General features: G+C 43.5%; 3 protein-coding genes and 1 long non-coding RNA gene across 11 annotated transcripts; 3 read left to right on the top strand and 1 right to left on the bottom strand.

Moving 5' to 3' along the window:
* Positions 1-24,147: 24,147 nt before the first annotated feature.
* On the top strand, positions 24,148-37,223 carry prdm1b (PR domain containing 1b, with ZNF domain). 4 transcript variants are annotated; one of them, XM_021571829.2, is made up of 7 exons: positions 24,149-24,334; positions 25,009-25,306; positions 28,346-28,465; positions 30,197-30,440; positions 32,246-33,159; positions 33,257-33,385; positions 35,293-37,223. In XM_021571829.2, exons 2-7 carry the CDS (start codon positions 25,139-25,141, stop codon positions 35,860-35,862), a joined length of 2,145 nt encoding a protein of 714 aa, XP_021427504.2. In that variant the 5' UTR covers positions 24,149-24,334; positions 25,009-25,138; the 3' UTR covers positions 35,863-37,223. The 4 variants fall into 4 exon arrangements, with proteins under 4 accessions (XP_036808548.1, XP_021427504.2, XP_036808547.1 ...); XM_036952653.1 differs by lacking the exon at positions 25,009-25,306 and having other exon boundaries at positions 24,148-24,334; positions 28,346-28,511; XM_036952652.1 differs by lacking the exon at positions 25,009-25,306.
* Positions 37,224-57,500: 20,277 nt separating this feature from the next.
* Positions 57,501-124,009, top strand: LOC110496124. The gene is made up of 22 exons (XM_021571826.2): positions 57,501-58,063; positions 65,427-65,538; positions 76,711-80,186; positions 98,363-100,397; positions 107,908-107,955; positions 110,709-110,827; positions 112,648-112,864; positions 113,783-113,922; positions 114,104-114,230; positions 114,425-114,460; positions 114,586-114,725; positions 114,941-115,067; positions 116,749-116,906; positions 117,871-117,997; positions 118,212-118,247; positions 118,375-118,487; positions 119,332-119,461; positions 119,828-119,967; positions 120,074-120,197; positions 120,456-120,614; positions 121,097-121,256; positions 122,914-124,009. The coding sequence occupies exons 1-22, from the start codon at positions 57,870-57,872 to the stop codon at positions 123,000-123,002; spliced, it is 8,007 nt and encodes a 2,668-aa protein (XP_021427501.2). The 5' UTR covers positions 57,501-57,869; the 3' UTR covers positions 123,003-124,009.
* On the bottom strand, positions 95,578-98,490 carry LOC110496127. Its single transcript, XR_002469520.2, has 2 exons — positions 98,356-98,490; positions 95,578-95,680 (listed from the first exon to the last, which is right to left on the bottom strand). It is a non-coding gene; the product is annotated as an uncharacterized LOC110496127 (long non-coding RNA).
* Positions 124,010-124,572: 563 nt separating the features above from the next.
* On the top strand, positions 124,573-139,254 carry zgc:101785 (Annexin domain-containing protein). Of its 5 annotated transcripts, none has more exons than XM_036952648.1 (13): positions 124,573-124,703; positions 127,423-127,462; positions 127,993-128,089; positions 128,237-128,325; positions 128,447-128,560; positions 131,731-131,821; positions 132,008-132,087; positions 135,300-135,338; positions 135,432-135,522; positions 135,611-135,706; positions 135,979-136,034; positions 136,125-136,232; positions 138,364-138,664. In XM_036952648.1, exons 2-13 carry the CDS (start codon positions 127,436-127,438, stop codon positions 138,469-138,471), a joined length of 996 nt encoding a protein of 331 aa, XP_036808543.1. In that variant the 5' UTR covers positions 124,573-124,703; positions 127,423-127,435; the 3' UTR covers positions 138,472-138,664. The 5 variants fall into 5 exon arrangements, with proteins under 5 accessions (XP_036808543.1, XP_021427502.2, XP_036808542.1 ...); XM_021571827.2 differs by lacking the exons at positions 124,573-124,703; positions 138,364-138,664 and adding exons at positions 126,724-126,819; positions 138,694-139,254; XM_036952647.1 differs by lacking the exon at positions 124,573-124,703 and adding an exon at positions 126,724-126,819 and having other exon boundaries at positions 138,364-138,663.
* Positions 139,255-144,179: the final 4,925 nt, after the last annotated feature.

Below are 144,179 nucleotides of genomic sequence, written 5' to 3'. Positions count from 1 at the left end.
ATGCTTTTGTTCCAGGATCCTGTTGTGCAACACAGTAGAGGTGGACAGATCTGCGTTAGCAACACTACCTTTCCTGTGGTGTTGTTTCATCCTGTGTCCTGACAGCACTCACCTATCTGTGTCCTCAGGGGTTGGCTATCCGTCCTCACCTCAGGCCCAAACACACTGGCCCATCCTGCTCGGAAGTCTCTCCACCCTGTCTGTCTCCTTCCATTCCGAAACTACAACACCCCCACATTAGCCATACCTTAGAGGGCAGGATGACAGACATGCGTCAACATGGTAGACGTGACAGGAGCATCACACAGATTATAGACGTATAGATTTGTATAGAAGTACATACATGCCTGGACACACACTTGTATAATAAATACCTACACACTCTCTTGAATGCACAGACACAATCGTATATGTATATACTTACTGTGCACTATGCAGACACACTTCACAATAATGGGAGAGGATAATACAGTACATCTTTTCATAGACCATAGTGTTGTTATTGATGCAGTATGTGTCATGATTAACATGATAAAAGAGAACAGATTCTGATTTTTTTTTTTTAAGTCACCTGACTATTCAGCAAGTCATACCCAAAAGGAAATTATGTCGCCAATCAACCTTTTTCCGATTCACAACTCCCCACTCTGCTAGACAATTTTCCTTATAACTCAACACAATCTGGTTTAAAAAAAAGTTGATGTCAACAATCCACCGTCACAGTTTCACTGCCAAATGATAGAAATACATTAGGTGATAAGCACATGATTTCTTTACATTGTTACGTTTCTGGCGCAGATCACTCTTCTGAGGTGACTCATGTTTGCCATCTACTGTGCTTTGTATTGAAATAGTCTGATGATGCCTAATTCCGTTTATGAGGTTAATGATTACTGTGTATGGTCTTGAGAGAGAGTGGATCACTCTTGTTGTTTAACTTGGAGATTGGAGGGATTTCTGACAGTGCCTCATCAACCCCCCCCCCCCCCCCCCCCCCCCCGCACATAGAGCGTTTTTAGAGAAATTAGCCTGTCAAGCAGACTGATTGCTTCACTGTTTTTGTGGTCATAAACAACTGCTGCTACTACTACTTTTCCATAGTAGACTATTAGTGATATGCTTGTTTTTCATGTGTCTAAGGCTTGAGGTCTGTGTTGCATGCTTCCATATGATTTTGTGAAACAGAAACATTGTTTGTGAAGCACAAAAAAAGCATACAAGATACAGTCAAAAACAAGATGCTGTAAACAGTCGAACAAGATGCTGTAAACTTTCAAAAACAAGATGTTGTAAACAGCCAGAGACAAGATTCTGTAAACATTCAAAAACAAGATGCTGTAAACAGTCGAACAAGATGCTGTAAACTTTCAAAAACAAGATGCTGTAAACAGTTCAACTTTTGGAGTAACATCATTTGAGTCATAAGAGTGCATACTTTACACAAACTCTTTTTCAGCTTAGTATGAATGTGAGGCTGTGAGCCTCCACGATGTACTGTTATTTCTCTATTGCGGTTTCACATATTAATTGACTGAGGAATAAAAGGGTTTTGTGTAAACAGACATTTGTTGTGATATGGCGCAGCCGTAGCGCATCATGGATTAGCCCTAAAGTTGGAGAGAACAAAAACAGGTTTTGAGTTTCAGACGTTTTAATCTGTCTAATCCATAAAGCTGTGAAAATGACTTGGAGAAGGAGGGAGGGAGGGAGGGGTGAGGGAAGATAATCATTCAGTCATACAGAAGGCTAATTCTGGTCTAATTAGTGTTGCAGTGAAAAGCAAGATTGTGTCCCAAAATGGCACCCTATTTCCTATATAGTGCATTACTTTTGAGGGAATACACTCTTAGAAAAAAAGGTGCTATCTAGGACCTAAAAGAGTTATTCAGCTGTCCCGATAGGAGGAACCTTTGAAGAACCCGTTTTGGTTCTTAGTAGAACCCTTCTGGGTTCCATGTAAAACACTTTACACAGAGGGTTCTACATGGAATCCAAAATAGGCTCTACAACAAGGGTTATACCTGGAACAAAAAATGATTCTCCTATGGGGGCAGCCGAAGAACCCTTTTGGAACCCTTTTTTCACAGAGGGTACCATTTGGGACACAGCCCCAGACAAGGGAAGCTTGAGATAGTGGAACATGAACCTTTTTGCATCAGTAATGCCCATTTATAAATGTAGATGGCAGGGATTGACAGAAAAGACAGAACATTTCAAGTCCACTTATCTTTGCCATGTAAGAAAACATAAAGAACCCCAAAAAAAGAGGACGATGAGCATGATGATGATGATAAGTATGAACTGTTAAATGCAATGATATGATACATCAGTGGAGATAAATATGAGAGCAATGAATCTGACGAATGGTGATGATGATGACAACGCCAACAAGACTTGGGACTTAAGCACTTAGGACAGCAGCATCTCCTATCCATTACCTTACCACCATACTGTAACTCTGTGAGCTGATTGATCGATCAGTCAGCACGCATGCAGCCCTACCTGGCCTGCTCTAACTAAAGTGTGGTGTGGCTGCGTTTAGTGGGGAGGAAAGCAGACCAGGCCACAGACAGATGGGTGGTAATGAAAGCAGCCAGAGCCAGACAGGCCGATGAGACAGTGGTCCTCCCTCCCTCCGTGCATATGGGCTAATGGACTAACACATACAGTCAGGTAGCCTACCAATTTGCACTGGGATTAGCCCGTCAGATTATAGAGAAGCCACGAGACTGCCCCAGTGTACAGTGCACAGTGTGCAGACAGCCTGCGAGGGAGAGGACTTGGTGGTGGCTGGAACTGTACTTGCTCTCTGTTCACTGCCAAATTAAGGGATGATGTGGAGACCTTGTTATGGCACTGAAAAAGACACACATAGATAAAGAGAGAGGGACAGAAAGAGCTCAGAGCATATATGATGCGTTCACTCATTACATTGTCAGGTAATTGCAGAACTCAAACACACACACACTGTGAGGGGAGCATTGTGATCAACCCCCTCCTCAACAGATGGTGTAAGAGGATGAGGGACTGACAAGCGATAATCTGTGATTACATATTAAATAGAATATTTTGATTATCATTGTGGTTGTAAATTCAAAATCGGATGTACCTCACAAACCTTTCCATTGGTGATCATCTGCTTAGTAGTCAAAGCTAATATGTTTGGCTCAGAAATGCTAGATTTTAAGCCATATTACAATTGAGCGTGGTGCTTTTATGAACTCCTCATATAGAAATTGACATTGTGCAGATTTGTAGCCTTTAGAGATCATATAAAGTCAGGCTTGGGAGTATTTATGAATGTGTTTACATCTGGTTAGGCTTATTGTTACATTTCATGGACATTGGCAGACATGCCATACATTAGATGTCCATTACTACAACAGAAGGTACATTTATTATTCCTTACCTTACTGCAATGATAATTCTGTTTTTCACTTCAGTACAACGTTCTGCCTTTTTTAGTACCAAGAGCTTGATTTGAATGATATGTCTCACCTCCTTTTCACATCATCTCACTCACGACTGCCACGGAATACACACCTGAAATAATTCATGACATTTTACCACTCTATCAAAAATGTTCCCATATTCTCATACATTTCTATTCCTGTCAAATCACAAAATCAATCGAAACACCACTAAAATGTTATTATACACTAAGTATTAACCATCTCCTCCCTCTTCTTGCATTACATGAAATAGGCCGGTCCAATTCCCATGTATCATGAATCAGTTGTAATAGATGGGATGAGGAGGGAGTGGTGGTGGTGGCAATATACCAGATATACAGTCGTGTTATCATATTTGTTTTCCATCCCCACGGCAGAGCACACGTAGGGCCTAGAGGGACAGTTAAAGACTAGCAGGATTAAAGACAATTAGGGGGTTGATTGTTGTCAGAAAGGGGAGCAAAAGCAGATTAAATATGGGGAATTAGGTCAAAGTGATGATGATGGATAGAAGAAGGCGGGAGTAGAAGGAGGTGTGGGGGGGGGGGGGGGGGGGTGTTGAGGTCAGAGAAACCGATTGCGGTAACACTGAGCTGAAGAGTGCCAAGAAATAAGTGGAGAGAGAGAGAGAGAGAGAGAGAGAGACTCTAATGGGACTAAGAGATATGTTATTGCCTAGTGATGTGTGAGTCAGGTAACCTCATCCACTGTACTTCTCCTGCTTTGCTCTCTGGGCGTGTCTGTCTGTGGTTTTTCCACTGTCTAGACACCACTGAATCAGCATAGGATGTTCTATTTGTTTTTACTCCACTCTTCCTCCTCCTCCTCTCATTCTTTTTCCCCTCTCGCTACCAGCGTAATTAGCAGACACTTTTATTGATCCGTGGGATTTGGGCCCAAATCCTCCATGTCTGGTAGACGGATCTGTGGCAAAGTCGCTCTGGGGGGTTTTGGTGGGCGCCCCTGTAGACGAGCCCACCTGTTAACCCCTAGCCCACGCAGACAGTGTAACAACCCTCATCCACTATTGAGGGGGTATTTTGGAGGTTGTACGTATGTGGCATGTGGATAAAGCCTGTGTTTGTTGATTGTGTAATTGAGGAAGTTTTCTAATTAGTGTGGGGATAAGCTACAACTGTCATGATGACAAATCTTCCCAAAAATCGATTATAATGTGGATCTATAGTCAAATAAAAAAACTAGCTTGTCCCAATTTAAAAAATAAAATTGCTATCACACAATACAACACACGCTATCTAATTCCTTCTTCACTTTTTGCTTAAAGAGAAACATAAGAAATAGCACAAGAAACATTCCAATAAACTTTTTAAGGAATAGCAACTTTGCTTAACTTTCTTCTTAAATCTAGACCTGGCAGTTATGAAGACATTTCTTCTTAATTAAGAAGGTTTTGTGAATCTGGGCCCAGGTCTATTATAAAAATGTAAGTGAATGAACTTGTGCCATGCTGTTTCCAACTACTGTAACTAAGCTCAGACAAAGAGATTTTAGCTATGCTACCACATGAATAGCATTTAGCTGTAGATGTGCAACATGAGCGATACTTACATCCCAATCACAGCTTTGCTATCGCAGACCATTGTTGTATTACTTGTAATTGTTTGCAGTGATAATGTCATTAGGTTATACTAGCACAGGTGCACGGTCTTACAAATGTAGACAAGACAAGGATTCTGCAGATAACAGTGCTGTATAGTTATTTGTGAAGCTACATACCTCCTAACAATTTCACAACAATTACCTTATACACACAAGTGTGAAGGAATAAATAAGAATATGTACATAAAAATATATTAATGAGTGACGGCCGAACGGCATAGGCAAGATGCAGTAGATGGTATAGAGTACAGAATATACATATGAGATGAGTAATGTAGGATATGTAAACATTATATAAAGTGGCATTGTTTAAAGTGGCTAGTGATACATTGATATGTAGGCTACGTGTGCCTTTTTTTAAATGTATGTAGTTCTGTCCTTGAGCTGTTCTTGTCTAATGATGTTCTGTATTACGTCATTCTGTATTATGTTTCATGTTTTGTGTGGACCCCAGGAAGAGTAGCTGCTGCTTTTGCAACAGCTAATGGGGATCCTAATAAAATACCAAATTCAAAACATGGGCCGTTCTTACAGTACTCTCCCTGTACACCAAGTCAGAATCGTAGGATAAATAAAGAGAGCATATAAGCAGACAATGAAAGCTCTTACAATATTCTCTAAAACAGGCCACAGGCTACATGTGCACCACCAAGTCAGAATAGTAGGCTAAATTATGATGGGAAAAGGGAGCAAAATATTAGGGTGAGGCACATGGGCTACTAACAATTTACTACACAACATACACTTAGTATTACTTTCTTAGCTAGAGTACTCCCTGGTATATTACATCATTTATGCAGCAGCATAACTATATATTTTTGGACTCACCTTTTTGTGCTATGCTCATTTGAACACGAAGGTGGTGCGGCGGTACTTTGTGTCAAATTTTGTCATCAAACATTGTCACAAAGTCTGGCATTCTTGCCTCCCGAGTGGTGCAGTGGTCTAAGGCACCACAGTGCTTGAGGCATCACCACAGATCCAGGTTCAATCCCAGGCTGTGTCGCAGTCGCGACAGGGAGTCCCATGAGGTGACACACAATTGGCCCAGCGTCGTCTGGGTTGGGGAGGGTTTGGACGGCCGGGATGTCCTTGTCCCATCATGCTCTAGTGACTCCTATGGCGGGCTGGGCGCATCCACTCTGACACGGTCGCCAGTTGTACAGTATTTCTTCCGAAACATTGGTGCGGCTGGCTTCCAGGTTAATTGAGCAGTGTGTCAAAAAGCAGTGCAGCTTGGCAGGGTCATGTTTCGGAGGACGCATGGCTCTCGATCTTCACCTCTCCCGAGTCCGTACTGGAGTTGCAACGATGGGACAAGACTGTAACTACAAATTGGATATCACAAAATTGTGAAGAAAAAAAACTATATATATATACACTGTTCAAAAAATAAAGGGAACACTAAAATAACACATCCTAGATCTGAATGAATGAAATATTCTTATTAAATACTTTTTTCTTTACATAGTTGAATGTGCTGACAACAAAATCACACAAAAATTATCAATGGAAATCAAATTTATCAACCCATGGAGGTCTGGATTTGGAGTCACACTCAAAATGAAAGTGGAAAACCACACTACAGGCTGATCCAACTTTGATGTAATGTCCTTATTAAAACAAGTCAAAATGAGGCTCAGTAGTGTGTGTGGCCTCCACGTGCCTGTATGACCTCCCTACAACGCCTGGGCATGCTCCTGATGAGGTGGCAGATGAGGGATCTCCTCCTAGACCTGGACTAAAGAATCCGCCAACTCCTGGACAGTCTGTGGTGCAACGTGGCGTCGGTGGATGGAGCGAGACATGATGTCCCAGATGTGCTCAATTGGATTCAGGTCTGGGGAACGGGCGGGCCAGTCCATAGCATCAATGCCTTCCTCTTGCAGGAACTGCTGACACACTCCAGCCACATGAGGTCTAGCATAGTCTTGCATTAGGAGGAACCCAGGGCCAACCGCACCAGCATATGGTCTCACAAGGGGTCTGAGGATCTCATCTCGGTACCTAATGGCAGTCAGGCTACCTCTGGCGAGCACATGGAGGGCTGTGCGGCCCCCCAAAGAAATGCCACCCCACACCATGACTGACCCACTAGCTAAACCGGTCATGCTGGAGGATGTTGCAGGCAACAGAAGGTTCTCCACGGCGTCTCCAGACTCTGTCACGTCTGTCACATGTGCTCAGTGTGAACCTGCTTTCATCTGTGAAGAGCACAGGACGCCAGTGGCGAATTTGCCAATCTTGGTGTTCTCTGGCAAATGCCATAGGTCCTGCACGGTGTTGGGCTGTAAGCACAACCCACACCTGTGGACGTCGGGCCCTCATACCACCCTCATGTAGTCTGTTTCTGACCGTTTGAGCAGACACATGCATATTTGTGGCCTGCTGGAGGTCATTCTGCAGGGCTCTGGCAGTGCTCCTCCTGCTCCTCCTTGCACAAAGGCAGAGGTAGCAGTCCTGCTGCTGGGTTGTTGCCCTCCTACGGCCTCCTCCACGTTTCCTGATGTACTGGCCTGTCTCCTGGTAGCGCCTCCATGCTCTGGACACTACGCTGACAGACACAGCAAACCTTCTTGCCACAGCTCACATTGATGTGCCATCCTGGATGAGCTGCACTACCTGAGCCAGTTGTGTGGGTTGTAGACTCCGTCTCATGCTACCACTAGAGTGCTACCAGCATTCAAAAGTGACCAAAACATCAGCCAGGAAGCATAGGAACTGAGAAGTGGTCTGTATTCCCCACCTGCAGAACCACTCCTTTATTGGGTGTGTCTTGCTAAATGCCTATAATTTCAACCTGTTGTCTATTCCATTTGCACAACAGCATGTGAAATGTATTGTCAATCAGTGTTGCTTCCTAAGTGGACAGTTTGATTTCACAGAAGTGTGATTGACTTGGAGTTACATTGTGTTGTTTAAGTGTTCCCTTTATTTTTTTGAGCAGTGCATATACTCTACCTGTCACGTTCTGACCATAGTTCTGTTAATTTATTATTTGTTTTAGTATGGTCAAGGCGTGAGTTGGGGTGGGAAGTCGGTTTTTGTGTTCGGCCTAGTATGGTTCTCAATCAGAGGCAGGTGTCGTTAGTTGTCTCTGATTGAGAATCATACTTAGGTAGCCTGGGTTTCACTTTTGGTTTGTGGGTGTTTGTTTCCGTGTGAGTGTTTTGGCCACACGGCACGGTACGGTTTCGGTTTTGTAAATTCACGTTGTTATTTTCTGTTTAATGTTCTGAGTTTGAATTAAAAATCATCATGAACACTTACCATGCTGCGTTTTGGTCCGATCCTTACCCCTCCTCAGACGAAGAGGAGGAAATCCGTAACAGAAATACCCACCGCAAGAGGACCAAGCAGCGTGGTAATGGGCAGCAGCAGCAGCGGCCGAAAATACAAGACTCCTGGACTTGGGAGGAGATTTTGGACGGCAAGGGACCGTGGGCACAAGCAGGGGAATATCGCCGCCCTAAAGCAGAGCTGGAGACAGCGAAAGCGGAGAGGCGCCGGTATGAGGAGGCAGCACGGCAGTGCGGCTGGAAGCCCGAGAGGCAGCCCCAAAAATGTATTGGCGGGGTACACGGGGAGTGGGGCTAAGTCAGGTAGGAAACCTGAGCTAACTCCCCGTGCTTACCGGAGAGCGAGAGGGACCGTGTTATGCGGTGGAGCGCACGGTGTCCCCCGGTGCGTGTGCATAGACCGGTGCGGTACATTCCAGCTCCTCCTATCGGCTTGGCTAGAGTGGGCATCGAGCCAGGTGCCATGAAGCCGGCTCTACGCATCTGGCTCCAGTGCGTCTCCTCAGGCCGGCGTACATGGCTCGGTGCTCAAGAGCTCCAGTGCGCCTGCACGTTCCAGTCTATCCGGTGCCACCTCCCCGCACCAGCCCTCCGGTGGCAGCCCCCCGCACCAGGCTGTCTCTCCGTCTTCTCCCTACAGGTGCTCCCGCCTGTCCAGCGCTGCCAGAGCCTTCCTCATGCCCAGCACTGTCAGAGTCTCCCGTCTGTCCTGAGCCGCCAGAGTCTCCCGCCTGTCCTGAGCCACCAGAGTCTCCCGTCTATCCTGAGCTGCCAGAGTCTCCCGTCTGTCCTGAGCCGCCAGAGTCTCCCGTCTGTCCTGAGCCGCCAGAGTCTCCCGTCTGTCCTGAGCAGCCAGAGCCGCCAGTCTGTCCTGAGCCGCCAGAGCCGCCAGTCTGTCCTGAGCCGCCAGAGCCGCCAGTCTGTCCTGAGCCGCCAGAGCCGCCAGTCTGTCATGAGCCGCCAGAGCCGGCAGTCTGTCCTGAGCCGCAAGAGCCGCCAGTCTGTCCTGGGTCGCCAGAGCCGCCAGTCTGTCCTGAGCCGCCAGAGCCGCCAGTCAGCCAGGAGCCGTCAGAGCCGCCAGTCAGCCAGGAGCCGCCAGTCAGCCAGGAGCCGCCAGAGCCGCCAGTCTGTCCTGAGCTGCCAGAGCCGCCAGTCAGCCAGGAGCCGCCAGAGCCGCCAGTCAGCCAGGAGCCGCCAGTCAGCCAGGAGCCGCCAGAGCCGCCAGTCAGCCATGAGCCGCCAGAGCCGTCAGCCAGCCAGGAGCCGCCAGAGCCGTCAGCCAGCCAGGAGCCGCCGGAGCCATCAGTCAGCCAGGAGCCGCCGGAGTCGTCAGTCAGCCAGGAGCTGCCGGAGTCTCCCGCCTGTCCGGCGCTGCCGGAGTCTCCCGCCTGTCCGGCACTACCGGAATCTCCCGCCTGTCCGGCGCTGCCGGAATCTCTCGTCCATTCGGGACCCATGGCCAGGGTCCCAGTCGGAGGTCGGTGGCGAGGGTCGCCGCTCGTAAGAGGCCACGGCGGTGGTTGAGGAGGCAGACAAAAACTGTGGTGAAGTGGGGTCCACGTCCCGCGCCAGAGCCGCCACCGCGGACAGATGCCACCCAGACCCCTCCCCTATAGGTTCAGGTTTTGCAGCCGGAGTCCGCACCTTTGGGGGGGGGGGGGTACTCTCACGTTCTGACCATAGTTATGTTATTTTATTATTTGTTTTAGTATGGTAAGGGCGTGAGTTGGGGTGGGCAGTCTGTTTGTTTTTCTATGTTGGTGTTTGTGTTCCGCCTAGTAGGGTTCTCAATCAGAGGCAGGTGTCGTTAGGTGTCTCTGATTGAGAATAATACTTAGGTAGCCTGGGTTTCACTTTTGGTTTGTGGGTGTTTGTTTCCGTGTGAGTGTTTTGCCCACACGGTACTGTTTCGGTTTTGTAAATTCACGTTGTTATTTTCTGTTTAGTGTTCTGAGTTTGAATTAAAAATCATCATGAACACTTACCACACTGCGTTTTGGTCCGATCCTTACTCCTCCTCAGACGAAGAGGAGGAAATCCGTTACACTACCGTTCAAAAGTTTGGGGTCACTTAGAAATGTTTTATTTATTTTTTACATTGTTTGCAAACTGACAATTGACACATATTAATGCCAAAATAACATGCAAAACAGGCAAAAACAGGTGGAGCTAAACAAGCTCTGCCCCATCTGCCCTGAATTAGTCTCAAGTAGCATGGTTCAAGTCGTGACTTCTAAGAGCAAGTCAAGTCAAGTCACAAGTTTTCAAGTCAAGTAAAAAAAAAATCTATTCATGCAACAACTTGTTCGACTACAAATCGTTGTCTATTTTTTTAAGCTACCAGACAGCCCTTTTCATTATTTTGTCAACAACATATTTTTTTTAGCCTATGTAATTGTAAAATAGTGAGTGAGTGACTCACTGTGCAGTAACAGAACAGGGCTGCGGGCAGCAGAGCAAAAATGGAGAAAAACAAAACTTCCAGAGGACCTATCATCCTTCCCCTCCCTCCTCTTCTCTTCCTCTGTATCTGCTACTAATGCTGCTTTCTATCACTCAACATTTCAAGCTTCTGCCTCAACCCTGTAAAACTCTTCTACACTTTCTCTTCCATCCTTAATCCTCCACCTCCTCCCCCTCCCTCCTCCCTCTTTGCGGATGACTTTGTCAACCACTTTGAAAAAAAGGTTGACAGCATCCACTCCTCTTTCACTCAGCCTATGGTGTCCCCTGGTCCAATTCACACAGAACTACCCTACGCCTTGACCTCTTTCTCCCCTCTCTCCCATTGAAATCCTGTGACTAGTGATGTCCGTCCACCTGACAACCTGCCCACTTGACCCCATCCCCTCCTCCCTTCTCTAGACCTTCTCTGGAGACCTCCCATTCCTCACTTCCCTCATCAACACATCCCTGACCACTGGCTACATCCCCTCTGACTTCAAGATTGCTAGAGTCACTCCCCTCTTCTATAAACCAACACTCAACCCCTCTGTCGTCAAAAAATGACTTATTTAATTTCTTTACAAAACACTTGAGAGTGCTGTCTTAGACCAACCTTCTCCTTATCTCTCTCAGTATGATCGTTTTGACCCTAACAAGTCAGGCTTCAAGATGGCTAACTCAACTGAGACTGCCCACCTCTGTGTCACAGAGGATCCCTGCTGACTTTCTCAACTCGCTTTTCATCCTCTTAGATGTATCCGCTGCCTCTGACACCGTGAACCATCAGAACCTCCTCTCCGCCCTCTCAGGGTTGGGCGTCTCAGGCTCTGAAAACTCCTGGATTGCATCCTGGCAGTTCGCTCCTACCAGGTGGTGTGGAGAGGATATGTGTCTGCACAACGTGCTCTCACTGCTGGTGTCCCGCTGGGCTCGGTTCTAGGCCCTCTCCTCTTTTCTATTTACACCAAGTCACTCTGTGCTGTCATATCCTCACATGGTCTCTCCTATCATTGCTATGCGGATCACACTCAACTACACTTCTTCTTCCCCCCTTCTGACACCCAGGTGGTGACACGAATCTCTGCGTGCCTGGCAGACGTCTCAGTGTGGATGTGGGACCACAACAAGATCAACCTCAACAAAACTGAGCGGGGCCAACTTGTTGGGATGGAGGCGCCCGAGCAATCAAAGGAAGGGACATCCGTCTAAGACCAAATTAACGTCCCACAACTTTCCAAAATGCCGTCATTATTTTACTTTTATTATTATTATTATTTTTATATTATATTGCTGAGAGAATAAGTAAAATAATAATTAAGTGTATTTACTATTAAGCCGTTAATGAGATGACAGCATTTTTACAGTTGTCTGTGGAGTGACATTTGCAAAAGCTCAGGTTGCCCAGCCCGGCGGTGATACAATCTTCGGCAAAATCATTCGCAAGGAGATTCCTGCAAAAATATTATTTGAAGATGATCGGTGGATGCGTCTCAATCCACTGCATCCATCGACGTAACCCTTCCGCACCTCGGTGAAAGGTGGCAGAGCTACAACAATGATTGTAAGACCATGAGACATCCTGAAAATCAGTCTTCTCACAAAAAAGTATGTGGTGCCTGAACTGTTTGGCCTACAAAACACCTCTATGGAACCATAGACTGGTGGGCTTTGTAAAGTAGTGCTCTATATATAGGGAATAGTGCCGTTTCAGATGTAGCCACAGCTCTGAGAGCCTGGAGTTTTACGCTAGTAGGGCACTCACAAAATGAAAATAAAACCTAACATAACTCAAACGGAAAGCATTTGCATTTTTGCGCAGTCCAGGCAGTGCTGAGAGGGATAGTTTGGCCTGCTATTTGTTCTGGTTCTGGTTGGATGTCTTGGGGAACTGCCCTCTCCAAGATTTCTCCATCATGGATGACAACTACACGGAGTCCCCCTCCCAGAGTGCAAAGAACCTTGGCATGACCCTGGACAACACCATGTCGCTCTCTGCAAACATCAAAGCAATGACTCGCTCCTGCAAGTTCATGCTCTACAACATCCATAACGTATGACCTTTCTTCACTCAAGAAGCGGCGCAGGTGCTAATCCAGGCACTTGTCATTTCTTGTCTAGACTACTGCAACTCTCTGTTGGCTGGGCTCAAACCCCTGCAACTTTTTCAGAATAGTGCAGCCCACTGGTGTTCAACCTTCCTAAGTTCTCCCATGTCACCCCGCTGCTCTGAACACTCCACTGGCTTCCAGTCAATCATCGCATCATCTTCAAGGCCCTGGTGCTTGCCTACTGAGCAACAAGGGGTACTGCACCTAACCTTCAGGCTATGCTCAACCCCTATGCTCAAACCCAACCCGAGCACTCCGTTCCGCCACCTCTGGTCTCTTAGCCCTCCCACCCCTACAGGAGGGCAAGTCCCGCTCAGTCCAGTCAAAGCTATTTTCTGTCCCTGAACCCCATGGGGGAAGAAGCTTCCCCTAAAGTCAGGACAGCGGAGTCCCTGCCCATCTTTTGTAAACATCTTAAACCCTACCTCTTTGTAGAGTATCTTAAATAACTGCCACGGTACCATGACGCCCTGGTGGAGCTCCACACTGAAACACTGATTTCCCATATTCAGTCTCAGTCTCATAGTGAATCACAAGAGGAGTTGTTTGACTCCGACTCAGCAAAGTTCAGTTTCCGGGTCTCGTTCTGTATTCAGTTCTGAATCATGAGTTTTTGTCCCAAACAGAGGAAGGTCGCATTCCGGCTCTATCTGTCACGGTTTCAGCCGGGGCATTCGGTGCCTTTTCACTTGTGGCTGCGGTTATTGGGTCTGTTCGCCTCTTTGATAGATGTGCTGCCTCTGGGACTTTGGTCGATGCGTCTGTTTCAACACTGGGTCTGAACGCATCTCGCCACTGCAATCAGTGGCTCAAGGTATACTCGGCATGTGATAGGGCCTTCTGATGTTGGAGGGCCTGCATATGTCAGTAATGTCCGATAACAGGAGTGCCGTGGCGTACATCAACAGGCAGGGGGTGACTCCTGAACCTGGCCGGTTATCTGCTCTTATGGAGCAGTGCGCATTGCCTGTCGCTCTGGTCAACGTATTTTCCTGGATCACTCAATGTGGGTGCGGGATCTACTTTCCAGGGGGGTCCTATCTCTACAAAGAGGAGACTGCACCCCTCTGTGGTTGCCCAGATGTGGGACTGCTTCAGCAGGGCCTACGTAGATCTTTACATATTGCGAGAAAACATGCATCCTTGTCTGTTATTCTCAATCAAGGATCTGTGCATTCTGTTGGGAACAAATGTTTTGGGATATCAGTGGCCTCGAACCCTGCTCTATGCGTTTCCTCTGGTGAACCTGATTCAGGCAACTGTGGAGGGGGGGGGTCCATCAGGAGGGTCTGTTGTTGGATCGCCGATATGGATTGGTGGGTTTGGACCCTGAAAGGTTGAATTTGACGGCTAGGGGTTTGCCCTCAAACGTGATTACGTCTATACAGTTGGCGCGTGTGTATACATAGAAGTGGCGTTTGAGGTCTGGTGTCAGGTTCACACCCCATAGAGCTGAATTCGAATTAGCATAATACAAAATCCCCATCAAAACCTGCCTGTTTAAGCTAGAGATATCGAGCTTAAGGGTGACATCGGTGGATGCGTCTCAATCCACAGTGAAAGGTGGCAGAGCTACAGCAATGATTGTAAGACCATGAGACATCCTGAAAATCGGTATTCTCACAAAAAAGTATGTGGTGCCTGAACTGTTTGGCCTACAAAACACCTCTATGGAAAGATGTAACTCTCACGAACACGATGGTGTTCTCCGTTTTGCTCTATGGCCCCCACGGATCTGCCCATTTCTGTCTGAATTGTCCAAACAGTTTGGACTACACACTAATATGACTCCTCTATGGAAAGATGAAGCCCTCACGAACACTTACATGTTGGTTGTTTTCCTGGGACGAACACAAGTCTCACAAGACTCGTCTGAAGCTACAAGTAAAAAAAAAATAGAAGTAAATATGGAAGTAGTTAAAGTAGTTAAGTGGCTAAAATAAGGGGTTAAATAGGTGTCCAAATGTTCATTTATTTCTTATATCTCTCAGATATAGGACAGACACTTCACAACAAACTTCCTTTTGATAGTAAATAAAATATCTGTTGTTCCATGTAGTGAATCTGTTATTCAATTAGTTTCTATGGGCTAATAGCAGTCAGGCCAAATTCAACGCTTCATCGAATTATATATATTTTTTGATACCTTAAGGGGGCTTAAAATAAAAAATTGAATAGCTAAATGATGACCATCTTAACACAACCCCCCCCCCTCCGACTTAGAAAGGGCTTAGACTCTAGAGGGATTTATTTAAGGGGTTCCTTCTTTTCAGAGCTCTTTGGTGATCATTTTGATGTTCTTGCAAGATTTTTTTTGAGCAGGGCCTTGTGTGTCATGTAGGGATCTCTGCGTTTCATGTAGGGATTGACGGCTATACCCTGGGGTCTCATCCTCTTATGGTACGGTTCCACATTTAGTGAGCCTTCGTTTAAACCATTGGAGTCTGTGGACCTGACACAAACGGGTGCGCCTGGAATCTACTACCTTGCCCTGTCCAAAGGACCTTAAATCATTTGTCTTTCCCGTTCACCTTCTGAATGGCATACATTCACAATCCATGTCTCAGTTGTCTTAAGGTTCCCCTTCATCTACACTAGTTGCATTGAAGTGGATTTAGCAGGTGACATCAATAATGCATCGTAGTTTTCACCTGGATTCACCTGGTCAGTCAATGTTATGGAAAGAGCAGGTGTTCTTAAGATTTTGTATATTATGTGTATTTCCACCACTTTCATTCACTCTATTTCTCTTCATTCCTCCTCCATCTCCCTCATTGACTCTCCCTCCCTTCCCTTCCCTTCCCTTCCCTTCTCTTATCTTGTTTTCTCCCTTTTGCTGTGCGTTTCACCGTAGTAAACAGTAAATAGCTAAGCTGGGCTCCACATACTGGTTTTACTGGGAAAGAGGATTAATTTATCTGTTTATGCATTGTTCCTCAGAGATAACCCGGCAACAGCCCCGCCTACTGTGTTACGGGCCTTCAGACCATCCTGTCAGAGTATTGGAATGGGGTTGAGCTGTAGGAGGTCACAATGGAGATTGCTGTCGTGACAACATTTTTGGGGGTACTACTTTGTTTACCGTCTCTGGCCGGTTTAGTGCGCCCTCAGATCCCTTTTACCGAGGAGATTATCCCCCCCATCTAACCTTAAATATATATGATTGCATTATTCCCTTTTTCATCACTAAAGTGCAATGGGATTGTTTTCCCTGGGATATCTTTTATGACGTTCTTTGTTTGTGAGGCCTGCTGTTTTTCTGGTTGATGGTGTTTCCCCCCTCTCATCTTGCACCCTCCATGGAAGGTTTGTATTAGTATGGCATTCTTGATGATACAGAATAGGCCTATTTGGGTCCATCGCCTAAGCAGGGGCCTACATAAGGTGTATCACTCAAATGAGGGCCAGTGTAGCTTGAAGTATAATTCAATTATTCTCTATCCTTTTTTTTTTCTTCCTTTGGGTGATTTCTTAATGAATGAATTATATCAAGCTTATTGCTTCTTAACAACTTCAGTTCCTCATATAGTCAAGCAGATAAACATTACACACCTTATCTCAGAAAACAAACAAAATAAACACTTTTAATGTAGCATGCTAGTTATCCACAACTTGTCAACTTGGCATGCTCATTTGAAATGGAAAACAGCAATGAACAGTACACCCTCTCTGAGAAAATAGAACTGTCGCTGATGTTTACCTCTTATTATGTCAACCATGAAGGTCATTGGGTCATCTCACACATAATCTATACTAGATATAACTTCAGAAGCAAACTAAAACAATCTTAGACTTTACATTTAATCCCTGTCAACCCTTAAAACAGGCAAACAACCAGCGCAAGACGTGTTGTCCAGTTGCATAAGGGGCTAGCAAACAAAACAACAGTCATTAGTTATCCATCTGGCATAAGATTGGAATCATGTGCTAAGAATTGTTTTCTTCTACGCAAATCCCCCTCCATTTTCTTAAGTCTCAGTAACCCTCTCTGAAGGATGTGGTATTGGCGTAAGCCAATGGGAGACTCTGTTGTTGGAGGATTGGAGTCTTGTGATTGGTGCAATGCTTGAAAGAACATCTGGAGCAGGAAGAAAAGGGGGAGTTGATCCTCAATTCCATATATTTTTTTACAACCTTAGACACCTCATTGGATATAGTGGATTGATGTTGTGTTAATGCGCATAATCTACCATTTTGTTTTCCATCACTCTTAACAGAAGTGAAAGACAAGAGAAGACACATTATGTTCTCTCCTTTTGCCCAACATCCAAACATGTTTATTGCCTTTTCTTTATATGCCTTGCTGTTAGAATGTGTTGATAATGCATCATTTCCTACACAGGTATACACTGAGTACACCAAACATTAGGAACGCCTTCCTAATATTGAGTTCCATCCGCTTTGGCCTTCAGAAGAGCCTCAATTCGTCAGGGCATGGACTCTACAAGGTGTCAAAACCGTTCCACAGGGATGCTGGCTCATGTTGACTCCAATGCTTCCCACAGTTGTGTCAAGTTGCCTGAATGTCCTTTGTGTGGAGGACCATTCTTGATACACATGGGAAACTGTTGAGCGTGAAAAACTCTGCCGCGCTGCAGATCTTGACACAAACCAGTACCCCATTCACCCTCTGAATGGCACACATACACAATCCATGTCTAAATTGTCTCAATTTCAATACAAATTCTTCTTCAACCTGTCTCCTCACCTTCATCTACACTGACTGAAGTGGATGTGACAAGTGACATCAATAAGGGATCATAGCTTTCGCCTGCATTCAACTGGTCAGTATGTGTGATGGAGAGAGCAGGTGTCCTTAATGTTCTGTTCCCTTAGTATAGGCGTGTACAGTATGGGAAATGACATAGTCCATTTTCCTGGGGGAAAAAAATTAATAAATAGAGGAGTTGGGTTTTAGGGATGGAAGTAGGGGGACAGGAGGAGGCATTGAAGAGGGCTATATTTTAGACAGGATTCTCATTTGCCCATTTACCCGTTTACCAATGTACTCATGACTGGTTGGTGCAGTGAGCAAGCTTGCATAGAGACTTATGATGATAGCCCATTTGGTTTGTTTTGGTAATAGAAAGACAATACAGACTCATGAAGCCCATGGCCTTCCCAAAAGCTGGCGACAGTCACAGCCACTCATGTCATCACTAGTTCACTTCACTTTCATTTTTACAGCAAAAGAAAACCACCTACTCGTTGTTAGGAACTACCCAATTGTTTGTTGTAGCGACGCGACAATCCCATGAGTCTTTGCCATAGCACAAGTATCGCCCATCTAAGGTCATCTGATGAATCAAGTCAAGTGTTATACACAGTGTACCAACAAGCAAATTCAACTGAAACTTTTGTGAAAGTGTTTGTTGATTGTTCACCTGATTTAAAAATGACATACAGTAACCAGTCAAACGTTTGGACACAACTACTCATTCAAATGTTTTTCTTTAATTTTACTATTTTCTAAATTGTAGAATAATAGTGAAGACATCACAACTATGAAATAACACATATGGAATCATGTAATAACCAAAAAAGTGTTCAATCAAAACATATTTTATATTTTCGAATCTTCAAAGTAGCCACCCTTTGCCTTGATGACAACTTTGCACACTCTTGGCATTCTCTCAACCAGCTTCACCTGGGATGCTTTTCCAACAGTCTTGAAGGAGATCCCACATATGCTGAGAACTTGTTGGCTGCTTTTCTGATTGTGGAGGCCAGGTCATCTGATGCAGCATTCATCACTCTCCTTCTTGGTCAAATAGCCCTTACACAGCCTGGAGGTGTGTTGGGTCATTGTCCTGTTGAAAAACAAATGATAGTCCCACTAAGCGCAAACCAGATGGGATGCCATATCGGGCAGAATGCTGTGGTAGCCATGCTAGTTAAAATGTGCCTCGAAGTCAAAATAAATCACTGACAGTGTCATCAGCAAAGCACCCCCACACGATCACACCTCCTCCTCCATGCTTGACAGTGGGAACCACACATGCAGAGATCATCCGTTAACCTACTCTGCATCTCACAAAGACACAGTGCTTGGAACCAAAAATCTAAAATTTGCCCTCATCAGGCCAAAAGACAGATTACCACTGGTCTAATGTCCATTGCTCTTGTTTCTTGGCCCAAGCAAGTCTCTTCTTCTTAATGGTGTCCTTTAGTAGTGGCTTCTTTGCAGAAATTTGACCATGAAGGCCTGATTCACACAGTCTCCTCTGAACAGTTGATGTTGAGATGTGTCTGTTAATTGAACTCTGTGAAGCATTTATTTGGGTAGCAATTTCTGAGACTGGTAACTCTAATAAACTTATCCTCTGCAGCAGAGGTAACTCTGGGTCTTCCTTTCCTGTGGCGGTCCTCATGAGAGCCAGTTTCATCATAGCGCTTGATGGTTTTTGCGACTGCACTTGACATTTCCCGTATTGACTGATCTTTAATGATGGACTGTCATTTCTCTTTGCTTATTTGAGCTGTTCTTGCCATACTATGGACTTGGTCTATCTTCTGTATACCACCCCTACCTTGTCAAAACACAACTGATTGGCTCCAAAGCATTAAGATGGAAAGACATTTCACAAATGAACTTGTATTAATTGAAATGCATTCCAGGTGACTAACTCATGAAGCTGGTTGAGAGAATGCCAAGAGTGTGCAAATCTGTCATCAAGGCAAAGGGTGGCTACTTTGAAGAATCTAAACTATAAAATATATTTTGATTGATTTAACACTTTTGTTTTGATGTTTTCACTATTATTCTACAATGTCGAAAATGGTAAAAATAAAGGAAAACCCTTGAATGAGAAGGTGTGTCCAAACTTTTGACTGGTACTGTAATTCCCCTTTGCATAGTAAAAGTCCCGTAGGTTTTTTTATTCCATTACTACTGCCAGCAGCATACCACCCTGCATCCCACTGCTAGCTTGCTTCTGAAGCTAAGCAGGGTTGGTCCTTGTCGGTCCTGGATGGGAGATGCTGCTGGAAGTGGTGTTGGAGGGCCAGTAGGAGGCACCCTTTCCTCTGGTCTAAAGAAATATCCCAATGCCCTGAGTGGGTTGATTCACTGATGTGGTCATCCTGTCTGGGTTGGCCCCCCCCCCCCCCCCCCCCCCCCCCCCCCCCCCCGTCTGGGTTGTGCCGTGGCGGAGATCTTTGTGGGCTATACTCAGCCTTGTCTCAGGATGGTAAGTTGGTGGTTGAAGATATCCCTCTAGTGGTGTGGGGGCTGTGCTTTGGCAAAGTGGGTGGGGTTATATCCTTCCTGTTTGGCCCTGTCCGGGCCCTGTCCGGGGGTGTCCTCGGATGGGGCCACAGTGTCTCCTGACCCCTCCTGTCTCAGCCTCCAGTATTTATGCTGCAGTAGTTTATGTGTCGGGGGGCTAGGGTCAGTTTGTTATATCTGGAGTACTTCTCCTGTCCTATTCGGTGTCCTGTGTGAATTTAATTTAAGTGTGCTCTCTCTAATTCTCTCTTTCTCTCTCTCGGAGGACCTGAGCCTTAGGACCATGCCTCATGACATGACATGACATGACATGATGACTCCTTGCTGTCCCCAGTCCACCTGGCCGTGCTGCTGCTCCAGTTTCAACTGTTCTGCCTTATTATTATTCGACCATGCTGGTCATTTATGAACATTTGAACATCCTGGCCATGTCCTGTTATAATCTCCACCCGGCACAGCCAGAAGAGGACTGGCCACCCCACATAGCCTGGTTCCTCTCTAGGCTTCTTCCTAGGTTTTGGCCTTTCTAGGGAGTTTTTCCTAGCCACCGTGCTTCTACACCTGCATTGCTTGCTGTTTGGGGTTTTAGGCTGGGTTTCTGTAGAGCACTTTGAGATATCAGCTGATGTACGAAGGGCTATATAAATACATTTGATTTGATTTGATTTGATGCCCCACAGCAACGATTGGGGACATTGCCCTGTGTAGGGTGCTGTCTTTTGAATAGGACGTTAAATGGATGCCCTGACTCTCTGTGGTCACTAAAGATCCCATGGCACTTATTGTAAGAGTAGGGGTGTTAACCCTGGTGTCCTGGCTAAATTCCCAGTCTGTCCCTCATACCATTATGGTCACCTAATCATCCCCCCCCCCTCCTCTCCCCTGTAACTATTTCCCAGGTCGTAGCTGTAAATGAGAATGTGTTCCCAATTCAACTTACCTGGTAAAATAAGGATGAAATAAAATATTGACTCGTGAAGCATATTGGAAAGATATAGTGTATTTTAAGACTATGTTGTCATACTGGTGGTTTGGCAGGAGGTGCGTTCATCCCATTGTTCCCCACACTGATTCAGTGATCTGATAAAACCAACAGATGGAGAGAATGAGCGAAAAGTGAACAACCTAAATCACAAAGGGAGAGATGAGAGGAGACAATGGAATATTTTTCACATTTTCCAAGTCATCCTACATTCATGTTAGCTGTTCTGACATGTTGCCTCCAGTTCAGCTGAAGCAATATCTGTGGGTTTATTTTTGGCAAGAACCGCTGTTCACTGTTCTGCATCTGTGAGAGTCTTTGTGTGCTTTACGCAACAGTGTGTGCTTCGTTGAGTGTGTATACATGCTTGTACTTTTGGAAGTGGGCGTCGGGGTGAGGCACTTTAGTGACCCGTGGCTGAACTCCCCCCCCCCCCCCTGCTGTGGACCTTCTGGACGACCTATACGGTTAGAGTCGAGATGGTGATGGGGGGAGAACGGGGGGCATGGGTTAGGTTGGTGGGGGATAGTTTTGGAGAGGGTTAGGGGTTAGATGGATAACAAAAGGTGATTCATTTCCGATATACACGTTAATTGCCTTCAGTTGTAACGTCTGGGCTGGGGGCAGCGGCACCCCAAGCCTACCCTATAGTCCCCTAAACTTTACTGTACAAAAGGTTCAGTTGTGATGAATTCCATTGAAATGTTTTACCAAAGCAGATAAAGAGGGTACTCTCCAGTGTGCAACTGTCTCTGTTCAACAACCTTGTTAAGTCCAGCACGTTATTTTCATTATCGCCAACTGTTAGTCAGGTGCTAATTATTAATAAGTGAAACATCCCTCCAGTTTTAAGTGGTACCGTATGGTTCTCAAACTGTTGCCTTTCGCCTGTTTCAAACTGTTGCCTTTCACCTGTTTCAAACTGTTGCCTTTCACCTGTTTCAAACTGTTGCCTTTCACCTGTTTCAAACTGTTGCCTTTCACCTGTTTCAGACTGTTGTGTGGGCCGTGGCCGTTCTACATTTCAGGCCACATTACCGTAACTTATTTTCCAGCATGTCTCAGACAGTGACCTTCTAAATCCGACCTCAGATCTTCTCTACTTATCCTTTTAGTGTTGCCTGCCACAGCTTCCTCCCTTCCTCCCCCAGCCCAGTTCCCTAGGAGGTAGGCAACTCTCCTACTCTTGGAAAAGTGCAACACTGGAGCATCACCCCAGACAGGAGAGGGAGGGAAGGAAGGAGGGCGAAAGAGAGCGAGATCAGCCAAGCAGCCCGCTGAGCCTCCCAGTTCTGAGCCTCATCCCAGACATTCTGCTTATTAGAGAAATTAGCTGCAGAGTGAAAGAAGCACAGAGAGCTTTAGGCCCCCCCTCGCCACACACACACACACACACACATTCACACACACACACATACACACACACACACACACACACACACACACACACACACACACACACACACACACACACACACACACACACACACACACACCAGTGAAGCGCCCAGCACTCCTGGAATAGAAGTTGTGCCAGATGGCAGTCAATTTAGCTACCGTTTCACTGGGCAAGTTAAGGACAGGACAGGACAGGGGGGTGGGGGTGCTAGACAGACAGACAGACAGTGACATGCAGGACAAAGAAACACAAATCTGTTTATATATTTATAGTGAAGTCAAATGTTCTGCAAGCAGATAAATGCTTTTGAAATATATGCACACACGCCCAATACCCAAACACAACACATTTACGCAAAAGATTCATGAAATACGGAATGTAATTAGTATATAAATAAACATGAATAAACTATTTATTAACTATAAATAAATATTTCAGCACAAGATGTACTAACTACTTAGTTCCCCACTCCCCCAAAAAAGTGTGTAAAAAAGTTTACTTTTGTAGCTTATTTTATCTTTGTTTACTTTCCAGGTTTTCCCTATAAAAATCCAGATTAATCAAACTAGAGGCATTTCATTTGACATGAACTCTCCCCTTCCAATTATCCAGTAATATCGTACAATGATATACAGTCATTTCACCATGCGATGGATGTTGGTTAACAGCAATGTGATGTCACAGGCACGCTAACTTTTTTTTACCACATTTGTGTCGATTCAATTGACCGACTTGGAAAATTCCGATTCCCCTTTCTTTTCAGCTTCCTTATGTTATTTTCCTGTCCTGGCTAGTGTGGAACTTAAGTGACCTAACTCTCTAAACAGGGGAAATTTGTGCAAAGTAGTTGAAAGTAGACTGAGACGAAAGGGAAGCTCATCCAACAGGTGTCTAAGGCACTGGCCAAGTCTCTCTCTCTCTCTCTGTCTCTTCCTCTTTGTCGTTCTCTCTCTCTCTCTCTCTCATGCCATGGGCAGGTTTTGTGTTTGTGCACGCATGGCTGAACTTGGATGGTTCTTCTGACACTCACCCTCCGAAAGTATATAAGACTATTGAGCATGCTTTGCACCTCTGTGTTTTATTGTGAATCCAAATAAAACATCTCAAGTGTGTGTGTATCTGTGTCTGTGTGTACATGTGTGTTTGACCATGACTGTTTAGGGACCTTTGCACCTAAATGTTTAATTATGAATACAACAAAAATGGTATGTGTGTGTGATGTGGGAGATTAAGGAGAGCAAGATGTTGCAGGCCAAGATGTAGGTCAAGGAGAGGGGCTGAGGAGGTTGTACCACCAGACCAGATTGCTCGTTAAGGGCCAAACCAAGCAAAAGTCTATCTGTGTGTTTTTCAGTGGCCACAAGCCAGCCATCTGCTCTTCTTGTATTCATTCATTCATTCAGATGTCTTCCATGGGCTGAGGGTGTTCATTTGGGTGTGCGCATGTGTACGCGTGTGTGCATGGTCACTTGCGGTCAAAAGTGTACATTCATGCCATTGTCCAAAGCCAGTTGGCGCACGTCCAAACTAATCTTCTCAGTCACATGGCCAACGGCAGCTTCTCATTGGATGAGAGGATGGGGTAAAAAATCCTGGCCCAACGGTGTCTCGGGAGTTTTGGTGGCAGAGGCAAAGTGGGCACAGCACGGATACCCAAAGGATGTTACAGGGAGGAATTCCCTGTAAAAAAAAACAAAAAAAACAAAGAGAGAGTGACACGGGAAATAGTGGAAGAGAAGTAAAAGAGAGGAAGTGATGACCCAAGCAAAGAGATGATGATCCCACAACTAAATTACTAACAGTAAGTCAACTGCTTCCTATTTTCAACACGTATGACATCCACTGTTTTAGAAGGAAGTTGTTGATGCAATGTATCAAGTAAAGTAAATTGTGAAATGTTCTATTTGAATCAATGCTGAGTGAATGAACAGCACTGAATAGACTTGACCCCTTGGGTCTAATTGAGTTTGGATTGGGATAATAGCTCATGGTCAACAACAGTGGTTGAGAAATGGAGAGGACTCATTTACACTTACTTGATGGACTGGGATTTGGATTTGGATTTGATGATCCGTGGCGACATTCAGAATAACATTTTGGCTTGGAATATGTTAAATATTTTTGCTGGGTTGAATGGAAAATCTGGATAGATTTTTTGGTGAAATGACACATTGACTTGATTCACAGTTCCGGTATTGAACGAGAACTTGGGGTTGTTTTGGATGAATTATATTGCTTATAATTTTGTCATCCATTTCTGCTCCATTGATTATATTGACAACTGCAAACATTGTCCACACCTCATCATGCAGTGGTATTAAGACAGTTTCAGTCAATTCAAAACACAAGTGCTTATCAAGAGACAACTACTAGTGACAACAACACGCAAGGCAAATGGATGCCACCAGTGAATTCATGCAAGGGTAAAGCAGCATAACACCCCTCTCTCCCTCTCTCCCTCTCTCCCTCTTTCAGAACTCTAGTTTTAACCAACATACCTAAAGAAAGGGTCCGGCCCTTAAAGTGAACCAAATTATCACCAAGGTAACACCTTACCAAACCAAGTCCAGTGAGGGAGAGCGAATCAACAACAAAGAGTATCAAGATGAAGCTGGAGACAGCCCCAGTTATGAGTGAGTGGCAAGAGGACGACTTTGCCCTCAACTGCACCTACATTGTCCCTGACCAGATGTCAGACCCCAGCATTGGCCTGCCTAAAGCCATGATGTCCATACCCCGCAACCTCACTTTTGAGTACAACACAGAGAATGAGGTAGGAACTTGACGTAATACAAACCCCAGTCAGTAGCATTTCTATGTGCCAGATTTAGAAAGTCTGATGGGAATACAGTACGAGTGACATGTCTGTGCATTGACATATTCTGTGATACACAATCATTTCTGGTTGGTCTGTCTATATGCTTGTGTAGTTTGTAGAGAATAATGAATGTCTTGCATACTCTATCAGTCTGAGTGAATTCATTAAGTCTAAATTCATCTGGGACAGCCAGAAGGCAAGGATTGTGTTAGGTGCAAGAAAAAGTTGCTCCATTCCATTCCTATGTCTGGTCCGTTTAGCTTGTCACAATGGCCAACTCGTGGGAGCTCGGGTAAAAGGCCTAAACCTCTTTTGCTGTTATCATGTCTCTAGGTCAGTGTGACAGTCATGTCTCTGGGTACACACACACACACACACACACACACACACACACACACACACACACACACACACACACACACACACACACACACACACACACACACACACACACACACACACACACACACACACACACACACACACACACACACACACACACACACACACACACACACACACACACACACACACACACACACACACACACACACACACACACACACACACACACACACACACACACACACACACACACACACACACACACACACACACACACACACACACACACAAAATCCCAAGGCTATGTGTGTCAGGAAATCCGCTTACTGGCTTGCTTTATAACCCTATGACTCACCTGAGAAGGTATCTGCCAGAGCATGAAGTTTGAAACTGAGGGTATCCTAAAGTGGACACCATACTAGACGTTTTCGGCAATATTTGCTGTAATGAAAAGTGACCTTGAAATTGTGGTCGAAAAGCCACCTCTTTCTTCTTGAAAAACAAAGGCCACCGTTCTCTCTAGCACACTTCTCACTTGGTCATTCTTCACTTTTCCTGTGGTTGAGTAGGCATACTCTTCGTTCCTCTTTGTCTCAGTCTTTTCATCCTCTCTGCTGCTTTTTCTGCTTGGGCCTGCGAGGTGTGAAAACTGTGGTTATAAACTCATGTTGAGGCTTTATATGACTTTGTTAGTCGCCTTCCACCCTCACAAACACAGACATCAGCCAAGCCAGATGCAGCATGTTGCACAGTGCAAGACTTCCCTTTCACACCAAGGGGTTGTGAGAAGTCTGTTCCTGTTTCACCAGAGGCAAAGTGACCCTCAACTCTACTGCGTCATTGCAAGAAAGACAGATGCAGTACTTGCACTTCCAAGCACAACTTTTTTATGTGAGTGTCTTTCAATGTCACAGCTTGTCTTTTGGTAAGGTTGTCTTTTTTCTCAGAGTAGCTCCCCTTTCTATAACTGCATCATGGTGATTTCTCCCCTGATTAGTTGGAAATTGCTTTGGCAATCCATATGACCTGCAGCGTTTTCATGCTTATGTGTGTGTGTGTGTGTGTGTGTGTGTGTGTGTGTGTGTGTGTGTGTGTGTGTGTGTGTGTGTGTGTGTGTTTCCCAGCAAATGTCACAATGCCAGAGGTTGTGTGAGTCAGCAGGAAACGGACACATAACAATTGAAATAAAAATAAAAACCTATGCACTACCTATAGGGACATGTACTTAATAGTCCTTGCCAGACATTGTTTGTTACCAGTTATTGTTTAGTCATGGTGATTGACTGGGACACTCTGAGGTTGTTCACAAAGTTATTATTGAGCAAGAGAAATTCAAGTTAATTTTCATGATACTGTTTTTTTTGGGGGGGGGGTTCCTTTTTTTAGTTATGATGTAGTTATTTCAGGAGAATATAAAGTAAGCTGATTTGGATTGGTTGTACCATTCCTTCGTAACCCTGAAGCGTGCTGGGGGTGCGAGGGTACACGTGGCAGATGGGGCGTGGGGTGTGCCAAGAGTTGAGCAGTGTGTGTGTGTGTGGGGGGGGGGGGGGGGGTGTAAGTAGGTTAAGCTCCAACGATTAACTTTCGTTTGGAGTGCAGGGCAGGCATCGTCACGGGCCGCATTTCCTGGCTGTGAGAGGACCTATTCTGAGCAGGGACAGCTAAGGGGAAAGTGGGAGGGAGAGTGGTGGCGTGGTCCAGTCAAGAAGCGAGCGTCACCCCCCCCCCCCCCCCCCCCCCTTCTTCCTGGTCTTCTTATTAACCTGGCTGAGCGGTCATTAACCAGCAGCCATGTTGCAACTCATTCATTAGTCCCGCTACACCGGGGCCGCCGCACAACATCCCTGTCACACCCGCTCTCGTCTCACCCTCCGTCACCCCCTGGCCAGGACGCAACAGATCTTCTCCTTCCCCTCCCTCCCTTCATCCCCCCTCCTTCCTTCACTCTCTTCTCCTTGTCTGCCCCTTTTGTACCCACTTATCACATATCCATTCATTGTAACTGGAAGTTTTGTAACTGAAAGATGATCTGAGAAGTATTATTGCTTCTCTCATTGTGTTTACATGTAATGGCCAAGTAGGTAGACTTTGGAGCACAAGGAAGTAACTTATGGCAACAAAAAAAAGTACATTTCCTCATTTTAAATTCAATTTCGAGGGACGGGTTGCCCTGTAGCTCCTTCTTGGAAAAGGGGGATTCAAGACAAAACCCCGTAAGACCCCCACGCTATGTGTGCGTCCCACAGATGCTCCCATGCCAAGCTTGGGTGTCCTCATACTTGATTTGGAGACGACTTGTGCCTTATTCAAACTTCCAGTACATCCTAAATAATTCCTATTGAAGTGTGAGTCAGGCTGCTATTCCTGGCCGTCAGGGCTCAGGGCAGAGAGTTCTACGATAGCTATTTCCCTGTTTCCTTGTCCCAGCTCTCAAGATAACTGTGGATGCATATTTTTTTCGTTACTTCATGGGTGTAACTTTCGTCTGGTAAACTCTGACTCAGAGTGTAGACATTGAACATGTACCGAAAAAGTCCAGGCACTACAGAGAGACTGGTGAAGGTCATTCTCACTGTTGTACTCTACCTCGCCAGCATAATTAGTAGCATGGATTAGTGATTGATGATGTATTGTCTTGTGTTCTAGGTGACAGGCGTTTTCAGCAAAGAGTACATTCCCCAAGGAACTCGCTTCGGGCCCCTGCAAGGTGACATCTACAACAAAGACAACGTCCCCAAACAGGCCAACAGGAAATACTTCTGGAGGGTGAGCAGGCAGAATAACCGTTCAAGTTCACACACACACACACACGGTTTGTATATTAATCATGGTTCAATTGGCCTCCTCATTAAAGTTCATAGTTCTTCCTATCTTATCCTAACAGGATTCTGGCAGCAACAAACAAGAGTTGGCATACTCAAAGGAAACAGGATTAACAAAAAGTAGTTGTAACTTGCTCTCAGTCAGCTGGAGTTGTATATCAAGACATGCTGTAAATACAGCCATGAAACCACGTGAATAAAATGACACTGTGGTTTCTAGGGGGGAAATCTCAATGCCTTATCGAACAACAATCGATGGGAACTGTTTCTCGAAAGAGACGGGCAAAGAGGTTTGACTAGAATTTGGTCCTAGTTTTCTTCTCCAATTATTCTTAGAAGAAGAAGCAAAAGTGGTTAAACAGTTTCACACCAAGTCAGTCAGTTCCCATCTAAAAGGAAACCAAAATGCATTGCACAGAAGCCCAGAAGGTATTCAGGGCTTTTGAACAGATTTTTGAGGAAGTTGTGGATCTTTTCACATACGCAAGTCTAGCGTCCTTCACAGTAACACTAACTGCTTTCCCAGAGCTCAAGTCCCTTTCAACAAGTTTGACATACAGGAAGTGATTGTTAGTATCCCGTTCTATCTCTCTCACACACACTTTCTTCTCATTCCCACACGCCCTCGTCCCCTCTGTCTCACGGCAGTGACTTATGTCATTCAGGAGTTTTCTCTGTGTCGTTTCCCCATTAAGGCTTTCTTGTCCTACGTTTTCACCTTTCTTCTGGCATTTCCTCCGGTAAGCCAGACCCGTCCCGTCCTACTACTGCAATACTGAAAGTCGGACTTGCCTTGAGAGTATGTCAACACTCTCTCGCCGGGCAGGTGTAGACGTGCGTGACGTGTGTCTGTGTGCCTGTGAGCACATGCCACTATCTACAGTACAGTATGTGTGTGTTTGAGTGTCTGCCAAGACAGCCACTGTACATTTCCTCAGGAGGTACCAGTAAAAACAATTACAGTGCTCCCAATATTTAATACATTACTGAGAAGTTGAAATGTAATGGAAATATGGAGGGTTGAAAGTATTCTGACGTGGAGGGTTGACAGTATTGTGATGTATCTCCTGGTGGGAAGCAGCCATTCAGGTCTGAGCATATTGAGAGAAACCCCCAACCAGAGTGAGAGAGAAAAAAAGCCCTTTGCCCCACCCCCCCTCTCTGTCAGTATAATGTAGCAGCTGATAAAAGCAGTGACAGCGCTGATTTCACACCAGACAGTGACAGTAGCTCAGGAAGACACACTCAGGACACAACACAAGTGGAACAATAACCAGCTCATTGGAAGAGGATATAGGAGTCTATTCTGCCCATGGCAGAGGTGAACTATTCTTTCTCTCTCATATATATATATATATATATATATATATATATATATATATATATATACTTTGATAACTGGTGTCAATAGCTGTCAGCTTAGCGACTCCGCAACTACAATGACTGTTTCAGTCATGAGTGAATGCAACAAAGTAGAAATCAGTCAGTTACAAAGTTGTGTACTAACTTATCTAATGTGGTGTTGTCTGATGTTACACTGCGTTTAAATACAATTGTGCTTGTGAGTGTGTGTGTGTGTGTGTGTGTGTGTGTGAGTGTGTGTGTTCTATTCTATTACTTGATTGTATTATTATTATATTGTATTATCATCCCTCTCCTCTCTTTTCCCTCTCAGATCTATAACAGGGGGCGGCTACACCACTTCATCGACGGCTATGACGTGCGGAGCAGCAACTGGATGCGCTACGTCAACCCGGCGCGCTCGCTGTCCGAACAGAACCTGGTGGCGTGTCAGAACGGACGAGACGTCTACTTCTACACCATCCGGCCCGTGGAGGCCAATCAGGAGCTGCTGGTGTGGTACAGCCAAGAGTTTGCCGGGAGACTGTGCAGCCAACCGGGAGACGAGCTCAAACAAAGTGAGTGCCGTCTTTGATTATTTTGCCTTCCTCTCACCTGTTCACTCTCCTCGAGTCCTCCCCTTCTTTATTCCCCACCCTCTACTCTTTTCTCCACTCATCTTTCTCTCTGTGCTCTCATTGAATTGCTCCTTCCATCTACTCTCTAATTCTCTCTTTTTTTCTGTGACTACAATGCAGCACTCTCCTTTGTTGTGGCACTTGAACTCAATGACAATCTGTCAGCGGGAGAGAGGACAATGTAGTAAAAGACAGTCAGGTGTGACGTACACTGAGACTGTTTTCTTTTCATACCTAGAGCAGATACAAATGGGATTAAAATCTGTCTGCTTGATAAAATGACACAAAAGTGAGCACATTTTTTGGGGGGGTCTGATCAGACTTTCATGATTGTCGTCTTCAAAGCAAACATGAAGTATCTTTCTCATATTGAAAAGATCTCAAGAGTTTATCAGATGGTAGACAATGGGACTGAGTGTGACGCAAACTGTTTCCTGTATAATTTACTTTCTGGAGCGGGTGGCATTGTTATTGTCATGGTTGGGTCATTTACTGTCAAAACACAATAGACGACCTCACCTGACTTAATGTAGAAGACACCTCACCCACCCACACACACTCACTCTTTTTGACGCAACACAGGGGAAATCTCAAAGGAAGTAGGAAAGTCTTCTCAACAATGCCTGGTAAAGTCCATGAGTCATAGTCAGCTGTATTTTCAGGTATGGCAAGGTGTCCATGCATTACATGATAAATAGTTTTGTTGCCAGAAACTCTGCAAGGAGGCATACCCTATTACACTACAATTACATTGCACAGTCATTCAACCTGTTGACTAATGTTGACTAGGCTACAATGACAACCGCATTTATACAGTCCTTTTTACTATGTACTCCACACACTTGGCAACCCCTGATAAAGACTAGAGCAAATAGGCTAGGCTTCTAAGATTAAACATAGAAATATAGGATAAAAGTAGCCTCAATTGTCTATCCAATGGCCAATTTCTAGGCCTAATAAATGGCTGATTCTTTTTTCACTGAACAGGTTGGCACTGAACAGGTGAAAATGGAAACTTCATGCCTAAGCTCTGTATTGTCACTCGAATGCATGGTTTAATTCACTACTGTAGCCTACAGTGGTTTGACTTTAACTTTAATCCAGGTTGTAAGGCAATTCCTGTTAAACAATACGTCATGTGTCAGTTAAGGTACACAGCTACTCACATAAATCAGCAACCGTTTTTCTATGACCACAAGCCAGTAAACAACATTTTTTCTTTGCCCTGTGCCTACGGTGTGTACCTCGCGTTCCATGCGCACAGGCAATTCCTGTTTTTTACCGCAAGGTTTCCAATTAAATGTCAGTAGTCTGAAGCTGCATTTCCAAATGTCTTTCTTCCTGCTGTTCGGAGAAAAACACACTTGTAGGGTAATTCACACCTTGCGACAGAAACGTCCCAAAAATGAAAGCTCTTGGTTTTACTATCAAGCCTACATGACACATACCCACATACACCCACACATTAAACACACACACGTTTCTCAAAATGAAAAAATACTATCTTTGAAGTGTCATCTAAAAACTGAAAACATCATCTTCATTTACCATAAGAGGGAGTGCCAGGGAGGATGTGAGTGTGCGAGTGCGGTGTGTCATTAGTCACTTCTTACCTCATTAAGACTGTGAACTTTTGAGTTTGTCAATCAGTACTCGCCTATTGAAGGAAGGATTGAAGTTGTTTTATTGTGTGGGTTGAATAGATTGACACTACGTCTGACCTAGTGTCTTCTTTTCATCCATAGAACACATATGCGGAGATGTCAGAGAATCTGAGTTCACCAAACAACACCTACCTCAGCCGACCCGGCTCCTGAAAAAGAAGGACGATATGAAGGACGAGAGAGAAGATGAAGGAGAGGAGAGAATCGACGTAGAGGTGCTGGAGAGAGACACTCCACCCGACACGCCAGACGACCAAATCATGGATTTCAGCCAGAAGATGGAGAAGGAGGAGGTAACCCAGGACCACCAGGGAGCCATACCCTCTCCTCAACCCGACCAGAGAGAGCCCAACCTGGCATCTCACAACTACGGTTTCCCTGAGCACCACCCTATTGCCCCCTCCCCACACCGTGACCTCCCCCTCCACCTCCACGGGCTCTACAGCCACAGAGAGGGCCTAGTGTCCTCCTACCCCCTCTACTACCCCTCCAGACCCCTTCAATCCACCCATCAGCTTCTCCCCACATACAGCAGGCCCCACTACCCCCACCTCCTCCCCCAGTACTCCCCACCTTTCCCTGGGATGCTCCCCTCCAGAGGCCCCCTGCAGCACAGTAGCTACCTGGGTAGCGATGGACTTCCATACCCCTCCATGACTTACCAGCCTGGTCTGCTCCCAGTGCCTCTGCCCTACCCCGGAGCTATTCAGGGAGGGCTGAAAGAGAGGACCCCAAATATGTCACCTCCTCATGGAGCCCCAGCCACCCCAGAGCTCTCCCCCCTGCCCAAGCAAGAGCGCCAGATGCCCCTGCAGTCACCCTCTGGCTGTGAGGAGGCCATGAACCTCAGCCTGGCCATGCCAAAGAGCAGCCCCTCGCCACCCGCTGCCCCTCGGTACAAATCCCAACCCTACCCCCTGAAGAAACAGGACGGCAAGATCAAGTACGAGTGCAACGTCTGCCTCAAGACTTTCGGACAACTGTCCAACCTCAAGGTGAGGATTTCAGAAGACATAGGTGGTTTTTGGGTGGCCAAATCTATTATTGTCTATCCTTGTGGGTTCCTATCTAATCTAGGCATTTTTCTTTTAGGTGCATCTGAGAGTTCACAGTGGAGAGAGGCCCTTCCAGTGTCACCTCTGTCAGAAGAGCTTCACCCAGCTAGCCCACCTGCAGAAGCACCACCTGGTCCACACAGGAGAGAAACCACACGAGTGCACGGTATGTCTGTGTTTTGATCCGCTTTCTCCAGTCTACTTGAGCTCTAGGACACACACAAATGACACAATCACACACAAAAGACACAATCACACACACACACACAAGACAAAACACACGCACGCACGCACACACACACACACACACACACACACACACACACACACACACACACACACACACACACACACAAACCCCTGCCTTGCCCCTGTGATATAAGGAATCCCTAGGCTTTTGTTGAACACTATATTGTAACTAAACTCAGCAAAAAAAGAAACGTCATCTCACTGTCAACTGCGTTTATTTTAAGCAAATTTAACATGTGTAAATATTTGTATGAACATAACAAGATTCAACAACTGAGACATAAACTGAACAAGTTCCACAGACATGTGACTAACAGATATGGAATAATGTGTCCCTGAACAAAGGGGTGGTCAAAATCAAAAGTAACAGTCAGTATCTGGTGTGGCCACCAGCTGCACTAAATAATGCAGTGCATCTCCTCCTCATGGACTGCACCAGATTTGCCAGTTCTTGCTGTGAGATGTTACCCCACTCTTCCACCAAGGCACCTGCAAGTTCCCAGACATTTCTGGGGGGAATGGCCTTAGCCCTCACCCTCCGATCCAACAGGTCCCAGACGTGCTCAATGGGATTGAGATCCGGGCTCTTCGCTGCCCATGGCAGAACACTGACATTCATGTCTTGCAGGAAATCACGTACAGAACGAGCAGTATGGCTGGTGGCATTGTCATGCTGGAGGGTCATGTCAGAATGAGCCTGCAGGAAGGGTACCACATGAGGGAGGAGGATGTAACGCACAGCACTGATATTGCCAGCAATGACAACAAGCTCAGTCCCATGATGCAGTGACACACCGCCCCAGACCATGACGGACCCTCCAACTTCAAATCAATCCAGAGTACAGGCCTCGGTGTAACACTGATTCCTTCGACAATAAATGCGAATCCGACCATCACCCCTGCTGAGACAAAACCGCGACTCGTCAGTGAAGAGCACTTTTTGCCAGTCCTGTCTGGTCCAGCGACGGTGGGTTTGTGCCCATAGGCGACGTTGTTGCTGGTGATGCCTGCCTTACAACAGGCCTACAAGCCCTCAGTCCAGCCTCTCTCAGCCTATTGCGGACAGTCTGAGCACTGATGGAGGGATTGTGCGTTCCTGGTGTAACTCTGGCAGTTGTTGTTGCCATCCTGTACCTGTCCCGCAGGAGTGATGTTCGGATGTACCGATCCTGTGCAGGTGTTGTTACACGTGGTCTGCTAATGCGAGGACAATCAGCTGTCAGTCCCGTCTCCTTGTAGCACTGTCTTAGGCATCTCACAGTACGGACATTGCAATTTATTGCCCTGGCCACATCTGTAGTCCTCATGCCTCTTTGCAGCATGCCTAAGGCATGTTCACGCAGATGAGCAGGGATCCTGGGCATCTTTCTTTTGGTGTTTTTCAGAGTCAATAGAAAGGCCTCTGTAAGCTGTTAGTGTCTTAACGACCGTTCCACAGATGGATGCTCATTAATTGTTTATGGTTCATTGAACAAGCATGGGAAGCAGTGTTTAAACCCTTTAAATTGAAGATCTGCAAAGTTATTTAGATTTTTACGCATTATCTTTGAAAGACAGGGGTCCTGAAAAAGGGACGTTTCTTTTTTTGCTGAGTTTATGTGGGTGTGATCAAGGTGTCAGTCCTATGTTTATTTTCCTAGTAGGGTTCTCCCACTAAAAAAATAACCAGTCTAGGGTCATACCCTGCTGGCACACAACCATGGAAGGCCCTGTCTGATAATATAGAAACCAGGAGCCTGGTCTCACCCAGTTGTTCTAATGATATTACTATCACAGCATCATCCTATCCTGAACTCTCCTATCTATCTGTTCCTATTCATATAGGTGTGTGACAAGCGCTTCAGCAGCACCAGCAACCTCAAGACCCACCTGCGGCTCCACTCAGGTGAGAAGCCCTACGAGTGCAAGCTGTGTAGCACAAAGTTCACCCAGTACATTCACCTGAAGCTGCACCGACGCCTGCATAGCGCCCGCGACCGCCCCTACCACTGCCCGCTCTGCGCCCACGCCTTCTTCCACCGCTTCTCGCTGCGCATCCACCAGCGCAGCTGCTGTCCTGCTTCCCAGGCCCACGCTAAACCCCATGCCCACGCCCACATCTGTGATCTGGTTGAGCGCTTTGACACCAGTCCCGAGGCCGACACGCTGCCTGAAGGGGCAGGGCCGGCCCAGGTGGAAGCTGCAGTGGAGCGCTGGGTGGCCCGGAGCTTGGAAGGGCGAGACGGCAAGGAGGACCAGAGTGAAGCCACCCTGCTGCTCAAGGCCCTCACGGCGGCCATTAACACCCCAGCTCCTCCCACCACCTCATCTCAAAGCCCTACTTCAGCCTATCAGGAGAGGGCTAGCGTGGTACGCTTCTACAACCGGCCAATGGTGAAGATGCAAGGGCAGTAGGGCAAAGTGGACGGACCCTTGTGGGGAGGGAATAAGAGAGACATTTTTAGGGTCTACCTCCTGAACGAAGGCAATTTAATGTTGCTAAGCCAGAGAACAATCGATAAAGTTGTCGCCAAAAAAAAAGTATTTCCCCAAGGGGAAGTGAGACTATTAAAAGCCAATGAGAGAGCAGCACCAAAACAAAGATCATTCCAAAGACATGGTGTCTTCTTATTAGCAGTGATGTGCTCGCAACTGTTTTCACTCAGGTTTACAGGTGTAATTTACATGGGATGTGTGAAAGAGTTTGCTGTACCCTCCTTTTTTTCTGAGTGCTGAGTGCTGTCAGCTATATTTGTTCAGTTGAGTGATTATTTTAATTGTTTGCGTAATGTTACATGTCTTGATACTTCCAAGGAGGCTTATTCCTTGGAAAACCACTGGACCATTGCCAGGAACTATTACTGGGATATTTCATGTTTTATTAGTGAACAAGTCTTTGTGTGTATTTATTTATTTTTGCTCAAAGGGCAGACCAGGGAGCTTGAAACTATGTGAATGTATTTGCCAAAAAACAACAAGAATCAAAGAAAATATGAGGATAAACGGGGCTTATGTAGCATAACAATTTTTGTTTACTTAAATAGTGTATTCTAATGTAATGTAGCAAAATGGAGGAAAAAAAGCAAACTAAATGTAGTCAGAATGTTATAACGTTCCGGTTCGATGCAAATAGCTTCTAAGGACTTCCTGTGAGTCATCTAGCGATGTATTGGAGGTGCATACTTCTGCAAAGAAACTTGCAAAAAAAAAAAGAAAAAACTTTTGTTTTATCCATTTTTTTCTTTGTATTTTTGTATGTTAAAACATTTATATTGCATTTATATTTGTAAGACATTTTTAACAGTGCTGTTTTTTTTTCATTGTGTTCCTGAATATATACTGATATAGCATTGTGTTTCTAGCTCTTTCTCAGTTGTTATCTACCGACTGTCGATAAAGCTTTATTTCATTCGTCCTCTATACTGGTGGTAGATGTGAGCCAGAACCAAATGTACTGTAGTCTGTATTGCACATACCCCTTAACTCAGTCTGCTCCTAGTATTACTGTATATATGCTCAGGTGAATGGCTCTAATCTCTTGTTATTTTACCAAAACTATCGACACAAGTAGCACTGGAAAAAGCCCGGAAGTAGATCCATGTGCACCAAGGTTTCTTATCCTAAAACAAAAATGGTGGAATAGTTTTAACATTGTTACTACTCTGAGTGAGTCGTGAATAGATTTTTTTTATATATACATATTTGTAGTTTTTGTACAGCATTTTGATGATACTTTCATAGTAAATGTCTCACATTAAACATATTGTTTCTCAAAATTGGATGTGTTTTGGATTCTCTTTTCTCTCTTCATAAATTCCATAATTGTATATCCATGCTTACATGAACGCACACACAGACACCCCCTCACAAATCCCCCACATACTCCCGCCCTCTCTTACTCATAACCCAACTCTAGAAAGTCCCACACAACCTCTCACTCAATACTCTTCTTTGAGTTCACTTTCTTCTACAATAGAGGAACTGAGAGTACACACTGATGTTTATCTCGAATCAGCAACACTTACCATCAGACGATACTAATGTACTAATAATGATTGTAACATTGAATGTGGATTATGTCTTCTGAGAAGATGTCCCCTTTTGGGATATTCAGCTCTTTTGAAAATCTGACAAGCTGTTGTTATCACCTTTTAACATACGCATACAATATCTAATCATATTTGAATTCAATAGGATTTCTATGAATACATCATACCAGAACGTAATTTGAAATGTTGATCAAATACCACGCTGCTGCAAATACATTTTTAGATTTACGTGTGTTGATGACTGACTGAATACTGGCACACCTGATGAAGGTGAAACACAATGTGATGATGAACCTCCCGACATTAAACCACACTTTCAGTCAACAAAACTACACCATAGTTACAGTAAGCTGAGCCACTACTATTACAGTAAAATCTCTTTATTTTTTCCCTCCCTCCCATTCTTTCTCTGGTGGTGCCCCCCCCACACACACATACATACAGTGGGGCAAAAAAGTATTTAGTCAGACATTAATTGTGCAAGTTCTCCCACTTAAAAAGATGAGAGGCCTGTAATTTTCATCATAGGTACACTTCAACTATGACAGACAAAATGAGAAAAAAAAATCCAGAAAATCACATTCTAGGATTTTTTATGAATTTATTTGCAAATTATGATGGAAAATAAGTAGTCAATAACAAAAGTTTATCTCAATACTTTGTTAAATACCCTTTGTTGGCAATGACAGAGGTCAAACGCTTTCTGTCTCCACAAGGTTTTCACACACTGTTGCTGGTATTTTGGCCCATTCCTCCATGCAGATCTCCTCTAGAGCAGTGATGTTTTGGGGCTGTTGCTGGGCAACACGGACTTTCAACTCCTTCCAAAGATTTTCTATGGGGTTGAGATCTGGAGACTGGCTAGGCCACTCCATGACCTTGAAATGCTTCTTACGAAGCCACTCCTTTGTTGCCCGGGCGGTGTGTTTGGGATCATTGTCATGCTGAAAGACGCAGCCACGTTTCATCTTCAATGCCCTTGCTGATGGAAGGAGGTTTTCACTCAAAATCTCACGATACATGGCCCCATTCATTCTTTCCTTTACACGGATCAGTCGTCCTGGTCCCTTTGCAGAAAAACAGCCCCAAAGCATGATGTTTCCACCCCCATGCTTCACAGTAGGTATGGTGTTCTTTGGATGCAACTCAGCATTCTTTGTCCTCCAAACACGACGAGTTGAGTTCCTGTTTACTCTTTAATTTCTTCAACACCCTGCACCTTAGTTCCTGTCGGTAGCTGGGGCCTATACCACCAGGACCTTCTTCACTGAACAGAACAACTATGACAGAGTAAAGGGAGTGAAAGAGAAAAGACTGGCATGAGGTGTGCGGCAAGAAACCTGTTATTCTGAGTTAATCATATTCATTGTTAGTCTAGCAAGAAACCAAACAGTTACTTTGACACCCCATGGATGTCTTTCTGTTGACTCCGTATTGGAGTGGGATTCAACAGGCCATTAAACCAGATTCATTCAAGAGTTCATTTGGTTTTATGACCAGATGGAATCTACTGGTGATGGTATATACTGGTGAATTGGAAATCGCTAGTTACAGTTTGTTTTTCAATCGCTTTGGTGCACTTTTCACAAGAATGTGGTACATTTTCACAACTCTTAGTACAAAAGAGATCATGAAAAAGGCAGTTGTTTCAACATTGTAAGCACATTTCAATTGACTAAGTACAAAATTAACCAGTTTCATCTAAAAAAATAAATGTTTCACATTGCAATACATATTCATATAAAGTAATTGCCTCTCACAAATAAATGCTCAAATTCTTCTTCTTCTAATCTGTTAAAAGATATTATTCTGACTGCTCTTAGTTAAATTTATAGATTTGACAGGATGTGCTACTGGTTTGTCTCCTACAGATTTTAAGAACTACAGAATGAAAATATATGTTTGTAAAGTAGAAACATATAAAGTATGATATACTGTAATGTGATTATGTGATTATGAAAACAATCTGATATGACATCAGAGATGTGTTGGTGTGTTAGATGTGTTGGATGTTGGATGTTAGATGTGTTGGTGCGTTAAATGTGTTGGTGCGTTAAATGTGTTGGATGTTAGATGTGTTGGATGTTAGATGTGTTGGTGTGTTAGATGTGTTGGATGTTATATGTGTTGGTGTGTTAGATGTGTTGGTGTGTTAGATGTGTTGGTGTGTTAGATGTGTTGGTGTGTTAGATGTGTTGGTCCGTTAGATGTGCTGGTGCGTTAGATGTGTTGGTGCGTTAGATGTGTTGGTGCGTTAGATGTGCTGGTGCGTTAGATGTGTTGGTGTGTTAGATGTGTTGGTGTGTTAGATGTGTTGGTGTGTTAGATGTGTTGGTGTGTTAGATGTGTTGGTGTGTTGGATGTGTTGGATGTTGGATGTGTTGGATGTTAGATGTGTTGGTGCGTTAAATGTGTTGGTGCGTTAAATGTGTTGGTGCGTTAGATGTGTTGGTGCGTTAGATGTGTTGGTGCGTTAGATGTGTTGGTGTGTTAGATGTGTTGGATGTTATATGTGTTGGTGTGTTAGATGTGTTGGTGTGTTAGATGTGTTGGTGTGTTAGATGTGTTAGATGTGTTGGATGTTAGATGTGTTGGTGCGTTAGATGTGTTGGTCCGTTAGATGTGTTGGATGTTAGATGTGTTGGATGTTATATGTATTGGTGTGTTAGATGTGTTGGATGTTAGATGTGTTGGATGTTATATGTATTGGTGTGTTAGATGTGTTGGATGTTAGATGTGTTGGTGCGGTAGATGTGTTGGTGTGTTAGATGTGTTAGATGTGTTAGATGTGTTGGATGTGTTAGATGTGTTAGATGTGTTGGATGTGTTGGATGTGTTGGATGTTAGATGTGTTGGTGTGTTAGATGTGTTAGTGCTTTAGATGTGTTGGTGTGTTAGATGTGTTGGTATGTTAGTTGTGTTGGTGTGTTAGATGTGTTGGTGTGTTAGATGTGTTGGTATGTTAGATGTTAGATGTGTTGGATGTTAGATGTCTTAGATGTTAAATGTGTTGGTGTGTTGGTGTGTTAGATGTGTTGGTGTGTTCGATGTTAGATGTGCTGGTGTGTTGGATGTGTTGGTGTGTTACAGTGGCTTGCAAAAGTATTCACCCCCCTTGGCTTTTTTCTTATTTTGTTGCATTACAAACTGTAATTTAATTTGATTTTTATTTGGATTTCATGTAATGGACATACACAAAATAGTCCAAATTGGTGAAGTGAAATTGAAAAAATAACTTGTTTCAAAAAATTCAACAAAAACAAATATGGAAAAGTGTCGTGTGCATATGAAGCCCCTAAATAAGATCTGGTGCAATCAATTACCTTCAGAAGTCACATAATTAGTTATATAAAGTCTACCTTTGTGGGATCCAAGTGTCACATGATATGTCACATGATCTCAGTATATATACACCTGTTCTGAAAGGCCCCAGAGTCTGCAACACCACTAAGCAAGGGCATCACCAAGCAAGCGGCACCATGAAGACCAAGAAGCTCTCCAAACAGGTCAGGGACAAAGTTCTAGAGAAGTACAAATCAGGGTTGGGTTATAAAAAAAAATCTGAAACTTTGAACATCCCACGGAGCGCCATTAAATCCAATATTAAAAAATTGAAAGAATATGGCACCACAACAAACCTGCCAAGAGAGGGCCTCCCACCAAAACTCATGGACCAGGCAAGGAGGGCATTAATCAGAGAGGCAAAGAGACCAAAGATAACCCTGAAGGAGCTGCAAAGCTCCACAGTGGAGATTGGAGTATCTGTCCATAGGACCCCTTTAAGCCGTACAATCCACAGAGCTGGGCTTTACTGAAGAGTGGGCAGAAAAATGCCATTGCTTAAAGAAAAAAATAAACTTACCCGTTTGGTGTTCGCCAAAAGGCATGTGGGAGACTCCCCAAACATATGGAAGAAGATACTCTGGTCAGATGAGACTGGAATTGAACTATTTGGCCATCAAAGAAAATGCTATGTCTGGTGAAAACCCAACACCTCTCATCACACAGAGAACATCATCGGCAGGGACTGGGAAACTGGTCAGAACTGAAGGAATGATGGTTGGTGCTTAATACAGGGAAATTCTTGAGGGAAACCTGTTTCAGTCTTACAGAGAATTGAGACTGGGACGGAGGTTCAACTTCCAGCAGGACAATGACCTTACGCATACTGCTAAAACAGCACTTGAGTGTTTTAAGGGGAAACATTTAAATGTCTTGGAATGGTCTAGTCAAAGCCCAGACCTCAATCCAATTAAGAATCTGTGGTATGACTTAAAAATTGCTGTACACCAGCGGAACCCATCCAACTTGAAGGAGCTGGAGCAGTTTTGCCTTGAAGAATGGGCAAAAATCCCAGTGGCTAGATGTGCCAAGCTTATGGAGACATACCCCAAGAGACTTGCAGCTGTGATTGCTGCAAAAGGTGGCTCTACAAAGCTTGGGGGGGGGGGGGGGGGGGGGTGAATAGTTATGCACGCTCAAGTTTTCTGTTTTTTGGTCTTATTTCTTGTTTGTTTCACAATAAAACATATTTTGCATCTTCAAAGTGGTAGGCATGTTGTGTAAATCAAATGATACAACCCCCCCAAAAAATCTATTTTAATTCCAGGTTGTAAGGCAACAAAACAGGAAAAATGTCAAAGGGGGGTGAATACTTTCACAAGCCACTGATGTGTTAGATGTTAGATGTGTTGGATGTTAGATGTCTTGGTTTGTTAGATATTAGATGTGTTGGATGTTAGATGTCTTGGTGTGTGAGATGTTAGATGTGTTGGATGTTAGATGTGTTTGTGTGTTAGACGTGTTACCCACATGACTTTCATTTGATTACAGTACACCTATGTTGTAGTTATATCTGAACAATATATTTCTTTATCAATGATTGTGAAAGATGTCTTCAATGGTCACACCATTGATCACACATGGGCTAGAAAGTTTTGATGGGTTAAGTTTGATTGCTAGTGCAAGTGTATTGCCTAATGTGATAAAAGTGTAATGTACTGTATAATATTACATTCATAGGGCATTTTTTAAACATGTTTATTGCATTTTTTGCTGTTGGATTAGATCAATGTTCTCAAGCTATTTCACAATAAATGTACAATTTGAATCAATGGGTCTGTGGTGAAAAATTACTTTCTGCGTTATAAGTGCTACCAGTTTGGAGTTTTGTACTAAGAGTTTTGAAAATTCACCACATTCTTGTGAAAATAGCACCAAAGCGGTTGAAAAAAAAAAATGTCAACAACATTACTCCGGCACCATAACCCGTCACTCATAACTCTGCGTGCTGAGAAAGTAAAAGTACAACTAGTTCTTTACTTTTCCTCAGAAGAAACTCTTCTGGATGTGTTCCGTAGAAGTGTGTGTGTGTGTTCATAAATGTGTGTGGGTGTGTGAACACTTACCCTTCTCTGACAACCCTGATCGAGATCGTCTCCTGTAAATGCCAGGGTGTGGCATCAACGACATCACTCCTCACCTCAAAAGACCATTTCATTAGAGATGTTAAAAGGAAAGGCACACTAATAAAATCAGCCATAGACCTCTATATCCTAGCCCGGGTCGTGTGTGTGTGTGTGTGTGTGCGTGTGTGAGCTCTATGCCAACAGACTTCCTTTTTTAGATAAAGGGAAATCCATGGCACCTTATATGTTTCCTACTTTGATTGATTCATAGAATAATAGTCATTAGGTTGACACCACAGTCCTGCCATATATTGGAATTGAGTTAACAACTGGCTTCTTATAAGGAGGGCTTTATTTTGTAGTTTGAGGCGCCACATGATGTCATCAAATTTCCCTGATGAGCCTGTCCTGTTTGCCTTGGCCTCTGAGAGCAAGCACAGGTAATACACTACACTGATAAGCAGTGGTGTAAAGTACTTAAGTAAAAATAATTGTAAATACCCCTTCAGTAGTTTTTTGGGGGTATCTGTACTTTACGATTTATATTTTTTACCAATTTTTACTTTTACTTCCCTACTGTACATTCCTAAAGAAAATAATATAATTTTTACTCCATACATTTTCCCTGACACCCAAAAGTACTCATTACATTTTGACAGGAAAATGGTCCAATTCAGTCAAGATAATTTCCCTGGTCATCCCTAACACCTCTGATCTGGCAGACTCACTAAACACAAATGCTTCATTTGTTAATTATGTCTGAGTGTTGGAGTTTGCCCCTGGCTATCTGTCAATAAAAAAAATCAAAAATGGTTCAGTCTGGTTTGCTTAATATACGGAATTTGAAATGGTTTATACTTTTACTTTTGATAGTTAAGTACATTTAAAACCAAATACTTTTAGACTTTTACTCAAGGAGTATTTTACTTGGTCATTGAGTTGAGTCATTTTCTATTAAGATATCTTTACTTTTACTCAAGTATGACAATTGAGTACTTTTTCCACCACTGCTGATGAGCCTGTCCTGTTTGCCTTGGCCTTTGAGAGCAAGCACGGGTAATCAGTGGCGATTTTAGCATGTAAATCTTGGCGGGGCAAACCCCACTAAAAATGTGTGACTCATGCCAGCAAAGCCACTACACAACACTAAACAAAACATGAATTGCACTATAATGGTGACAAACGGTGCCCACATAAAGCTGTCCTAATAGCAGAGTCCCAAAAGCAGTCCCAACGCCTTATCACTGCTACACCTGGCTATCAGCGGAGCCTTGTTTGGCAGCAAAAGAGTTCATTCAGCCTCATTTACTGCCTTTTAAAAAAACATATCTGATACGGCTGACTTGCTTAAACAACTGTCGTTTCAACTGACAATTGAGATGTACAAACTATGGCATAAGGGGACGGCGAGCGGATGAGAGGCAATCCGTAATTTAGATTAAGACATTGATGAGCGAGCTAATACGGACGTAGTCAATATAACTACTTGTTCAGCACTTTTAGAAATTACAGCGACAGAATTCAGAACATGGGCCATTCTTACAGAATTCTCCCTGTACATCAAGTCAGAACCATAGGATAAATAAAGAGGGCATATAAGCAGACATTGAAAGCTCTTACAATATTCAATGATTACATTTCTCTTAAACAGTTTAAAACCTAACTACCTAGTTAGATAATAAAAGTTTACAATAGTTTTCCTATTCATATCTGGATCCTGGGACGCAGTTAGCGTTAACGCTGGGGCCACTGATATATGTCCCGGGATCCGTGCTCAAACAAGGTGGTACTACGTTGGCAAAGAAGCTAGCCTATCAAGCTAGGCAACCTGGTCTACTATTGCCAGAAACGCTAAGCAGTTAGCCCTTGTAGCTAGGGCAGCACTTCTATTTGTCTCAGTTTTAGGACTACCGATTTCCATAGTTTCTCATTTCACGGAGTGAATAGCAGGCTCATCCTACTATTAGTACTGTCATGCCTCCGAAAAAAGACAAGAATGAAGGCAGAATGAAATCACCACCGTCAGGGAGGGCCTCCAGAACATGTCTGGGAAGGCAGAATGAAATCACCACCGTCAGGGAGGGCCTCCAGAACATGTCTGGGAAGGCAGAATGAAATCACCACCGTCAGGGAGGGCCTCCAGAACATGTCTGGGAAGGCAGAATGAAATCACCACCGTCAGGGAGGGCCTCCAGAACATGTCTGGGAAAGCTGATTACCCGGATGGACAATCGAGGAGAAATAATCTTGTAATAGATGGTATCCAGGAGAGCCAAAGTGAGACATGGGCTGAATCAGAGGACAAAGTTCGAAAGCTGTTTTCTGAGGAGCTACAATTGGATCAACAGGTTGAGCTGGAACGTGTTCACCGGTCTGGGAAACCAGGGGTCACAGGTGCTGCCAATGGTGATGCCAATGGAACCAGAACCAGGCCAATGGTAGTGAAATTCCTCCGGTTCAAGGATAAGCTTGCAGTCCTTGAAAAAGGCAAATGCCTTAAAGGGTCCTTCATCTTCATCAATGAGGATTTCTCAGATGCAGTCCGTCAAAGAAGGAAGGAACTAATACCAGCTATGAAGGCTGCAAGGGAACAAGGTGACATGTAGCATATTTGAGGTATGACAAACTGATTGTTCACCCTCCCTCTCAAGGAGTTCGGAGGAGCGACAGAAACAAGTCATTCCAGTCCCCTCCCCCCCCATTTACCAGACCAAAGAAAGGTTTGTTAATTGCTCACTTGAATATATGCAGTTTAAGGAACAACATTAATGAAATATGCTGTCTAGTGCAGTCAAACAATATTCATGTATTGGCAATATCAGAGACTCACTTGGACTCTCCTTTTGAGGATGCTGAGGTCTCTGGATACAATTTGTTCAGGAGGGACAGAAATAGATATGGGGGTGGAGTTGCAGTTTACATCCAGAGTCATATTCCAGCAATACAACGTATGGACTTAATGTTGAATGGATTAGAGACACTATGGGTACAGGTGCATTGACCACATTTGAAACCTATACTAGTTGGTTGCTGCTATAGGCCACTAAATGCTGATGTGAAATATTTTGATATAATTTGCAAAATGTTGGATAAGGTGTCTGATGAAAATTGGGAAATTTATTTTTGGGGAGATATGAATATAGATTTTTTTTTTTACACCAACTGTCCAATGAGAAAGAAACATATTTATGTTGCCAATGTATGTAACCTGACCCAAGTTGTGACATTACCAACCAGAACGTTCACTAATAGGTCCGGTATCACATCATCAACTTGTATCGATCCAATTTTTACTAACATGGCTGAACATTGTTCTAAAGCTGTATCAGTGGCACTAGGTTCACTATTGTGATCATAACTTGGTTGCACTCATTAGGAAACGTAAAATACCAAAGGCTAAGGTAATCTATCGAAGGTCCTACAGAGGGTTCAATCAGGACTCATTTGTGGATGAGATTAAGAATGTGCAATGGTTAGAAGTGTGTAGTAAGGATGATCCTGAAATGTCACTAAGTTTGTTTATGAGTATAGCTGATAAGCAGGCCCCTTTAAGAAAATGCACTTTGAGGTGAGATGATGAGCTGAGAATTTGAATGATTCAACATTACAATGGCAAAAAAGTAGCAGATAAATCTGGCACACTTTGATAAGCAAAGTTATTGTAAATGAAGAAATCTTGTGACCAAGCTGAAGGAAAGAAGGAGGGATTCTATCAGCACAACATTGATGAAGTAAAGGTTGATGGGAAAAAACTGTGGAGAACGTTGAACACTATTATGGGTAGGAATTCGAACATGTCCACCTCTTTTGTTGAATCCAGAGGGTATATTTATTTCAAAACCATATGACATCGCAAACTACTTTAATTAATATTTTACAGACAAAGTGGACAAATTTGAGGAATGCTATGATTCCAAGTGATGGCTCCATGTCATATACCCTTATAGAATATTGTATCATGAAGGAGGGGCAATGCATGTTAGAATTTCATCAAGTAGAAAGAGAAATAGGTATTTTAATTGTCTGTATTATCTACTAGTTGAATGTTTGTGAAGTCTTGATTTGTGGTTGTTTGTAATTTCTTGTTAATTGGTGTTGGACCCCAGGAAGATTAGCTAGCGTTACGGAGTTAGCTAATGGGGATCCTAATATAAACAAATGACAAAATGGCTACATGTGCAGTCAGAACAGTAGGCAGAATTAAGAGGGGAAAATATGCCAAATTATTAGGGTGAGGCACATGGGCCTCATACAAAACATACACTTAGTATTACTTTCTAAGCTACAGTATACACATCCCCCTGGCATATTACATCATTTATGCACCAGCATGAAAGACATCTTTGGACTCACCTTGTTGTGCTGTGTTCACTTGAAAAGGAAGGTGGCGCGGCGGTCCTTCGTGGGCAAATTTTGTCATCCAACTTTGTCATCAAAGTCTTTGTCATCAAATCTCTGGATCGATGGTTCTTTCAAGACAACTGGGAACTCGGGAAAAAAACAAGGTCAAATCAAGATGACGTCAGTGGTCTTCAGGTTGTAGCGCTAGAAAGAGGCCCGAGTTCCCGACTTACAATTCCGAGTTGGACGACCTTTAAAAACGTATTTTCCTGGATGTTCCAAGAGGTCACAAGACTGGTCCCACAAACTCTCAGTCTAATAGGGATTACTATTTGAGTTTATTACTTTTACGTAACAGCTGATTCAAGATCTGTTTCCCCTACTTCTACCTAAGCCTAACTGACAATAAATATCAGAACAGGTCCTGGACCGATTCAAATGATTTATTACAGGTACAATGTACCTTCACAAACACCAATTGATGGTACATATGGATTTTGGCTACCTGCACAGAAACATAACCTTACATTATTTCACAATCTGTCCTTCAATTGAAAAGATGTATTAAGACTGAAAAAGCTATGAAAAGCCAAATTAGATGAACTCCTAAGGTGCTGACCTGCTGCACCCTCTACTACCACTGTGATTATTATTATTTGACCCTGCTGGTCATCTATGAACGTTTGAACATCTTGGCCATGTACTGTTATAATCTCCACCTGGCACAGCCAGAAGAGGAAAGGCCACCCCTCAGAGCCTGGTTCCTCTCTAGGTTTCTTCCTAGGTTCTGGCCTTCCGAGGGAGTTTTTCCTAGCCACCGTGCTTCTACATCTGTATTGCTTGCTGTTTGGGGTTTTAGGCTGGGTTTCTGTACAGCACTTTGTGACATCGGCTGATGTAAAAAAAAGGGCTTTATAAATACATTTGATTGATTGATTGATGGTCTAGGGTAGTGTAGCAGTCTAAACTCAACCACATATATTGCTGCAGCATGGGTTCCCATCTTTCCCACTGTCTCTTCTCTAGCCAATAAGGCATGAAAAAAGACCACAAATATAACTTTTTTTAAAAGATGGGGGGGGGGGGACACTATGGACTTGGATCAAAAATTAAACACAGAGAAATTTTATCTTGGTGTTCAACCCTGGTCCATTCGTCACTGTCCTTGGCTGTTTGTCTTTCCATTACACACCATCTCTGACGATATAGGTAGGGCAGAGTGCAGACGGTGATAAACGGACAGTGATAAACTGAATGAGAGATACAGGCGCTCAGCTACAGTAACCTGGGTCTAAAGGTACAGATAAAGCCTGCTTATTCATTTATATAGCGCTTGTGAAGTGCTCATTCTTAGGATGTCATAGCGCTGCATCCATATTCAACTGATCTGGGAGAGTCATACCAGACTGTATGCGGGGCGTTTACCTCATGCTCTGTTCACTATTATTCTAGGTTATTTAGCAACAACAACAAAAATATTTTCTACCTGCAACTGAACTAGACAATTGTTTCTGGTGACTTTCAAAAGGCAAGATAGAGTGATATGATACCCTTCTGTAATAAATAGAAAACCCCTATAGAAAATGAACGAAAATGAATTATTTAGGCTTTACTATTATTAGTTCAAGGCTATAGTCTGCCATTTAAGAAATACACGTTGAAACATACAGACTGGCAGAAGCGCTCAGCATTTCACCAACACATAAACAACAGCACTTCAACAGCATGCCTATAAATTTAGCAATTAAGCTAAATTTGAATTCACTTTCAGAAACACGAGTTTGGCCAGTCTTTGGTCTGAGGATCACGCTGTGCGCTATACATGCTTAGTTTGTTCATTTAGCCTAGCAGATGATCTGTTATTCCCATGCCGTAATCACAGTCCACACAAATCTATTTTGCAACAACAATATCATGTAATAAAATATAATCAATTAGAAAATAATAGTTTCCCAAATGACAAAAGTTACAAGTGCCTATAGGGTTTATACTGATGATATGCAGATGCTGTGTTAAACAACACCTTTTTAACAGTTGAACTTTCGCACGGTTCCAAACTTAGACTATCCTCTTCCTTTAACAATAGCCCGTATAGAAATCGAAATTTATCGGTTCTACTGCATGCTCTCATATTTTTTTTCAACGAGGGACATCCTTTTTCATCTTAGAAAAGGTACGATTTTCTCCTGGTATCCCTCATTAAAATTATAAATAGTGTTCAGTCCATAAAGGGAATCCTAATAAAATACACACACAATATATGTATATATAATTAACCTACATCACTGCAGTTTACAGCCCTAATCCAATAATTGCGTCACTAATAACAATAATCAACAATACATTCCTCATTGCACTGTGTTGTTGTAGTTTAGGCATAATAAATGTTATTCTCTAAAAACGTAGACCCGAATCAATAGTGGAGCTTTGCGTGCCCGACTTTGCGTGCCCGAATGCACTTTGACAGGCAAATATTTATAGCCCTACTATTTAGCTAATGAGTGGCCTAATTTTGAGCTAATATTTATCTTCTTTGGCTACACAACTCTAACCTCTTTTTCAGCTATTCCCGTGCGCAATATGCTATAGCAGGGTGTCGAACTCATTCCGTGGAGGGCCTAGTGTCTGCAGCTTTCTGCTGTTTCTTTCAATTGAGCCCTAGATAACCAGGTATTAAATGGTTGCAGAGGACAGACAGTGATGAGCACAGTGATAAAGAAAATCCAAACGAATTGACATCCATTAGAAAAATGGAAATTGAAAGCAAACCACTTCCAATCAAATCAAAGCCATTGGGGGTAGCCATTTGATTACCTGTTCAGGACTCTTATGGCTTGGGGGTAAAAACTGTTGAGAAGTCTTTTTGTCCTAGCAACTAGGCAAGCGATTACATGATGTAAAAGATGCACATGCTCAACAGCTTTTGTTGTTGAATTTTTACATTTAATTGAAATAGGCCTACGAGTGTCTATATTATTTTTCATTAGGCTACATGTAGTCTACATTGAAGTGTTATTTGCAGTTGTCACTATGACAACGAACACACCCTGGAGCACTGAATGGTCTGTGTTACTACATTATCAATAGGCCTACAGCAGGATGCATTGATCAGTTGATTGACAGGTGTAGGCTACTGTAGAACGGTAAACGTTTCTCTGGTGTGGATGCTCACCAACGTTTTATAGTTATGTATAATGTATCGGTATAGTTATCGTCCTTGGTGTGGACAGCCCTTAAAGCTTAAATTGGTAAATGCCTCCCTCTAGTGGACAACATGAATATGGTATGAATACAGCAGTGGTTCTCACCACGGATTGATTTGATAGAAATCACGACTGCAACATTGATAGCCTAATAAAAAGTGATGTAATATTTCCTGCTATTTTGTTTTAATGATCATGTTGGAGGGGGAGGGTTACATGTTTTTGTTTCAAACACACGGGGAGGGCCAGTTAAAAATACATTTTCCACCCATTTCCATTTCAAATAAATCCAATTAAATCCAGTAGCCCTCAATATAAATAAGATTCACTCCCTAAATCTCCTCTTATGTAATCATGGAAAGTGTTTCATAATTGCTATAATATTCTGCACAGAATCTTGAACAGCATTGATCAATTTGCACGATGTAATTTTTATGTAATCTTAACTGCAATCCAGATTACTAGGCGGTGCTATTAAATGAAGCACTGCGATAACACATTAAGTTGTTGCATACTAGTGGTTGAGTGTTGGGCCAGTAACCGAAAGGGTTGATGTCCCTTACCCTTTCCCTTACATACAATATCAGATATTTTGTATTCCCATTTGAACTTTGTTGTGCTTTTAAATGTTTGCAAGCGCAGGGATAACACATCTAGATGACAACGAAACCAAAAACGAAACATTGTTTTTCCATTGTAATTTGGCTGTGCTTTTAGATGGTTCTTTGTTCTGTTAATTATTTTTGGCCACCCATCCCATGAGAGTTAATGTCATTCCAGTTCACCTGAAATGTCATTCCAGTGCACTGCTTGCTATTAATTATATCTGATATGGTATTTGTATGTTTAGGTAAACATACAAATAATGTCCCGGTTGGAACGCTGACAAGTAGAACGCATAAAAAATACAAATCTGATTGGGTGGGCTCCCCAGTGTCTACACGGCTGCAATAGACTTCCTCACGGCTCATTATGCATTATGGGCAGGGCCCGTTCTAGCCTTTGGGGGGCCTTAAGCTCGCAGTATAGTGATGTAAGTCTATAGATGTTGTACATGTGAAATTGTGTAATTCCGTCTTTATCCGCAAAGCTATATTCCATTTTGTGTGACTTGAGTGGTTTCCCCTACCAGCTGTGCTGCACAGGCTGGACGGAGAACTACTAACTTCCTATATTTCAACACATTTTGCAATGGTGCAGAGACGACAAACAAACTCTCCCTCAATGTAAGCAAGACAAAGGAGATGATCGTGGACTACAGGAAAAGGTGGGCCAAACAGGCCCCCATTAGCATTGACGGGCTGTAATGGAGCGGGTCTAGAGTTTCAAGTTCCTTGGTCTCCACATCACCAACAAACTATCATGGTCCAAACACACCAAAACAGTCGTGAAGAGGGCACAACAACATATTTATCCCCTCAGGAGACAGAAAAGATTTGGCATGGGTCCCCAGATCCTCAAAAACTTCTACAGTTGCACCATCGAGAGCATCCTAACTGGTTGCATCACAGCCTGGTATGGTAACTGCTCGGCATCTGACAGTAAGGCGCTACAGAGTGTAGTGCGTACGGCCCAGTACATCACTGGGGCCAAGCTTCCTGCCATCCAAGACCTACAGTTGATGTCTGAAGTTTACATACACCTTAGCCAGTACATTTAAACTCTGTTTCACAATTCCTGACATTTAATCCCAGTAAAAATTCCCTGTTTTAGGTCAGTAAGGATCATCAATTTATTTTAAGAATTTGAAATGTCAGAATAATAGAACAGAGAATGATTTATTTCAGCTTTTATTTCTTTCACCACATTCCCAGTGGGTCAGAAGGTTACATACACTCAATTAGTATTTGGTAGCATTGCTTTTCAATTGTTTAACTTGGGTCAAACGTTTTGGGTAGCCTTCCACAAGCTTCCCACAATAAGTTGGGTGAATTTTGGCCCATTCCTCTTGACAGAGCTGGTGTATCTGAGTCAGGTTTGTAGGCCTCTTTGCTCACACACGCTTTTTCAGTTCTGCCCACAAATTATCTATAGGATTCAGGTCAGGGCTTTGTGATGGCCACTCCAATACCTTGACTTTGTTGTCCTTAAGCCATTTTGCCACAACTTTGGAAGTATGCTTGGGGTCATTGTCCATTTGGAAGATTAATTTGCGACCAAGCTTTAACTGATGTCTTGAGATGCTACTTCAATATATCTACATAATTTGATGCCATCTATTTTGTGAAGTGCACCAGACCCTCCTGCAGCAAAGCACCCCCACAACATGATACTGCCACTTCCGTGCTTCACGGTTGGGATGGTTTTCTTCAGCTTGCAAGCCTCCCCTTTTTACCTCCAAACATAACGACGGTCATTATGGCCAAACAGTTCTATTTTTGTTTCATCAGACCAGAGGACATTTTTCCAAAAGGTACAATCTTTGTCCCCATGTGCAGTTGCAAACCATAGTCTGGCTTTTTATGGCGGTTTTGGAGCAGTGGCTTCTTCCTTGCTGAGTGGACTTTCAAGTTATGTTGATATAGGACTCGTTTTACTGTGGCTATAGATACTTTTGTACATGTTTCCTCCAACATCGGTCCTTTGCTGTTTTTCTGGGATTGATTTGCACTTTTCGCACCAAAGTATGATCCTCTCCACCCTTGTCTCCAATTGTCTCCAACCCCCACCAGATGTTTCCCATTACCTTGTGTATTTATACCTGCATTTTCTGTTTGTCTGTTGCCAGTTCGTCTTGTCCCGTCTAATCCTACCAGCATGTTCCCGTGTTTCCTGTGCTCTAGTTTTTGCATTTTCTAGTCTTCCCAGGTCTGACCTTTCTGCCTGTCCTGACCCTGTCGTCCTGTACCTGCATGATTCTGATTTGGATTACGACTCTTTGCCTGCCTTGACCTATAGATTACCTGCCCCTTGTATTGTAACAAACTCTGAGACTCTTACTATCTGCCACCTGTGTCTGCACCTGGATCTTAGCCTCCCATCTTAGCCTCAAGGAGCCACCTTTGGAAGACATGAGGAGTTACTGCAAAGCCTTATGGATGGACTCCATACCCTGGCAGAATGCCATGACCATGTGTTCACTACATTACTGGAGCAATTCCGCGGATTCCCAACTAGGCAGCAAGCCACAACAGTAATCCCCCCCAGACTCTCAGCAACCCGCCACCAACCCCGGTGTCCCCAGAACCTCGCTTACCTCCTCCGGAGCGCTACGCTGGAGATTCTGGAACCTGCCGGGCGTTTCTCTCCCAGTGCTCCCTCATCTTCGAGCTGCAGCCTTCTTCGTTCCTCTTGGACCGCTTGAAGATAGCGTACTTGATAACGCTGATGTCCTGGGGGCCCCTCGTCTGGGCTATGCCGATGTGGGTGCAACAGTCCACTGTTTGCCTCAATCTGGAGAAGATTGTGGCGTAGGTATAAAATGTGTTAGATTCTCCGTTGTCCGGGAGAGAGGCTGCTCGTAAGCTGCTCCAACTATGTCAAGCCTCCAGTGGATTTTCACATGTTGGCGACTGAGAGTGTCTGGAATCCGGAAGCCCTGTTTGACACGTTCCTTCACGGATTATCGGAGCTCGCAGCCTGGGAGCTGCCCATGGACCTCACTCACAGCCTTCACCATCCAGATAGATGGGCGGCTACGAGAACGTAAGAAGGAGAGGGGGTCTGATCCCTGTCGCCCTCGCTCGTACTCAAATTCCACCTCGCCTCCGAGGAATCCTGGAAATCCCCAAAGTCTTCATTTCTGAGAGAATTCGGTGTCATCCTCGGAAATCACTGAGGACTGTCGACTCGCCTCCTACGGAGCCCATGCAACTTGGCAGAGCTATATTGTCTCCTGCTGATTGCTTACGCAGACTGAATAGCAGTCTGTATTGTGGAGCTCCAGGACATTTCCTATCTACCTGCCCATTAAAAGACCAAGCTCATCAGTAGATATGAGTACACTGTTGAGTTGTATGGGGAGTTTCCAATCTCTCATTACTCGTAACCCCCTCTATGCTACCCTGTTGTGGGGAGACCAGTCCAAATCCATCCTGGTGCTCATTGACTCTGGGGCCGACGAGAGCTTTATGGACACTACCCTGGTTTGGGAGCTGGGTATCTCCACTCAACCCCTTTCCATCCCAATGGACGTCAGAGCACTGGATGGGCAAACTATTGGCAGAGTCACCCACAATACGGTTCCTATCAACCTGAGAGTGTCAGGCAACCACAGTAAGGCTATGCAGTTTCTGCTCCTCGAGTTTCCTATGTACCCATGGTTTTGGGGTTTTCATGGCTCTAGAGGCACAACCCCCTAACCAACTGGGTTACGGGTTCCATCATGGGTTGGAGTCCATTTTGCCATGCACATAGTCTGAAGTCGGCACAACCTGTCCCGGGACGTCTCCTGGCGGGCTTGGGTAAAGCCTCGGATCTCTCCGCTGTTCCCGCTGAGTACTAGGACTTACAGGAGGTTTTCAACTCTGCCCGCATCACATATTTTCCTCTGCATTGGCCCTACAACTGTGCAATCAACTTTCTCACCGGCACAACACCGCCTCGGGGGGTGACATTATTCCCTATCGGGTCCGGAGACCAAAGCGATGGAGGGGTACATTGAGGACTCCCTCGCTGCAGGGATTATACGTCCAACTGCCACCCCCACCGGTAAAGGGTTATTCTTTGTGGAGATGAAAGACAAGACCCTGTGTCCGTGTATCAACTACCGGGGCCTTAATGACATTACGGTTCAAAACCGTTACCCGCTACCACTCATCAGCTTGGCATTCGAGCTTCTCCAGCGGGCCGTTATCTTCTTGGACCTTCAGAATACATACCATCTGGTTCAGATACGGGAAGGAGGCGAGTGGTGGCTAGCGGGTACTACGAGTACTTGTTGATGCCGTTTGGACTGACCAAAGCTCCTGCAGTGTTCCAGGCCCTGGTCAATGATGTGCTCTGTGACATGTTGAACCAATTTGTGTTTGTCTACCTCGACTACATGCTCATTTATTCCCTGCCAGCTCAAGAGAACGTCATCCATGTCCGACAGGTCCTCCAGCATCTCCTGGAGAACCAGCTTTTCGTGAAAGCGGCAAAATTTGAGTTCCATCGCTCCACCATCTCCTTCCTAGGATACATCATCGCTGCAAGGAATATTCAGATGGACCCTGACAAGGTGTGAGCAGTGGTGGATTGACCTCAACTCACATCCAGAGTTTAGCTGCAACGTTTCCTGGGGTTTGCTCATTTCTACCGTTGTTTCATCCGGGGTTACAGCAACCTTGCTTTCCCCTTTCTGCACTCACCTCTCCCAAGGTTCCATTCATATGGTCTCCAGCAGCTGATTGGCGTTCTCAGACCTCAAGCAGCGATTGACTACAGCTCCCATCTTAATCTATCCGGACCCGTACCGTCAGTTCTTGGTGGAGGTCGACGCCTCAGACGTCAGAGTGGGGGCTGTCCTGTTCCAGCATTCTGCACCGGACCAGTAGCTGCATCCCTGTGCCTTCCTTTCACATCGTCTTAACCCCACTGAGAGGAAATGTGACGTGGGAAATCGAGAATTACTTGCAGTTAAGATGGCGTTGGTGGAGTGGAGGCACTGGTTAGAAGGGGCAGAACATCAATTCTTGGTGTGGGCTGACCATAAGAACCTGGAATATCTCCACAGCACCCAGCACCTCAACTCCAGGCAGGCGAGATGGGCCCTGTTATTCACTCGTTTCCATTTCACTATGTCCTACCGCCCGGGGTCCAAGAATGTGAAACCTGACACACTCTCACATCTGTACAGCCCTGTTCTTCCCAGAGCAAGAGGTACCATCTTCCCAGATGTTTTCAGTACCTGGAAGAGAGTCCGGGCCACTCTTCTCAAGACCACCTCCAGGTATCGACAACAAGCGGACCGCCAACGGACCCCTGCTTCCCACTACCATCAGTGACCTTCAGGTTGGAAAGTCGCCAAACCCTCCCCTAACCCGGATGACGCTAGGCCAATTGTGCACCGCCCTATGGGACTCCCAATCACAGCCTGGGATCGAACCTGGGTCTGTAGTCACGCCTCTAGCACTGAGATGTATTGCCTGAGACCGCTGCACCACTCGGAAGCTAGAAAGATGCTTGAGTTTCCGACTTGGATGACATTTCAAACCGATTTTCCCAGTCGGAGCTAGTTTATTTCCGAGTTCCCAGTTTTCTTGAGAGTGCTGAAGTCAGAGGTCGGAGATATCCGAGTTCCCAGTTGTCTTGAATGCATCGGGATCCCCAGATTTTTCCCAGTCTGAGTTTTAAAAATATTTTTTTAGCTGTCAGTTGTCTCCAACGCACGGATATGAGATTAGGCTATCTAGCCAAAAAGCATGTTATATTTGTCCGAAAATCTGGCTATCAGTCGTTTGGCTTTGCTTGTGTCTATTTTAGCGACATGTGCATCTGCATGTATGTGGATTTCCTTAAAATGCTTGGCTAACTCATCGCAAGTGTGAGCTTTGGGACACAAAATCGGGAGTCTGTGTATTGGTTTGAGTTATGGGCCTAATCATATAATTACACATAGAATCCCTGTTAATTCAATACTATGTGGGCCTAGTCATAAAAATGTGTAAACGCAACAATTTTACTGAGTTACAGACGTTTATTTCATAGTGAGCAGGGATGAAAGTAAGGAGGTAAGGTCCTGTTCAGCTTCCCAGCCAAATAAATAGTGGGGGTAAACCATACAGGTAAAACATGAACCTCACAATAATTAAATACAAAGGTAAAAACTGTAGGCTATTACACCACTTTTTATCCCTACCGTATGACAGCGGCAATGATAATGAAAATGAGTGAATGGATTTGAAAACGGGTGGCATAGCCTGAACTCCAAAATCTGATGTGGTTTGATAAAAACACTGAAACGTTGCCAAGGCAGAGATGGGTGGCCGACGCGCGCGGATATACAGGCCTACATTCTGGCCTAATAAATATTCACCAATGTCATTAGGCTTTTTGTGTTTTGTGTAACAGGATGTCTCTTCACATTCACCACTGTTTGGAGGCTGGAAATATGTTGCCAGTGGAAGAACGTGCGCGGGTAGCCTAGTAAAAGAGCCCTTTGAAGTTATTGTTTGACAATTACAGCACATATACCTTCGTTGACTGGAAACGTTTTGTTTTTTGGTGAAGCCGGCTATATTGTGGTAGGGTTATTTTCTGTGAATACCCACCATAACGATGCACAAATTAGAGAGTCCAATCAATGCACAGACTCCTGATGTGTCCCAAAGCTACTCTAGGGCGTGTCACTCACCTGTGTGCGACTGCGCATGCAGGAGAGAAAGTGAAGGGCGAGGATCAGCTGTCCGGTTGATGTCTGCAGGTTCTGAGGACTTTGCAGTGTTTTTCATGTCAAGATTCGTGACAAGTGAAACTTTGAATTTGGTGACTTGCCATTTATGTTTGGAATAGACGTAAAGATGGCGAAAAAGAGTAGTTCCAATAAGGCATTCAAAAGCTTGTTTTCTAAAAGCGAAGCCAAATTGACCGTGGAGAAGGAGAAAGATGACCGTGGAGGAAAAAAGTTCCAACTCTTCAAATTCAAGAAAAATACGAAACACGGCAAAGATGAAGAGAAGCAAGTGGACTTCAGGTAGGCAACTATATGCCAAATACTGGAAAAGTTCCAGGCTTCTTGTTGCAGTTTTTAAATAGTTTTCTATTTGAACTGATGGTCGTGATACCATTAGAATGTTCTACTGTAGTCCACAGACTTTGCATAGGGTACTTTATTTATGTTGTGCGTGACTTGAAATTAATTCACACACTTTTGTTCTATTTGTGCATGCATCTCTTAACAGTGGGAACAGTTAAGCTAGTCTAACAATTAGGCAACAAATAGGCTCTCTGATTCAGAAGATACCGTTGCAAAAACGACAAGATGATTTACACCACACTGGATGGAAGTAGCAACCTGTATTAAGCATGCATCGAGGATCTGATTGAAACCATACACACACTGCAGGGTGTTACACGCTAGACAGGATGCAAGAGCCACTGCTTCAAACTATGCACATTGTATGCTCGTCTGAGGGTAGCCCGAGCATTCAATATTTACACACATCTATGTTTCTGTCGATTCTACAACATTCCCAATGGCTTTATTTAGGTATACAATATGGTGATGAAATTCCTTGACATTCAAGGTATACTAGAGTATGCACGTATGAATGAGCAGCAGATACTTTGACCCTAATTTACTGGTTGAACATGAGCAAACCGGTGAATGAGTAGCATAGCACATGACATAACAATCATGTGGTTTGTCCTTTTGGAAAGCAGCTGTTGACATCTGATTTTATAGGCTCCAATACACCAGTTCGCCTTAATTGAAGCGTGCCAACTATACACCTCAATGGTTGGATCAACAGCAAGAGTAAACGTCTCCTCAAACCAGTAAAACACGAGTTAGAGGCTAATTCAATGTTTGTTTTTGTGTTCACTTATTCCAGGCTATCAAGGGTAGTTGGCATGTTTGTGACTACTTAGTATAGGGTAGGGTGTCCACCCACCCTGCCCAGCGTGGGTGAAAATGTGCTTTGGTGATATGTAACTTCCTGAAGTTATAAAATACAATTTACCAAGACAAATATGATTACTGTTTAAATCACTGAACACAACATGCACTTATTCATGGTTGTATCTGCCCAAGGCATCTAATTGAGCCAGGTGTCTTAATTCCTTAATGCACACAGCTTTAGCTCATTTGCATAGTTAATAATTTAATTCCAGCATTCACTTCCAGCATTTTAATACATTTCTTAATTTCCTTCACAGTGTTATCATTTACACACTGTCATGATTATTTTGTCTTAGTATGCCATAATACATTTTTTAACAAAAAATCCTTGACAGAATAATTATTCTCCTTTTAACAAATATATATATATATATTTAACGAGGCAAGTGCGTTAGGAACAAATCCTTATTTACAATGACGCCAAACCCAGATGATGCTGGGATTCAGCCTGGTTTTGAACCAGGGAGTGTAGTGAAGCATCTTGCACAGAGATGCAGTACCTTAGATCACCGTGCCACTTTGGAGACCTGTGCTTTTTCGGCGGTTCTTACTTTTGCCACTAGATGGCGATCGGACGATTTATTAGGGGTCTGTAATCCCGAAGTTGTTGGATGTTTTTGTGGTTGCTGGTTAGCTAGCAGTTCTCTGCTGTTAGCAGCCAATGGCTAGCAATTTTCTTACTGGAAATAAAAAAAATAATTGTTCCCATAATACTTTCGAGTCATTACTGAATAATTTAACTTAACAAATCAAGAATTAAACCTAGTAAACAATTCATTTAGACCCAGCGTTTTATTTGAAACAAGGGATTATTTGCTGATGTGATGCAATTTTCCCGATTTATTATTATTTTTTTGACCACATTTTTTTTTCTCTGGCCTTTTTTGATTTATTCACCCTAATTCTGGCCATTGGACCATTGGTTTTCTTAGAGGATTATCGTCACAATTAACATTATTTTATCCATTGGTCAAAATGGGTGTTTTTGATTGGACACCCTATAGGGCATTCTAGTTAAATCACCTTTATTTCTTCAATAGGGAGTGGTGAAGGAAAAGGTTTAAGTACACGTCTCCTTGAAAATGTAAACTCACTGTCTGAATCTCTTCAATGGTAGATAATCGTTGTAAAAAAATACATAAATAAAACTGACATTAATCCCATATGTCAGTGTGGTTTGGCATGAGAATCCGACTCATAGAACTACATGAAAGACCTTTACAATACCCAGTCAGCATTGCCAAAACCAAACAGGTTAAAATACTTCCACATATTTCATGGGAGTGTGAACTGAACTTATTGCGTGGTGCTCAGAGGCGTTGTGTGACGAGGCAACCTGGCCCCAGCATAACCATTTTTGCCAATTTTTAAAGATCAAATCGGCCTTGACACAACTCGAGACACGTCCCACTCCGTTCAGTCCTTGTGCATTAGCGTAGCTCATTCACAGCCATCCTTCTTCTAGCCAGAATTTGAGCTACAGTATCTGTATCCGAGGAGGACTTAGGACTTATTTGTGTCTTAGCTAAGCGAAGGGACACGAAGAGGAACCTGTCATTCCAGATGTCTTTCCTCTGCATTTCCTCTACATGTTATTGTTCCCGGGGGCATCTATGCTTGATGTCACTGTTGGCATCGTCTTAGTAAAAGTTATTGTAGCATTCAGTTGAAGTGAAGCAAATGATGTATCTGACAAATATGTAGCTAGTGTAGTTTATTTGAAACATTTACCGTTTTTAGAAAAAAAATTGTCTGCATATTAAGAATGTGCTGTCATATCGAGACATACAAAAACAATTTAATCTTATCTTCAATTATTATTCTAATATCTGCCAGATTACAAATTCAGTGCGATATGATTCTTCTCTCTTAGATGTGAGTTTGGGCCTGGATTGTTGAGCGTTATTACTCAGCACAGGTGTCCCCTCCATACATTAGGCAGTATATACTTTTTATTCTGTTGCTTTCATGATACATCAACTGAAACCCAATATGAGAACGGTCATCCTACTTTAGCGTACAGTTTTCTCCACGTGCAACTTCCTCTACGCTCCCCTCTTCATTTAGTAATGATTTAGCTTCATAGCTAAATCAATAGTGTAAACAACAACGCGTCACAATTTATTTTTTACCCAATAACAGCGTCCTACCTTCTCCCATCTCTGCATGTTGCGTTACCGTCTATTGTTTATGTTTAGCCTATTGTCAATAGTAGTTTACTCTATAAAATGTGCATGTTTTATAACACTATTTATTGAAAAACAACTCAAACGTGGTGCAATAAGGTCTACAGCACCTTTACCAAGGTGTGGCCCAGGTCTCTCACATACTGTACACAATAACTAGGAGCTACACAGGTATGCTTCACCCCTCAGGCTCTGGTTAAAACTCCCTAGACTCTAACAGCACTCCATAATATACATGCATGCTTGCACATGTGGGTCAATACCAATCTCCCCCCTAGTACTAGTTTCAGTTGTCAACCTTCATTAGGCAATATACGGTACATTCGGAAATTATTCAGACCCTTTGACTTTTCCCACATTTGATTTTACAATACAGCCTAATTCTAAAATGGCTTAAATTGTGACGAAGTGAAAAGTTTTTTTTTTTTTCATGAAAGAAGCGTCTTGGAGGTACCAAACTTTCTTTAACAATTATGGAGGCCACAGTGTTCTTGGGGACCTTCAATGCTGCAGTAATTTTTTTGTGTTACCCTTCCCCAGATCTGTGCCTCGACGTAATCCTGTCTCGGAGCTCTATGAACAATTCCTTCGAGCTCATGGCTTGTTTTTTTTCTCTCTCTAACATGCACTGGCCAATTGTGGACAGGTGTGATCCTTTCCAAGTCATGTCCAATAAATGCATGTCCAATCAAGTTGTAGAAACATCTCGAGGATGATCAATGGAAACGGGATGCACCTGAGCTCAATTTTGAGTCTCATAGCAAAGGGTCTGAATATTTATGTGAGTCGGGTATTTGTTTTAAATTTTTTATAAATCTAAAAAACTGTTTTCCTTTTGTCATTTTTGGGGTATTGTATGTAGATTGAGGGAAAAAAATGTATTTCATCAATTTTAGAATAAGGCTGTAACATAACACAATTTGGAAAAATCAAAGGGGTCTGAATACTTTCCGAATGCACTATATGCGTGTGCTTGTATTAACATTTCCACTTGGCATAACTCACCATTCGGCGCAGCACTTTGACAATCTCAAATTGAACTTGTGACGAAGAGTCTGAGTCCCTAAAGTGAGCCTTACAGTATATTAAATCATTTGAATAGGAAAAACCAGGTGGCTTGGCTAGCTGTGAATGACAGCCAACATCTCTATGCAAATCCGGCTCTGTTAAAGCACCCTGTCTAGTTGCACTGAGGCGCTCCTCACTTTCTCCCTCCCTCCCTCTATCTATTTCTGCTTGTGAATCTGAAGGAGGCACCTGTCACCTGCTCTTTAGGAATGCCCGGTTGAACTGCATCCAAATCATGTCTTAGATAAGAAGCTGCGTAAGTCTATGAGCCTTTTTCTATGAAGTCTTTGAAGCCTGACACAAGCAAGACGTTGTGCTTCTGTCCGTGTGTACACATGTCGCTAGTGAAGCATCACGGAAGAGGACGTGACCCATTCACAATGCATCAGCACTCCTCCCTCTGGGCTAGAGGGACACCATGTTTGTCTTCTGTGTGATGATGGATGGACAGAATGATTGACAGGCCAAGCACTTTAGATGACAGAGTAGGAACCTGGAAGTGAGTTGCTGGGGTTTGTTTGTGTGTGTAGAAGCCACTGGACCGGTCTGATTCTCTCTTTTTTTTTAATAGCACCTGACAGTCTCTCCTAAACAGCAAACTGGTACTGTATTTTAGGGAGTAATGCTGTTCCCCTGAGGTAAAAATATGGAATTTGACCATTCCATTGGATCATCCACCTCACGATCATTCAACCTCACTCCCTTCACATGCATTGCTTCGCCGTGACATTGTCGATGTCCGTCTATTGTAACAAAGAGAGACGTTTTTCTGTAGCTTCATTTGCTTGCCGCTTACCTCAACCCTTTTTCATTCAGCAAAGTAAAGACATTCTACCGGTGTTGAAATAGGCTTTTGTGGAGCTCCTTCTTTGGAGAGCTCTGCTGTGATGACAGCTGCTTATGGAGGAAGCCACTCTGTTTACAGCCACACACTGGACCCACTGGACCCACTGGCAGCGTTATTGAGGAAGGGGCCATTTGTCATTCACTGTAATAATTATGTCAGTAGAAAATGAAAAAAAATGAAACCCGATTCAGAGAGATTGTGTTGATTTTTCTTTTTGCATGCTAAAGGGAGATTTTGTCCGACTTCGGTGTATTTGATTTTGTATCGGTGTATTCAAACTTCTGAAACCTTTCCGTACAAACTCCAACTCCACTTTATAGCGATTGTCAGGGTTTAGATTTTGGTTGGATCCTACAATCGCACGATAACAAGGTTATCGCTTCAACCTTATGATCCAAATCATTCACCATGCACGGTTTCAAAGACAGTGCAGAACTGCAGGGACACCCTTGTTGATGAGATCCTCTGCCTGTGCAAAAGTTCTCTTTTACATTCAGCTTTTCCAAGGAGAACATGCAGTGCTGTTAAGCCTGCTGTGCATTGGAAATATTCTGCATTCCCTACTTGTCGGATGAATTGATTTATGTACAGCATTTAAAATGTTTAGGTTGTGCATTGACGTATACTTCAGTTGGAATGTGTAGACGCTATTTACTCAAAAGTATGTAACCATGTGCTCTAGTGGATATGAACGATGCTCTCCAACTGTACTTCCAGTTTATGAGCCAGAACTATGCTGCTGATTAAAAAACATGTCAGGTTTATTTACTCACTCCTCTTTCATACAGAGAAGTGCCTTTGGTATAGCCTGGTCCTAGATATGTTTCTGGCAAGACAGCGCAAACAGACCTAGAACCATGCTACCCTTGGTACTTTCGGCAACGCATACAAAACAAATAGTAAGTAGAGAAGTACATTTCCTGAAAGAATTGTGGTGCGCTTGCTAGCTTGATTTAAAGTATGTATGGTTTTGAAATAAGTAGTGGGAGTGACTGGTTATAGTTTGAAAAGTAGGTATATGGATGGATGGGATGGTTGGTTGATAGGATCGCCTGAACATGTGAAAGTTGGCTTGGTGTCTCTAGCTTGAACGAATCAAGACTGATAATTACTGTTAGTGGGCTCATTTATGCAAATTTGAATAGTTAATAATATTTTGAATCTGTTTAGTAGTTTTAATGTGTGTTGCTGAAATGGTTTAAAAGCAGTAGCATTTGAAATGGATGTGTTCATATGATTGGCATTGAATCCATGAAGTTGTATGTAAATGAAAAGTTTTAGAAATTTGAAGTCAGGATAGGTTTTTAAATTTTTACATTTAATTTATTATTATTATTTTTTTTATTTTTTTTTACATTGCTACCACTGTATTCCTTTGGTTCTCATTCAAACCTATGTTAATTTATGCTCATTTAAAATGGTTACAGTTCCAAAAGTATAAATAGTACCGAAATACCGAAGTACCGCTGTATGCAAGCAATATATGTTGAGTCAGTGTGCACATTTCGGCATCGGTTTAGAGTTGATCACCTAAACGCTTCAAGAGGAGTAGCACGGCCAAATGATCCCCCAATGCAAGTCTATGGCCCTTTTATTGTCATTGAAATGCATGGCAATGGTGGCTCGTTTTAAAAATATGGTTGTAGTACAAAAAGTATAGATGCTATCCAAAACATTTTCTCAAGCATTCTAAGTTGGGACGGTCTGCACAATTTAAACGTTTTGTTTTGTGTTTCTAGCTTATACGGTTACAGTGCTGTTGCGTTTGCTCCAATATGAAAATGTCTGCCCATTGTTAACTGATTAAAGGATGGAGGACTGAAAGAATATATGAAGTGTTTCCATCATCCTGCAGTTGGGTTTAGACTAGAGTTTCTAGCTGGAATGATTAGAAAGCAGTGTGAATATCTACCTCTCATGGTCGCCATTGACTGGTGTAAATATTGCATATTTTAATTTGTTATATAATATCAGTATTTGACAAGCATTCTAAACACCCCAACGTTGGATGGTGTTGATAGCATGCCTTAAATGGTGAAAGAGGATACATTTATTTACACTTTTTTTTTTTCCATTCAAGTCTATTGACTTGCATTTAGTTTTATGCAAATATGGTTGAAGTACAGAAAGTATAAATACTTCTCAAACATTTTCTCAAGCAACCTGAATACGGTCAGTCTGCACATTTTTTAAGTTGATTTAGTGTTAAATAGCTCAAGTGGTTTAAGTGCTAGAGCGAGTGGAATAATTGTAATAAGAAGTCTGTAAGAAATCTAGAATCGTGCTTTGCCTTCAGCAAGCACAACAAATCAGGATGTGTTTGTGTGTTCACCAGTGCTGCTGAGACCAATGGATCTGGTGGTGATGCCCAGGGGAGGGATGCTGAAGACTGGCCTGATGTTAATCACACCAAGAAGACCAGATCTCTGACTGCTCCCAGGTCAAAGGTCAGTTGGACTCCTTGACCCCCGTCAGTCCTTTTGGAGATAACTGGGAACGTGGCGTGCTCCAGACCTGGGTTCAAATACTCGTTCAATAGCTTTCACATGCATTTCATAGGAAGTGTTGGAATATACTTTATTTAGAAATACACTTTGAAAGTATTAGCATGCATTTGGAAATACAAATATTTAAAATATCAATGCATTTGAACCCAGGTCAATTTTTTTTCTTTTTTTCTACCTTTTATTTATACAGGTTTTTCTCATTGAGATAACATCTCTTTTCCAAAAGAGACCTGGTCCAATAGCTGCAGGGGGAACAAAGTTTCAGACCAAACAACTTACATACACTAACACAACATTAAACAAAACTATAAACACACATACAGTACAACAAAAACATCTGTTTGGTCTTAGTGGTATGTATTTGGAAACAGTTTCAAATAGTAGGCTACATAAAATATTTTACGAAAATAACTTTCCAGTGCTGAGCGATTTAACTGACATTTCGTTTTTTTTTATCAGTTATTAAACAACTAATTGACAGACGTCAGCTCAATTGCTTGAATTCCATTTAGTTCAGGGTTTTTTTGTGAGCCAATGCCCTGTGCCCTTTTTATCTAGAGGGAAATCAAATAATTCACAAGAGAAATCAAGTCAAGAACTATGTGGGATGCTGGGCCGATGGGAGTTGTAGTTTTCATTGAGCAAATATTCAAGCTAGTTCAGCGCAGAAACTTGGTAATTAACTACAATGTCCATAATCCTTTGTGGATTTTTCCAGCTCAGACAGAGACGGATCAGAGGATAAGGCGAAGCGAGAGGTTTCGCTCTCACCAAGATCATTCCAAAAACAAGTATGCCTTATCTACTTTGAGATTTAGTAAAATGATTTTGTCAGACAGCTCTGCAGCATACTTAGGCAGGCTAGCTAAATGGGATGACTCAAAACAGTACAGTATGGGCCTCTGGCAGTCTCTATGGGGGTGCCGCAGGGTTCAATTCTTGGGCCGACTCTCTTCTCTGTATACATCAATGATGTCGCTCTTTCTGCTGGTGAGTCTCTGATCCACCTTTATGCAGACGACACCATTCTGTATACTTCTGGCCCTTCTTTGGACACTGTTAACTAACCTCCAGAGGAGCTTCAATGCCATACAACTCTCCTTCCGTGGCCTCCAATTGCTCTTAAATATAAGTAAAACTAAATGCATGCTCTTCAACCGATCGCTGCCCGCACCTGCCCGCCCATCCAACATCACTACTCTGGACGGTTCTGACTTAGAATATGTGGACAACTACAAATACCTAGGTGTCTGGTTAGACTGTAAACTCTCCTTCCAGACTCACATCAAACATCTCCAATCCAAAGTTAAATCTAGAATTGGCTTCCTATTTCACAACAAAGTATCCTTCACTCATGCTGCCAAACATACCCTCGTAAAACTGACCATCCTATCGATCCTCGACATCGGCGACGTCATTTACAAAATAGCCTCCAATACCCTACTCAATAAATTGGATGCAGTCTATCACAGTGCCATCCATTTTGTCACCAAAGACCCATATACTACCCACCACTGCGACCTGTAGACTCTCGTTGGCTGGCCCACACTTCATACTCGTCGCCAAACCCACTGGCTCCAGGTCATCTACAAGACCCTGCTAGGTAAAGTCCCCCCTTATCTCAGCTCGTTGTTCACCATAGCAGCACCCACCTGTAGCACGCGCTCCAGCAGGTATATCTCTCTGGTCACAAAAAACAATTATTCCTTTGGCTGCCTCTCCTTCCAGTTCTCTGCTGTCAATGACTGGAACTAACTACAAAAATCTCTGAAACTGGAAAAACTTATCTCCCTCACTAGCTTTAAGCACCAGCTGTCAGAGCAGCTCACAGATTACTGCACCTGTACATAGCCCATCTATAATTTAGCCCAAACAACTACCTCTTCCCGTACTGTATTTATTTATTTATTTTGCTCCTTTGCACCCCGTTATTTATATCTCTACTTTGCACATTCTTCCACTGCAAATCTACCATTCCAGTGTTTTACTTTCTATATTGTATTTACTTTGCCACCATGGCCTTTTTGTTGCCTTTACACCCCCCCCCCCCCCCCCCCCTATCTCACATCATTTGCTCACATTGTATATAGACTTATTTTTCTACTGTATTATTGACTGTATGTTTGTTTTACTCCATGTGTAACTCTGTGTTGTTGTATGTGTCGAACTGCTTTGCTTTATCTTGGCCAGGTCGCAATTGTAAATGAGAACATGTTCTCAATTTGCCTACCTGGTGGGGGGTAAAAAAGGGTAAAAAATGGAGAGCACAAAATGTTAGGTGGGCTGGCTGGCTGCTACTGCCTGGACAGAGATGATTACTTTAAGGAATACAAAATAGTCATCAAATAAAAACAAAGTAATATACACAATTGAAATATTTTATTATTTCATAGTCACTTCCTACTTTTTTTTCTATTGACGTCTACCCAATGTGTACCTGACCGAGACAATGGTATGTGTTTTAGCAATGGAATGTTCAACATTTTTGGCTTTGGAATTTCAATTAAAAGCTCTAAAATCATTGTCATGTAATTATTTCATAATGTATTTCATGTTTAAAAAAATGTTCAAACTGAAAACCGTGATTGTTTTTAATTATCAAACCCGAACCTAACTTCTAAATCAAATTTGATTGGTTACACACATATTTAGATGTTATTGCGGGTGTAGTGAAATGCTTGTTTCTAGCTCCAACAGTGCAGTAATATCTAACAATTCACAACAATACGCACATCTAAAAGTAAAATAATGTAATTAAGAAAAATATACATATTAGGGCGAGCAATGTCGGAGTGGTATTGACTAAAATACAGTAGAATAGACTACAGTGTATATACATATGAGATGATTAAAGTATTATGTAAACATTATTAAGGTGACTAGTGTTCCATTATTAAAGTGGACATTTGGTCTCTAGTCATTGTCCACAGTGCTCAAAGAATCACACAGTAGTAGAATCACACAATTCATGTAGCACTTATTTAAAAAGGCTTAAGTAACTTGGGTAAACAATGACGTTATCAGGTTCTGCTATTCCACACTAGAGGGAGGTTATTTTCAAATAATTTCCTATAAATAGCCTACTTTTTGAAACTATTTTCATACTCGTTTCCAAATACAGTATTTCAAATTCCCCTAGGACCCAACAGTGTAAATACATGGAGTATTTAAATATTTTGTATTTGAAAATACAATGTGTATTTCATTTTTTTTGTTCAAACATCGCAATACTCTCTACATGTATTTCCAAATATATTCCAATAGTCTAAAAAGAAATATCCAAACACTTACTTTGAAATGTCTTTGAAAATAATTCAAATATCCTAAATAGTATTTGAACTCAGGTCTGGTGTAGCATTGCAGCTTAATCCTCTGATGGATTTTGGTTGAATGTACAGTAGGCTATTTCCTAGGGAAAGTTGCCATGCAAACTGCTGATACAGATCCAGATGTTATTTTATCTACCTTAAGGTTAATGATAGGATTTCAGAGTAGGGTGATCTGTTCCTAGATCTGTGGTTAGGGACAACTTCTACTGCCAACATTTCAGGGATGGTGGTGACAGTTATGTTTCCATAAACCTGTCCAGTGCTTTTTTTTGGGGGGGGGGGGGTAAAATGTATAAAGTCTGCATATAAAATAGATGAGACAATGGTCTGCTAGGGTGAGCTTCCATTGAATACAGTGTTCAATAGAAATGTTGAAGTGTTTACATTGCCAATTTATGAACACTCAATTTTCCTAAATGGGTAATAATTTACTAATATTTACCACATTTGAGTAATTCTCATGTGCCAACTTATCGCCATGGTCATACTTGCACTCCTGTAGATCTGAAGTAATTGGATTGTTAAACTTGCCAGGCAACAAGAAAAGCAAGGTGAAGCAATTCATGTATTCTTGAAAGTCTGGACAATCCATGTTTTATTTATTTTGCAAGCAGGATGCATTTAGAATTAAGTGTGGAGTGGTGCTTTATAGTTATGCAGTGACATCAGGTGTAACAAGTGAGTTGAGAGTCGGGCAGCAAGTTCAGGGAGTGAGTGTTTTAGTTTTTTTTAAATGAAACAATGGACACGTAACACAAACAACGCACCGATATGAAAACAGTCAATAACACCTGAGGAAAGAACCAAGGGGAGTGACAGATATAGGGAAGATAATTAAGGAGGTGATGGAGTCCAGGTGAGTGTCATGAGGCGCAGGTGCGGGGATAATCAGCAGCCTGATGACCTAGAGGCCGGAGAGGGAGTATACGTGACAGTAACCCCTCTCTGACGCGCCGCTCCCACCGCAAGACGCAGTCAAAGGGGGCGAACCCGTGGATCAGGAGGTGATTGGTCACGACAGCTGATACTCGAGAACCTGTCTAGTCAGCTGGTGCGCGGGAACCAAACAGATCGTTTGAGGCATGAAAGCCCGACGATCCGGCTGAGGCAGGGAAGCCTGACGATCTGGTTGAGGCATGAGAGCCTGTAGCAGTTCCCGGACCCGAAGTCATGACTCTGACACAAACATTTTTATTTAAAAAAAAAAACACTCCCTGATGCTTCCCTTAGGTGAGGTGTTATTCTATAACGAGTGCGCTGAGAGTCGGGAAGCAAGTTTAGGGAGTGAGTGTTTTAATAAATAAAAGACAATGAACACAAAACACAAACAACGCGCCAACATGAAAACAGAGTCAATAACACCTTAGGAAAGAACCAATGGGAGTGACAGATATAGGGAAGATAATTAAGGAGGCGATGGAGTCCGGGGGAGTGTCATGAGGCGCAGGTGCGCCAGACGATGGTGACAGGTGTGCGGGATAATCAGCAGCCTGATGACCTAGAGGCCGGAAAGGGAGTATACTTGACATCAGGTGCCCCGCTTACCTTCAAAAGTATTTGTCAATCATCATTTATTAGAAAAACACAGTTTCCATGATAATTTTTCTCAATAAAGAACGTTTGACAAAATAAAAATCCACCCATTCGAACACCATTTTTTTTTGCAATCTTTAGACAATGTCTCATATCTGCTGTTTCCATTGCGACATTACTTTTGTCGAATAAACCTTGGTCAATGGAAACCTGCCTAGTGACACACTATATATACAAAAGCATATGGATTAGGGGATTCGACTAGTTCAGCCACACCTGTTGCTGACAGGTATATTAAAAATATAGAGCACACAGCCATGCAATCTCCATAGACAAGAATTGTCAGTAGAATGGCCTTACTGAAGAGCTCAATTCAACGTGGCACCGTCACATGATGCCACCTTTCCAACAAGTCAGTTAGTCAAATTTCTGCTCTGTTAAAGCTGCCCTGATCAACTGTAAGTGCTGTTATTGTGAAGTGGAAACATCTCGGAGCGACAACAGCTCAGCCGCAAAGTGGTAGGCCACACAAGCTCACAGAATGTGACTGGCAAGTGCTGAAATGCGTAGCGCATAAAAATCGTCTGTCACTACCAAGTTCCAAACGGCCTCTGGACACAACATCAGCACAATAACAGTTCTTCAGGAGCTTTATGAAATGGGTTTCCATGGTCTAGCAGCCACACACAAGCCTAAGATCACCATGTGCAATGCCAAGCATTGGCTGGAGTGGTATAAAGCTCGCTGCCTTTGGACTCTGGAGCAATGAATCACGCTTCACCATCTGGCGACTGCGAGCCAAGCCTAATTGCCCAACATCAGTTCCCGACCTCACTAATGCTCTTGTGGCTGAATGGAAGCAAGTCCCAACAGTAATGTTCCACCATCTAGTGGAAAGCCTTCCCAAAAGAGTGGAGGTTGTTTATAGCAGCAAAGGGGGGAACAGCTCCATATTAATGCCCATGATTTTGGAATGAGATGTTCGACGAGCAGGTGTCTACATACTTTTGGCCATATAGTGTATAATAGGTTAGTCCTTCCCTTGCCCAATAGAGGGAGCCAGTGTTACCATGCATGAGGTTTGCAGGCACCAAGCATACAATCGGTTTTGTTGTCAGTCATCATCAGTGATTCATTGTTCCTCAGAAGAGATGTTAAACCTCAATTAATTTCTGAAAATGAAAAACGTATTATATTTCTAGCACATTAGTGAACACTTCTCCAAAGTGTTCTAGATAGTCTGGAGACATGGGAACTTTTTATATTTGTAAACACTGTTTTCTGCTAGTGTTTGTGTGCATGTCTGAAAGCGTGTGGGTGTGTGTGTATTGCATTAGACTGAGACTTACCCAGAAAGACTCACAGCTGTAAACAATACCAAAGTTGATGTATTGACTCAGGGGGTTGGATACTTATTTAATCAAGATATTTTAGTGTTCATTATTATTTTTTTATACAAAATGTTTGTTTTTTTTAAATCCACTTTGACATTAGAGTATTTTGTGTAGATTGTTGACACAAAAAAAGACAAACCCCACTTTGATTTCACTTTAATACAACAAAATCTGGAAAAAGGCAACGGGTTTGAATACTTTCTGAAGGCAACTCCTATGTATAGCCAAGCCAGCTGCTATGGTAACATGGCATAACAACTATCATACATTAGTAGTTATCAAGACAGCATAAACAGATCTGGGACCAGGCTATAACATTTGTACCACCAGCACCCACCAGCAGCATCAACCTCGGAGGGGAGGGGCACACAAGTTAAGCTGCTTCTCTGCCAGTCGATGTTCACTTGTTTGCCCACATGTAAAAATACTACAGTTTACTATAGATTTCTGTAGTATATTGTAGAATAATATACTACACATTGTAGTATCCCTCGATCATGTGTATTACTTACTATATTGCAGTATACGGTAGAATACTATAGTAAATACTCCAGTATTATCTGCAAAAAAACACTAGTAATTACTACAGTAATGAATGTCTGCAAAAACTGTACTTTTTTTTTACTGTATTAAATACTATAGTATTTCATTAGCAAATACCCTGCCCATTCCCCAATTTATGCCACCCATAAGAGAGAAACCTACATGCCTAGTATTGACCATATTGTGTTCCATACAGGTTGTAACAATAGCTCTGATCTCTGTTCATATCCCAGTCCTATCTATCTAAAGCTTATGGAAAATTTGCTCTTTTAGTATTTCTCCAGTAGATTTCCTCAAGGAGAAAGACTCTACTTCTATATTCAGTACACTACAATGAATACTACAGTAACGTCTATAGTAAATACTATAGCATATAAATATAGTAGGACTACAGCATTTAAACCATAGTATATGGTCATACTCTTTGTAATGGTCTTCACCAAGTAGCTCCTCATCAAAATAATCTTCCTCCAAGAAGGCCATGACTTCATGGTCCTCCTTATCCTGCAGGCCTTCTTCAGTGATGACCCTTTAGCACATAAAAAAGGGGATCATGAATGAAAGGGAATTGTTGTCAACCTGTTGGCAAAGTTATATTTTTAATCCGTTTCACTCTCACATTTTGAGAAGACGTAACAATTTGATATCTGATAGTCCATAACTAAAATAATATGATTATGTATGCCTGTAGCAAAATGGAACCAGTTATACCTCCAACCAGAGCCTTCATAAGTCATATGATTTATCAAAGGAGTTATACATTCATTCGTCCATTCAACAGCCAGAAGGCTCACAATTTTTTGTAGGAATCATATCACAGATAAACATACACCTAATGAGTTATCTAGCTAACTAATAATAATAGCTACCCTCTCTCTTTCTTCTGGCTGTCAGGATAGAAGCTACAAATCCAATCATTTTAGTACCTAATAACAAATACTCTTCAAATTGTAAATTAGACCATTTTATTTTGTACAGTCATCAAAGAAAACACGAACACAAAAAAGACGACAATCTAAATCAAGTCCTTTTTGGGTGACTGACTGACTGCAGCTTGAACAATAGTCAACAGGCTAGCTACCATTAGTTAGCTCACAGACTTTGGTAGCTATCAATTTAACTAACATTATCTGAGGAGACACAATAGTGGCCTAGAAATACAATGACATTGCTAAAGTAGGCAAGTAATTAGTAGAAAACAACTTTGCCATCGTTATCATGTTGTCAAATGTACTTAGAGATGGCAATTGCCATAGCTAGAAACAGTTGTAAAAAATGCTAACATTAGCTAGTTAAAAGCCGGTCCTGTCACTCAATCTTAGATAGCTAAAGTTATGCTCCATCTAAAGTCAATCTGACTCTATTACAGTGATGACAAAATGATTTGCCTCCTTTTAGAAATTTTATTGTTTTTTCCAAATAACTATAATGCACTTTAGACTAAATCTTCATCAGAACATTGCAGCTCAGAGAATGTCATTGAGTAGCTAGTAGAACGTTCATTCGGGCATCTGTCCTCAAGAGAACATTCAAAACAATAACAAATCATGCAACTGTGGAAATGGGAGAACCATCTCACTCCATCAATCATGCCTTCATGGTAGAGTGGCCATGACGGAAGCCACTCCTCAATAAAAATCACATGACAGCCCGCTTGAAGTTTACCAAAAAGTACCTTACGATTCTCAGTCCATGAGAAACAAGATTCTCTGGTCTGATGAATCCAAGATTGAACTCTTTGGCCTGAATGCCAAGAGTCACATCTGGAGGAAACCTGGAACTATACCTGTGGTGGCAGAATCATGGTGTGGGGATGTTTTTCAGCAGCAGGGACTGGGAGACTATTCAGGATCAAGGTAAAGATGAACGGCGCAAAGTACAGCGAGATCCTTGATGAAAACTTGCTCAGGACCGCCAGACTGGGGTGAAGATTCACCTTCCAACAGGACAACGACCTTTTAGCACACAGCCAAGACAACACAGCAGTGCCTTCGGGACAAGTCCCCGAATGTCCTTGAGTGACCCAGATTTGAACCCAATCGAACATCTCTGGAGAGACCTGAAAACAGCTGTACAACGACGCTACTCATCCAACTTGACAGAGCTTGAGTGGATCTGTAGAGAATAATGGGAGAAACTCCCCAAATACAGGTGTGCCAAGCTTGTAGTGTCATACCCAAGAAAACTCAAGGCTGTAATCCCTGCCAAAGGTGCTTCAACAAAGTACTGAGTAAAGGGTCTGAATACTTACGTAAATACTTTAGTTTTTTTTATTGTATATTTTTGCAAAGTTTAACATAACAATGTGCGAAAAAGTTAAAAGGTCTGAATACTTTCCGAATGCAGGGATGCGATAGCGAATGTCATTTTTGGTGAGTTTGGACATTTACAAGCGAATGTGAACGAGACATTGTGCAAATTAACTAAGTTTTGGATGCATCCTTGTCTGAAGGAAGAACAGTACTGGCTCTGAAGCAGCATGTGTACACGCTGTGCCTGTGTGGAGTCTGGGGTCGCTCGGGCAATGGGCCTGCCTGCTCTTCTTGAAGAAAAGGGGGGAGAAGAAGATGGGCCAAGAACAGACGGGAGAAAAACACAAGGAAATCAAGATAGTGGCATTAATTACAAATAATGAATCCAATCCACCTTTGACTTCTCTAACATGGCAGAAAGCTAACACAATATGGTGCCCCGTCACCTTATTTTTTCAGCCACTTACTTAGATAACGCGACCCAAAAGTTGAACTTGCTAGTTAATGCAGAATTCAGCATTTTTCACGCAGAAAAATAAATAAAACGGTTAATATCTTGCTGCGTTTTGTAAACGCAGATGTAAAATGCTTCTTATTGTAATTTCTGCTCTGCATTACACATTTTGTGCTTCAGTTGCGCTTCTCCACCCAGATGAGAATTCACAAACGGCATTCTATCAGCAGACCGCACTCTGACTGTGTAGCTACTTTTCTCCGGTACTTTTCTTGGTGTAAACAACCTACTTTTCTCTGTAAAATACAAGATTAACTTTAAGCAAAACATTAGGAAATGTAGCTGGCTGTGTGACTGGCTCAACTGTTCTGGGGAACTACTCGTTCTTTATTTTACATTATGAAGCTTAGCGATCTGCTTTATCTTGTATTGCACAAGTTGACTGTATGTATTTACATAAACATGAGCTACAAATATTAAACTGTATTGAACAACTTCAAAGAAATACTTTCAATTATATTAATGGTATTGGAAAAACCATCCCGTGGCTATTTCCAAATACCCCGGTATACCTCCCAAGCCCATAACATTCAACATCATATTTATTCAGATATATTCAGTTATCATATTTGCATTTAACATTTTCTTATACCTGTGGGCTACCACAAAAAAGGGGGGGGGACAAATCTGAGAAATGCATATCAAGAAAGATAATGAGCAGCATCAAAAGTTGTGTAAGATTTTGTATGCAAGGAAAATAAACAAACTTTTTTTTTCCACATTTGAGTGTGTGTGTGTGTGTGTGTGTGTGTGTCTTTGTGTCATAACACATAGTTGCTCCATCCATATACTGTAGATTGACTCTGTAGTTTCACTACTATTGTTATCTTCTGCGTTTCGCTCAGAGGAATTATTTTCAACTCTGCCCAGATTCAAGTCTGACAGACTGCCTAATGGAAAGCTTTGCAGTCCATTCTCCATTGTCATCAAGGTTCAACAAAGGCACACTCACCCGAATAACATTGCAACTATGTCTTATCAAACATAATCATAGGAAAACGGTGTCCAGACAGATAGGATATGGTTTGTATTAGTAGCTACCAAACACTTTGTGGCTCTCCTCCCAATCATTCACACCTCATCCCCACTATCTGACATATAAGATATAAAGATATAAATCATTCTCCTATTACCACAATCAGGTTTAAGTATCTCTGGAATTGATGTTGTTCAAACTAAGGGTGGAGTCTTTGAAGTATGCCTTGGAAGGGTGGCTCTGTGCTCCCTTTTTCACTGAAGTGTAGACAGATGAACTCCGATGAACAAACACTGGCAGGATGCTATAACCTTTGTTCTATACATACCAGTGATTCTTGCCTTTTTGTTGTCAGTGGAGCGTTGCAAGCTCTGAGTAATTGGGGTTTGGTTCTTATGAAATCGAGAGATTATTCGCATGCAAATTATACAGTGATCCTATTGGCTCTCTACGAAACAGTTGATAGCTTCGGAATGAACATTTCATACTCTAAGTAATGTTCGGTCTCTCTTTTCTCTCCCCAATCTCTTTCTCCCTCCCATCTTTTTCTGCCTCTATCTTTCTCTTTTAGCATGTTGTCCCCCCTCTCCCCCCCCCTGTCTCACTCACTATCCCTCCATTTGCCTTTCCGTCTATCGCTCGCAAACAGGCCAAGGACCTCAGCTACTCAGAGATGGACCTCCGTGCCAAGCCCAAGAGGTTCGGCACTTTCACCTTCGGCTTGAAGAGGAGTAAGAAGAAGAGGGACGGGGATCTATCCCAGAGTGTCGTGGTCCTCCACAGCCCCAATCCAGAGGTCAAAGGGCAAGAGGAGGAGGAGCCTTTGGACCTCAGCCTCTGGGACATCGGCCAGGGCGGCACTCTGAACAAGAGCGTAAGGTTCGCTATGTCTCAGCCTGACACAAACACTACGACACGAGTCACCTCTTATCCTCCTGCCACTGTCCCCAACGTATCACAGGCCCAGGAGCCCCTGATGGACAGTCCTAAGACTGTCACCAACCAATCAAAATCCCAGGAATCCCTGATGGATAAGATTATTCCTTTTGAAGTGGGTCAGGCTACAGGAAAAGCCCCTTTAGCTATGCCTGAGATGGTGTGGGACGAGACCTCAGAGGAAGAGGAGAGCCCGGATGTTCAGTGTGACAACCCTTATGCCTCAACAGACCATACTGACACAACTTATATGGATGTTGATCGCTTTAACCCAACTCTTCCCTCTTTCCCATCTATCCCACCACCCTGCTATCCATCTCGCCCACCTACACCCTTTTGCTCTCCTCCTACTACAGTTTACACCACAAACCAGGGAGATGACATTTCCCACTCCCCATTACCCAGCTCTGACCCTGTAAGTAGTGGTCTTTCTGATTCTGTCTTTCATGTTACTGAATTCTCACTTACCAAAGCTGAGTCCTGTGTTACCTTCTCCAATGGCCAACCTGTTGTTGCTGAAAATATCAGCACTGTTACCCCTAATACTGATCCCTCTCCCATTGCCTTGGACCCCAATAGAGAAACCTCTGTGACTGAAACAGACACACCTGTCCCTGTGGTTAAAACCGCGACCTTTGCGCTCAACCCTGATACTTTGGCGGACGACACTGACACGCCTATTCTCATCACTGTCAGCTCTTCTCTTGTCACGATCAACTCTGTTACTGATGTGGACACCCTTGCTGACACTGTTACTACCATTGGCACCACCTCCATCAATGACACCTCTGTCTCTACCACGGGTACATCTATGCCTGAAACTGTCACCTCCGTCACCTCTGAAGAGGTCAGCACCGCTATTCCTCATCTTGGCCCCTCTCCCGCTGAAATGGTCATCCCCGTTCCAAGCACTGACAAATCTACAGCTGAAATGCTAGCCTCCATTGCAAGCACGGTCTACTCCATTACCGGCACTGTCCCCAACACTGACACGTCCTCTGCCAACAAAGAGGCATATGGAACTCTGTATGAATCGCTATTTCCTCAAAGTTTCACATCGGAACACAAATCTACCATATCAGACCCTCACTCTACTGAGGGAGGTCTTGACACCAACCTAAACATGAGTTATGACACTGACCCACACCTGTCCTTGGATAACCCCTTTGACTTATTTATACCTGAACCAGTTAAACAGGAGTCTGACACTGCCATTGATCACACGGAAGCTAGTGTCAGTGGCACCACCCAATCAACTCCATTACGGTTTGCCACTGACGCCCCTGTCGCCGACATGGACATACCTGCCACTGTAGTCTCCAAAATGGATGCCAGCCATCCTGACACAGACACCACTGCTTCCCCAAAAACTAACCTCACTTTTAGTGACTCAAAACCAGTATTTGAAGATCTTTATGACTCTCTTTTTCCTGAAAGTTTTCCCTCACATCACATATCTGACAGATCTGCCGTCACTAGTTACATGTCTGACCCAGACATGGAGACATCTGACGCTACGATGGACTCTCCACCTCATAATATGGACACTTCTCTTGAAAGAAAGGATCCCGCTGTTCTTCAAATAGACACCCCCGACCCTAACACAGATATCTCCCTCACTGAGCCTGAGAATTCCAGTTCTCTTGAGTCCACACAGGGGGAATCCTTTGTCACAAAACCAGTCACCATTGACGCTTCCGGCTCCTCTACAATCTCTGAAACGATGGCAGCTGCGACCGGTCAAGAAGCAGAAGTAGAGATTATGGAAGAGGAAAATATTCTGAACTGTGACCCTGACATCGTCAGGGAAAAATCAAATGACGTGTCCACAATTGCTACTGAGGAAGTTCAAGAAGCAGAGATGATGGAAGAGGCCAACATCATAGATTCTAATAGACAGATTGAGGAACATATGCCCTGTGATGCAGACGTTGTCAGGGCAAGCTCACATTATGTGACCATACCAGAGAACAGTAGTGCCATGGAGGTCACTATATCAGTGGTCCATTACAGCATCCTGGACGATGACATGGAGGAGAGTGGAGACGAAAAGGTAAAAGCGGAGGAAGAGAAAGGCACGGGCAGACAGTGGAGGAATGGTAATGAAACCACCGAAATGGGATGGAGTGTGGCGTCGCAGAAAGAAACTGAAGAAATGTTTGAAACGAGGGATAGAGGTCAAGAGAGTGAAGTCCACAAAGAGAAGAGAAACATTGAGTGCCAAGACGAGAGTGACCCGACGAGCCTAGTGCAGGTGGAGGAGAGAAAAGCGAGAGAAGTCTGGCCACTGGTGAAGGAAAAGAGGGAAGAGGGGGTGGAACCAGCCCTGCCGGTTCAGCAGATGCACACGCTCTTGGAATGTGAGTCGCCAGCCCTACCTTTCACCACAGAGCAGCATGGAGAGGAGGAGGGGTCAGGGAGTAACCGGAGTGTGGTTACGCATGCTTGCCCGGGAACAGAGGCCTGCACTTGTACAAATGCACAGACCCCATGCCAGGAAGAGCCACAGGAGGGGAAACACTCTAACAACAGAGGGCGAGAGGACACACTCAAAACACACAACACACTCACACACATTGCCGACGGAGAGGAGAGGATTTTAGACACACATACAACAGAGATAGTGGACTTAGTCACTCGTACTGTCGAGGACACGGGTGCACCGAGCACACCCTCTTTCACTGACCAGAAAACAAACGTAGACACTGTCGCACACAGTGCAGATGGTGAGAACAGACTCTCACTTGACACAGACAGAGAAGAGACATCGACAGACACATTCGCACAAAGCGCTGAGTCCGAGTCCAACACATACACTGCAAAGGGAGAACACAAAGGGACACTCAGCACTGAGTGGATAGACAGCATTTTTACTCAGGACACAGACGGAGCCAGTGGAGAGCCAGTGTCAGAGCAGGTGGCAGTGAATCCTCCAGTCACAGCAGACCCAATCCTCGAGAGACTTCGGAAGAGAGCCAGCGGTCTTGTCACTGAGGACACAGAGAGACCCGGTGCAGAGCCAGAGCAGGTGGAAGTGAAGTTGTCAGTCACTTCAGACACATTCCTCAACTCACAGAAGAACAGAGTCAACTGCCTCAGCCAGACAGAAGGGTAAGTGATTCCATTTGATCTGATGTCCTTACTCTGATTTCTAACTTTTCTTGATGTGTGTGTTTTGAAATGGAGGCAGTTTCATGTGATAATTCTATACTAAATGAGTGAGTGTGTGCCAGATTGGACACGTGTGTCTGAGTGTGAGGGAACGTGGAGACTCGACAACAATAGGACTAATTGATCTGTCATGTCTGCTGTGCAGTAAATTGTGTGTGTATGGTATGGTAGTAGGTGGAATAGAGGACAAGATGGTGATGTCCGTTTTCTCTGCAATGTGTCTGGAATGTTGTTTATTGGAAATGCAAACACTTATCTTATACTGTTGTGATTTATGGTAACAAGCTATAATAACGAATTGAATTTACAGTTGAAGTGAGAAGTTTACATACACCCGAGCCAAATACATTTAAACTCAGTTTTTCACAATTCCTGACATTTTATGGAGTAAAAGTTCCCTGTCTTAGGTCAGTTAGAATCACCACTTTACTTTAAGAATGTGAAATGGCAGAATAATAGTAGAGAGAATGATTTATTTCAGCTTTGATTTCTTTCATCACATTCCCAGTGGGTCAGAAGTTTACATGCACTCAATTAGTATTTGGTAGCATTGCCTTTAAGTTGTTTAACTTGGGTCAAACATTTTGGGTAGCATTCCACAAGATTCCCACAATAAGTTGGGTGAATTTTGGCCCATTCCTCCTGACAGAGCTGGTGTAACTGAATCAGGTTTGTAGGCCTCCTTGCTCGCACATGCTTTTTCAGTTCTGCCCACAAATTTTCTATGGGATTGAGGTCAGGGCTTTGTGATGGCCACTCCAATACCTTGACTTTGTTGGCCATTTTGCCACAACTTTGGAAGTATGCTTGGGGTCATTGTTAATTTGGAAGACCCATTTGCGACCAAGTTTTAACTTCTTGACTGATGTCTTGAGATGTTTCTTCAATATATCCACATAATTTTACTTCCTCATGATGCCATCTATTTTGTGAAGTGCACCAGTCCCTCCTGCAGCAAAGCACGTTTGGGTTGGTGTTCTTTGGCTTGCAAGCTTCCCCCTTTTTCCTCCAAACAGAACGTTGGTCATTATGGCCAAACTGTTCTATTTTTGTTTCATCAGACCAGAGAACATTTCTCTAAAAAGTATGATTTGTCTTTGTCCCCATGTGCAGTTGCAAACCTGGCTTTTTTTACGGTGGTTTGGAGCAGTGGCTTCTTCCTTGTTGAGCGGCCTTTCAGGTTATGTTGATATAGAACTCGTTTTACTGTGGATATAGATACCTTTGTACCTGTTTCCTCCAGCATCTTCACAAGGTCCTTTGCTGTTGTTCTGGGATTGTTCTGGGATTGACAGAACGCGTCTCCTTCCTGAGCGGTATGACGGCTGCGTGGTCCCATGGTGTTTATATTTGCGTACTATTGTTTGTACAGAAGAATGGGATACTTTCAGGTGTTTGGAAATTGCTCCCAAGGATGAACCAGACATTTGCTTTTCTGAGGTCTTGGCTGATTTCTTTTGATTTTCCAATGTTGTCCAGCAAAGAGGCACTGAGTTTGAAGGTAGGGCTTGAAATACATCCACAGGTACACCTCCAATTGACTCAAATGATGTCAATTAGCCTATCAGAAGCTTCTAAAGCCATGACATAATTTTCTGGAATTTTCCAAGCTATTTAAAGGCACAGTCAACTTAGTGTTTTTAAACTTCTGACCCACTGGAATTGTGATACAGTGAAATAATCTGTCTGTAAACAATTGTTGGAAAAAGTACTTGTGTCATGCACAAAGTAGATGTCCTAACTGACTTGCCAAAACTATAGTTTGTTAACAAGAAATTAGTGGAGTGGTTGAAAATCGAGTTTTAATGACTCCAATCTAAGTGTATGTAAACTTCCGACTTCAACTGTATACAGAACTTTCCTACCTTTGTACAGACAGACAGGCATGACCAAGGTCTACTTTAGCGTCCTGATACATGACATGTGGCTCTAAGTAACTAAGTAACTTGGCCATCTGAACCATAAACATTACGTAATCGTTTCTCAGGTGAAACAACTACAATATTTACCAGGTATTTATTTACCTGTTCATTTTCTTTCTGTCACCTTTTGGAATATTTCTTATTTGTGGACATTTCTTCATTGACAATAGCATCCTTTTGTTGTTGTTGAATTGGCCAGTTTCTGGGTGGATCACAAAAATGTGAACGTCTCCAAGCCAGATTGTGGAAGTGGTGATTAGCCTCACCTGTCCGACCACGTATTTGTGGTGACTGCTCTCTGCACCCTCTCAGTGGGATGGGCTGTGAGGAGTCATAGTAAAATAACTTCTGGTGGCTTTAAAACGTCATTGACGTGTGTGTGTGTGTGTGTGTGTGTGTGTGTGTGTGTGTGTGTGTGTGTGTGTGTGTGTGTGTGTGTGTGTGTGTGTGTGTGTGTGTGTGTGTGTGTGTGTGTGTGTGTGTGTGTGTGTGTGTCTGTCTGTCTGAACACTCTTTGTGTAGCCAAGCATGAAGGACATAAGAACATAGCCTATGGTTTTCATTCTTTAAGATAGGTACACTATGTTTATTGTTTCCGCCTAACTCAGGCGCAGCCTTACATGGTCTACCTGATTGTCAGGCCTTTTGCACGATCATGGAATCTTGGACCTATGCCTTTTTTCTTGGAACACCGTAAAGTACCCAGTAGACCCACACAGGAAAGTTTATATAGCCAAGCCACACTGTTATCAGTTCATCTGAAAACATACAGTACAGCAGGGACATTTTCCACATGGCATTATTCTTCGGAAGTACTGTATGTATATATACATTTTTTTTTTTTTAAGAGCAACTTACAACCACCCATAATGTACTTTTCTTAAAATGAAATGTTGCTAAAAGTTATTAGGAAAGAAGTGGAGGGCCCTCAACTACGTGAGTCAATGTGCAACCAAAACATTTTATCGTCATTGAAATGGATACGGCGCAAGGCTTGCTCACCATTTTTAACTATGAAAAACTTTTTTTTTTTTTCATTTTAAAATCATCTGAAAACTAAGGATCTCAACAAATAACAAAAAGATACAGTACCAGTCAAAAGTTTGGCCACACACATTCAAGGATATTTCTTAATTTTTACTATTTTCTACATTGCAGAATAATAGTGAAGATGTCAAAACTATGAAATTACACAAATGGAATCATGTAGTAACCAAAAAAGTGTTAAAACAAATCAGAATACATTTGATATTTTATATTCTTCTAGGCAGAGTTGTAAAGAAAAATCCATATCACAGACTGGCCAATAAAAGATTAAGATGGGCAGAAGAACACAGACACTGGACAGAGGAACTCTGCCTTGAAGGCCAGCATCCCGGAGTCGCCTCTTCACTATTGACGTTGAGAAGGGTGTTGGGGTACTATTTAATGAAGCTGCCAGTTGAGGACTTGTCAGGCGTCTGTGTCTCAAACTAGATTAGCCTTTTAAAATGATAAACTTGGATTAGCTAACACAACGTGCCATTGGAACACAGGAGTGATGGTTGCTGATAATGGGCCTCTGTATGCCTATGTAGATATTCCATAAAAAATCTGCAGTTTCCAGCTACAACAGTCATTTGCAACATTAATAATGTCTACACTGGATCAATTAGATGTTATTTTAATGGACAAAAAAGTAGCTTTTCTTGCAAATACAAGGACACTTCTTGTTTGAGGAAGTGGAAAAGGGGGAAGAGGGGGTGGAGGAGAAGGAAGAGGATGAAGAGGGAGGCGAGGCGAAGAAGAGACTACATAAGTGACCTCAAACTTTTGAACGGTAGTGTATGCTGAGCACTTGTTGACTGCTTTTCCTTCACTCTGTGGTCCAACTCATCCCAAACCATCTCAATTGGGTTGAGGTCGGGTGATTGTGGAGGCCAGGTCATCTGATGCAGCACTCCATCACTCTCCTTCTTGGTTAAATAGCCCTTACACAGCCTGGAGGTGTGTTGGGTCATTGTCCTGTTGAAAAACAAATTATAGTCCAAACCAGATGGGTTGGCGTATCGCTGCAGAATGCTTATTGCATGACATAAGTATTTGATCACCTACCAACCAGTAAGAATTCCGGCTCTCACAGACCTGTTAGTTTTTCTTTAAGAAGCCCTCCTGTTCTCCACTCATTACCTGTATTAACTGCACCTGTTTGAACTTGTTACCTGTGTAAAAGACACCTGTCCACACACTCAATCAAACAGACTCCAACCTCTCCACAATGGCCAAGACCAGAGAGCTGTGTAAGGACATCAGGGATAAAATAGTAGACCTGCACAAGGCTGGGATGAGCTACAGGACAATAGGCAGGCAGCTTCTCCCCACTGTATGTACAGTTGAAGTCGCAAGTTTACATACACTTAGGTTGGAGTCATTAAACTCGTTTTTCAACCACTCCCCAATTTTCTTGTTAACAAACCATAGTTTTGGCAAGTTGTTTAGAACATCTACTTTATGCATGACACAAGTCATTTTTCCAATAATTGTTTACAGGCAGACTATTTCACTTATATTTCACTGTATCACAATTCCAGTGGGTCAGAAGTTTACATACACTAAGTTGACTGTGCCTTTTAAACAGCTTGGAAAATTCCAGGAAATTACAGTGGGGGAAAAAAGTATTTAGTCAGCCACCAATTGTGCAAGTTCTCCCACTTAAAAAGATGAGAGAGGCCTGTAATTTTCCATCATATGTACACTTCAACTATGACAGACAAAATGAGAAAAAAAATCCAGGAAATCACATTGTAGGATTTTTTATGAATTTATTTGCAAATTATGGTGGAAAATAAGTATTTGGTCACCTTCAAACAAGCAAGATTTCTGGCTCTCACAGACCTGTAACTTCTTCTTTAAGAGGCTCCTCTGTCCTCCACTCGTTACCTGTATTAATGGCACCTGTTTGAACTTGTTATCAGTATAAAAGACACCTGTCCACAACCTCAAACAGTCACACTCCAAACTCCACTATGGCCAAGACCAAAGAACTGTCAAAGGACACCAGAAACAAAATTGTAGACCTGCACCAGGCTGGGAAGACTGAATCTGCAACAGGTAAGCAGCTTGGTTTGAAGAAATCAACTGTGGGAGAAATTATTAGGAGATGGAAGACATACAAGACCACTGATAATCTCCCTCGATCTGGGGCTCCACGCAAGATCTCACCCCGTGGGGTCAAAATGATCACAAGAACGGTGAGCAAAAATCCCAGAACCACACGGGGGGACCTAGTGAATGACCTGCAGAGAGCTGGGACCAAAGTAACAAAGCCTACCTTCAGTAGCACACTACGCCGCCAGGGACTTAAATCCTGCAGTGCCAGACGTGTCCCCCTACCTAAACCAGTACATGTCCAGGCCCGTCTGAAGTTTGCTATAGAGAGCATTTGGATGATCCAGAAGAAGATTGGGAGAATGTCATATGGTCAGATGAAACCAAAATATAACTTTTTGGTAAAAACTCAACTTGTCGTGTTTGGAGGACAAAGAATACTGAGTTGCATCCAAAGAACACCATACCTACTGTGAAGCATGGGGGTGGAAACATCATGCTTTGGGGCTGTTTTTCTGCAAAGGGACCAGGACGACTGATCCGTGTAAAGGAAAGAATGAATGGGGCCATGTATCGTGAGATTTTGAGTGAAAACCTCGTTCCATCAGCAAGGGCATTGAAGAGGAAACGTGGCTGGGTCTTTCAGCATGACAATAATCCCAAACACACCACCCGGGCAATGAAGGAGTGGCTTCGTAAGAAGCATTTCATGGTCCTGGAGTGGCCTAGCCACTCTCCAGATCTCAACCCCATAGAAAATCTTTGAAGGGAGTTGAAAGTCTGTGTAGCCCAGCGTGTAACCTTGTGAAGACTTACAGAAAATGTTTGACCTGTCATTGCCAACAAAGGGTATATAACAAAGAATTGAGATAAACTTTTGTTATTCACCAAATACTTATTTTCCACCATAATTTTCAAATAAATTCATTAAAAATTCATCCTACAATGTGATTTTCTGGATTGTTTTTCTCATTTTGTCTGTCATAGTTGAAGTGTACCTATGATGAAAATTACAGGCCTCTCATCTTTTTAAGTGGGAGAACTTGCACAATTGGTGGCTGACTAAATACTTTTTTGCCCCACTGTATGTCATGGCTTTAGAAGCTTCTAATAGGCTAATTGACATCATTTGAGTCAATTGGTGGTGTACCTGTGGATGTATTTCAAAGCCTACCTTCAAACTCAGTGCCTCTTTGCTTGACATCATGGGAAAATCAAAAGAAATCAGCCAAGACCTCAGAAAAATTATTTTAGACCTCCACGCATCTGGTTCATCCTTGGGAGCAATTTCCAAATGCCTGAAGGTACCATGTTCATCTGTACAAACAATAGTATGCAAGTATAAACACCATTACACTACATTGCCATCATACCGCTCAGGAAGTCGGCACGTTTTGTCTCCTAGAGATGAACGTACTTTGGTGCGAAAAGTGCAAATCAATCCCAGAACAACAGCAAAGGACCTTGTGAAGATGCTGGAGGAAACAGGTACAAAAGTATCTTTATCCACAGTAAAACGAGTCCTATATCAACAAAACCTGAAAGGCCGCTCAACAAGGAACTTGCAAGCACTGCTCCAAAACTACCAATAAAAAGCCAGACTACGGTTTGCAACTGCTCATGGGGACAAAGATGGTACTTTTTGGAAAAATGTCCTCTGGTCTGATGAAACAAAAATAGAACTGTTTAGCCATAAATACCATTGTTATGTTTGGAGGAAAAAAGGGGGACACTGCAAGCCAAAGAACACCATCCCAACCGTGAAGCACGGGGTGGCAGCATCATGTTGCACGGGGTGCTTCAATGCAGGAGGGACTGGTGCACTTCACAAAATAGATGGCATCACGAGAAGATGTGGATATATTGAAGCAACATCTCAAGACATCAGTCAGGAAGTTAAAGCTTGGTTGCAAATGGGTCTTCCAAATGAACAATGACCCCAAGCATACTTCCAAAGTTGTGGCAAAAATGGCTTAAGGACAACAAAGTCAAGGTATTTGGCGTGGCCATCACACAGCCCTGACCTCAACCCTATAGAAAATGTGTGTGCAGAACTGAAAAAGCATGTGCGAGCATGGATGCCTACAAAACTGACTCAGTTACACCAGCTCTGTCAGGAGTAATGGGCCAAAATTCACCCAAGCTTGTGGAATGCTACCTAAAACATTTGACCCAAGTTAAACAATTTAAAGGCAATGCTACCAAATACTAATTGAGTGTATGTACATTTCTGACCCACTGGGAATGTGATGAAAGAAATATAAGTTGAAATAAATCATTCTCTGTACTATTTTTCTGACATTTCACATTCTTAAAATAAAGTGGTGATCCTAACTGACCTAAGACAGGGGATTTTTACTAGGATTAAATCTCAGCAGTTGTGAAAAACTGAGTTTAAATGTATTTGGTGTATGTAAACTTCCGACTTCAACTGTGTGTGTGTGTGTGTGTGCGTGCGCGCGCGTGCGTACATACACAGTTCGTTCAGAAAGTATTCAGACCACATTTTGTTACGTTTTGTTAAGTTACAGCCTTATTTTCTCATCAATCTACACTCCAAAATGACAGTGAAAACAGTTTTTTTAGAAAATGTTTGCAAATAATAATAATTAACTGTCAGGGAGGTGACCAAGAACAGAGCTCCAGAGTTCCTCTGTCCTTCTGGAAGGTTCTCCCATCTCTACAGCACCTTTATGGCCAGACAGAAGCCACTGCTCAGTAAAAGGCACATGACAGCCCGCTTGGTGTTTGCCAAAAGGCCCCTAAAGACTCTCAGACCATGAGAAACAAGATTCTCTGGTCTGATGAAACCAAGATTGAACTCTTTGGAATGAATGCCAAGCGTCACGTCTGGAGGAAACCTGGCACTACCCCTATGGTGAAGCATGGTGGTGGCCGCATCATGCTGTGGGGATGTTTTTCACCAGCAGGAACTGGGAGATTAGTCAGGATTGAGGGAAATATGAACAGAGCAAAGTACAGAGATCCTTGAAGAAAACCTGTTCCAGAGCGCTCAGGACCTCAGACTGGCGTGAAGGTTCACCTTCCAACAGGACAACAACCCTAAGTGCACAACCAAGACAACACAGGAGTGGCTTCAGGACAAGTCTCTGAATGTCCTTGAGTGGCTCAGCCAGATTCTGGACTTGAACCTGATTGAACATCTCTGGAGAGACCTGAAAATGCCTGACTGCACTTGAGAGGATATGCAGAGAAGACTGGGAGAAACTCCCCAAATACAGGTGTGCCAAGCTTGTAGCGTCATACCCAGGAAGACTAAGCTGCAATCGCATCCAAAGGTGCTTCAACAAAGGGTCTGAATAATTATGTCAATGTTTTATTTCAGTTTTTTACATGTCATACATTTGTTTCTTTCAAGGTCGAGGGGTGGTATGGGGGGGAGATGGAGGGGTGGGAGGGGGACTGAAAAGCAACTTTGGTTGCTGTGTAGGATGGGAAGGGATGGGGAATGCGTCAGGGTTATTTTTTTTACAGTGCCTTGCGGAAGTATTCGGCCCCCTTGAACTTTGCGACCTTTTGCCACATTTCAGGCTTCAAACATAAAGATATAAAACTGTATTTTTTTGTGAAGAATCAACAACAAGTGGGACACAATCATGAAGTGGAACGACATTTATTGGATATTTCAAACTTTTTTAACAAATCAAAAACGGAAAAATTGGGCGTGCAAAATTATTCAGCCCCTTCACTTTCAGTGCAGCAAACTCTCTCCAGAAGTTCAGTGAGGATCTCTGAATGATCCAATGTTGACCTAAATGACTAATGATGATAAATACAATCCACCTGTGTGTAATCAAGTCTCCGTATAAATGCACCTGCACTGTGATAGTCTCAGAGGTCCGTTAAAAGCGCAGAGAGCATCATGAAGAACAAGGAACACACCAGGCACGTCCGAGATACTGTTGTGAAGAAGTTTAAAGCCGGATTTGGATACAAAAAGATTTCCCAAGCTTTAAACATCCCAAGGAGCACTGTGCAAGCGATAATATTGAAATGGAAGGAGTATCAGACCACTGCAAATCTACCAAGACCTGGCCGTCCCTCTAAACTTTCAGCTCATACAAGGAGAAGACTGATCAGAGATGCAGCCAAGAAGCCCATGATCACTCTGGATGAACTGCAGAGATCTACAGCTGAGGTGGGAGACTCTGTCCATAGGACAACAATCAGTCGTATATTGCACAAATCTGGCCTTTATGGAAGAGTGGCAAGAAGAAAGCCATTTCTTAAAGATATCCATAAAAAGTGTCCTTTAAAGTTTGCCACAAGCCACCTGGGAGACACACCAAACATGTGGAAGAAGGTGCTCTGGTCAGATGAAACCAAAATTGAACTTTTTGGCAACAATGCAAAACGTTATGTTTGGCGTAAAAGCAACACAGCTGAACACACCATCCCCACTGTCAAACATGGTGGTGGCAGCATCATGGTTTGGGCCTGCTTTTCTTCAGCAGGGACAGGGAAGATGGTTAAAATTGATGGGAAGATGGATGGAGCCAAATACAGGACCATTCTGGAAGAAAACCTGATGGAGTCTGCGAAAGACCTGAGACTGGGACGGAGATTTGTCTTCCAACAAGACAATGATCCAAAACATAAAGCAAAATCTACAATGGAATGGTTCAAAAATAAACATATCCAGGTGTTAGAATGGCCAAGTCAAAGTCCAGACCTGAAACCAATCGAGAATCTGTGGAAAGAACTGAAAAGTGCTGTTCACAAATGCTCTCCATCCAACCTCACTGAGCTCGAGCTGTTTTGCAAGGAGGAATGGGAAAAAATGTCAGTCTCTCGATGTGCAAAACTGATAGAGACATACCCCAAGCGACTTACAGCTGTAATCGCAGCAAAAGGTGGCGCTACAAAGTATTAACTTAAGGGGGCTGAATAATTTTGCACGCCCAATTTTTCAGTTTTTGAAATGTTAAAAAAGTTTGAAATATCCAATAAATGTCGTTCCACTTCATGATTGTGTCCCACTTGTTGTTGATTCTTCACAAAAAAATACAGTTTTATATCTTTATGTTTGAAGCCTGAAATGTGGCAAAAGGTCGCAAAGTTCAAGGGGGCCGAATACTTTCGCAAGGCACTGTATATGCATTTCTTAAAAATATAAATGTAACCCCCCCTCTGAATAGAAAAATGTCAAAACCAAATCAAAAGTTAGTCAAACATGCCACATAGGCTCTTGAAGCCTCTAAAAACCACATGGGAAACTGTTAAGGGTGAAAAACCCTTCAGCATTGCAGTTCTTGACACACTCAAACCAGTGCCCCTGGCACCTACTACCTATTTCCATTCAAATGCATTAAATATTTTCTCTTGCCCATTCATCCTCTGAATGGCACACATATACAACATATGTCTCAGTTGTCTCGTAGGTTTAACAATCCTTTAACCTGTCTAATGCCCTTCATCTACACTGATTGAAGTGGATTTAACAGGTGACATCAATAAGGGATCATAGCTTTCACCTGGACTCACCTGGTCAGTCTATGTCATGGAGAGAGCTGATGTTTAGTACACTCAGTGTAGACCAGGACCATAGTGTTTTTTAGCAGATCTTGTATTATTGTTCAGAATTTATCAAAGGGCCCGTATGAAATTAAGAAAGGGGCCGGATCTGGCCCGCAGGCCACCAGTTGAATAGCCCTTCTGTAGGTAGTGTTGTCTTTTTGTTGTTGTCTTTCCCATTGTCTTTCCCAGCTGTGCAGCGGTCTAAGGCACTGCATCTCAGTGCTAGAGGCGTCATTACAGACCCTGGTTTGATCCCGGGCTGTATCACAACCGACCGTCATCGGGAGTCCCATAGGGCGGCGCACAATTGGCCGGGTTAGGGGAGGGTTTGGCCCGGGTAGGGAGTCATTGTAAAAATAAACGTTCTTAACTGACTTACCTAGTTAAATAAAAAAAATAAACATATCTGCTGCTGTTTCCTGCTGCCCCACAAGATGGTGGCATATACATATGGTTGAGTTAAGAATGCAGTGGTCCACTTACTTATTACAATATCACTAAGAGATATCTCTATACTGTATATAAGGGGGGGAAAATATCAGCTTGTGTGAATGTAGGCAGTATCTAGAAAGTCACACAGGACACAAAATGGTTTGCTAGCCTCTGCTTTAATCAAATCAACAACAAAAAATTAAATGTCAAATGCACCGAATACCGTGAAATGCTTACTTACAAACCCTTAACCGACAATGCAGTTAACGAAATACAGTGAAGAAAATATACAAATAAAAAAGTAACACATTAAAATAACAATAATGAGGCTATATACAGGGGGTACCGGTACCGAGTCAGTGTGCAGGGGTACAGGTTAGTCGAGGTAATTTGTACATGTAGGTAGGGTGAAGTGACTATGCATAGATAATAAACAGCGAGTAGCAGCAGTGTAAAAACAAAAGGAGGTAGAAGCTGTTGAGCCTTTTGGACCTAGACTTGGCGCTCCGGTACCGCTTGCTGTGCGGTAGCAGAGAGAACAGTCAATGACTTTGGTGACTGGAGTCTAAACAATTTTTGGGGGCATTCCTCTGACACCACCTAGTACATAGGTCCTGGATGGTAGAGTATGTTGCACTCTGTCCAACATCTCTTTTATGAACCAGGAAGTCCTGTCACAATCTGCCAATAAGACAAAACTTCCACCTCTTGTATGTGATTGGAGCTCTGATGGACAGACATGTTAACACTAGGTGGAAGCTAAGCTAAAGGGAATAACCTTCAATGTGTAAAGTGTTTTGGACTCGGAGGCCACCTTGCTACAGGGATTCGGGAGGGCCAAATGTCTGCTGACACTGTGTCATCTGGTGCTGTCATTGGCGCCATCCATTCTTTGTCTACGAACCTACTTAGATTTTCTATGACATTCAATTTTCTTTCATGAATACCAGGATGGAAGCAATAATCAGAAACATGCCAAAGGTAGACTTTCAAGTCAACAATTGACAACAAATGCACATTTTAAGGACATAGCTTGATTAGCATACTGCGCCCCATACATTATAGTTTTACCCATGGGCAATGATTGGTGTTCACCACATGAGGGCAACACTTTCAAAAGAGATATGTCAAACCAACATTTCTTTACCTGTAATTAAAAAATACCATTTTGGCCTGTGATGAATACCTCCGTTATAGGAGGCACACTCCCGCAGGCCTCGCCACTAAAACATGTTAGAACAACGGTCAGCCGTGAGTGACAAGTGAAAGAGATTCTCCGGTACTTTGGTATACTTATTAGCCAGTAGATGTGAATGTAGCAATCACGTGCCACAAGTGGTCCCCGAAATAGATGATATGTGCCCCATGTCATTGCTTTCTCTCTGCTGCGTCCACTGAGCCATTGGGCCCGCCCTGTAATCTCATTGGATAACGCTGGGCAGGCCACTTGCTAGCTGTCACTCAAATGCGCAGGGCGGCAACTCATTGGCTAGAACACTAATTTCTAGGGGGCTGGCCCACTTGGGGGGAAATTTAGAGAACATTGCACGGCACAGCTTTAAGAAAACAGTTTCTTTCAAATTAAGGATTTCGTGGCTAATTGAGGTAAAATGGTAATTCCGCTCATAGATTATGCATGTGTAAACTACACATTGACACATCAGCCCAAAGCAGGATGTTTAAAAAATACATTTTTAATCGCCAAAATACCGGAGATTGTACATCAGTAATGCCGGCAAAATGAATTATCTTATGGGAACTATACATCCCAGTGTGTTTAGCTACAGGAGTAGCCTGATTTTAACATCTCTTAGTGATTGATGCATTGCTATTAAAATGTAAGAACAAGCAAAGAGTGTGTGTGGATATTCGTGTTCTTCCTTAGACCGCAAAGCCTTCCTCCACCTTACCCTTCAGACAGCATAGAGGGGGGGAAAAAGTGACAAAAAATAAGTTGATTAGTCGTGTACACATTTTAGATGGCGTTTTAGCAGTGCAATGAAATTCTTCTGTTACTGGCTCCTAACAATGCAGTCTAATGTCAAACAATTCTAATGTGAAAAAAAGAAAAGAGGAGAAAAGAACTGATGGACAAATCCAATGAACAACCCAAATAGCACTGTAGCAGTATCAAAATGCCATCTATACATATGTACACAAGGGGAATTTACACAAGAGAAACTACACTGAACAAAAATATAAACCTCAAGTGTAAAGTGTTGGTCCCATATTTCATGAGCTAAAATAAAAGTTTCCAGAAATGTTCCATCCACTCAAAAAGCTTATTTCTCTTACATTTTGTCCACACATTTGTTTACATGAGCATTTTTCCTTTGCCAAAATAATAGACCTACCTGACAGGTGTGGCATATCAAAAAGCTGATTTAAACAGAATGATCATTACACAGGTTCACCATGTGCTGGGAACAGTAAAAGGCCACTCTAAAATGTGCAGTTTGTCACACAACACAATGCCATAAATGTCTAAAGTTTTGAGGGAGTGTGCAGTAGGCATGCTGACTGCAGGAATGTCCACCAGAGCTGTTGCCAGAGAATTTAATGTTAATTTCTCTACCATAAGCAGCCTCCAACATCATTTTAGAGAATTTGGCAGTACGTCCAACCGGCCTCACAACCGCAGACCACATGTAAGGAGTTGTGTGGGTGAGCGGTTTGTCAACGGCATGAACAGAGAGCCCCATGATTGCGGTGGGGTTATGGTAAGGTTGGGGTTATGGTATGGGCAGGCTTAAGCTACGGACAACAAACACAATTACATTTTGTCGATTAGCAATATGAATGCACAGAGATACCGTGATGAGATCCTAAGGCCTACTGTCGTGACATTCATCCGCCGCCATCGCCCCATGTTTCAGCATGATAATGCACAACCCCATGTCGCAAGGATCTGTACACAATTCAGGGAAGCTGAAAATGTCCCAGTTCTTCCATGGCCCAATGAGCATGTTTGGGATGTGAATGACGGCATGTTCTAGTTCCCGTCAATATTCAGCAACTTCACACAGCCATTGAAGAGGAGTGGGATAACATTTCCCTGGCCACAGTCAACAACCTGATTAACTCTATGCGAAAGAAATGTCGTGCTGCATGAAGCAAATGATGGTCACAACAGATGGTTCTGGTTCTGATCCACGTCCCTACTTAAAAAAATAATAATTATGATATATGTGACCAACAGATGCATATCTGTATTCCCAGTCATGTGAAATCCAGAGATTAGGGCCTAATTTATTTATTTCAATGACTGATATCCTTAAATGAACTGTAACTCAGTAAAATCTTAGGTGGTGTTATATTCCCGACAGGATGCTCTCAATGGTGCATCTGTAGAAGTTCATGAGTGTCTTAGGGGCCATGCCAAATTTCTTCAGCCACAGGAGGTTGTAGAGGCACTGTTGCACTTCCTCACCACAGTGCCGGTGTGGTGAGACCATTTCAGGTCATCAGTGATGTGTACACCAAGGAACTTCAACCTTTTGATCCTATCTACTGCGTCCCCGTCGATGACGATGCGGGCATGCTCCCTCTTCTGTCTCCTGTAGTCCACAATAAGATCCTTCCTTTTTATTGACGTTGAGGGACAGGTTATTTTCCTGGGACCACTCCGCCAGCACAGGTGTGTCAGCATGTGTGTGTGTGAATTCCCAATTTCTCACGTTGGAGCAGATTATTGTGAGTTTGTGTTGATTTGACGTTTTAAAGGGCGACTGCACTTCTTGATTCTGCCTTATTTTAGATTTGGTTCTGTAAGAAATGCTAGCAGCCATGATTGAATTCAAACGGGAAGAGTGTGGTGTGAAGAGGTGTGAAGAGTTAACCAAATGATTAGCCAAGTTAGCCTCAGCCGGCTGGTGTGCGACTGTGGCGAAGTTGACCTATTGGCCTTTTAAAATGTAGTCACATGTACATTGTGTAATTTCCTGATGGTCCCTAACTAGCCCCATAGGGATGTCAAACCAAATTGATCATGGGTATTACGATCAGGTCGCGTGCACTGCGCTCCGAACTGATGATTACTTGGGTGCTGCCGGCTGAGGGCATGTGGGCAGGATTGAAATAAACCCAACTCATAGGAAACTGTTATGTTCCCCTTCATTCCATAACATACAATCTTTTCCTATCATCTCACAAATCTTAGTTTTGGACAAGACTGACTTTATGACCAAAATGATCGTATTTACACATGAGACTAAACATTGACACTGGAATAAATATTTGACACAGGCCATTTAAGAATATATATATATAAAAAAAAACGAGAAGTTGCTTTTTAGGGGCAGTCGCTCTTTTAAAGCTGCATGTTCCAGCAGAGGTGCGGTGGTATGTGGTAGCTAAGCCCTTCTGTCTTCCCCGGGGCCAGGTGTTGTGATGAGTGGATCTTCCTGCTGAAACGGACAGATGGAGAAGTGCCATAGCACACTACCAAGAAAAACACTGGAAAGAAATTGGATAAAGAAGTAGTTTAGAAAAAGAAATTGGCTGCTACGCTGTTGTAGTGATGTGCTGTCAAATCTTTCCAAAATGGTAGTATGAAGTCAGGGAGGAGTTGTGAGGATAGATCAACTCCATTTAACTTAGGTAAACATTTGTTGTCAACTCATAAAAGGACTGCTGTTTAGTCTGGAACACATAGATAGGACACTTACGTCTGACTTGGCACCCCACTTGTCTCTAGTAGTTTGCATATAGAACACTTTATGTTGAACCTGTCTATTCGTACCTGTCCCTGGAGAGAGACCCTACATGTTTGAACAGACCCAACACATTTTTGTTATGGACACGAAATCAAACGCTTCGTCTGATCGTAAGTCAGTGGTTCTCATGGTTCAGTGGGTTAGAGCAGGTGGTTTTTCTAACTATACCAGAGCTAACTTGTCAACTAATTATCAAGCCCCTTGACTACATGAATCAGGTGAGCTTGTTCAAATGGGTGTTTTTTGTTTTTTCATTTTCATTTTTCAAATGAAGAATGAAGTGTGTGAGCGTTAGGAAGGGGGAGGGGGGGTGCAACCCTTTGAGTCCCCAGGACCAGGTTGATTTGGATTCCCACATGACTAGTCTGTAGATTGTCTGTCTGTAGAGCATCTACAGATGGACTATCCAATTAAAGTGTTACCGCTTCTGCTGAAAGCATATTAGTCATACTTCAAAACATAGTAATTATGCAACATTGACCTATGAGGAATGCATGTCTGGCATCTGTTTTGATCTGACGTACAGTACCAGTCAAAGGTTCAGACACACCCACTCATTCCAGGGGTTTTCTTTATTTTTTACAATTTTCTACATTGTAGAATAATAGTGAAGACGTCAAAACTGTGAAATATGGAATCGTGTAGTAACCAGAAAAGTGTTAAACAAATCAAAATATATTTTATATCTGAGATTCTTCAAAGGAGCCACCCTTTGCCTTGATGACAGCTTTGCACACTCTTGGAATTCTCTCAACCAGCTTCATGAGGTAGTCACCTGGAATGCATTTCAGTTAACAACAGGTGTGTCTTGTTAAAAGTTATTATGGCAAGAACAGCTCAAATAAGCCAAGAGAAACGACAGTCAATCATTACTTTAAGATATGATGGTCAGTCAATCCGGAAAATGTCAAGAACTTTGAACGTTTCTTCAACTGCAGCCGCAAAAACCATCAAGCGCTATGATGGAACTGGCTCTCATGAGCACCACCACAGGAAATTAAAATCCAGAGTTACCTCTGCTGCAGAGGATACGTTCATTAGAGTTACCAGCCTCAGAAATTGCAGCCCAAATAAATGCTTCACAGAGTTCAAGTAACAGACACATCTCAACATCAACTGTTCAGAGGAGACTGTGTGAATCAGCCCTTCATGGTCAAATTGCTGCAAAGAAACCACTAATAAAGGACACCAATAATAAGAAGATACTTGTTTGGGCCAAGAAACACGCGCAGTGGACTTAGACCTGTGGAAAGTTGGAAAAGCATTCCATGTGATGCTGGTTGAGAGAATGCCAAGAGTGTGCAAAGATGTCATCAAGGGTGGCTAGAATCTGAAATATAGTTTGATTTAACACTTTTTTTGGTTACTAAATGATTCCATATGTGTTATTTCATAGTTTTGATGTCTTCAGTATTATTCTACAATGTAGAACATTTTGAAAAATAAAGAAAAACCCTTGAATGACTAGGTGTGTCCAAACGTTTGACTGGCACTGTATGAGAGAGCTCAGGTTGTACACCAACAGGTTTGTGGAAAGGTTATCACAACACAGTGCTATTTTCTGATCTTTTGACCTCTAGTGCTTCTTGAAACTCCCCTCCCCCCATTCATTCCGCGAAGAGTAGGTAGGGCACTTTAGTTCATGCCACCTCCCAACACAGAGAGCTGTAACAGAACAGTAATCACTATAGCTGTTAACGCTTATTTGAGTCATGTGTGGAGTAGTACTGCGATTTAAAAAGTGACTGTACCTGTAATGCTTTGTTTGGAGTTCATTTTGAAGGCATTTTGTTGAAGGCGATGGCGAAATAGTGATTCATTTCAAATGAATTTGTCACGTAAACCTGTGACATTCAAGCTCAAAGGGGACTTAACAAATGGTTACATCCACAGTAGTATCACAGTAGGTTTTGGCCTGGCATCATTTGAAACCTGTTGACTTAAAGTAACCTTTAGCTTTCAGCAACTCTTCGTACACATTGTAAACACAAACTAATCTCTGGTTAAACATTGTTGCAATGTGTGTGAGTTTTTTTTCTTTTTTTTTCGTCCCAGTATACATTTTAGGTTGGACAGTCTGAAAGAAAATTGGCCCACCACACAACGTATAATATATATTGGTCTTAATAGTAATGTACTAACTATACACAAGAAGATGTATACAGTTTTTGGGCCATCATTGTTACATTTCCCAATCAATGACACAAAACCACACTGCTGGTGAAGCATGTAGCCTAGCTTCTGTTAACTTTTTTTTTTTTTACAGTACACCCAATTCTGCATACCTAAAGTTCACCTCTATGATTTTCATAGCTCGCCTAGATAATCACCACCTCTTGACTAAACAGTCCTTAACACACTGCCATGATTGGTCAATGACTATTATTAACTTGTGCCATTCTGTTTGTCTCCTACCTGTTAGGTCTCTGGATGCTTCAGCTGTTCTCAGTACTGCTTTAAAAGACTCTGAGGGCTCTGATTCAGAAATTCAGCAGATAGTGGCTTATCTGGAGTCAGACAGCGAGATGAAATTATTCCGTTCCACTCTCATTATAAGACCCTCTCCCACCCACGAGGGCATGGAGGAATCAAAACAGGACTTCCGCAAAGTCTCCCAGGTCACCGACAATGACACCACAGACCACACTGAATACAGTGTGGACTACAGTACAAGCGCTATCACTGACCCCAATAGAACTGAAAGTGACCTAGGTCCAGTCGTACCAGAATACAAATGGAGAAACCAGGATGAGGGGGCGCAAACCACTTTCGACCCCACAGGGGTGTCCTGGCGCTCTGACTCTCAGTCGAATGAGTCAAGAGTGTCCACGTACAATGGATTGTACTCCTCCCTGTCCCCCTCCCTCCCTGTGTACAGACAACACCTCACCTCCCCCGGGCCGCCATTCCAGGAACCTGGCCTGTCCTCCCACTCCTCGAACATGCCCGGTTCCCCTGGCAACGGTCACTGGCTGAGCGACAGGAGCGAAGTTCAGCTGAGCCATGAGAGTAGCGAGCCAGAAACAGGCAGGGGGAGGAGGAGGGAGTGGGAAGAGGAGGAGGAGCTAGCCACTGCACCTGCAGGACAGAGAGAGAGAGGGGTAGAGCAAAAGAGTAGGGCGGGAGAGTCCGTGGCAAAGAAGATAAAATCAGGCTGTGATCCACAGTCGCTCCCAGTCTCAAACTTCTCCTCGGCGGGTCAGTCCATTGACGACGTGGACTACAGCAGAGACAGCAGTGACTTCTTCTCTGGGGTGTACAAGGCCACACTCGTGGAGCTGCTCCCTGACCCCTCCTCCTCAGACCCTTCCCCCTCTTCCTCTCCCGTGACCCCTGACCTAGGCTCCCCCTATCACGGTGACATGGAATGCCTGGTGGACACCCTGAAGAGCATGAACCCTATCCCGGTCCAGAGGCAGAGGAGCCTGCGTGGGACCACTGCCCCCTCCATATTCTCCTCCCTTTCCCCTATCGTGGAGGATGCCCCCTGCTCCACCCCCACCAACACCAAATCTCCCCAGGTGCCCGCTGGGTCTTCGCTGGAGGTCCCTAACAACCGTTACATCCTTCCCGCAGACCTGGGCCTCAAACGTGGTGCCCCCAAAGAGATGCGCTCCCCTCTGGAGTTGATGAAGCTCCAGCAGCTCCAACAGCAGCAGGAGCAGCAGGCTGGGGACCACCACTTGAACCGTGGAAGCCTCAACCTCCCACTCCGAGCCTCGGCTCTTAACAGCATCATCGTGAGGAAGAGCTCCTTGGGCAGTGACTCATCCTCAGAGCACTCGCCGTCCCCCATACTAAACGGAGGGAGCAACAACCAGTCTCCAAGCCCCTCACGCCTGGACAACTCGTTCCTCTTCTCCAGCTATCGTTCAGCATCGATTGATCAGCCACAGGAGAATGGCAATGGCCATAGCCCAGGCCAGCGGCCCTCTCTTTTCCGTACGAGCTCCCTACCGGACATAGGGCCTAACCAGGACCGCATGAGCTCAGGGGTTGGTATGGGCTTGGCCGGTGGGCCTGGGAGCAGACTTGGATTTGAATCTGGAGCTGGAACCGGAACTGACCCTTCTACCCCCTTCCGCTACGAACGTTTCTCCTCCCTGATGTCTGGCTCCTTAACCGGAAACAACACCGACACCAACTCTCGAATGAGCAGGCCCCCTCCCCTCCCTAGCTTCACCTCTACCCTCGGAAGCCTCGTCAGTCCCACAAGCTCATCTCTGGACATCCACAGGTCGTTCGCCAATTCTAACGACTCCCAGTCCAAGCTCAGCCCGGGACTGGGTGGTATGGGCTCTGTGGGCTCTATTGGTCTGGGTCTGCAGAGGAGCTTCAGTAACGAAGGCCTGAACTCACCACTGTTCAACACGGGGTCTGTCCATGGAGGATCTCACTTCAGTCCAGAGCCAGAGAAGAACCTGGTGCCCAAGTATAGAGCTTTCCCTGACGCCTATGTGAGTACTTTTAGTTGGAAAAGGTTTCAGGACGATTGTGTGAATACTGGGATCATGGGGATGGTAAAAGGAGTGTGATAGAATTCATGACAAAGAGTCATATGGGAAGGGGTCTAGTACAGGGGGAATAGGGGCATTTAATAGGACTGCAATTGGATTGGATTTGTCTTGGACACGTATTTCACCATTGGCCTCATGACACATTTTTTTTTTAATGTTTAGTGAGAGATTGTGAGAACACAGTGTGAGAGGATAGGAAGGATAGGAAGAAATGGAACTCAGCCTAAGTTTTCAGGGTGTACATGTTTTACACGCCTACCGAGCATTTTTGTCATTCGTTTACATGGACGTTTTGAAGAACAGATGAGTTTAGGAAGAGATTTACGTGACAATCTGATTGGAGAAGAAGTGCAAATTACCGTTGTAGGTTCCTTTCACTTAATGAGTTCCACCGCGGTGACGCCGATGCCCTTTCCGGATGAAAGGTGAAATGGTACCGGAGGCTGATGAAACGCAATGGATCCATGGCTAGAAGCATTACATCAGCCACAGTATCCGTGCTCCCGTCTCATGTAGCTACTAGCTCCTCCCATCTGCATTTGTAATACACATGTTCAGCTCTCTAATAAATACAGTCACAGCAAACAATACAGATGAGCAACAAAATAAAAACGGGACAAGACGCATCTCTGACGGGACATGGCAGGAGTTACAACATCCCACAAGGCCACATCCTTATGTTCCCTCTAATGACATTGTCAGGCATATACATCAGCCACACAGGTGCGTGTACATACTGACATTAGGAGATACTGAGCACCGCTCGTCCAGTGGGGAGCTTTATCTTTCACCATTCGACTGAGATGTTGACACTTATCCTATGCAAACTGTGTTTTGCAAAGTTGGCACAGTGCACGCGCGTTCTGTTTGTGTGCCGGTCCGGATATCTAATAACCCTGCCCCCCCTCAGGCCACAGGTAGACCTGAGCAGCTCATGTTTCTGTCACTGAGACTATTATTGACCCTTTCACCATGTGATTTGTCTCCTCGATGGAACTGGCTCTCTGACCTCCGTTATATCGGTAGAATCCTTGTATACATCTGAATGTGAGATCCACGTGTGGGACTCAAGTTGACATTAATCTATGATTTATGCAAGAGTTTCTGGGCATGCATAGCCTAGATCTCAGCTAAGAATTCGGGACAGAAGTCACAAGGGCAGCAGTTCAGTAACCTGTAATGCTGGTGGCTATCTGACCTACATTAATGCTACGTCACCAGAACAGGTACAATGAGTGGCCTGTTATCATCTGGGTGTTGCCAGGCATGTGTTTTGGAGACTGCTTTCACTGCCCACTGTTGGCTTTTACAGCCTCATCCTGCTTTCCTTTTGCCAACAGAGAGGAAAAGGGAGGGAGCGATAGATAGATAGAGAGAGAGAGAGAGAGACAAGCAAAGGGAGAGTGAGACATCAAGAGAAGGAGAGATAGAGATGGGGAGCGTGAAAGGGTGAAAGAGAAAGTCCAACACACACAGAGACATATCTATCAGAACACAACGGTTGGAGTTTAGGAGGGGGAATTTGAATATACAGGAATTTACATGATCTTAATAAGATGCATCTATGGCAACAGGCCTTGGACACACTGTACATCTATGTCTGTACATCTATGACATGAATGAAAGCTACCCACCCAGATAGTGTTAGGGGCATAATTCATCTTGGCACAGTGTTCTCGGCAGCACTCCACCCAGCGATCGAATCCCGCTTGGGCTGACACTCCTCGTCTTTTCATCTTTGGTTTACCTCAACTTTGACCTTTGCTTACTGGTGGATCTGACAGAGCTGAATCGACAGCCTAGCCCAGGAGAGGAGAGGAGGGTGGTGGAAGGGGGGGGGGGCGATTTAAGTCTTCTCTGTCTTTCCCCCCGCCGTTCCGTTCATCTCGCTCTTACACAAGTCTGTGCACAGTCTGAACGTATCGTGCTGAGACGGCGCGATGTAATCTGTAAGCACATTTTCAGCCTGCGGTGCTTGGCTGGAGGTTGACACTTGGGAGGCGGAGAGGCGTGGGTACATGATGGGCTGTGACAATGCCAGTATCGCAAAACACCAAGCAGACCAAACTCTTTAGTCCTTTAAAAACCTGCTGTGTGTAAAATATTGTGAGCTATAGCTTGGAAAATAAATACATGTGACGCTGGATGACAACACAATGATGTTTGTTTCCAACGTTAGGGTTGTTTTCATAAAGAAGTTAAATCTGCTTTGTGTTTTGTTTCCTTGCCACAATACTAAAGAGTATCGCCACACTGGTATCGTCCTGGACCTACGGTATCGTCCTGGACCTTTTATTTAACTAGGCAAGTCAGTTAAGAACAAATTCTTATTTACAATGACGGCCTACAAAAAGGCCTCCTGCGGGGACAGGGGATGGGATTAAAAAATAATCATCAAATAAACATAGAACTAAACACACTTCACGACAAGAGACAACACTACCTAAAGAGAGGCTTAAGACAACAACATAGCAAGGCAGCAACACATGACATCACAGCGTGGTAGCAACACAACATGACAACAACATGGTAGAAACACAACATGGGAGCAGCACAACATGGGAGCAGCACAAAACATGGTACAAAAATGAGTGCACACCGACAACAGCACAAAGGGCAAGAAGGTAGAGACAACAATACATCACGCAAAGCAGTCAACTGTCAGTAAGAGTGTCCATGATTGACTCTTTGAATAAATAGATTGAGTTAAAACTGTCCAGTTTGAGTGTTCGTTGCAGCTCGTTCCAGTCTATCAGCAGCAGCGAACTGAAAAGAGGAGTGATCCAGGGATGTGTGCTTTGGGGACCGTTTAACAGAACGTGACTGGCAGAACGGGTGTTGTATGTGGAGGATGAGGGCTGCAGTAGATATCTCAGATAGGGGGGAGTGAGGCCTAAGAGGGTTTTAGAAATTAGCATCAACCAGTGGGTCTTGCGACAGGTATACAGAGATGACCAATTTCCAGAGGAGTATAGAGTGCACTGATGTGTCCTATAAGGAGCATTGGTGGCAAATCTGATGGCCGAATGGTAAAGAACATCTAGCCGCTCGAGACATCTAGCACCCTAACCTCCGATCTAAAAATAAATGACGTCTCTGTAATCTAGCATGGGCAGGATGGTCATCTGAATTAGAGTTAGTTTGGCAACTGGGGTGAAAGAGGAGCGATTACGATAGTCTAGATTTAATTTTAGCATGCAGCTTTGATATGTGCTGAGAGAAGGACAGTGTACCGTCTAGCCATACTCCCAAGTACTTGTATGAGGTGACTACCTCAAGCTCTAAACCCTCAGAGGTAGTAATCACACCTTTGGGGAGAGGGGCATTCTTCTTACCAAACCACATTACCTTTGTTTGGGAGGTGTTCAGGACAAGATTAATGGCAGAGAAAGCTTGTTGGACACTAAGAAAGCTTTGTTGTAGAGCATTTAACACAAAATCCAGGGAGATGCCAGCTGAGTATTATACTGTATCTGCATATAAATGGATGAGAGAGCTTCCTACTGCCTGAGCTATGTTGTTGATGTATATTGAGAGGAGCGTGGGGCCTAGGATCGAACCTTGGGGTACTGCCTTGGTGACAGGCAGTGGCTGAGACAGCAGATGTGAATGTGCCTGGATTTCATCATGTACCAACCAGTACATGCCTGACTTGATTAATGATGATGATCATCATGACAATTATTACAGTTGTGGGCATTAAAAAGTTAGGTCATGCCGAGGTATTGGCAGAACAATTGTCACAATGCATGTTTAACGTGCCATTCAAGCGTATTTTACCGATGTCACAAAATCCTGGACTACTTTATAGGGTTTTAAAAAACAAATAAGTTAGTGCCCAAAATGTATTCTTAGTGTTTTTCATAGTCCCTCAGCCACATTCACTGCAGTCACATGGGTTGTACTAGGGTACGGCTGTTAAAATCCCTCAATCTCCCTATTTTAATAGTTTATAGTTTATTCGCTGTTTAAAAAAAAAGAATTCTTGAACATGTTCCAGTCTGTGTTAGCAAAACAGTCCTGTAGCTTAGCATCTGCTTCATCTGACCACTTTTTTATTGACCAGGTCACTGGTGCTCCCTGTTTTAGTTTTTGCTTGTAAACAGGAATTAGGAGGATAGAATTATGGTCTTGATTTGCCAAATGGAGGGAGAGAGAGAACTTTGTATGCATCTCTGTGTGTGGAGTTAAGGAGGTCTAGAGTTTTTTTCCCTCTGGTTTGAACATTTAACATGCTGGTAGAAATGAGGTAAAACGGATTTAAGTTTCCCTGCATTAAAGTCCCCAGCCAATCGGAGCGCTGCCTCTCGATGAGCGATTTCCTGTTTGCTTTTGGCTGTATATATTATACTCCGTTCAAAGGCACTGATCTTTTGTCTTGCCCATTCACCTTCTGAATGGCACACATACACACACAAGCCATATCTCAAGGCTTACAAATCCTTCTTTAACCTGCCTCTTCCCCTTCATCTACACTGATTGAAGTGGATTTAACAGGTGACACCAATAAGGGATTATAGAGTTCACCTGGATTCACCTGGACAGTCTGTCATGGAAAGAGCCATATGCGTTATGAATTATGCAGGTCAATTGTCTTTAGCATGGACTAGTGTCCTTTACAACCATTTTCCTGTCGCAAACTGGAAAGGCACACTCCGCACATAAACAATCTGGATAAATACCGCAGTACTCAATCACCTTTGACAAAAGGACCTTGGCAGCGCTGTGTCATCAAATGATGATCCCTCTATTGTGGGATGTGCTCACTTCGTCTCTCAGCAGTTTTTTCCTACCCCCAAAGACAACAGAGATACACGCTGTGTGTTTAATGACTGTACACGTTGACTTACGGCTTACACAACGCACCTGCAGCATTTTGAATACGTTCCGTACCAGACTGTTTTGACTATGGCTCACTGAGTCTGGTAAGGCATCTCCCTCAGCAAGCGAAGATGCATGAAAAAAAAGAGCATGAACCTTTCATGCCTTATAATCTTCAATTGCACTTAATGACATTATTTCATTCATGTTGGCACGTCTCTTTTAACGCGGCTGCTACTCTCGGTTTATCACATATGCATAGTCACTTTAACTATACATTCATCATTCAACACCCACCCGTAGCACGCACTCCAGCAGGTGTATCTCACTGATCATCCCTAAAGCCAACACCTCATTTGGCCACCTTTCGTTACAGTTCTCTGCTGCCTGTGACTGGAACGAATTGCAAAAATCGCTGAAGTTGGAGACTTTTATCTCCCTCACCAACTTCAAACATCTGCTATCTGAGCAGCTAACCGATCGCTGCAGCTGTACATAGTCTATCGGTAAATAGCCCACCCAATTTTACCTACCTCATCCCCATACTGTTTTTATTTATTTACTTTTCTGCTCTTTTGCACACCAATATCTCTACCTGTACATGACCATCTGATCATTTATCACTCCAGTGTTAATCTGCAAAATTGTAATTATTCCCCTACCTCCTCATGCCTTTTGCACACAATGTATATAGACTCTCTTTTTTTCTACTGTGTTATTGACTTGTTAATTGTTTACTCCATGTGTAATTCTGTGTTGTCTGTTCACACTGCTATGCTTTAACTTGGCCAGGTCGCAGTTGCAAATGAGAACTTGTTCTCAACTAGCCTACCTGGTTAAATAAAGGTGAAATATATATATATTTTTTTAAAAACATACTACCTCAATTGGGCCGACCAACCAGTGCCCTCGCACATTGGCTAATCTCCATTGTGTCCCACCCGCCAACCCCTCTATTTCCCTGTGAAATGACAATGGAAAAGCCAAGGTAGTATCGGAGGTCTTTTAAGCTGTGGCTCAATCATCCCCTCGGCTCATTTTCAAGTGAGCGGGTGGGACACAGTCGACCGGTGTCCTGTTACTGTTTCGAATGCTCAAGCTGAATGAAGTCGAGGGCCACTTTGTTATAGTTCAAGACTCATTTAGCCACAAACGTTTCAGGGTGCAGTGTTAAGGCAGCAAGTCTTACTAGACAGTCATGCCAGGATAAGCAATGTGTGGATTGGAGCAGCAACAGATTCTGTTCATGACCTGAATATGATCTGAAAGTCCCGCCTACTTCCTGGATCATGTCCCATGCTATTTTTGAATGGCCTTCAAGGTTATCTTCAAATTTATGAAGATGCGGTCACTTAAGATATATGTAAAATTCCAGTTGTATTCAGGGATTCATTCACTTCTGCCTGATGCCTTTCATTAAGGTTTTCGATAGTTTATTTTCGTAACCAAAAGCCTTCGTAGATGGCATTGGGTAGAAGTAAATGAATCCACTAATACGAATCGAATTGTACATATCTTAATTGACCGAGTTTTCATGAATTTGATGATATGATTTTGAAGGCCATTCAAAAACAGGATTAGATATGATCCAGGTAGTAGGAAGGACTTTCATACCATATTTGATCTTTGATTATAGAGTGTAAAGCGATCTAGAGGATAAGTTCCTATTTCCTATGAGCTCCTACTGCAAAGAGTCAAGCAGACATTTGATACCCTAATGACTTGCACATAAAGAGACACACACGCACACAAAACAAACACAAACTCTCTACCTGTCCACCCAGAAAGGTGAAGGACTACAGACCGCAGTGTGGACACATTCTATTGCATTCCAGCTACATGCCACTAGTACATGTCATTGAGAAACAGGTGTAACCAAGGAATGTCAAGGTCTGGTGAGACGAGAACAAATGACACAAGAATGCGTCTTTCTCACTTCCTTCTAGGTTGTTGTGCTTTCAAAATGGCCGCTCCCCTCTCCTCGTCTTCCTCAGAACCAGTTCTCCTAGATGGAGGAATACTGAAATTGTTAGGCATGTGTCTCTTACTGGCTGAAATAACGTGAAATAGATAATCATTAGTAAATCACTGCAAAGGGTATTCACACTTTTGAATGGTTAATTGTGTGGACAAAAATACACACACACACACACACACACACACACACACACACACACACAGTAGTTTGTTGTTGTCTGTCTCATGCCTCTCAATGAGAATGTGATGTTTGCATTCTCTCAGGGAGTAATGGGACATGGGTGGCCTTGTGTGTGTTCATCAGTAATTGCAAAACAGGTTGACGGGGTGGCTGGGGTTTTTAGATTGAACATTTCTGTAGTTGTTTGGGTACTGTTGCTGCAGTAGTTGAGCTATTTTGAGGTTTGGCATGTTAACTATTTAAATTCCAATCCCTAATGTGTTGTCCAAGACAAGTTAAACATGACATACTGTAGAAAGTCTAGTGATGCACTGTTACATTTCAAAAAAATCTTAGTCATTTAGCAGACGCTTTTATCCAGAGCAACTTACCGCATTCATCTTAAAAGATTGATAGGTAAGATATGCTATTTATAGTGGTTTGATAAAAGTATGAAATGACTAGATGGCTGTTTTCTCTGTGTGTCTGCAGCTCACCAAGGAGAAAGAACATGGAAAGCTCAACCCTCGGCCAGGAAAGGTGAGTGTCTGTCTGACTGTGAAACAACTACACCTCTATCCCTCATCTATCGCCTTTGTCCTACAGTATACAATGTGTCCTGTAGTAAAGGTCAATGTCCCATTGCAAACAACTACACCTCTATCTCTCATCTATCGTCTTTGTCCTACAGTATACAATGTGTCCTGAAGTAAAGGTCAATGTCCCATTGCAAACAACTACACCTCTATCCCTCATCTATCGCCTTTGTCCTACAGTATACAATGTGTCCTGTAGTAAAGGTCAATGTCCCATTGCAAACAACTACACCTCTATCTCTCATCTATCGTCTTTGTCCTACAGTATACAATGTGTCCTGAAGTAAAGGTCAATGTCCCATTGCAAACAACTACACCTCTATCCCTCATCTATCGTCTTTGTCCTACAGTATACAATGTGTCCTGAAGTAAAGGTCAATGTCCCATTGCAACCTTTTTTTAGATGTAGTGATGGATGACTGCTCACCAGGTTAGCCACCATGTTAGCAGTTTTTCACCAGGTTAGCCACCATGTTAGCAGTTTTTCACCAGGTTAGCCACCATGTTAGCAGTTTTTCACCAGGTTAGCCACCATGTTAGCCGTTTTTCACCAGGTTAGCCACCATGTTAGCAGTTTTTCACCAGGTTAGCCACCATGTTAGCAGTTTTTCACCAGGTTAGCCACCATGTTAGCAGTTTTTCACCAGGTTAGCCACCATGTTAGCAGTTTTTCACCAGGTTAGCCACCATGTTAGCCGTTTTTCACCAGGTTAGCCACCATGTTAGCCGTTTTTCACCAGGTTAGCCACCATGTTAGCAGTTTTTCACCAGGTTAGCCACCATGTTAGCAGTTTTTCACCAGGTTAGCCACCATGTTAGCCGTTTTTCACCAGGTTAGCCACCATGTTAGCAGTTTTTCACCAGGTTAGCCGTTAGGATTAATGAGGATAATTCAAAGTGAATTAATGGCTTCACACTTCACCGTACCCCAAAGTGACAGTTAGTTGCCGAAGGCAAGTAATTAAGGATGAGGAGAGGGATCTCATGTAGAGCATGGTAAAGCTGAGGAAATGAGATGAGTATGATTCCAGTCAGATTCACTCATCCAAACATCATTCTCTATTTAGGCTGTTGAACATTTGGATCAATCAATCAGATCTGTGTGGAAGTGGAAAGAAAGCCATTGTCTTTTTTCCAATGCACACTTAGTGGTTTGGACAATATTACTGAAAGCCCAGTTCATTCACTATAGTCCTAACATACTGCAAGAGTAGGGGTTCCCAACCTAAGGGTCGCAACCCCAGCATAGGGTTGCCAAAGCTTGCAGTGCTTGATTTGAGAGAAAATGCAATCATAATCAGTGCATAATTTGTAAATCAGAAGGTTCCGGAACAAAAAGTGAACAAAAGAGGGGGGTGACCTAGGCAGCTCTGAGGTACAGGAAGCAGAAAGCATTGCATGCATATCATCACATTTTCGTAGTGGCATAGAGCTGTAGAGGAGAGGCATTTCATGTGGCCCAGGGTCTGGGAAAAATGTGCTCTTTTTCCAAACTCATTTCATGACTGGAGACTTTGGCAGAATCTTTTTTAATACTGTACAAATGATCGAAATGACAGGGTACTCTGACAATCTGAGATCAATAAAAACGACCGTGAATCCATCAATAGCCCAGGCCTAGGTGTATGCAATCATATTGTAGGCTACAATATGAACAGGAAATGATGGTCCTAAAAATGCTTTCCAGTTTCACTGATTTATTTACCCAATGATGAGCAGCTCACTCACTGGTGATGGCCGACGCGTTTATGCCAAAAGCCTATCTCTTTCTTGTTTAACAAAGAGGCAACTCAAATGAACTTTGATCGCTTTTCTTCAAAAACATTGGGCGTACTTGATCGGCATGTTTTAGTTTTATTGTTGGTTATGGTTTCAAGTCTCTCGTTAGTAGCCATTCACAATTACTTCCTCTTTGGCAGAAGTTACATCCATGCCTTGCCAATGCTTTTGCGCTCCAGTCAAACGATCCTGTGCTCAAACAATTACTGTGGTATTTAAATTACCGTGGTGGGGTTACTAAGTAACACTAGCTACATACCTGCCCTATTTGCCTTTTGCCATTAAGATTATGAAACTAGATAAATGTCAAGCTTGCTCCTGCATGCTCCAATTAGCTTTTCGCCGTCAACATGGAATTTGTCATGGCACCTACAGACTTGCTTGACATTTAGCTCCGACAGGTTCTGATTTAAACAGCCTGGCTGTGATACACACTAGCATACGGTACCTTACCCGAACGTTCACATGGCTAACAACACAAAGCGGCTGTAGCTACGTTGCGTCACACTCTTTTTGCTGTTTGCTGCCTCCAGTGATGGAGGAAAGAGCTGGCTAGAGTTAGCCTGGCCATGAGATTAGCTTGTTCCTTTAATATACAGTAAGAAGTGGCGGGCGCTCCACAAACGTGAGTCAGGTGTGCAAACCAAAAAAATGACATCATCGTTGAAAAGAAACGGGGACGCAAACCTCGCTCACCATTTAAAAGCATGTTGTTTTATTTGAGCGACCTATCAAAAGCTTGACATTCCATTTTTTTTACAACGGCCTTGATCAGAACGTTTTAATGTGCGTCAGAGATATTGGCTAAAGCACAAACAGATCTAGCATCCATGCTAGGATAGAGGATGGAGCACGGTACAGTATCCGTGTGCTCTTTGAAGTTGAGCATCTGTAATGAAATGGTGCTGTCTTTTCCAGATGTTCATCTTTGACCAGCCAGGAATGTGTGGCCAGCGGATTGAGGTGCGGAGTGATGTCATTGATGCCACACCCTGGCAACTACAGGAAACTATCTCGATCAGGGTTGTCAGGGGAGGGTAAGTTTTCAAATGCACGCTCGCACGCTCACTCGCTCACTGTTGTAGTTAGAACTGCTCATGGACATTAGACTTGAGGGGGGATGCACACACCCACACACAGGTGTATATGACATGCAGGGACACACACACAGTCAGTTGTGAGCAGATCGACAATGGATGTAATCACCTGTTCCAAAGCACCTTATGTGTCCTGGAAAAAAGACAGAGCCACAGAGAGATGGTGTCATTGGTGCCTATATTTTACTGCCTCCAGCAGCAAACAAAACCAAAGGTCACACTTTTTCCTCGTGTCACATGTCACTTCCACATATTTGGCCCAACCTCAAAGCAAGAAACAATATTTAAACTATCCTGTCAAGGTTATTAAAGTATCTCCAATGCTGCCAAATCATGTAGATCTTGAATGCCCCCCTATCACCCGCTGAGATACACGGAACTGAACACCAATGTCTGAAATTGGACACGCTTTAAGCAGTAATCCACACACACACACACACACACACACACACACACACACACACACACACACACACACACACTAATCCATATAATTATGATCAAGATAATTGCAGTATGATCTCAACCAAATACCTAGTAGTAATACACACTATAGTCATTTTATTAATCCAGAGAGGGAATGGACAATTTATTCCAGGAAATGGAGCAAAGGCATGCAGTCCAACACCTGCACTGGGTGCGAGCACTGCAGCGGGAATCTTTTACGTCTCTCACACACATCCCTTTCTCTGTGCTGATGTGACTTTTTGAGGAGATCTCTGGAGAGGGGACTAAGATCTTGGCATGCTCTATTGCAATATTTGCATATCTGTCTACCTGTCTCTCCCTCTTGTTATAATTTGCCTACTCTAAAAAAAAAAAAATGAAAATAGTCTCTCACAACCTGTACACTCTCTTAGAATAAAAGGTCCTATCCAGACTTCGGTCGTCAGTTGAATGGTGTTTCCTCTGACACATCGGTGCGGCCGGCTTCCGGATTAAGCGGGCGGGGTGTTAAGAAGCGCGGTTTGGAGCCTCCAGCGGTCTTAAGGCACTGCATCACCCCGCTTGAGGCGTCGCTACAGCCCCGGGTTTGTTCCCAGGCTGTGTCACAGCCGGCCGTGACTGGGAAAACAATGAGGCGGCACACAATTGGCCCAGGGTCATCTGGGTTATGGGGAGGGTTTGGCTGGCCGGGATTTCCTTGTCCCATCGCGCTCTAGCAACTCCTTGTGGCGGGATGGGCACCTGCAAGCTGATTTCGGTTGCCAGCTGTACAGTATTTCCTCCGACACATTGGTGCGGCTGGCTTCTGGGTTAAGCGAGCAGTGTGTCAAGAAGCAGTGCGTTTTGGCAGGGTCGTGTTTTGTAGGATACATGGCTCTTGAACTTTGCCTCTCCTGAGTCCGTACGGGAGTTGCAGCGATGGGACAAGACTGTAACTACCAATTGGATATCACGAAAAAGGTGTAAAAGTAAACAAAAATATTTTTTTGAAATAATAAAGAAGCATGGTTTGGCGGGTCATGTGGCGGGTCATGTTTCGGAGGACACGTGACCCGACCTTTGTCTCTCCCGAGCCCGTTGGGGAGTTGCAGCGATGAGACAAGATTGGAATTCACGAAATTGGAGAGAAAAGGGGCCCCAAAAAAAGGTACTATCCAGAACCTAAAAGGGTTATTCAACTCTCCTCATGTCTTCCATGTAGAATTATTGATTATGAATTAATCAATATAGGTCATGCATTGTGTTCAAATGAATCTTGTTCTGACCATGGACCCTTACTTTTCATTTTCCTGTCTTTCCATTCCTCTCTGCAGCTGGGTCTTGTATGAGAAGCCCAACTTCAAAGGGGAGAAGATAGCTCTGGACGAGGGGGACATAGAGCTCACCTACCCCTTCGACGCCCCTGAGGAGGAAGGGGAACAACAACAGAAGCAAAATGGAGTGGACGGACAGAAGGAGGGAGGAGAAGAAGTTGTGGAGGCCAAGCCGGCCAGGAGGTTCATCATAGGATCAGTACGAAGAGCAGTCAGGGTAAGAAGAAGAAGTTACAGATTACTATTATGATAAGCCATAGAGCATTGTTTCTCAAACCAGGCCTTTTTGAGTAGCCGCTAATTCCAAAGGCTTTAGGCATGTTAGATTCTAAATTCTTGTACGAATCCAGTCAGACAGGAAGCTCGGGCTAGATTTTTTTACGCCCAAACTGGATGTTGCAGCTGCATAGCACACATACAATTCACACAAGCATGTATTTATACCTTCCGATTTGACGGATTCTTTGTTGCTGGGTAAGAACTGAGTCTGTTCCTCCTATTGGTATTATCATGGCCCAGTCCAGAACCTGTCTCTGTATGTGAGAGAGATACGTCTACAGTTGGAATATTGTTGAGATGGTCCCCTCTAGCCCCGCCTTCCCAGAGGTTTCTTCTCCAACTGTTGTCCCGCCCTCAATGTTGTACTCCACATCTCTCCCTGCCCTAGTTCCACAGGAACTAGCCTGACCTTACCAGGAACTGAGACTCAACTGTGGCTCTTCACTTACCTCCTTAGAAATATTAACATAAAACAATAACATATCTGGACATACCGACACTTTCTGTACTTCCCTTGTCGTTGCATTAACACTTTCCAGCTCCAACATCATAGCCAATAACAATTACTACTAATAAGTGGATTATGCAATTATAAATGAACTCATTATGCAACTAAAATGGGCTCAAGCCAAATAGTCTCAAACGGGTTGATGGATGCCACAAGGCAAGAGTTATGCCACTCTGATTAGGTGTGGTTCAGTAGATGTGTTGACAGACTCTGGCACTCTTAAGGATTGCTGTCTCGAAATGCCATCCTCTTTGTCAGAGCCTGTATCACAAATGCGCTTCTCTCTGTGAAACTAGTACCCTCTAGTGTCAAAAGTACCATACTTGACATTTCTCTCTGCCCCCGCAGGACTACAGTGTGCCAGAGATCAGTCTGTTCCCAGAGGAGAATGCCGAGGGGAAGAAGGTGACCTTCAGAGACACGTCAGATGACGCCAGGATATTCGGCTTCCCCATCAAAGCCAACTCCATCATCATCAACGCTGGACTGTGAGTAAACAGAGTCGGCTCGGCCCACTACTTTTTTAGGAGGAAAAGGATCAACCTTTTTATGAAAGTAGATGATTATATTTTTTCATATGGTTTGTTTTGTCGAACATAATGACATGGCTTTGTGAGGTCGAGCTTCTGTTATGATATCCCTGTTCTGATTTGGATGTTCTCTCTTCAGATGGCTGGTGTACCCGCAGCCTTTTTTCCAGGGCGTACCACGTGTTCTGGAGGTGGGGGGGTTCCCCAACCCTGCAGCCTGGGGCGTGGAACAACCCTACGTGGGCTCAGTGCACCCGCTCAAAATCGTAAGTATCCCCTCCACCTCCGGAACACCTTTCACCTTTCAAGAATTGCACGGACAATCAGGGCAATGTACACGGTTTAGATTTACATTTAGTAGAATACACATTCCCATGCAACGTCATTTTACAGGGGAACAAGGTAAATGCATTGCAGTACAAATGACATTTGTTAAGATTTCATTTAATACATTTTACAGGGTGAACCGAGAGTGGAGAAACCCGGTGAGCCAAAGGTAAGAGATACGGCAATGCTATGGCCATGATACGGAAATGAAAGAACGAGTCAATCAAACAATCAACTCAATTTAATTACACAAACGCGAAGCAAATGAAGCGTGTTTTTCCCTGTTGCTTCCAGCTGGTGCTGTATGACAAGCCTTACTTCACTGGGAAGAAGAGGACGATCTACACCAACATGAGAGACTTCATGACCAGACTGGATAGACAGCAGACTGCCTTCATGTACAGCCCTGGATCCATCCAAGTGCAGGGAGGCTGGTGAGTAAACTGTGTGTGTGTGTGTGTGTGTGTGTGTGTGTGTGTGTGTGTGTGTGTGTGTGTGTGTATGTGTGTGTGTGTGTGTGTGTGTGTGTGTGTGTGTGTGTGTGTGTGTGTGTGTGTGTGTGTGTGTGTGTGTGTGTGTGTGTGTGCGCGTGTGTGTGTGTGCGTGTCTTACTTCCTGCATCTCATCCTCTGCCTCCCTCTACTTGTAGCTGGGTTGGCTATGAGAAGGAGGGTTTCCGAGGCCACCAGTATCTGTTGGAGGAGGGAGACTACCACGACTGGAGGGTGTGGGGGGGCTGCGATTCCGAGCTGCGCTCCGTCAGAGTCATACGAGCGGTGAGTGGGCCATACCATCACGTTACAACCCCCATCTCTGTCAGGACCTTGTATCCAGATGCTGCAAGAATGATCATGTCCTAAATGGCATGTTTTATCATACACTGGGGAAAGCTGTGCTCCCTTATTGATGTCACTTGTTAAAACCACTTCAATCCGTATAGATGAAGGGTATGAGACGGGTTGACACAGGAACCGCTGGGTGTCGATGGACCCCTCCCTTCAAGCTAATGAGTCATTCTGACTGCAGTGTAACATTGTAACGTTTAGAATTTGTATTTTATTTCAAATAACACAATAGCATTTTCATTAGTTTATCAAAAATAAAATAAAATGAAACGTGTTCAATCCATTTTATTCATTTTATTCACGTTTGTTACAACTATGAAACAGAACGCATATGTGTTTGAACGTGGAGGCAGCTTATTTCTATGACGACAAAATCAAATCAAATACCCCAACCACCAAGAAGCGTGGTCAAACGACGAAAACATCAGTAGCCGAAACATTATAAGCACCAAGTGGCCTTGATCAATAGTGAAATTCGGCACAAAATAAATAATGGCATTATAATGAATGGAAGTGTCGATATGACTGCAGTCATAAATAGTCAAATATTGCCAGCCCGTGCTTACGTTGTGTGCGTCTTCACGCAATGGCATCAGTTGGATTTTGTTTAGCTGTTATCCCTTGTCCTAACAGTTGATGCACTTTCATTTGCGTTCAGTGTTCCCCTGTGGATGGGGGCATTGTCATCCTACGGAGGCATAGCCATGGTAGCCAAAACATTTCCCTACCCAGCATTTTTTATACATGACCCAAAGCATGATGGGATGTTAATTTCTTAATTAACTCAGGAACAACACCTGTGTAGAAGCACCACCTTGTGCTGAGGACAAAAAAAGGCAACTTGTCACAACACAATGCCACAGATGTCTCGAGTTGAGGGAGCGTGCAGTTGGCATGCTGATTGCAGGAATGTCCACCGGAGCTGTTGCCAGAGAATTTCATGTACATTTCTCTACCATAAGCCACCTCCAACGTCATTCTAGAGAATTTAGCAGTACGTCCAACCGGCCTCACAACCGCAGACCACATCTAACCACACTAGTCCAGGACCTCCAAAGCCGGCTTCTTCACCTGCGGGATCATCTGAGACCAGCCACCTGGACAGCTGATGAAACTGAGGAGTATTTCTGTCTGTAATGAAGCTAACTCAGTGAAATTGTTGAGTAAATGCGGGATACAAAGAAAATATAAACGCAACAATTTCACGGGTTTCCATTATTTTGGCAGTGATTATGTCTAGATGACCCAGGCACAGGGACATACTCAGGTTAGGCTTTTGGATTGGGGTTAAGATTAATATCTAGTATTAACTTGTCCCCTGTTGCCATAGAGCAGCGTGGCCATTCACTCAAAAACAAATGTAGTTCCATTGAACTAATCAGCGTGAAATACTTTTGACCAGAAACGGAACAACTGATGGCATCTAGAAGGACAGTGGAACACACCACATCAAGACCTCACTGTGTCTGTGGGCGCCAGCGCGCTTACTGTAGCTATTCCTTCCCTGCTGGTTAAGTTCAGGATGTAGCTGGTCCTAGAGACAACTGTGCCTAAAGACAACTCCTACCTGGAGCCACAGCATGTGACCTCTGACCCCTCTGTCCCCTTGTAGGACCTGACGGAGCCCATGCTGGTGATGTATGAGCAGCCAGATGAGGAGGAGGAGGTGGTGGAGCAGGAGAACACCTTTGAGGTGACCAAGGCCATTCCTGACGTGGAGCTGTTTGGTTACCACACCACCACGCGCTCCATACAGGTCCTCAGTGGAGCGTAAGTACACACGCTTGTGACGAGCAGCGTTATAGTCTCACGGGGTATAGTCTCACGGGGTATAGTCTATTGTTATATACAAGGGTGAACGTATAATATATTTATTCCCGGTATTGGACCTCCTGTATTTTCTTATGGGCCTAATCATAAGAATTCCATATAGAACCCCTATTAATTCAATGGGATCTCTGTGGGTTCTAGTCCTAAAGATTTGTCCTTTAACTTTTAGAATGCATCACCTTTTTATTGTGTCGTGAACACAGCCAGTCATGATGTTTCATCTGATTTGTCAAACAATCACGTCAAAGGGCTTCTTTAACTAGGATACCCCGCGCACCTTCTTCCACTGGCAACATATTTCCAGCCTCCAACCAGTGGTGAATGTGAAGAGACATCCTGTTACACAAAACAGCACAACGGGGCAATGCCACTGGTGACTGTCATTAGGCCAGGATGTATAAGTCCACTGCCGTCCACACGCGTCTCTGTGTCACTAGCTCATCTCTGCCGTGGCAAAATGTCCGCGCTCTCGTCGACCACATTGCATTTTGGATCGTGCAGTTTTCTTGTCGTTTTCTTTTCATTATTATGATCTAGGCTCATGTTTAACCGGTACAGCGTACCCCCGCTACGTATTTTGCCGGGAAGTTCTACCGGATCGCACCGCCTTACTTTCACCCCTTGCTTTATATAGTAATAGCATAGTAATGACGGATATAATGCTTGTGTGTCAGAGGCCTGATAAGTTAATAAGAATATGATCATCACTAGAGCCAATATAGATATGGCTCTGGTAATAACTTGATCCTGGCTGATAAATTAAGAAGAATATGATCATATTTGATAATACCTGGATTTTTTATTACATTATAGGCATAATAAATTAAACACAAGGTCCCTCCAACAGTGATTGAAGGCTGTTAGAGTTTTAGTGGAGGTTTGACTCCGTTGTTCTCTCCTTCAGATGGATCGCCTACTCTCACGTGGACTTCTCTGGTGACCAGTATATCCTGGAGAAAGGTTTCTACAGTAACTCTGCTGACTGGGGCTCTTCAGACAACCGCATCTGCTCTGTCCAGCCCATCCTACAGGTGAGTAGGAGCCTGGAGACTCTTTTCTACCGGAGTTGACAGTGGAGAGACGGAAACAGACAGGAAAATGAACTGAGAGAACACCCACGCTGTTTCGCTGCTCCTTCAATGTTGCAATGTTTCGATCGCTTTGTCAGCCTGAGGGGAATATGAAAAGGATGTTTGACATTTTGATGTTTACTCCGTGCACTCAGTTGTCGTGTGTCTGTTTCAGGCTCCGAGTGAAAACCAGGGCAACGTCAGAAGAGAGGTGAGACATCTTGTGCAATCGTATATCCTTCTGCAGTCACGCGATATCTTTTCACTTGAACTATGTCTATGGTAAATGTGACTGATGGTTTAACTCTTTCTTCCTTCGCTGTCTCTGTCCTCCTCAGGTGATGCTGTACACGGAGCCAGATTTCCAGGGCGAATGCCATCTGTGTGACAAGAACGAGGAGTCCCTCTCTGACAAGCTCATCGCCAAGTCCTTCAGAGTGGTGGGAGGAAGGTGGGACGAGACCAACACACACACAGAGCTAACATTCTGGCAGTAGCCAAAGAGAGGAAAGCATGAAGGAGAATTTAGGAGGTTACACAGGCTTAGTGCGCTCTTAGAATTAAAGGTGCTATCTAGAACCAAAAATGGTTATTCGGTTGTCTCCATAGGATAACCCTTTGAGGATCTCCTTTTGGTTCCAGGTAGAATCCTTTTGGGTTCCATAAAGAACCCTTTCCACAGAGGGTTATACATGGATCCCAAAAGAGTTCTACCTGGAAGCAAAAAGGGTTCCACCTAGAACTAAAGAGTTCTCCAATGGGGACAGCCGCAGAATCCTTTAGTAACCCTTTTTTCTAAGAGTGTGGAGATTCATCTTGTTGTTGTTGCCCCGGATAAACACCTCATTCATCTTGTCATGGGCTTGATGATTAGTTGGCGAGTAGAATCCGGTGTGCTTCGTCGGCTGTCACAACAAAAATGTGTACTCTTGGGGGTACTCGATGACCAGAGTTGAGAAACAGTGGGATGGAGGACTTAAAAGAGATGAGCCATCATGGAATTATGACTCTGACAAGTTTATCAACAAGTAAACTGGTGGGAGGAAGGTGGGACAGAACCAACACATGCATGCATGCAGACACACACACCAAGTGTAGTTGACAAAGGTCTGAGAGGGACAAATGTAGGATTAGGAGCGATGGGAGGATACACAGGCTTAGAGGAGATGTAGAGGATGGTATGGAGTGATGAAGGGCCTAGAGATGAGCCAGCACATTATCATAACTGTACTGATGAGCATGTGGGGTTAGTAAATGGGTTTTGAATGGGTTTTGTGTGCACCTCTGTGTCCCAGTTGGGTGGTGTACGAGGGCCGTGAGTATTCAGGGAACCTGTACATCCTGTCGGAAGGAGACTACCCCAACTTCACCAGCATGGGCTGTCCTCCGAACTGTGTCATACGCTCGCTGAAGACTGTCCCACTGGTAAGAACAATCCTCATATACTCGTCCCACTCGTATATAGACTGGCCTTTTCACCTCCCTCTCACCATCACATTTCACTTTGTCTGTCTGTCTCGCACCATTTTATTTTCAATCACTTAATGAATCAATTTGTCCATCATAGTATTTCGGTATGTTTGGCTTAATGCTCCCAGCCTTCTCTCTCCCCCTCCTCTTCCCCATACCATTACTCCTCTCAACCCCATAGCCTGACCCACTGTAACACTGCTCCAGGCTATTCAACCTAATGTATATCGGAGGGGTTGGGGGGGGGGAGCAGAAGACATCCCGTGTGGACTACTAAAGTCTATCTTAACACTGTATATCTTAATCCCCTTGTTTCCCCAGGTATTCTCAGTGCCCTCCATCTCTCTGTTTGGTCTGGAGTGTTTGGAGGGCAGGGAGATCACAGTGGACACAGAGGTGGTCAATATGTTGGAGGAGGGCTACAACAACCATCTACTCTCTGTCAGAGTCAACCGAGGCTGGTGAGTGTTGCGCGCGCGTGTGTGTGTGTGTGTGTTATTCTGAGTGTTGATATTCTGTGATCTTGTTTAACTCTCTCACCCTATACCTCACTTGCGCTCTTTGCAGCTGGGTGCTGTGTGAGCACAGTAACTACAGGGGGCGCCAGTTCCTATTAGAACCCATTGAAATCACCAACTGGCCCAAGTTCAGTCAGCTCCTCACCATTGGCTCAATGTACCCAGTACTACAGGTTCGTATCTCACTCTACTTCTTTACTTCATTCTGGTTATAATATACACTGTAAGAAAAAAAATGTTTTGCTTAGAATAGTGATCCTGACTAAATCACTGCCATTGTGAGTCAGTTGAACGTTTTCTACGTAGGGACCTAATTTATTATAAGCCTTATAATAAGACATTATAAAATCTCATGCATTCTTATACAAAGTTATGAATCCTTTACGCCACTTCTATTTGCTTTGACATGTGACTGTTTCCATTCCCTGCAGAAGCGGCGCTTCTTCCGCATCAAGAGCAAAGAGCGAGGTCACTTCCTGTCCATCCAGGGCGGCGTGGAGGAAATGAAGTCTGGACGCGTGGTGGTGATCGAGCAGGTGGAGGGCATGAGCGACATCTGGTTCTACCAGGAGGGCCTCATCAAGAACAAGGTATTACTTTGCAAGGAATAAAGTACCTGAACTTTTTTTTATTTCATTTTCTTTCACCTTTACTGAGGAACCCCTGGGACTCCCTCGCGCAACCCCATGGGTTCCCGGATTACAGTTCTGAAGAAATGCATTTTTGCTGTTTAAAATGTTTTAATAAATGTGATTTGATACCATCCTGGCACTTGATTGATACATTTATCAATCACAATTATTGATTGATTGACCATAGAGGGCTCACACCTGTTTGTCCAGGTAGACATTCGTCTTTGATTAAAAGGCAAAGATGAGCACTAGCATACACTGTAGCCCTTGAGGACCGGAGTTTCCCAGCCCTGGTCTTAGATTCACTTATACATTGACTGTTGAACAATCTGCTAGTCCTATAGTAATCCAAATAAATATGGAAGCTTATTGTGTCTTTCTACTGAAAACAAAGAGAGTTGACCAGAGTTCTACATTCTCTTATGTCCGTCTATCTCTAGTTGGCTCCTACTATGAGCCTGCAGGTGATGGGGAATGTGGAGGCGGGGGCGAAGGTGGTGCTGTGGTCAGAGGCCCGGCAGCCTGTCCAGACCTGGTCAGCCCAGATGAGAGGCACCATCCCCAGCCTTACCTTCCCTGGTATGGTGTTGGACATCAAGGGTGAGACACTACTGTCTTCTTAGGAGGGAAATGATAGGAACTACACACATGATTTGTGCTTTCATGCAATACATGCATTACATGACTAGCTTTTCAAAGACAGCTTGAACTGTAGCCTACACATTTTGTGCTCTTGTAGGAAAGCAGTAACTCCCCATTGCTGACCTATACTTATCTATACTGAACAAAATTAGACCTTTTCCATTCATGATTTAGAGAGTACCCTGACTAAAGCTGAGCAGAATTTACAATAAAAAGCATTTTAGACCTGCGTTGCCTTTTCTGCGTGAAAAACACAAACGCGGCCCCTTTGGCATATGGTTTACATCATTTTCATCCTCATCAAACCATTCAACCATTGACCACTTGTGCCCTGTGGATGGGGGCATTGTCATCCTATACATAGCCATGGTAGCCAAAATAAATAAATGTCTGCAAGAACACAGTGGCCTCCATCATTCTTAAATGGAAGAGGTTTCGAACCACCAAAACTCTTCCTAGGGCTGGCCCGCCCGGCCAAACTGTGCAAACCGGGGAGGAGGGCCTTAGTCAGGAAGGTGACCAAGAACCTGATGGTCACTCTGACAGAGCTCCAGAGTTCCTGTGTGGAGATGGTTGTCCTTCTGGAAGGTGCTCCCATCTCTGCAGCACTCCACCAATCAGGCTTTTATGGTAGAGTGGCCAGACAGAAGCCAGTCCACAGGAAAAGGCACATGACAGCCTGATTGGAGATTGCCAAAAGGCACCTAAAGGCCTCTCAGACCATGAGGAAACAAAAACGATTTAATCAATTTTAGAATAAGGCTGTAATATAACAAAATGTGGAAATAGTCAAGGGAATACTTCCCCAACTGCACTGAACAAAAATATAAATGCAACATATAAAGTTTTGGTTTCACGAGCTGAAATAAAAGATACCAGAATTTTTCCAAAAGCTCAAAAGCTTATTTCTCTCAAATATTGTGAACAAATTTGTTTACATCCCTGTTAGTGAGCATTTCTACTTTGCCAAGATAATCCATCCACCTGACAGTTGTGGGATATCAAGCAGCTGATTAAACAGCATGATCATTACACAGGTGCACCTGGTGCAGTATTGTCACACAACCACAGATGTCTCAAGTTTTGAGGGAGTGTGCAATTGGCAGAAATGTCCACAATATTTTATTTTTTTATTTTTTTTAGTTCAGTGTATATAACTGGGCTAATAACTCGCTAGCTAGCATAGAGTATCAACAAATGTACACGCGCACTGATCTGAACAGCACATTCACTAGCAGGTGATTGAAAGACTGCTCGTGGGCTCCCCACGCCAATATAATTCTACTCTTGTTGCATTGAAAAGGGACTGATATAATGTTGATTCAATCACGGAAAAAAACATTGATTTATATCGCGTAAACTAATGGGGTGAACTCAGTAAAGTTCAATCTCTTGCGTCTCTGCACGGCCTGGCCTTTCTTCTGGAGGAAGTGGACGGCAGCTTAGAGGGAACATTGCTGCCCCCGTATTTATGGGATGTGATGGGCACATATATAGGACGTAAAGGCTACTGATAAGATATAGATGTATTAAATAGGCATTGTTGATTCAAGAAATAATCACATCACTTATTGATAAGCATGCTATAAATGAATTATATAATTGTATCTCTCAGGTGGCAAGCAGTACGACAGAGACCATGTGGTGATTTTACCAGAGAGTGAGGAGAGGCCTTGCCAACAGTGGGAGTTGGAGCTGCTATAACCTTCCAATAACCTTCCCTCAACCCACACCCTTCACCCGCTCCTCCAATACAATACATTGCAATATCACCAAGCCCTCAGAACTCCTGCTCTTCAGTCTGTGGAGATGGACATTAGGAAGCACCACAGACGTTTAGCCTTGTCATCACCAGGCAACTTCAAGATGATCTGAGAACGTCTTCATTGTAGTTAAAGGGATTTTCTTTCATTCCGTGAAAAATCCTACGAGGATGATCATTTTTTGCCTCGACGCGAGGGCCGCAGCATACGAACGACTCGACAATAAACAACCAGCGCCTTTTGAATCGACTGGAGAGGATGGGAAGGATAATGCTCCCCCCCCTCCTCCTCCTTAAATATGTATATTTGGATTATTCTATTTACAGACATTCAACCCTATCAGATTCTTCCTTGACTTGGATGGTATGACCCGGCTTACCCACACACAGTAGTGGACTTAACCATTCACTTGAACTCACCAATGATTATTGGGAAGGTCCAAGTTACATCTACCAGATGGTACATTATCTGTGGCTATATGCAGTATATTAAAGGTGGATTCATAAAGGAAGCCACATCTATGCACATTATTTTCTGAATTGACTTAAGATTTTTTTTTTGTATTTTGTTTGACTATGCAGTGTACTACGTTTTGGGAAAACATTGGATGGGAAGTGTATTCGTGATGCAGTATAATACATACACAATACATATAATAATGTATGATGCAGTATAATGACCCTGTGGGCTTTTATGCAGTTCTTCTCTAATGCTACAAGTATGTTCATCAAGTTGGTGTTTCTATTCCACTATGGTATTACGTCTGTATTTGCATAGATATTAATCATACATTGCCATTCACTGTCAACATACAGGTTGCTCTATTTGTTATATAACACCAAATGCCTTGCTTCTCTGTGCAATCTTTTATACCAAAAATATGTGAATGGAAATAAACGTGTTTTTAAAATATCAAGTTTAAATAAGAAATAAAACATATCAATTGTTGAAGTGCTGTTCACCTGAAATGTGTCTTGTTCTTTCGTAGATCTTCAATTATAGATGCTGTCATGTATTCTGTGTCATCCAATGCTTTCACATGTTATTATAATACAGACCGGTCAGAGGTGAGCAGTGGTACTGTGTCTGACCGTCATCTAGATTGGCTATCAGGATCCACACAGACATAATCTAGAAAGACTGAGCAAGCTGTCCTGAATACCATGGTGATGTGCGTACAAGATACAGGACTGTTAAGAGCGAGACAAGTCAACTGATAGTATAGTATGTGACCCTACTCTGTACAGAACATACTATGCATAAGTACATACTTTGTAGATCCAGGTTAAATGCATAAGGATTTATTAGTAGTCTAATCCTTCACAGAATGGCACATCTCAAGCCTGCATTTATACATACAGTACAATGAACTAAATGGCAATAAAGGTAAGACATAATGATACTGGATACATTTTAAAATGGTGACTTTCATATCCGGCAAGCTAAAGTGGAACAATCGTGCATCATATCCGTCCAACCGATACACACCGAATACGTCCCATTGTTGACAGTGGACACACACAGTAAAACCCACATATCTCATTTCACTCTGCTCCAGGAACAGAGTACAGACAATATCCTAGGCACTAGGTGGACACAGTAAGGAAGAGAGTGGAACTTTCCAAGTTCCTCACCAAACCAGGTAAGCACTGTATTTGTAATGGAAACCCAGCTGCCTCTTTGTCTAGTAAATGTACTTATCAGTAATAATGTGTAAATGTACTTATCAGTAATAATGTGTAAATGTACTTATCATTAATAATGTGTAAATGTACGTATCAGTAATAATGTGTAAATGTATGTATTAGTAATTTAAAAATATATATTTTTTACCTTTATTTAACCAGGCAAGTCAGTTAAGAACAAATTCTTATTTTCAATGACGGCCTGGGAACAGTGGGTTAACTGCCTGTTCAGGGGCAGAACGACAGATTTGTACCTTGTCAGTTCGGGGGTTTGAACTCGCAAGCTTCCGGTTACTAGTCCAACGCTCTAACCACTAGGCTACCCTGTAATAATGTGTAAATGTACTTATCAGTAATAATGTGTAAATGTACTTATCAGTAATAATGTGTAAATGTACTTATCAGTAATAATGTGTAAATGTATGTATCAGTAATAATGTGTAAATGTACTTATCAGTAATAATGTGTAAATGTACTTATCAGTAATGATGTGTAAATGTATGTATCAGTAATGATGTGTAAATGTATGTATCAGTAATAATGTGTAAATGTACTTATCAGTAATGATGTGTAAATGTATGTATCAGTAATGATGTGTAAATGTATGTATCAGTAATAATGTGTAAATGTACTTATCAGTAATAATGTGTAAATGTACTTATCAGTAATGATGTGTAAATGTCATTGTAAATCACCAGCTTGTTTCATGTGGCTGTAAATATGCGTCTCTTTACTTTGGCGCCGCCGCCAACGCACCATCCCCTCTGTGTCGCTCTCTCCCTCTGTCTCCCTCTCTCATTTCAAGTCCAATAATCTTTGACTGAGTCACGTGGAAATACAGAGAGAAGTAGAATGTTGTCTCTCTCGCTCTCTGTAATGTTAAACGGGAGGAACAAGGCTGTTGAATGGATATCTGATCTTAGGGGGTTTCACAGTCCTGGGTGTTGCATGGCTTCTTTGTTGGACTCTGTCCATTCTAAACATGAAGGTTTCAGTCCCTCTTGTTTAAATTAAGAGGAAACGCCAAGATTCAGGTGCTACAAGTTAAGTTAATAAACATATTGGACAGAAGGGTCAAATCAGATGTTTTCTGTTTTAGTATTGTCCTGAATTCACCTGAAATGTATTTGGGCTTTGTTTTACCTGGATTGTGGTCAGAATTTGATACATGTTCTTTCTTCTTTACAATTCTCTCACAAAGGAAAGTCTTTTGATTCGATTCAGTCAAAACCGGACATTTCGTTTCTGTGGTAAAGGTTGAGGAAAACTTCCTTGCCCTGCACAAAACCTCACCCTCATAAGCGTTCAAAGGCGGCGTTTACCTTTGCAAGAAAGAACTTACCCCGGACACCCGGATAACAGATCTGATTGAATAGGCCAGGGTTTCCCATACTTGGTGCACGTTTTGGTTTTAGCTCTGGCACTACACAGCTGATTCACATAGTCAACTCATCATCAAGCTTGGGTCATCTGTGTGTCCCGAGGATGGAGTTTGGGAAACTCTGGAATAGACTCCTAGATTGTGAGCTGGTTTGGTATGTTGAATGGTGAGGTTAGTTATCTTGTGGCTTATCTTGTAGATTCTTCGATTAAACTCAGCTGTTCATAATGCCATTCATGACATCTTCCTTTACCCCAATCAAAGTATTCCCTGCTTAAAGATACCATATGTATATGAAAACAAACCAGCCCTCCTATTACTATTATGGACCGTTATTAGTTATCATTTTTATGGTCAACTTTGTCAAGTCAAATTTATTTTTAAAGCCCTTTTGACATCAGCAGATGTTCAAGGGTCTCTTGGCCTTAACCAGATAGCCCAGATATCTCCTCAGCTAGGAATGTTAGACATTTCCTAGTTATCTACGCGAGTTGCCATAGATATCTGACGGACCAATGGCAATGACCTGCGTGTGGGTCCTGAGCTCTCATTGGTTCAAAAATAGGATTTTTGCAAGAGGAATTTGAGTGGAAGAGAAGGAGGCGGGTGCAGTAAGGGCAGTTTTGTTGTTGTACGGGCAGTTTAGCTACTTGCTCACCTTTCGTTCTGACTACTGGTTGTCTTTGTCACAGGTAGGAACTAGTACTATTATTATTTGTCTGAGTGTGTATATTAGTGACCATATTGCCAAATTACAAAAATGTGAGTGACTTTAGAGTGGTTTCTGTTTTTTGGGCAGGCATCCTTTATGAATTTCAGACTTTTATGATGTGGGCTAAGTTCAAGTTTTATTGCCACATACACAAGTATAGTGAAATGCAAGCTCTATCAAACAGTGCAGTAATCAATATCAAAATAGTATAACAAATACAAATATATATAAAGAAAAGCCAAGAAATAAGAAAGAGGACATTGGTTACACTTTCTATGAACCACCTGTATATAAGGCATATTTAATGAATTTATAGTGCCTTCTACACTATAAAGCATTTTTAGACTTAAACCTTAATTACAGGTGGTGATTGTGTAAAACACACTTCTATAAAGGCTATCAATGCATTTAACAACATTTAACAAATGCATTTCATTTGACTTATGATGGCTCATGACTGCTTCGGTGATCAAATCTGAGTTTTCAGCAATGACACGTTCCCTCATTCCTCACATGTCTGCATTCATGCGTGAAACAGTGGTGTAGTTGTATTAAATGGTCTCTCTCGTTTCCTCTTTCGTAGGTGAAATTCAGACATGGACATGGAGTACTTGCCATCCTACGTGAGTGTTAGGAATCTCTGTCCCCTTTGTCTATCCATCTTTCATCTCTTCTTTATCTGTCGACATCTCTGCATCTTAGTTTCGTCACTTTTTCATTCGTCTTACCTGTCCTACCGCCTCTTTTTCCTGCACGATGGTTGACGATTGTAGGTTTAGAATTCTTACTATCCTCCATTGTGAAATGGAAGCGTGTGAAACCTTCAGGATAATGTCCGCCCAGGCAAAATGCACATTTGCCGGTTTCACTCCCCTCTCTCTCCCTCACAGTCCTCATCTTGTCACTGTTTGGCTGAGCTCTCTCTCACTCCACTTTCTCACTCCCCTTTCTCACCCCCCCTCCTCATCTGACTCCTTGTCCTTCCACTTAACTATTTTTTTCACCCTCTTCCATTTTGTCCCCTTTCCAATGCCTTTTCTCTGTCTTCCCCTTCCCCTCTATCTGTCTATTTCCCCTATCGTCGCCCTCTATCCTCTCCTCCATTGGCCTTGCCCTTCCTCTCTCACTCATTATTTCGCTGGTCCTCTCCTAGGAGATGTCCTGGGGTACCTTGGGTACTATAAGGCCCTTCCTTAACTTCCATGCTAAGAGAGATGCTCTGAACATTCAGGCTGCTCTGGAACAGAAAGGTACAGCCTCAGTCATCATAACTCATAAAGATTATAAAGTATATGGGCTTCAAGGCTCGTTTTGTTCTACCCTTGGGTATTAAAAATTACTTGCATTATTTTATTTAAAAAATTCTTAACAAGATCTCCTTTCCGGTCTGATTACAGATGCACCTACTCTGATAAAAATCCTGACCAACCGCAGCAATGCTCAAAGACAAATCATCGCTCAGATCTTCAAAACCATCACCGAGAAGGTAACTAGTAACTACAATACTGGGACACCCACTTCAAATCCTAAACTCAGCCATTACAGCTAAAAATTCCAAACTGACCATAGTTCAGACACACTGACTATGTGTTGTCCCCCTGAATCAGGAGCTGTCCTCTGGGCTGAAGAAGGCCCTGTCTGGGGAGTTGGAGAATTTGCTGTTGGCCTTGCTGATGACCCCACTGCAGTTTGAGGCCTATCGTCTGAGACAATCCATGGAGGTGAGGGATGGTGGGACAGATGGAGACAGGAGAAAGAGGGTGGAAGGAGGGATAGAGAGAGAGAGAGAGACTTTTTAAATAAAACAAATACCTTTATTGGTCCAATAATTTACATCACTTTAGTACACTCTTTACTACATTGTAACAGTAATAAACAGTTCAAACCAAGCCACTCCTCGTCGTCCACTGTACATAGAACCCCACACCTCTACAAGGTCCCCCAGATGGTTCACCACAGTAAGCATTATCCAGTGTCAGCCGAGCTCTGTGATCCTTACTCGCTGCATCTCATACTTTCTGGTCTTCAACACTGCCATTTTTAACTGCCCCAATAAATCTAGGACATCCTGTTCTGGCCCATTGTAGCCCCCCAGTAAGTCTAAGACATCCTGCTCTGCCCCACTGTATCCCCCCAGTAAGTCTAAGACATCCTGCTCTGGCCCACTGTAGCCCCCAGTAAGTCTAGGACATCCTGCTCTGCCCAACTGTAGCCCCCCAGTAAGTCTAGGACATCCTGCTCTGCCCCACTGTAGCCCCCCAGTAAGTCTAGGACATCCTGCTCTGCCCCACTGTGGCCCCCCAGTAAGTCTAGGACATCCTGCTCTGACCCACTATAGCCACCCAGTAAGTCTACGACATCCTGCTCTGGCCCACTAGCCCACCAGTAAGTCTAGGACATCCTGCTCTGGCCCACTAGCCCACCAGTAAGTCTAGGACATCCTGCTCTGGCCCACTAGCCCACCAGTAAGTCTAGGACATCCTGCTCTGCCCCACTGTAGCCACCCAGTAAGTCTAGGACATCCTGCTCTGCCCCACTGTAGCCACCCAGTAAGTCTAGGACATCCTGCTCTGCCCCACTGTAGCCACCCAGTAAGTCTAGGACATCCTGCTCTGCCCCACTGTAGCCACCCAGTAAGTCTAGGACATCCTGCTCTGCCCCACTGTAGCCCCCCAGTAAGTCTAGGACATCCTGCTCTGCCCCACTGTGGCCCCCCAGTAAGTCTAGGACATCCTGCTCTGGCCCACTGAAGCCCCCCAGTAAGTCTAGGGCATCCTGCTCTGGCCAACTGTAGCCACCCAGTAAGTCTAGGACATCCTGCTCTGACCCACTATAGCCACCCAGTAAGTCTAGGACATCCTGCTCTGGCCCACTAGCCCACCAGTAAGTCTAGGACATCCTGCTCTGGCCCACTGTACCCACCCAGTAAGTCTAGGACATCCTGCTCTGCCCCACTGTAGCCACCAAGTAAGTCTAGGACATCCTGCTCTACCCCACTGTAGCCCCCCAGTAAGTCTAGGATATCTTGCTCTGGCCCACTGTGTCTCCCCAGTAAGTCTAGGATATCTTGCTCTGCCCCACTGTAGCCCCCCAGTAAGTCTAGGATATCCTGCTCTGCCCCACTGTAGCCACCCAGTAAGTCTAGGATATCTTGCTCTGGCCCACTGTGTCTCCCCAGTAAGTCTAGGATATCTTGCTCTGCCCCACTGTAGCCCCCCAGTAAGTCTAGGACATCCTGCTCTGCCCCACTGTAGCCACCCAGTAAGTCTAGGACATCCTGCTCTGCCCCACTGTAGCCCCCAGTAAGTCTAGGACATCCTGCTCTGCCCCACTGTGGTCCCCCAGTAAGTCTAGGACATCCTGCTCTGGCCCACTGAAGCCCCCCAGTAAGTCTAGGGCATCCTGCTCTGGCCAACTGTAGCCACCCAGTAAGTCTAGGACATCCTGCTCTGACCCACTATAGCCACCCAGTAAGTCTAGGACATCCTGCTCTGGCCCACTAGCCCACCAGTAAGTCTAGGACATCCTGCTCTGGCCCACTGTACCCACCCAGTAAGTCTAGGACATCCTGCTCTGCCCCACTGTAGCCACCAAGTAAGTCTAGGACATCCTGCTCTGGCCCACTAGCCCACCAGTAAGTCTAGGACATCCTGCTCTGGCCCACTAGCCCACCAGTAAGTCTAGGACATCCTGCTCTGCCCCACTGTAGCCACCCAGTAAGTCTAGGACATCCTGCTCTGCCCCACTGTAGCCACCCAGTAAGTCTAGGACATCATGCTCTTGCCCACTGTAGCCCCCCAGTAAGTCTAGGACATCCTGCACTGGCCCACTGTAGCCCCCGAGTAAGTCTAGGCCATCCTGCACTGGCCCACTGTAGCCCCCGAGTAAGTCTAGGACATCCTGCACTGGCCCACTGTAGCCCCCCAGTAAGTCTAGGACATCCTGCTTTGCCCAACTGTAGCCACCCAGTAAGTCTAGGACAACCTGCTCTGGCCCACTGTAGCCCCCCAGTAAGTCTAGGACATCCTGCTCTACCCCACTGTAGCCCCCCAGTAAGTCTAGGATATCTTGCCCTGGCCCACTGTGTCTCCCCAGTAAGTCTAGGATATCTTGCTCTGCCCCACTGTAGCCCCCCAGTAAGTCTAGGATATCTTGCTCTGGCCCACTGTGGCCCCCCAGTAAGTCTAGGACATCTTGCTCTGGCCCACTGTGGCCCCCCAGTAAGTCTAGGATATCTTGCTCTAGCCCACTGTGGCCCCCCAGTAAGTCTAGGACATCTTGCTCTGGCCCACTGTCGCCCCCAAGTAAGTCTAGGACATCCTGCTCTGGCCCATCTCCCCATAACCAACCCTTCCCTCTTCTCCCAGTTCACCTCAAACAATAGAAAAGCCATGCTAACCTCCTCCACATCTCCCTCCCTCTTGACAAACACTGCCACATCATCAGCATAAGCCAGCACTTAACTGAACCCTACCTACTCTCCCCGGAACTGGCGTCCCCTACAGCCTCTCCCTCAGCCTACACAGCAGTGGTTATATAGCTAGACAGTAGAGCTGACTCGAGAGTGGACACACCTGTCTAATCCCTCTTCTAACTGGGACTGGCCGGCTCAGCCCACCCCCCACATTTACCATAACTGAAGCCCCAGAGAACAATGATCTAAACCCACTACCCAGGCCAAATGCTTTCATGTTCCTAAACAGATAGCCATGCCACACTTTCAAAAGTTTTATCTTCATCAATAGAAATGAGTACAAGATCCTGATAATACATCCTAGTGAAGTCTGTGAGGGAGGGCAGGTGCATGGAACATTGATCAGACATACTGTAAATGTGCAGATGAGCAACATACAGTAATTGAAATGAGAAAGTGTATTTTTATTATATCCAGGGCATTGGCACAGATGAGGAGGGTTTGCTAGAGATTCTGTGCACCAGGTCACCCAAGGCGCTTGCCAACATCACCTCCACCTACAAGGAGCGTAAGTTACAACACTTCAAGGATAATATAAAAGACACCATTATCTATATCGCTGCAATCCCTTCATAACACCGCAATGGCAGAATTGCTCTTCCATCAATACAGTTCTACTGTGATATGTTCTAATGAGATCATCACCAAAGTATTCAGAGGCACAATAATGTCCCCATAACTTGTGTGTGTTTAGAGTATGATAAGGATCTAGAGACGGACCTGAAGGGTGAGACCAGTGGGGACTTTGCCAAACTCGTCCTGGCCTTACTCAAGGTAAACCTTTGTCCCTCTCCTCTCCCTGACAGAAATCCTCTTCACTGGAGCCTTGTTATAAGACACCAACAAGATCCTCTGAAAGATTGTCTGATAAATGACTAAATTGTACATGTACATTTTAACCCTTGTGTAGTCTTAGCACTCTGTATACTCCCCTTGTCCTAAGGGTAAAAAAAATTACCCGCCTTCAATAAACCCCTAAAATAAAGCAGCTTAATTGAATTTTAAACCCCAAATCTATTTTGCATGAAGAAACAACCGGTCATTCATCACAAACTTTGTGAATATCTGGGTTTTACCTCTTCACAATGCAGAAAGACTGCATTTAATCAGTGGACACCACTTTTTATTACAACACACCTGTCACAATTGTTTTCTTTACTAAAGTAGAGGTTTATTATTATTGCTAAAGGTACTGCATATGTGTAAACATACATTTTTAGCAAGATATAGCACATGTTCAGCCTAAGAAAATAGCAGAAATGTGCAGAAAGTAGTTTTGAATGCATTTAATTGAAGGGAAACAATAACAGTCTTGAACTTTTTTGGCAACATAGTGATATAATCTTATGTACTGTACAATGAGGAATTCAACTCCCATTTTTTTAACCATTGCCCCCACCCACAAGGTGTATAAACAACAACAATAAATAAGAATAAAATAATAGATACAAAACAAAACTGTGAAGAACATTAATCAATCAACTCTAATTAGCACATGTAGGACAATATGCAAGTGTGTGTGCATGGACTTTGCAGATGTATTTCTCACATGTGCAGCACATAGTATTTGTTTTACAGTTCTTCTTTGGGGGACAGAATTGGCATCTCCTCCTCTTGCCTGCCCCAGCTGCAGCCTCAGGTGGATAAGGACAAGATTCAGCCCCCTGAACAGCTTTCACAAGCGCTGCAGAGGATGCTCTGCGGGGGAGGTGCTCCCTTCTTTGAATGTGTGGGGTTATAAGTACCTGTCCCAGCTGCTTCAGGAACACCCTCCACTTGTTCCACTTATCAGGCATCCAGGTAGGGTTGATATTGTTCCATATCATGAAGGCATTGCATGAGGACACATCAATGATATAATGGAAGATGACCACCAGGGGCCAGCGGGCAGTCCTTCAGCTGTAAGTTCCAATCATCTTGTCCAGGTTGTCCACACCTCCTGTGTTGTGGTTGTAGGCCAGGATGATGTCTGGCTTCCTCTTCTCACAATCACTGATCTCAGCCGTTTTGTGCAGTGGACGACCACATTCCTTTTTCTTTTTAGGGCGTTAAGATACTAGAGTGGTGGTGGGGGTGAAGGCAAACTTTGATGAGAAAGCCTCTCCCCCTTGTTGCAAGGAGTGCAGGTGGGAGCTCAAGTTTGTTTTTTAGTACTGTGCCAACCATGGTGATCTTCCTCTTCAGGAGCTGCTGGTTGTGTGCATTTTGTTTTTTGTGTGTTTTTATGGTGTGCAAATGATTTTATAACTGCCGGGACAGAAATGACCCTAAGACAATCTTTGTACCCTGGTGGTGTACAGCTTTCATGGAAATAAGAACAAAGGCAATGTTTCACATTTTTTTAATGTTGGGGTCACTCAAGGAAAAGCAATCAAATTTCAAGTTGAAAAATATCATTTAGGGGGTTTTCTCTGCTTTTAAACATAGTGGCTGGTCATTTTTGACCCATAAATCTTCTTAGGGCTGCAATCCCGTTAACGGACAACAGCCAGTGAAAATGCAGGGCGCCAAATTCAAAACAACAGAAATCTCATAATTAAAATTCCTCAAACATACATGTATCTTATACCGTTTTAAAGGTAATCTTGTTGTTAATCCCACTACAGTGTCCGATTTCAAACAGGCTTTACAGCGAAAGCACCACAAACGATTGTTAGGTCAGAGCCAAGCCTCAGAAAAACCCTGCCATTTTTCCAGCCATAGAGAGCAGTCACAAAAAGCACACATAGAGATAAAATGAATCACTAACCTTTGATGATCTTCATCAGATGACACTCAAAGGACTTCATGTTACAAAACACATGTATGTTTTGTTTGATAAAGTTCATATTTATATTTTTTTTTAAGTATAAATTGGCGCGTTACGTTCACGAGTTCCAAAAACATCCGGTGATATTGCAGAGAGCCACATAATTTTACAGAAATACTCATTATAAATGTTGATAAATACAATTGTTAGACATGGACATATAGATATACCTCTCCTTAATGCAACTGCTGTGTCAGATTTCAAAAAAACTTTACGGAAAATGCAAACCATGCAATAATCTGAGACGGCACTCACAAAATAAATAAAATTATCCGCCATGTTGGAGTCAACAGAAATCAGAAATCACATTATAAATATTCCCTTACCTTTGACGATCTTCATCAGAATGCACTCCCAGGAATCGCAGTTCCACAATAATTGCTTGATTTGTTCGATAATGTCCATTATTTATGTCCAAGTAGCTACTTTTGTTAGGGCGTTTAGTACACAAATCCAAACGCTCGTGCAGGTCCATACGAACGTCGGACGAAAAGTTATATTACAGGTCAAAGAAACTTGTCAAACTAAGCATAGAATCAATATTTAGGATGTTGTTATCTTAAATCTTCAATAAAGTTCCAACCGGAGAATTCCTATGTCTGTAGAGAAGCCATCGCTATCATGTGAAATGCGCGTGACCAGGAACTGGCTCTCTGCCAGACCACTGACTCAAAGAGCTTCCATCCGGGCTCTACAACACAATATAAGCTTCATTCAAGTTTCTAAAGACGGTGGACATCTAATGGAAGCCCTAGGAAGTGCAACTTTATCCATATCCCACTGTGTATTCACAGTGGGATACTGTGCAAACTGTGTTGAAAATCGACCAACCTCAGATTTCCCACTTCCTGTTTGGATTTCTTCTCAGGTTTTTGCCTGCCATATGAGTTCTGTTATACTCGCAGACATCATTCAAACAGTTTTAGAAACGTCAGAGTGTTTTCTATTCAATACTAATAATACTATGCATATGGTGTATTAGCAACTGGGACTGAGGAGCAGGCCGTTTACTCTGGGCACCTTTCATCCAAGCTACTCAATATTGCCCCTGCAGCCATAAGAAGTTAAGACAACACAAGGGTTAATTAAGCAAATAATATAATTAAAAATGTTTAGAAATACTGATCTTGATCCCACTCTCTTCCTCTCTATTCCTCTACTGCTTCACACTCAATAGAAGAAAAAGGTAGTAGGAATGGTGCAAAGAGACACAGAGGTACGTACAGTGTGTAAAGCACGAGTGTACTACACCATGTATTTTTGAGTGGTGTGTGTGTGTGTTTAATCGTATGTGCTTGTGACTGAGCAGGCTCTCGCTGAAGCTATCAATCAGGCGAAGGCAGATCCTGGACCATGGATCACCATTCTGACTACCAGAGACTCTGAACATCTTAACAAAGGTGTGTGTGTGTGGTTTTACTGTGTATGCATGTGTGTGGGCCTTTTTTAGATTGAACTTTATGTAACACTGTTGTGTTGTGCGTGCAGTGTTCGTCAATTTGGAGAGTGAGAAGCAAGAGACAGTGGATAAAGCAATAGAGAAAGCATTCAGTGGAGATGTGAGACTTGGGCTGAAAACATTGGGTAAAACACTGGAATGTGTGTGCATGTGTGTGGGTATGCATCCCTGTGTGTGTGTGTGTGTGTGTGTGTGTGTGTGTGTGTGTGTGTCATGTGTTTCATGTGTACATCTATCTTACATCATATGCTTACATCATTACTAATGAAATGGATGTCTGGTGAAAACGTGCCCTCAAGCAGCAGAGCACAGAGTGCACTGTACATACAGTAGAGGTATGTGAATATGGGCAGGGACTCACACACAAAGGATCACTAACCTTTCTCTCTGATAACAGTGCGTTGCATACAGAGCCCAAACCTCTACCTGGCTCAGAGACTGGAGACCATGAAGGTAAACGTGTTCCGAACACATGAGTCCGTCTGTCCGTCCGTCTTGTCTTTGGGGGTGTTTGGTTGGTTAAACTCTGTTTGTACCCTCCAGGCAGCCATAGTCCAGGGGGTGATGGTGTCCCACAGTGAGGAGGATCTGCTGTGTGTGAGAGTGGCTTATCTCAGACAGACGGGCACCTCACTCTATACAGCCCTACAGGTCAGGCACACACATACGCATGGACACACACACACATATACAATCATATGTACACTGTATGTGTACCCAGTGGTGTAGTGGGGTCTACAGGCAGGTATACCCACTTTTAAAAAAAATGGTCATTGCCAATACTCACGTCTTCATCCCCACTGATACGAATCAAAGTATTGTAGTAGAGGTATACGCCGTATCATATATTATATTACGGGAGACAATTTTAGTGCTCATCAATGCATTCTCTACCAGAACATTGGTTGGCCCTCTTTGATGTCACATAGGTTAATACATTGCTGTGTTTTCCCACTGTACCTAACAGCAATACTAAACTTTAGACATCTGAGTTACCACCCCCGGTCTCGGGGATGGTTAACTCTGGAAATCTATTTGGTCTCTACTGAGTTAAATCAGCTTTTAGTTTTCTTGCACCTTATTTGTGGAACAATCTTCACATGTTCTTAAATGTGAGGTTCTGGTGCCTAGAGGGCATTTCAGAAAGCTGATTGAGGATGTTATTACTGATGAATGAACGTTCTTCTTCTTCCTGCTTGCATTTTGTATCTGTATTTTGATGTGTGTATTTTCTGTAGTTCAGGACTCATCTGCGAAAGAGATCTTGGTCTCAATATGACTCCCTGATAAAATAAAGGTTCAATCCAAAAAAATATTATGTAGAACAAATAGAGAAATCATGCATAAAGAAGCCTACACAAATGCAGCTCTCAAACCCTTCTTCTCCGTCTTACATCACCCACTATTGACTTCATGTGAACTACAGATGTAGGAGCTTACTTTGTGATTTGATTTGATCACTCATTTTGATGTTTTAAAAAGGCTTCTAAAGTTTTTAAATACCATTTTGGAAATTCAGACCCCTACAAAAATAACCATTAATTATAATCCACATAATAATTCACATTTCCTGTTGCTGCAGGATTATTTTCCTGCTGAAGTAAACTAGCTCCAATTAAGATCCTACATCTGTACAATCCCGACGCTGTGTATTACGTTTAGAAACGTCAATAATCATTGCTTTCAAACCATTTTTTAAAAAACATATGCTGATATGCCTCTTATCTTTCATATCAGAGAGAAATGTGATTTCACATTTTAAAAAGATTCACTTACTGTAGCAGTTTGGCACAGATCCACACGGCTGCTGTGCCTCCAGCCGAAGAACGACGCTTCACCTCAATTTCCTCCCCAGTTGCACTCCCTTTGCTGACGCAAACTTCTCCAATGACGTCATCACGCTAGAGCAGGGCTGTCCATCCCTGTTCCTGGAGAGCTACCATCCTGTAGGTTTTCACTCCATCCCTCATCTAGATTACCTGATTCTAATAATTAGCTGGTTGAGAAGCTGAATCAGGTTAGTTACAACTGGGGTTGGAGTGAAAACCTACAGGAGGGTAGCTCTCCAGGAACAGGGATGGACAGCCCTGCGCTAGAGCATCCTAGCATCCCTATTGCATCCCAGAGCAAATCTAAACAGACATTGTCATTTATTATAGGTTATATTAACTAGGTCTTTTATTTAGTTTTCCTCATAACATATTTGATCATTTCTGTTTATTTATACTTGTCTTCATTTCTTGTTGTATATGCATTTTTGTGTTCTTTAATGTCTTCCTCAACTAATTGCTGCACCTGGTCGTTCATCAGAGCCTTCTGTGGACCATGTGTTGTTCTCCAGGACGAGGCTGATAAATCAGTCCACAAAATCACAGTCGATTGTAATGCAATCATCAGGCAGTGAAGTGTAGATGGAAAGTGTGTCAAGTAATTTGGAACTGATTTTTATTTCTTTAAGATCCATCTGAAATATGTTCAGCTTAATGGCAAAGAGAAATGTTGTTGTCATAAATCATGTCTGATATACGCTACCGTTCAAAAGTTTGGAGTCACTTAGAAATGTCCTTGTTTTTGAAAAAAAAGCATTAGAATTAGAAATTAGAATAATTAGAAAGTAAGTTCAATATGGGCATATATAGTTTGAAAATAGTAATCATGACTTTGTGGCTGTGTTAACTAGTGATGACCGTGCAAGGATGGTCTACCAGTCTCTTAACATCCAATTTGTGAGAGTGAAAACCTGAAAGAAATTTAGGACAAAGTATATATTTTTCTCACACAGGGTGCCTTTCCTTCACCGGGCTGGCCATTTGGGAAATTTTGGGCAGAAATAGAGTATGCCCACTTCTCCAGGCACCACTACACCACTGTGTGTACCCACCAGATGTAATGCACATTTAGACTCCCACATGTACACACACTTATCTGCATGCCAGTAGCACACCTGTTTGAGGAATGAAAAACAAAATCTATGTATTTATTTCCTGTAACAAATACAGTAGAAAGGCATGTCAATGAAAGTACCTATTTACAGTATCTCAACCAAGCAGCACAGTCTTTCAATAAAAATAATGACTTTTTTTTTTTTTTATGTTCCATGGTTTTTCAACAGAAACAATTCAAAGGTGATCACCTACAAGCACTGCTGGCTATCTGTCGATCTGAAGACTAAAGGAATGAGTTTTGTGTACAATTTCACATTAGCTCAGCCTACACATTACTATTCACATTTGAGTATTTACAGTAGACAGATGTAGGATCTTAATTTGAGCCAGTTTGCTACAGCAGGAAAATAATCCTGCAGCAACTGGATATGTGAATTGTTATGTGGATTATAATTAATACCAAATATTGTAGCGGTTGATACATTTTCGTGAGGAAAAATCAAGTCTGAAATCAAGTGAAAATTACAAACTTCAGGAGTCTTTTTAAACATTACATTCCCTGCAATTGCAGGAAAGTTCTCCTTCAACACGGGGATCGAATTAAGATCCTACATCTGTATTGCTCTATGTGTCATTCCTGCACGGTAATGCAAGAAAATCAAACTTTGTCCTATTGCTAATGCTCATAATGCCTAATGTCACAGTAAAGTCACACCTTCAAGTGTACTTTCATTTGAAGTGTACTTCCATACATACTTTTATGAAAATAAAAATTGGATTACAATGAAGTATATTTTCTACAACGTTCATTCCTTCTAACCAGTGCATTTAAAAAACAAGCACACAAAAATGGTCTAAAAGGGCAGTGGAGGCAAGTTCCTAAAACCGGCAACAAATATCTGCGCAAAGAATTTGACCCTTTGGTGACTGTTTACAACAAATTCAAGTTTAAGAACAACTTGCTTCTCTCCTAATATGTCCATATGCAAAGTTTAACCTCTAACATAAAATGTCAATGACTGGAGTTCCAGTAGAGAAAAATCCACACTTCCAGATACATATTTGCTTTGCTCATTAGCTTTGGTTTCATTCATAGCCAGTCAGTCTATTTAGCCTGAGCAATACAAGCTCCAGGCCAGGGGGGTTGCACCGCTTAGAACCCCGAGGTATAGAGCAGAGGAGGCACCACAGAACACAACAGAGATGCTCTGGTTGCTCGTCTGCCACTTGGTGTGGTGGGTGGGACATGTGCTGCTGTTGTAGGAGCAGTGGTTGTAGTAGGAGCAGCGGTTGTAGTAGGAGCAGCGGTAGGAGCAGGAGCAGCGGCTGTAGTAGGAGCAGGAGCAGCGGTTGTAGTAGGAGCAGGAGCAGTGGTTGTAGTAGGAGCAGGAGCAGTGGTTGTAGTAGGAGCAGGAGCAGTGGTTGTAGTAGGAGCAGGAGCAGTGGTTGTAGTAGGAGCAGGAGCAGTGGTTGTAGGAGCAGCGGCAGTAGTAGGAGCAGGAGCAGCGGTTGTAGAAGGAGCAGGAGCAGTGGTTGTAGTAGGAGCAGGAGCAGAGGTTGTAGTAGGAGCAGGAGCAGTGGTTGTAGTAGGAGCAGGAGCAGCGGTTGTAGTAGGAGCAGGAGCAGAGGTTGTAGTAGGAGCAGGAGCAGTGGTTGTAGGAGCAGGAGCAGCGGCTGTAGTAGGAGCAGGAGCAGCGGTTATAGTAGGAGCAGGAGCAGTGGTTGTAGTAGGAGCAGGAGCAGCGTTGTAGTAGGAGCAGGAGCAGCAGTTGTAGTAGGAGCAGGAGCAGAGGTTGTAGTAGGAGCAGGAGCAGAGGTTGTAGTAGGAGCAGGAGCAGTGGTTGTAGTAGGAGCAGGAGCAGAGGTTGTAGTAGGAGCAGGAGCAGTGGTTGTAGGAGCAGGAGCAGCGGCTGTAGTAGGAGCAGGAGCAGCGGTTGTAGTAGGAGCAGGGGCAGTGGTTGTAGTAGGAGCAGGAGCAGTGGTTGTAGTAGGAGCAGGAGCAGCGTTGTAGTAGGAGCAGGAGCAGCGGTTGTAGTAGGAGCAGGAGCAGCGGTTGTAGTAGGAGCAGGAGCAGCGGTTGTAGTAGGAGCAGGAGCAGTGGTTGTAGTAGGAGCAGGAGCAGTGGCTGTAGTAGGAGCAGCGGTTGTAGTAGGAGCAGTGGTTGTAGTAGGAGCAGGAGCAGCGGCTGTAGTAGGAGCAGGAGCAGTGGTTGAAGTAGGAGCAGGAGCAGTGGTTGTAGTAGGAGCAGGAGCAGCGTTGTAGTAGGAGCAGGAGCAGCGGTTGTAGTAGGAGCAGGAGCAGCGGTTGTAGTAGGAGCAGGAGCAGCGGTTGTAGTAGGAGCAGGAGCAGCGGTTGTAGTAGGAGCAGGAGCAGCGGTTGTAGTAGGAGCAGGAGCAGTGGTTGTAGTAAGAGCAGGAGCAGTGGCTGTAGTAGGAGCAGCGGTTGTAGTAGGAGCAGTGGTTGTAGTAGGAGCAGGAGCAGTGGCTGTAGTAGGAGCAGGAGCAGTGGTTGTAGTAGGAGCAGGAGCAGTGGTTGTAGTAGGAGCAGGAGCAGTGGTTGTAGTAGGAGCAGCGTTGTAGTAAGAGCAGGAGCAGCGGTTGTAGTAGGAGCAGGAGCAGCGGTTGTAGTACGAGCAGGAGCAGTGGTTGTAGTAGGAGCCGCAGTTGTAGGAGCAGGAGCAGCAGTTGTAGTAGGAGCAGGAGCAGTGGTTGTAGTAGAAGCAGCGGTTATAGTAGGAGCAGTGGTTGTAGTAGGAGCAGGAGCAGCGGCTGTAGTAGGAGCAGGAGCAGTGGTTGTAGTAGGAGCAGGAGCAGTGGTTGTAGTAGGAGCAGGAGCAGTGGTTGTAGTAGGAGCAGGAGCAGCAGTTGCAGTAGGAGCAGGAGCAGCAGTTGTAGTAGGAGCAGGAGCAGTGGTTGTAGGAGCAGGAGCTGCGGTTGTAGGAGCAGCCGTTGTTGGAGCAGCCGTTGTTGGAGCAGCCGTTGCAGGAGCAGCCGTTGCTGGAGCAGCCGTTGTTGGAGCAGCCGTTGTTGGAGCAGCCGTTGTTGGAGCAGCCGTTGTTGGAGCAGCCGTTGCTGGAGCAGCCGTTGTTGGAGCAGCCGTTGTTGGAGCAGCCGTTGTTGGAGCAGCCGTTGTTGTAGCAGCCGTTGTTAGAGCAGCCATTGTGGGAGCAGCCATTGTGGGAGCAGCCGTTGCGGGAGTAGCGGTTCATTAGTATCCTGAATACAGAGAATGAAAGAGAATATATATAATATGATAGAGAATGTAGAGTCTATGTCCTGAACACACCACGTTCCTCTGGTTCCAGGAAGATTGTGTGTGATAGAAGAAACAATTGAGTCAATGTGGACTGCAAAGCATTCTTAAAGGGACATTTCACTCATAAATGAAGATTTGTCAGATGTTTTCAGACCTCAAAAGTAGACTCTTGTCAAGATGAAACATTGATTGTGTGGATCTGGCTGTAGGCCTCAATCCCAAATTAATGGATTAGCACTGTCTAATTTCCTAGATTTCCTGGTTTTATTCGGTGCTCATCTTTTCCATTCATTTGAAATGTAGGCGCAGAGCTGGATCTACACAACCAATGTCATTGGACATAGTTTCGTCTTGACTCCTTTAGAGGTCAGAAAAAGTCTAACAAACTTTTATTATAAAGTGCAATGTCCCTTAAAGGCTTTAATCCTTAGCTGCTCGATCCATTTTTGGACTTATTAATGGATGATATGTACCCATTGATTCTTGAAGAAAATAACTTATAAAGGCCTCATGAGTTTAGGGCTCTATTCAATCTGGATCGCTGAAGCGTTACAGATTGCGCCCCCGGCAACTGCTCCGCCCACAACCGCAAGGCTCTCCAGAGGGTAGTGAGGTCTGCATAACGCATCACCGGGGGCAAACTACCTGCCCTCCAGGACACCTACACCACCCGATGTCACAGGAAGGCCAAAAAGATCATCAAGGACAACCACCACCTGAGCCACTGCTTGTTAAACAGCCATCACAAACATTGAGTGGCTGCTACCAACATACTGACTAATCTCTAGCCACTTTAATAATTAAAAATTGGATGTAATGAATTCATCACCAGCCACTATAAACAATGCCACTTTATTTTATGTTTACATACCCTACATTACTCATCTCATATGTATATACTGTACTCTATACCATCTACTGCATCTTGCCTATGCCCTTCGGCCATCGCTCATCCATGTATTCATATGTACATATTCTTATTCATTCCTTTACACTTGTGTGTATAAGGTAGTTGTGAAATTGTTAGATTACTTGTTAGATATTACTGCATGGGCGGAACTAGAAGCACAAGCATTTCGCTACACTCGCATTAACATCTGCTAACCATGTGCGTGAGACCAATAAAATTTGAATTGATTTGTCTATGTATCCAGAGATGGTCCTCAGTGTATCGAGTGCTGTAGAGTTTATGTCCTGAACACACCACGTTCCTCTGGTTCCAGGAAGATTGTGTGTGTGTGTATGTGTGTATGTGCACGTGTGATTGGGTTTTTTTTCCTGGCAGTTTAGTCCGACATATCCTGTCAGTGTACAAAACAGCAGCGTCAAGGTTCAACACTTATCACTTTGAGTGTTTTACACCACCTTTCCATAACTATTTACTCTACTGTTTTTGTTGATGGAAAATCTTAATTTGGGTAAGTGTATAAATAAATATCATACTGATAGTTGCTATAACAAACACAGTCCAGGGGCAATGATGTTGCTTAGCAAATTCCTTAGCACCATTTCACACAAATTACTTGTAATTTGGGAAATCATTCTTTGATTACAAGGTCTATTTTTATTACAGAAATTGCCAGATACCAAATCACTTTTTAAAGCAGTCCCATATACCAGTTGAAGTCAGAAGTTTACATACACTTAGGTTGAAGTCATTAAGATTTGTTTTTCAACCACTCCACAAATTTCTTGTTCACAAACTATAAGTTTGGCAAGTCGGTTAGGACATCTACTTTGTGCATGACACAAGTCATTTTTCCAACAATTGCCTACAGACAGATTATTTCACTTATAATTCACTGTATCACAATTCCAGTGGGTCAGAAGTTTACATACACTAAGTTGACTGTGCCTTTAAACAGCTTGGAAAATTCCAGAAAAGGATGTCATGGCTTTAGAAGGCTAATTGACATCATTTGAGTCAAATGGAGGTGTACCTGTGGATGTATTTCAAGGCCTACCTTCAAACTCAGTGCCTCTGCTTGACATCATGGGAAAATCAAAAGTCTGGTTCATCCTTGGGAACAATTTCCAAAAGCCTGAAGGTACCACGTTCATTTGTACAAACAATAGTACGCAAGTATAAACACCATGGGACCACGCAGCCATCATACCGCTCAGGAAGGAGACGCATTCTGTCTCCTAGAGATGAACGTACTTATAGCAAAAAATGCGACTCAATCCCAGAACAACAGCAAAGGACCTTGTGAAGATGCTGGAGGAAACAAGTACAAAACTATCTATATCCACAGTAAAACAAGTCCAATATCGACATAACCTGAAAGGCCGCTCAGCAAGGAAGAAGCCACTTTACCAAAACCGCCATAAAAAAGCCTGACTACGGTTTGCAACTGCACATGGGTAACAAAGATCGTACATTTTGGAGAAATGTCCTCTGGTCTGATGAAACAAAAATAGAACTGTTTGTCCAAAATGATCATTGTTATGTTTGGAG

Source organism: Oncorhynchus mykiss, chromosome 18 (assembly GCF_013265735.2).
Source record: "Oncorhynchus mykiss isolate Arlee chromosome 18, USDA_OmykA_1.1, whole genome shotgun sequence".
NCBI lineage: Eukaryota > Metazoa > Chordata > Actinopteri > Salmoniformes > Salmonidae > Oncorhynchus > Oncorhynchus mykiss.
Note: the sequence above shows the minus strand (reverse complement) of the source record. Positions and strands in the feature narration are given on the sequence as shown.

Excerpts from the sequence above, each read along its gene's own strand:
- prdm1b (XM_021571829.2), top strand. The coding sequence starts at position 25,139 with ATGAAGCTGGAGACAGCCCCAGTTATGAGTGAGTGGCAAGAGGACGAC. Across the intron at positions 28,466-30,196 it reads ACAGGAAATACTTCTGGAGG|ATCTATAACAGGGGGCGGCT; the intron begins GTGAGCAGGCAG and ends TTTCCCTCTCAG. Across the intron at positions 33,160-33,256 it reads GACAACTGTCCAACCTCAAG|GTGCATCTGAGAGTTCACAG; the intron begins GTGAGGATTTCA and ends TTTTTCTTTTAG.
- LOC110496124 (XM_021571826.2), top strand. The coding sequence starts at position 57,870 with ATGTTTGGAATAGACGTAAAGATGGCGAAAAAGAGTAGTTCCAATAAG. Across the intron at positions 115,068-116,748 it reads CCGTCAGAGTCATACGAGCG|GACCTGACGGAGCCCATGCT; the intron begins GTGAGTGGGCCA and ends GTCCCCTTGTAG. Across the intron at positions 120,615-121,096 it reads AGGGCCTCATCAAGAACAAG|TTGGCTCCTACTATGAGCCT; the intron begins GTATTACTTTGC and ends GTCTATCTCTAG.
- zgc:101785 (XM_036952648.1), top strand. The coding sequence starts at position 127,436 with ATGGACATGGAGTACTTGCCATCCTAC. Across the intron at positions 127,463-127,992 it reads TGGAGTACTTGCCATCCTAC|GAGATGTCCTGGGGTACCTT; the intron begins GTGAGTGTTAGG and ends GTCCTCTCCTAG. Across the intron at positions 128,090-128,236 it reads GGCTGCTCTGGAACAGAAAG|ATGCACCTACTCTGATAAAA; the intron begins GTACAGCCTCAG and ends GTCTGATTACAG.